Source organism: Panicum virgatum, chromosome 1K (genome assembly GCF_016808335.1).
Source record: "Panicum virgatum strain AP13 chromosome 1K, P.virgatum_v5, whole genome shotgun sequence".
NCBI classification, from domain to species: Eukaryota; Viridiplantae; Streptophyta; class Magnoliopsida; order Poales; family Poaceae; genus Panicum; species Panicum virgatum.
This window is the reverse complement of record NC_053136.1, coordinates 30,366,100-30,485,410: the sequence shown is the minus strand read 5'-3', so window position 1 is coordinate 30,485,410 and position 119,311 is coordinate 30,366,100. Positions and strand designations below refer to the sequence as shown.

Sequence of the window (119,311 nt, the reverse complement as noted above, 5' to 3'; positions counted from 1 at the left end):
GGCTTGAGAGGTGATCTTGCCCTTGGGAGAGGAGCATAGGGGTTCTTGAGCACCGTCTCTCGAATCCTTCCTCAACGGAGACGTAGCACCTTCGGGTGTGAACTTCGGGAAACAAATCTTTGTCTCCTTTGTCTTAGTTTACTTGATTTAGTTGTCATTTGCTTGTGAGACTTCTTTTCTAGGGTTTGAGCTCGATCTACTCATTTACGAGTTTCTAGTGAACTTCGTTTGTTGGTTATCAACCTTAAGGAACCCTTGGTACTTTTTATCTAGCTCGATCTACTTTTCTTGCAGAGTTACTTGCAGTTTCGTTTCAGGTTATTCAAACCCGGATACTCCGGTCATAGCTCCGGATACTCCGGACCTCCAAACCCGGAGTATCCGGGCATATACCCGGAGTATTCGGGATAATCAGTGTCTGACCCTTTTGTTAAGTGTTTTTAAATTGCAGATTGCCTATTCACCCCCCCTCTAGGCATCTTAAGGTCCTTTCACAGTGGCTGGACACGGAGCAATCGACCGAAGCTAAGGAACACGTTGAGCGCCAAGCAAGGTGGGCTGCGGAAAGGTGGCAGCGAATGCTGCAAGAGGAAAAAATGGAGGAGAAGCGCAAGAAAGATAAAGAAGAGATCGAAAAGAGGTTCGCAGAAGTTGAACGTCGGCAGGCGGAGGAGCGTGAAGCTGATAGGGAGAGGAAGCGAGAGAGGGCCCGCCATGCGAAGAAGGCGGGACCCGAGGCTATTAGGAAGGGGAAGTATCCTCGGTGCACTCAGTAGTTGACTATCATGTAATGTTCGAATTTCATATTCCCTAAGGCATGTTAGGTCTAGATGGAACACGACGTTAGCGTGTTCCATGTACATGCCAGTGCAATTGTTATTGTAATTTCAATCTCAAATTAATCGGCATTGTGTAATTTGTACTAGCTGCAATTAAATTATTCAGAAGCATTGCCCTACAAATAAACTTTTCAGACCGACGCGATAACAACTCCGTTGGCATATATCGGCCAGTACAGACAATAAAAACAATAAAAACAATCACCGTTCAAATATTGAACACAAATTAAATAGTGGTCCACACAATTCAACGCACAGAACACATGACATGGCATGTCAGGACCTGTTGCAAACTACGGTAACGAGGTCCAATACTAAAACTAACATGCCTTAGGTAATTCGAACAAACGTTACATTATTTATTCAGACGGAGCAGTACAACATCAATCATTCACGGGCAGTACCCTTATCACGTCTCGCGATGTCTGGTTTTGCACGCTCGTCTTTGCGTAAATCTTCATTCACCTTCTTTAACCACTCCATATGTCGCTGATCACGATGGGTGATCCACGTGTCAATCCACTCATGGAAATTTCACCAATGAGTATGCGTGTCATCACCAGCGTACTTTTGCAAACAAGAAACGATTCAAAATTAATAAAAATAATAAAAGCATATTTACAAATTAATCTATACCTGTGATGTTGCACATTTTTTTTGGACTTCGTCGATATTCTTGCAACACCAATATCTCTGGCCAAAAGTCTCGTAATCACGAGATATGTTCGGAACACAACGCATTTGGCAATAGCAATCTGGTGGCTCTACACCTTTCGGCCATACCTTGCAATCTGTAATACATCTATTGGGATCGTTAGGAGAGGGTCCTAAATTAGCCTCCATTTCCCGACGGAAAGCTGCCCGGGAGAATGAGGAGCTCATAGCTGTTTGGTTGGGCTAATTAAAAAAAAGTGGAAACTGAATTGCAAGTCTGTGCTCTCAGGAACCACAAGGTGCTCTTTTATAGACGCAGGGCTGCTTACATGTCCAAGCACATTGAACACAGATATTATCTCTCACTGCTCCATAGTCGTCCACGGTTCTGCACTCGCACGCTCCACAGTGCGCACTCATTCCACTAAAAACAACAACAGGACCTCTCACTGCTCGTACCATCAGCACTCGCACGCTCCACAGCATTCACTGATACCATTTTAAACACGGATTATTGCATCGACCTACTCATCGCATCGCCCACTTTAAGATCGTCGTACTGTCACTGCATCGACCTATTCGTGATTATTGCACTGCCCTGACACATCCCATCGCCCGGAACACTACACGGTACCGGCGTAATCGTCACAATGTTAACCATAGGAATTACATCATAATACAACGTTAATGAAACACACAGCAGAAATACAGTGGCATGGCAGAACCCGTTGCAACTACGGTAAACAGATTTTGATCTAAGCTAACATGCCTTAGGTAATTTAAAAAAACCCAACAAATACAACGATGCAACATGTCACTTGGACTAGGTAGTCCTAATAGCCGTACCCCCACGTAGCAAACTGCGTTGAGCCTTCTCCGCAGTATCCACCCATTGCAGGTTGCGCAAGCGGTGGTGCCGGAGGGCCAGGGCCCTTGTTCTTGTGACAAGGGCAGTTGCAGTAAGGAATAGTGCATGGTTCATCTTGTGAAGCGGCAGCATTGCTGTTATCATCATCTTCGCCGTCTTTGTTACCCTCGCTTACTTCCTCGTAATGGTTCACCTTGCACTCCAGATCAAATATCTTAATCTGGAGGTACTCGATGAACTCCTGAACAGAATCAATTGGTGCAGGATCAACCCACCTGGTAAACCCACAGTTGTCTGGAGCATCTGAAGACTACAAAACAAATTTCATGTAAGATGTCTCAATGAATAAAGAAATAAAACAACCGAGCATTACCCATGCGTGAGGGCATTTGAAGAAACGCCGACCGCCATCCATCCCGTCGGTGCACATTTGCACTAAGCAGTCCTCAGCATGTCTGCATTTTGGCCACGTTTCTCTACGGTTATCGTATTGTCGAAGAGGAGTTTCATTGGTAAATTCACTCTTGTGTTGTGGCGGAAACTCAAACACTGTTCTGGAAAGGAATCGGGTCCAAGAGGCCCCTCCCATATTATGGGGTCTCCCTTTCTTCCCCCTTTTCCTTTGCCAAAACCGTAGTAATTCTTCCCGCTGGACCCAGCTCCAGACATCGGGTATACAATGAGCTTTGGTGTTTGAGTGCTGCTGGGAGCTCACAACCTTGTGAGTATTTATAGGCGGACAAAGGTCTGATATCCGAAGTGTGGAGTGTAAATGCACATGAAAAGCCTACTGTATTCGCACGCTCCACAGCGCTCACTCGTACCACTTTAAACACGGACACGACCTCTCGTTGCTCTTGATTTGTACCCTCACACGCTCAACACCGCTCACTGCTCCCACTTTAAACAACGACACGACGTCTCACTGGTCATGACTTCAGCACTTTCACGTTCCACAGCGCTCACTCGTGATTATTTCACTGCCCCGACATTTCCAATCGCACGAAACACTGCACGGCACCGGCCTAATTGTGTGGGACATGATAATCTTCATCGTCATCATCATCATCATCCGAGGAGTCATCATTCATTGCATTGTGCTGTTCTTCACTCTCCCTCTGAAACTCTTCAACTATCTCTGGAATGTTTTCCCCTTCATCAGCCTGACCAGTTGCTTGACGAGGTTCGTGTGCAGCATGTCTATCATTTTCTAAAATCTCAAGTTCACCATCTTCTTCATGAGATTCATGCATCGTCTCAGTTTCTTCGGAAACTATATCTCCCTGGCCTTCATGTTCCCCGCCCGCTTCAGTTCTAAAACTAATCTTCTTGAATGCTTGAACAAACAACACAAGCGGTAAGCCTCGGCTACAACTTATATTGACATAGTTCCTCCAGTTTTGCGTCCCTTCAAGCGGCAATAGCTCCCAAAATACTGGTTCCCTTCGACTAACCACTGCCATGACAGAGATCTCATGTTCATCTCGACTAAGGCCGAAAGCTTTAAATAGCCAATTGGATATTGAAATCCAAGTCCTCTCTCTAGCTCGGGGTATTTTTTTTGTGATCGAGCTAAACTCTGACAAATCTACCCCTTCAGGACCATATCTAACTTCTCCAGACCCATAGAACACTTGAAAATACAAATCATCTGACATGCCTGCCAATATTTACGACAATAATTACTCTTCTTAGATTTTAATTAACCCTAAAAAATTATTCTGCTATTTTTGCATATATCTTAATTATTTCTTTACAATTTTTATTACTAACAACAATTTCTATTTTTCTGTAATATAATATTAATTTTTATGCGACAAATATGTCTGTTTGAACTCATTAATATTTTCAATTATATTCATATGTAAACTAATATTTTTAATTACATGTTCTACGATTTTATAAACTAATAATTTCTACATATAAACTAATATTTCTACATATAAAAAATAATTTCTACAAATCAAACTATACTCAAATAATTACACGCTAAAAACTATTTCTACACATAAAAGTATATTCCAAAACACTAATATTTCTAATTCTAATATACAAACTATTATTAATAAAATTAAAATTGTACCTGGAGCGGGCGGCGGCGTCGCGGGCGGAGCGCTGCGAGCGCCGGCGCGCGTGCGGGAGCCGCGCGCGCGGCGGGCGGGCGGCGGCGCGGCTGGAGCGGGCGGCGGCGTCGCGGGCGGAGCGGGCGGTGGCGCGGCCGGGCGGCGTGGCGGGCGGCGCGGGCGGGCGGAGCGGGCGGGCGGAGGGCGTGGGCGGCGGCGCTGGGGAGCGGGGCGTGTTTTAAGGGGCGGACCTTACCGCCGGTTCAACCGGCGGTAGGTGCTTACCGCCGGATGATCCGGCGGTAGGTTCCACCTACCGCCGATTGAACCGGTGGTATGTCTCGGCCCACCACGGCCCACAGCGGACCCATCCTACCGCCGGTTCATCCGGCGGTAACAACCTTCCGACGGACGAACCGGCGGCTGGGTGACATTTTTGAAAAAAAAAACAAGACATATATTTTTGAAAAATCAAAAAAAAAATAAAAATAAAAAACTCTCGCTTTTTTCCTTGGACTGGGCTCAAGTTATCTGTGTTCTGCGTGAGCGATGTCTTGGAAGTGAAGTCTAGATGGCCCAGAGGGACGATCGAGCATCTTTGCTGCACTTTTCCGGTACGGAAGCGTCGGACAACTAAGGCGAGTGTTGTGTGGGTTTTATGGAGAGTTTCATAACATTAAATATTATTAATTTTAATGATGTGGCAAAGAGAGAGAAGTATGGAGTTTCATGGAATGTGAGGAGAGCATGAAACTCAACAACACGATTACCTAGTTTCCAGTCTAGGTATCTGTGTCTATGAAACTCTCACTGAGACTGGCCTAATCGGGTATCGCGCGTTGCGTGTCAGTGTCAAGGCATCGTAGAACATGGCGTTCGAGCTGTTGCACATAGGTCCACCGTCCAAGTCCACGATCGTCTTCTTCTTTCTCGAGCAACCGCCGGTCTTCCAGTGCAATGGGCTGCCGGTCTTAGAAATGGAGGTACGAGCAGCGGGAGCGAGTTGAGGTGGGTGGTGCGGCACAGGCATGCGATAGAAGATGTCGGCGGACGAGTGTTCAGCGGTGGATCCGACGGCGGAGCTGCTGGAGATGAAGGAGTTGGGTATGGCATGCTGCATGCAGGAGCGAGCTGCAGGTAGAACACAGGTGAACCTGCTGTCTGCCCATAGTTGCACCTACGACATAAAAAGCAGCCCCATGTTGGACCGCTTCCGTAATCAAACTTTTTCAAAAAGAAAGTTTCGGTAATCAATAAAGATATAGAACACAGGTGACAGCACATGAGAGAGTACGGTAAATGGTCTTGAATTTCAGTCTAGATAATTTACAGGCCGGATTCTTATCTTATAATTTTGAGTTAAAAATATATAAATATTAGACGGTGAAGAGAACACTAAGATTATGATCCGTACATGAGTTAAAAATATATAACACGGCTGGCAGCACATGAGAGAGAGTACGGAGGGATTGGCTGACCGATTGATCGAGAATATATATGCACACGGATTAGTGATGATTTTTTGTAGTTTTCTAAACATGGTGTATGATTAACAAACAATTATTAGATACGTTCAATTTGCTCATGGATGGTCGAAATTAAGTTCTTTTTCTAAAAAATCTCTTTCATTCCAAAAAAAAAAATCTCGTGGATGACTTGTTGTTTGGACAAAATTTAATTTCTAGAATGACTTTTTTTTTTTACCGGAGAAGTAGGTAGATAGATACATACTACTCCCTCCTTCCCCGTTTATAAGGCATGGTGGAACATGACACGGTCTTCTAAACAACACTTTGACCATTTATTTATCATATATTATATCACTTTTGATTATAAACTTATAATCATTGTAAAATATATTTGATTATGAATCCAATCATATGAAATTTGCATTATAAAAATAAAAATTTAATAGTCAAATTATTGGTCAAAGATGACAAGGTTTGAATCTTGATATACGTGTATGCCTTATAAACAGGGAAGGAGGGAGTAGTTGACACACGGATAATCATTTTTTGAACGAACAGGCATGATTGTACCTACCTGATTCATTGATAAAGAGGAGATAGTTACCACAAGAGTGAAACGGGATGTCCACCGTTCAGACAAAAGTGATGCTCAACCTGTGGCTCAGGAAAAAGTGGCCAAGGTCATGTGCCAGTGCCAGGGTCAGCGTCAGCGTCGTGTTGCCAAGGTGGTTTAAGGGTTGGACCTACCGGTCAACGGGATGGTGCGCGCCGCAGAAGATCCGCCCGCCCGTGCTCCAGAATCCATCCACCGGCGGGCCAATACCCGAATTCCGGCCACCGCGCACCGCAGGATTCGGCCAGTCGACATTCCCATCGGTTCTGGTTCTGGTGGATCGCCACCGAAACCACCCCACTGACGAGTGGGCCCGCCAGTAGGACGCGAGTCCACTTCCAATCCGGTACGCGGCCCCGAACCCCGCCTCACAAAGGATGGATTCCCGGTTCCACGTCCCAGCCTGCGTGACCGACATGCGGGACCCAGCATCCGGGGCCCCACGTGGTAGTGGATGAAGCCGAAGGTGTCGGCGACGCGGCGGGACCCAGCCGTCAACATTAATTCGCAGGAACTAATCCCATTCCCCGGTTAATTAAATCCCCACCTCCTCTCCTCTCCTCTTCTTCCCCAAGCGGCCAAGCCCACACCACCACTGCACAGTACACACACCACTGCTCCCTGCCTCAGCTCGCTCCCCCCTCTCTCTCCGTCCTCCAATGCGAGAGGCTCCCGGGGCGCGCGAGCTCTGAAGCCCATGGCAGCCGCGGCCGGGAGCCCTTGGCGCAGCGCCGGACCCGTCGCGGCCCTCGCCCTCCTCCTACTACTCGCCGCCGCGCCCGCGGCCGCCGCCGGCGGGTCCGCGGCCGTGAACGGGGACCGCCTCCGGGCGGAGCAGATCCGGAAGCAGGCCTCGGACGCCGCCGCCTCGGCCGCCGCGCTCGCCGCGGCGTCGCGCCGCCTCCACCTCGACCGCGCGCGCCACCTCCGCCTCCTCTCCTCGCTTCACCGGAACCTCACCAACACGCTCCGCGCCCTCTCGCTCGCGGCCGACTCGGACCCCTCCGCCTCCGACCCCGCCGCTGCTGACGCCAACGCCTCGTCCCCCCGCCAGCTCGACCTCCAGGCCAAGGACCTGATCCGCGCCGCGCGCGCCGCCATCGCCGAATCCAAGCCGCTCTTCGACCCGCAGCTCAAGATCCAGCGCCTCAAGGACGCCATCTTCGCGCAGAACGAGCTGCTCGCGCGCGCCAAGAAGCGCGGCGCCTTCGCCTCCCTCATCGCTGCCAAGTCCATCCCCAAGCCGCTCCACTGCCTCGCCGTCCGCCTCACCGCCGAGCGGATCGCGAGGCCCGAGCAGTACGCGGACCCGGTGCCGCCGCCGCGGGCGCTCGAGGACCCCGCGCTCTTCCACTACGCCATCTTCTCTGACAACGTGCTCGCGGCCTCATGCGTCGTGCGCTCCGCCGTCGCCAACTCCAACGACCCCTCCAAGCACGTCTTCCATGTTGTCACCGATCGGATGAACCTCGGTGCCATGCAGGTTTGCTCCATTCTGGTTCTCCATCTTGCGTATGTGTATGTCATATGTATATACAATGTGTTACTGTCTATATTTTGCACAGTATTTTGACCCCAAAACGTTGTCTCAGTGGTTACTTAAGTGATATCCTCCAATGATCATCCATGCGCATTTGGGATTGTTTCTCTACATTTGATGGTGTCATTTGTGTTGTGCATTTGGAAGAAATCTGGCATGCCCTCAGTACTGTATTCTATCTGTTTCCGTCAGTTGCAAGCAAATCTACACGGTCAACATTTATAGCCTTAAGGAAGTCCTAGCTCACCAAATACTATTACAATGGCAGTTTTATCTTGTCTGGGCAGATCAGGAACAGTTGAAGATCGCAACGTCTTGTTGATTAATTTTTAGCCCTACACTTGGTGTCTAGAGATATATAGCAAGTTGGGATCATCCAAGTGGGATACCATTCTGCTAACCCATTGAATAAAAGACTCGGAATCACTATGCTGACTCCTATTTGTCTAAGTATATTGGGCATTGACATTGTGCTTCTGTTAACTATTGTCCTTCTGTTAAATTTGGTTCACACGGTCATTGGTCCATTGATAGTTTCTGCTAGAAGTGGATTAAAAGTTATATGTCATGCCTTTGCAGGTGATAATACGCCGAATGGACTTAAAAGGTGCACACTATGAGGTTAAAGCATTTGAGGATTACAAATTTCTGAACTCCTCATATGTCCCTGTGCTCCGGCAACTGGAGTCTGCAAACCTTCAAAAATTCTATTTTGAGAACAAGCTTGAGAATGCCACCAAAGATGCTAGCAATATGAAATTCAGAAATCCCAAGTATCTATCTATGCTCAATCACTTGCGATTCTATTTGCCGGAGATGTACCCGAAGCTGCACCGTATTCTTTTCTTGGACGATGATGTTGTGGTACAGAGGGATCTTACAGGACTGTGGAAGATTGACATGGATGGGAAAGTGAATGGAGCAGTAGAAACGTGCTTTGGGTCTTTTCATCGGTATTGGCAGTACATGAACTTCTCACATCCCCTTATCAAAGCAAAGTTTAGTCCTAATGCCTGTGGATGGGCATATGGCATGAACTTCTTTGATCTTGATTCTTGGAGGAGGGAGAAGTGTACTGAGCAGTACCATTACTGGCAGAATCAGGTAACCATTTAGATATAGATTCTCTTGTTTGTAATTAGAGTTTACTATGTTCTTAGTTACCAATCTGTTCTGTGTGATAAGGCAATCTGTGTGTCTCTGCTATATTCTGCTATATCATACAAGAGTAACTTTGCAAATGCTAGATTGTCATCTTATTTTAATTAATGTATGGTTTGTCAAAGAGTAAAGTCAATGGTTATTGACTAGTAGGACAGCAAGTTAAACTACCCAAGTTAGCATTCCCATGCCCCCTGAATTGTGCAGTACTTTTGTCAATCCATGCGACATACTAGTTTGGTTTGACTGGAGGAACTTTTAGCCAATACTCTGTCTTTTATTCTTCTATTGATTATTTTATTGATGGCTTCCATGTAATCATTTTCAGAATGAGAACCGGACATTATGGAAGCTAGGAACGCTGCCCCCAGGCTTAATCACATTCTACTCCACCACGAAGCCTCTGGACAAATCCTGGCATGTTCTTGGGCTTGGGTACAATCCAAGCATCAGCATGGAGGAGATCAGGAATGCTGCTGTTGTGCATTTCAATGGTAATATGAAGCCGTGGCTGGACATCGGTATGAACCAGTTCAGGCACCTTTGGACAAAGTACGTGGACTACGATGACGAATATATTCGTCAATGCAATTTTGCACCACCATAGAAGGCTTAATTATCTATGTATCCATTCTTCAATGAAAAACAAAGAAGTTTGGCAATTAGAACTAGTGACTGCCACTGAAGGGTTACTGCCACTGAAGGGTTACATGTTCTGTAAGCACATTTTGTGTAGAGATTCAAGGAGTTTGTCAAGTACAACTGAAGGGTCCACAATTCTTTCTCGCTTATAATGTACGTCACCGATTAAGTTATAATGAAAGTAATGTTCGCCACATGAACATTATTTTCGTTATGTTTGTAATAATGTTTTTTTAGTGCGTTTGTAATAATGTTATGTCTGCGATAGCGTGTGTATGCCGAAGTCAGATATATAATGTTCATGTGGGTCCAAGAACTGAACTTTCAGTTATGTATCCAATCATTAATAAATGCATTTAGAAGAGGCTTTACTAGACTATGTTTAGGGTTAACAAGGACTAAGATAGCGTTTGGTTGAAGAGGGCATTTAGCCGAAGAGGGAAGCATAATGAAACGGTCCCATTCCAGATTAGAAGAATGGAATGGCTCTATATTTATATTTGGTTGGAGAGATAGGATAGCTTCATTTTTAATTTAGTTGGAAGGACGAGCACTAGCTGACTACCTGTCTCGTTAGCCTCTGTTTTGTGCGGCCCACATGTTATTCACCGGTTTCTTCCTCCCCTCTTCTCCCTTCCCTGAGCACACACCCCTGCCGCTGGCGGCTCCATGCCCCATCGCGCCGCTGCTGGCCATCGGCACGCTTGCCATGTGCTGTTGCTGCCCACTGCCGCTGTTGCACGCTCCTCGCGCAAGGCAGCTGAATGACCATCATGTCGCATGGGGGTGGGGGGGGGGGGGGGGGGGGGGGTTGAATGGGCGGTTTTGAAATTTTTACACAAACTTGTAGCGGAATTAGTCTATCGGTGCCGACAGCCTTAAAAACAAATTTAGATCTAGGTACGCCTATGCACTTCTAGTCAAATATATAAGTTGCAAGATGTTATTTGAGATGTGTAAATTTCTGACAGCCTCGGAAATTTCAGACAACGTCCAACTAAAACATTCATAACTTTTTACTCTGAACTCCGAATTCGATAATCTTAGACTCTATGGAAAGTTTATTCAGAGGGCTATCCAACCCAACTAAAAACAAGCCCCAAGACCACCCATTGCAACTGTTGTGACATGTGTTTCTCTCATGTTAGCACTTGAAAGGTTAGATTTGAGCACCGAGACATAACCAAAGCTATTGTTGACACTGTTTTTTGACACGTGTCAAGGAAAATGATATTTTGAAGGGAAGGTTGCCGATTTGGAAAAAACCAAAACATGTACAGGGTCAGGGGCGGCCGATAGAGTTGCAGCCGATGGGCTAGAAGAATATTCTACGAAGATGCTGGTCCACTCGTTTTGGTGATCGGCCGATGAGAGTTGCCGATGAATCAGGAGGAAGGAAGGAAACCCGAACTATACAAGGATTCTGATGATTCAGTTATAATTTTTAGTATAGTTTAAACAAGAAAGTCTTTCTCTTTTAGGTCAAGTAATATGTTTACCGTAATCGGCTAGGACTTGTTAGCGTAGACTATATATATCAGTTGTACGGGACCGGAAAAAGTTGTTACACATCCAATACAACAAATTCTTCACAATTTCCTTGCACTTTATTTTTTCGGCGACTTCACCACTTTTCTTTTCGATGAGTTCTTTCAAGTTGATCAAGGACGTCTCACATTCGAGCAACTTGATTTGCTGGTGAGTTTTCATTTTACCGAGTATATTTGAGCTTTAGCTACCGGACCTATCGCTGTGGCTTCGTTCAAATCTATTCAAAAGTTATCGAGTTTATCTAGGCTTTGATCTCGGGCGCATCACTGTTTCCCGTCTAGATTTATTCACAATTTATCGATATCGGCTAGATTTGTAGGTTTTTCCTATGTTTTTTGTCATTATCATATCTATCCGCTTAGAAGCATATTAGATCGGCTTTCGAATTTGTAATAACATCTCGTTAATATAAAAGCCAGTTTAGATCTGTTTCGAGCTACATCATCTAAGTTACACATTTGTAGCTTAGATTTTTTTATATACGAGCGATCGGCTCCTACTAACTGATTTTGTCGTTTTCCGCATCGGCCGATTCCGCCGACGCATTTGTTTAACCTGTACTCGCATTTAGTATCTTTTTGTCGTTTTCCCTATCGGCAGAGCCTGCCGATACGCCTGTATGAGAGATATTCGGAATCCCAGCCGATACGATCTCGAATTTAACTTTTGTTTATTCCTTGTCAATTACTGGTCAAATTGACTGGCACGCTTGGTTGACTTTCTGGAGCTTGGTGAACACTTGACATCGGATTCCAGTGTGTTGATTTTTGCGTTAACACATCTTTTGGCACGCTCGGTGGGACTTGAAGCTTCAACATGGTGCAAATAGGTGCTGAATCTGAAGTCAGTGAAGACAACTACGTCCCTGTTGATGAAAGCAAACTCAAAGAAGATCAACAAAAAGAGTATCTTGAAGCTGTAGAAAGATACAAGCGTGAATGCCTCAAGTCATACAGCGTCACCAGATCTAGTGACGTAATCAAGAAGTTTGATCTTCCGTCCTTCCGGCCATTGACGGAGGCACAGCGTGAAAACAAGATGGTAGACAGCATATCTCAAGCTGTGGCTCAAGCATTCATCAAGAGCGCAACAGTCATGGACAATACAGTGCACAATGCGGTAGTCAAGAGGCTGTGTGGGTCCTTGTTACATACAGCCAGATCAGATGAACTATGTTCCTCTAGAGGTGTCTATGGCAGCAGCTCTGTCGGCTCAAGATAGCCAACCAGAAGCGAGAAACAGTCAAGCATCAACGCAAGCTACTGCTGCAACATCGACAGCTCCAATGGCCCCAGTCTATTCAACTCCCAAGCCTGCTCCTACAGTTGTGCAGGGAGGATCTGCATCTGGATATCTGAAAGGGTAGAATCCGGCTACTGGATATGGTATGCCACCTGAGTTTTTTACTCCACCGCCCAATGCACAGTTTAATACATCGGTTTCTCAGCCGATGGCTCCTCAGTCTGATCCATCGGTTACTCAGTCGATGGGTTCTCAGCAAGGTGCATCGGCAGCACAGCGGAATGCTTGGAGTGCATGGAGTCCGCAGATGGCTGCACAGGCCAATGCATCGGTGCCACCGCCGATGACCCCATAGCAGCGTCTAACAATCCTGCTCCAACCCAAGTTTCCTTCTGAAATTCTGATTTCATAATCTCCTCATCAAGGTGGGATTAATTGGGTTTTCCAAGACCAGGCGACTGGAGTACTGCGGTATGTCAACGTGCCATACATGGATTCTACTGGTCAGTAGTCAACTAGTCCATCGGCTCAATAGACGGCGGCCACGTCTGCGCTGGCAATGACTCAGCAGTCACCCAATCGGGTGGCTCAACAAACACATCAGATGCCATCGGCGGGATGGCCGATGACCCCTATGTCACCACAACCTGTAATGATGATGAATACAGCGAACATGGTTTCTCCTCAGCAGATACCAGTAGTTGATCAGCAGGTTGACTGGAGTTCTAAGACAGCTGAAGTAATGAGGGAACAGTTTGGATTAAGATCAAAGCAGCAGTCTGTTATGTACAAGACTCCCTATCCTTCGGCTTATAATCAGATTCCTCTCCCACACAAATACAAGATGCCTGATTTCACCAAGTTTTCAAGGCAGGGAGAAGTTTCTACAATGGAACATGTTAATAGATTCCTTTTGCGGTTGGGAGAAGCAGCCAATCAAGACGTACTCAGAGTTTGGTTGTTCTCCTTATCTTTATCTAGATCGGCCTTTGCGTGGTTTACTATTTTGCCAGCAAACTCCATATTGTATTGGGCCGATCTGGAAAGGCAATTCCATCAGTTCTTCTTCTCTGGAATTACCGAGTTAAAGTTGAACGATTTGACTAGCTTGAGGCAGAGGAATGATGAATCGGTTGCTGTTTTCATTCAAAAGTTTAGAGATGTCAAAAACCAATGCTACAGTTTGGTACTGTCTGATCAGCAATTGGCCAATGCTATCTTTAATGGACTCTTGCCACAGATCAAGGACAAGTATGCATCGCAAGAGTTTGAGAGCATCAGCCAGATCGCAAGTCGGATGACAGGAGAGACTCGATCATACGAGTCTAGAAAGCCTTTTTAGAATAAAGTGAACTTCTTAGAATATCCTGCTGATCATGATTCTGGTGAAGAGCAAGAAACGGTCGCATCGGCTGAGTGGATTCAGAACAACCAGAAGCCGGTGACGTGTCCATTCGGGAAAAAGAAACCCGAGTCGTACGGGTTTGACATCACTAAAGCCGACAAGATTTTTGACTTATTATTGTCGGAAGGATTGATCAAGTTAAAGCCATATCACAGGATCCCGTCAGAAGAGGAGCTCAAGAATATGAAGTACCGCAAGTGGCACAATGCCACGTCGCATGATACAAATGAGTGCAAAGTCTTCCGACAGCAGATTCAATTGGCTTTTGATCAAGGAAAGCTGAAATTTGAGGTGCCAAAGAGGACGATGAAGATCGATCAGCATCCGTTTGCTACTAACATGGTGGACATGGCCAAAGACACGAGTCTTCCTCAAGCTAAGATCCTGACATCATCATCGGCCAAAAAGTCTGAAGCTGTTGATCCCAAAGTGCAGATAGCGGCCGATGAAGTCAAAGGAAAAAGGTCCACAAGAAGATGCCGAACGTTCTTCCGCGCCACGAAGGCGTGTCACGTCTCAAATGCTGTTAAACAAATTCCAGCGTGATCGTGAAAGACAATAGCGCAGAGAAGAAGAGGCACGTCGTGAAAAAAAACATTAGAGGTGTCCTTTCTTTATTTACTACTGGAAAGAATGGTTGACATTGCCATCGGCATATGATTGTCCCGAATGCAATGGTCAAGGCAGCCGGTCATATAAAAAGCCACGTCAAGATGATGAGCCTTACAGATGTGAGCGTACTCCTGTGCATGATCGGCTAGGAAAAAATGCATCGGTGCATAATCGACTGGGGGGCAGGACCATGCTACGTGATCCTGCTGGGAAAAAAGTGCCCGTGCATGATCGGCTAGTGCAAATGGCCGATGACAGAGTGCAAGATGATCAGCCGATGCGAAGAGATCCAGAACGTGAGCCGTATTTAGATCGCACCAGTCAACCTCAATGGTGTCCAGAAGGTTTGAGCAGATCACAAAAGAGGCGCGTTCAGAGGCTACGTCAACTGGAGGTTATAGAAAAAGAACAAGAACAGACTCTGAGTAAGAAAGGAGTCAAGACACAAGTTTGGCATGCTAAACCGAAAGCTGATGATGATCAAGATTCTGGATCATCGGCTGCGCCGATTTACATGGTTTTTATAATACCAAAGGAATTCATGGCGCCAGATGACGGAGATCAAGTGCCAGAATTGGAAGAAGCCATGACACAGTTGAATTTGGAGCCATTACCGGCAACGTTTGAAAAACCAGAGGATGATAAAAGGCAACATCTTAAGGCATTGTTCTTGAAGGGGTTTGTGGATGGCAAACCAGTCACGAAGATGCTTGTTGATGGAGGTGCAGCTGTGAACATAATGCCCTATGTGATGTTACGCATATTGGGAAAAAGTCAGGATGATTTGACAAAGACTGATATGATGCTCAAAGATTTTGAAGGGGTCGTATCTCCTGCATTGGGAGCATTATGCGTTGATCTAACAATTGGCAGTAAGACTCTTCCTACCACTTTCTTCGTTATTAATGGCAAAGGTTCCTACAGTTTACTCCTGGGTCGAGATTGGATTCATGCCAATTGTTGCATTCCATCTACTATGCATCAATGTTTGATTCAATGGATTGATGATGCTGTCGAAATAGTATCTATCGATTTGTCGTTCAGTGTAGCATCGGCAGAGGCTCAAATAGTAAATTATGACCGTATGAATTACCTTTCTGGTCAAGCGTGGGAGAAGGATTTCTTTCGAGTGTCTGATTATGAAGCTGCGTCGATGCAAGTTGGGAATTCTTCAGATGAGTCTTGATCGATGAGGAACATGGCCGGTTATGATATCGGCCAGATTGTTAGTTGTAGCCAATACTAAAGAGTATTGCCTTTAGTGCAAAAATTGTGTAAAGCCGATTGTAATTTGGATACATTGGTTGTAACATGGCCGACGCGATATGAGTCGCCCTCAGAGCAATAAAATATAAAGAAAACATATTTATGAAGTTTGGTCAGACTGTTTGCAACTTCTGAAGGTTACAGTACATAACATTAGAAGAAGTTTTTACAGTAATCCTAGAGCCTCTTGGATTATTTTTATCGCGCGCAGGCGAATCTGATCAACCTCTTGAATTACTGATTATCATTCTCCGATGAGCCAGGAATCGGCCGCGGACTCTAATGGAGCTGGTATGCTTGGGGAACATGCTTTTGTTTTTCTCCTTCGAGTCTGGTGATGGCCGATGGGATCTGTGAGAGGTCATGATCTGCGGTATCTATTGCCTGGTTTACTTTGTTAAGCTCTTGCAGAAGACGGTGGCACTTGGCTTCCAGTTCAACTTTGTTTCTTCAGATGGCAGCCTGAGTATCATTCAGAGACTTGATTTCGTCACAGGCTGACTCCACAAGGGCCTTTGATTTGTCTCTTTGGCTGGTGATCTCCTCTTGCTGAAGGCGCTCGGCGAGTTGTTTCTGAGCCCTAAGAACTTGCACTCGATGGCTCTCAATGAAGGCTGCAGGAGTTAATGCTTCTTCAATTGATTCTGGAAGCTTGCCTTCCAGATCTTATAGAATGGCACGAATCGGCTTGGCATTTTTGACCAGTTGGCCGATGCCTTGATGCAGGAATTGAAGTGTTTCTTGAAGCTTGGCTTTGATATCATCAGACAATGCTACTGATTCGGCCGATGCTTCTTCTTCTTCTTCTTCTTCTTCTTCTTCTTCTTGAGAAGTAGCTCCGATCTAGAAGGTGAACATGCTGTTGTCTGGGGAATCCTGTGCCTGAGGAAGATAACATGGAATCAGGATAGCTGATGAAATTAGTGAATGTTATGAATCGGCTAAGAAGAAAGATGCTTACTTGCTTCAGGTTTATTTCATCGAAGTTGGAGCCAACAGGAGCAAGGGGCAATAATGAAGAGGCCGAGATCATGACAACTGATGTGTTTGGCTGATCAGACGATCCAATTAGTTCTTGATCGGCAAGCTGAAAAGTGATTGTTAGAAATTTGCAGGATATGTTTGTAAATAAGTTCTGAAATTCTATCTGGATTAACGGAGAGTTTGTCTTGGATTTTCTGGGAGCTGAAGGTGAGTGTTGCACCTGATAGAATCAAAGAAGAAGAGATGTCAGATTCAGGGTCATGAAAGGATTTAAGCATCTGCTAAATAAATCAATACCCTGTCTGGGGTGTTAGTGCTGCTGTTGAAGACTGACCTGGGGACTTCTTCTTGCGAGTTGTTACCTTGGTGTTAGATAACTTGTGTTTTTTCCCAGTGGCTACATCTGTGAGGGATGGAGCGCCATGGCCGATATTGGGTTTATCGGCTGGCAGAGCATAATTGATTGGTTGGCCACTTCTGCTAACTATTGGAGGGTCACGATTGTCATCCTGCAAAAAGTAATGATTAGAAGATGTAGACAAAGAATATCGTGAGATGTCATAAAGATTGATTTGGTTTGTACCTCATTCTCGGCCGCTTGGTAGCTATTGTTCAGAGCCGTACAATATAGGTTGACAGATTTGCAGAAGAGGTGCTCTTGCCATTCTGACCACCATTGGGTAAAAGGGATAGTAGTGAAAGGTGCAATTTTCCAATTGGCTAAGAGTGTCATATCAATGTTGGGTTCCAAGTCCTTCAGCCAATCGTAGGAGAGAGCATTGCTGATGGCTCCTCTGAATTGGACTTTCCCTGCAAAGAAGGGAAGAGGTGGCACTTGGCCAAGTCCCAATTGCCTGGCTACTGTTGATGGATTGTAGAATTCAAAAGTGGATACCTCTTTGCCAGATGTGAAATTGGCTGGCAGGCTTCTTGGAGAGATTATTTCCCTCATGCTTTTTGTAGCATCTTCATCAGTCTTCCAAGAATCAAGTTGGAATTTGAAGGGGTTCTCATAATTGGTATTCTCATCATGATATACAAACCAAATGGTGGAATTTTCAGCAAATCCATGATAGAAGCATTTGAAGAAATCAGTGATGCCTAGGGTCTTGGGGTCATTAGCAATCATTATGGCCGCTTCACCAAATGATGTGCATCAGCGAGTGACTATTTCTTCTTCTTCAGAATATGCTTCTGATGGAAATTTCCTCTCTGCCAGATCGACTGCCATAGTTTTGTGCATGTACATGTGCAGCCATAACTGAATGAACCACCAGGGGCCTCCAAGATTGGCGATCGGCTGATCATTTCTGAGTCGAACCGATACTTGATGAAGTAAGTGGTAAACTGATCCCAAGATATGTTTACCAAGAGGAACTAGGTTTCCTCTGGCCAAAGTTTTAGCTAGCTTGAGATTGTTATTTGTCGGGCCGATAGCTTTGCCACAGAAGATGAACTTTTCAAGCCACATGTTGAGGAAGGCAGTGTGCTCTCTAGTTGATACCGGTCCAGTCTTCGTGTTTTTGTTAATATATCCTTTCCACCCACCAATACTCTTTGTTTCAATCTTGAAAGAAGCTTTTTCAAGAAGGTGAAAAGGCCTATCGGAAGCTTGGATATTCAGACCAGTAAGCATCATGACATCCATCAGAGTAGGTGTCATTTGTCCATGGTTGAACATGAATGCATTAATGGCATCAGACCAAAAGAAAGAAGCCTATATGAGCATCAGCTTGTTTCTGATCATCTCGGATAGAGATAAGTTCAGGCACTGGCTGATATCGTATTGTTCCCAGTTGGTTCTCTAAACATTGGCTACTCTACGGAACCAGTTCCTCCATCCAGGGGTAACACTCGGCCAAAATCTGAAGGCCTGAGACCAACTAGATTCATGTTGGATGACTTGAGGGGGATTCTGCTGGTCTCTAGATTGATTATGTTGGTTGGATCTGGGTTGCCCATAGGACCTAAGCAGACCATGCTAGGTTGATTTTCCAGAGGAATGATTACATTGCTCCTAAGATTCTTGAGAAGAAAAGCGGAAATAAGGGATGCGAACCAGAAATCGGAGGAGGAATTGAAAGTAAAAGCGCAGATAGGGGGATGAATGTACCTCTGGGGTTTCGGAGATGGACACCATTGCTGGAGAGGATGATTCTTGAGCTCGAATCTTCAAACCCTAGGGGGGCACTTCAGTTGCGAAGATGGTGGCGGAGCCGGTGTGTTCTTGAACGAGAAGGGAGGCAAGGAGGCAAGGAAATGCTACAGGAAAAGTGCTGACGGAGAGGAAGGCGGAGATATCTGTAACCTTTGTTCGGAGGGCACAATGGAGATTTGATGCGCTGTCCGTTTGGGGGGACAGAGATCTATTCGAACGTTGGCAATCATGATTAGAGTTAATTTCGGAGTAATAGATATATTACTCTGAAACTGGGGGCATGTGTTGACACCGTTTTTTGACACGTGTCAAGGAAAATGGTATTGTGAAGGGAAGATTGCTGATTTGGAAGAAACCAAAACATGTACAGGGTCAGGGGCGGCCGATAGAGTTGCAGCCGATGGGCTAGAAGAATATTCTACGAAGATGCTGGTCCACACGTTTTGGTGATCGGCCGATGAGAGTTGTCGATGAATCAGGAGGAAGGAAGGAAACCCGAACTATACAAAAATTCTGATTATTCGGTTGTAATTTTTAGTATAGTTTAAATAAGGAAGTCTTTATATTTTAGGTCAAGTAATATATTTGCCATAATCGGTTAGGACTTGTTAGCGTAGACTATATATATCAATTGTACGAGACCGGAAAAAGTTGATACACATCCAATACAACAAACCCTTTACAATTTCCTTGCACTTTATTTTTTCGGCGACTTCGCCACTTTTCTTTTCGACGAGTTCTTTCAAGTTGATCAAGGACGTCTCACATTCGAGCGACTTGATTTGCTGGTGAATTTTCGTTTTACCGAGTATATTTGAGCTTTAACTACCGGGCGTATCGCTGTGGCTTCGTTCAAATTTATTCAAAAGTTATCGAGTTTATTTAGGCTTTGATCTCGGGCACATCGATGTTTTCTCGTCTAGATTTATTCATAATTTATCGATATCGGCTAGATTTGTAGGTTTTTCCTATGTTTTCAGCCATTATCATATCTATCTGCTTAGAAGCATATTAGATCGGCTTTAGAATTTATAATAACATCTCATTAATACAAAAGGCGGTTTAGATCTATTTCGAGCTACATCATCTAAATTACACATTCGTAGCTTAGATTTTGTTATATACGCGCGATCGGCTCCTACTAGCTGATTTTGTCATTTTCCGCGTCGGCCGATTCCGCTGACGCGTTTGTTTAGCCTGTACTCGTATTTAATATCTTTTTGTTGTTTTTTCTATCGGCAGATCCTACCGATACGCCTGTGTGAGAGATATTCGGAATCCCAGCAGATACGCTCTCGAATTTAACTTTTGTTTATCCCTTGTCAATTACAGGTCAAATTGACTGCACGCTTGGTTGACTTTCTGGAGCTTTGCGAACACTTGCCCTCGGATTCTAGTGTATTGATTTTTGCGTCAACAGCTATCAACATCGCATCCCTCTTGATAGTACGACATTATCTATACTCAAGATCAAATAATAAACACAATATCATCCTCCTGAGCTTGAATACTTTCATCATGCCGCTTTGCTTCAATATCACACTTTGACGGTTTGCAAACATTTTCTTTGCCTCTTTTTCTTGAGCATTATCCTTCTTGAGCTATGACTTGAGGTTTCTCATCATATATGATCAATAAACAACTTGACATCCTCAAGACACCTAAATCCATATGATTCAACAATGATTGATGCTTAGCAACTTGTGACTATTCATGGCCTCAGTTGGTCCATAAATGCTAGCACTAACTTGCTTCTTCACCTAGCATGGGTTCATCGGCGCCAAGCCCCTTGCTTGCCCTTCTCCCTCGCTTAGTACCTCGTAGCCAAATTCTTGCTAACACTTAACCATCTTGCCATCTTAAATCACACGTAACCTTGCACCACAATATGACTCATTAAATTCCTTTTTCTCAATAAATTGATCCATATATCCAACTTTGTGATCAAACAATCAAGAATCTTCACTTCTATTGAAACATTAAGGTCTTGCTCACATTTCTTCCTTCTTGATCAATATACCAATGCATTATCAATCTTTTACTCATTGAATTCTATTTGTTCAACAAATTAATCCCTATACCCATTTTGTGACCAAGCATCCAAGAATCTTCACTTATGTTGAAATATTAAGCTCTTGGTCACATTTCTTCCTTCTTGATCAATCTTTACTCATTCATATGAGCCATTCATCATTGAGACCAAATAATAGCCCTTGCAACATGTCTCTTTTGTCTTTTCAATTTGCTTGCCCTTTCTTCAATTTGAGATGTTGTAATTTTGGTACATCATTTCCAATGAGACCTATCCCAAACTTCATCAAACTTATTAGTTCTTTAATTGTGTTGTCATTCAATCATCAAAACCCACGAGGGGGCCTAGATGCACTTTCAGCCGCGCCACTACCCGCCGTCGGGGCCGCCTCCTCGCGCTGGCCGCGCCGCTGCCCGCCGCCGGCGAGGCCTCTGTGCACGGCGCACCCACTGCCTGCCGCCACCATGGCCCCCGCGCGCACGCCGCCACCCAATTCATCGCCTGTCGGATTCATTGCGCCGCCACTCAAATTGGTCCTCCACCGCTCAAATCGGTTGTGCTCTGAGCATGCAATCACCGCGAGGAGCAGATTCGCCGGACGCACAAGACGGAAGATACAGCATGGAACTAGAGCGAACTGGTCCGGTTGTTTTTTGCGGCGAGTTGGTTCCGAATATAGAGCGAGTATTCCCTAAGAGGAACCGCTCCGCTCCTACGCTCGTGAAGCAAACACGGCACCGAACGGCTCCACCCCGCGCCACTCCCGAACCAAACGCTACCTAAGTAGGAGAGCAACTCTATTTTGAAGCAAATACAGTCCACTTCTTATCATTTGGAGTCTCCAATAAGGAGTTATGACCAATTAAGTGGAGTCTGCACAGAAGCCAGTTAGCCACGCAAGGCTCCTCGGTATTTCATTTCATTGTGACCTTTGAGTTAGCATAACTTTTGAAAATTGAGGGTCTTCAAGAGAGAATGAGAGAACGGGAATGTGTGGAGGAACGGGGCGCTTCAAGAGAGAATGAGAGAGGATCCTCCGGGAGATGATGAGCATTAGGAATCAGTTTCCACTTCTTAGGCCATGAATCAACATGGGCCAACATTTCACGTTGTAGATAGGCTTGGGATCTCACTTTCCAATTCATGGTCCGGACAAACAGGCCACCCCAGGAAATTGATTCCAATTCAACCCATCCAAGCATCCAAACAGGCCTCAGGCTAATTTCGTTGTTTGCCAAGTACTCCCTCACAAGCAATTCGTTGTTTGCTGGGACATGGCAGGGTTGTGCAAAGATGGAGAAATTGGCCAGACTGGAGTGGTGGAAGAATTGAACAAGCTGCAACGACCACTGCGTATGACCTGCCAGGTTTTAGGAGCGTCAAGTGAGTATGAGAATGTTTTCGGAGGGCGTGCCTCATACTCACGGTGTACACTCATTCAACGATGCACAGGAAAATGAAAATTTTGCATTCTCTAAACAAAGGATCCACTTTGTTGCCAAAACCAGAGAGGAGAAACACAGAATCTGAGTGTCCACATTGTATATGCTCGGTACAAAAAAAAATGAAAACATGTGATGAACTATTGAGCAAAGGTTAACTATCAATTTACACAGTTTTTTTAATCCTATGCTGACATGATTTTGTGTTTTCCATACACTTCATAGGTGCAGAAAAAGTAAAACTTCATCAGTATGTCCTACTACTAGACAAAGTCTTAATCGTTCAATCAATGGCACCCCAATTCTTCAATCTTTCCTAATATATCTACAGCCCAAAACTCCACGAGAGTCTACAGATATCATGTTTAGTACATGTTATATTTTCAGCTAGAGCTGTCCATTGACCGTGGAGCACCTTCTCTAGCTTCTTCCAGGCAAACTTGGTCAGGCGGTGGTGGATTACCCATATCCCTAGTCTTGTGAAGTAGAAAGGTCCCTGCGACAATGGTCACAAATCCGCAAAGCTGTGTCGCAATCTGTGTTGCGGTCTGCGAGGCCCAGTCCTGGAATGGAAACCATGATGACGCAATATCAGTTTTTTTCCCCTAGGATTCACATTTCCATGGGAATACTGGATAATTTGCCATTTTAGATAAAACCTAGCAATGTAAGAAAAAAACACTACTTAATTGTCTAATTATTAAAAAAAAAACTGTTGGATTTTTTTCTCCTTTGAATACCAGAAAAATTGCAAATTTACAATTCTCCCTTTGTTTGCATGTTTCGCGATTGCAGAAAATGGAGCTTTTGAGTTGAGATATGTTCAAGCTCATAATTTGCAAGATAAAAGAGAAAAGCCGGCATCTTATTTAATGTATATTCCAAGCTACCCTTAAGACGCAAATCATTATATTTAGAGAAATAAACCACCTCATCAAACTAGTTATCCTGTATCAGTCAATAGTTTTACTATGACATCCAATTCCTTTGAGCAAGTATAGAAATAAAATATAATGGCCAATATACCATGCAAAAATTATGTGCAAGTGGACAATGAGATCACCTTGTACATGATCATGTTAGCAACAATAGTAAGAATGGTGAACATCACGTAGTATACAGGAGAAACCACAGCCGTGTTGAACGAGTCCAAAGCCTACAAAGTAACAAGAGGGTGAAAAGACACAATAAAGACTATGCAGAGGAGTTTAAACATAGATTTGTTTATGTATTTTGTTTCATCTTGGTTATTAACTTGAAATTCTGATTCTTCCATCTTGAAACATGAATTGTGTGCTATTTACGTCCTTGAGAAAAAAGTGTTATTTATGGTTGGATGACAATCTAGCAAGTTGAAATGATGCATATACCTATCAATGTCTCAAGGCATGACAACATACTCCCTCTGTCCCAGAATATAGCTACTTTAGTTTTTTTCCAAGTCAAACCTTTTAAACTTGACTATAGATGGTAAAAAATTAAAAGATTGACAATATAAAAATGATATTAATTTATTCGCAACGGAACCAACTATCTAACATGAACATTTTTTATTTGAAAGGAAATTTGTTTAAAGACATTATCGGTCAGAGATGAAAATGTTTGACTTTGACTAAGTTTAAAAGTTCTTTTATTTTGGGGTGGAGGTAGTATATAAAGTATGCAAACTCATGGCAAGCTCACATGACATTATTAAAAAGGAAAATTGTGCAAGAATTCCAAATAACCAATTTCTCAAGAATGTATCCATACACCGGAACACTTATATACCTTATTTAAGTAATTCAACTGCACCAAACAGCAAATAGTGACAACTACTATGAAGAACCATGTCTGAATGTAGATGAATTGATTTGAACCACTAAATGATAGCTTTAAAGCTATGGCAACTGCTTTTACACTGATAACCTGTCCCAATCATAGAGTTCTGTTAATAAAGATCAAGGATCGATTTTATTTAATAATTTAATCTGAAGGTGATGCACTTCTCATGTACCGTAAGAGATCCCATCAATGAACATATTGCTATATAAACAAGCATCAATCTGTGTCCTGAGCGTTCAACAACCCGGAATATCAAAAAAAGAACGCAGGCCACCGCCACGCATGAATAAACAATGAAACCTGCAAGTCAGAAATGATGTACACACGTCAATATGTAGTGTCCAGTAAAACAGCACAAGTACAGACAAGAAGAAGGGAAAGGGTGATCAGTTAGCTACCTGGCTGCGTCGCAAGATGCCATATTTCCTTCATTGAATCGATCTTTCTCTCCTTTGGGGCATGCAAAACTATACCGATTGAACCGACTACACATAGTATGCAACCAACAACACCGAACATGTGCAAATTCTCTTTCAGAACGAAGTGTGCGAGCACTGCACTGCATGAGCAAAACATTAAACAGGAATGCATCGGTAGGAGTAAAAAATTCATGAAGATGGACAGACTTCTACCTAAATATGATGCTTAGAGCTCCAAGAGGTGTAACAAGTACTGCAGGGGCAAATGCATATGCTGCAAAGTTGGCTACCTCACCCAGAATCACTGCAAGGTAAAAACAAAATGATTAGGGAGGGTGTAGCTCCGGATCCATCATTATATAATGTTGCTAGACATGTACATCTCAGAAATATTGTTTTATACTTCACTGGTTGTACAGTATAGCACTAGTGCCCTATTCTTCCAATGAAAAGAAATATAAAGGTAAATTGATGTCATGCTCTAGAAGTCTAAATTCTAAGTGATTCTTCATCAAATGATATAAACACTGCCTTTATTGCTCCAGATACTGCCAATGCAAGTAGGTAGACTCTTAACAAACATTTTGAATTTTTCCATCAGTCATGAAAGTACAAGTGCAGTGACAGGATTCCAACAAACAAGGTATGTTGAAACCAATGTTCAGCCTTTTTAAAACTAAGGAATGAGAGAATTCCGAAGAAGGTATCAAGTTACACATATGCATGCTCCGCTGATCATCCGAACAGCACAGACTCCCTAACTATACAGCACGGTATACTATTACTAGCGTGTATCTCATACTTGCATCGGCGAGTGATCTATAGACATTCTCCTACAATTAGAAAAAAGATACAGTACACTTGGATCCTCTGGCACTTAGGTTGAAGCCACATAACACTAGCAGCATGGAGTATTTCGCGGTGCTATTCTATTAGATGTAGTGTTAAAACACAATCCTAGAATCGCTGTTCCAATATTATACAGTAAATACAAATAAGCAGGTGGAGAATGATAAAATAATCAACTGTGATTTACTCAAGTTATGTGGCACAACTCAAGAAGCTATGAAGCCAGCCAGCTCAAAAGCAGATCAACCACATACAGAGTAACACCAGAACATAAAAAACTAGCAGAACTGCAATGAGGTACAAATAGCAGTACAAGTTTACTACAAGCAGCAACATATAAAAATATGACCATAGCTGTTAAATCCCTGCAAAGGCAAAGCATGATCATAATTGACACTTACTAGTTATCATTCCCAGCCACCATAACGGTTCATATAGATATGAGAAACCTCCAGACGCTGCAGTTCATTAGTGCAAGGGAAATCAGAAGCATCAAAGGGATATACATAAAAGGCAAAAACATAAATACGGAGTACATCATTAAGTATTAAGAGTTAAGAGTCATATTCATATGATGCTCAGCCTGAACAACAGTATGCACTACCAAGGGTTCCTGATTAAAAAGCTGTTATGATTCCTCAATAAAACAAAGCTGTTAGAAGAGGCACAACCTGCTCGCACCCCATTATCCCCTGCCTTCTTCAGCCCAACTTTCTTGATCACAAAGCTTGAACCAATGAATGCGCTAGATGACATGGCCAAAGTCAAGCCTCTCACATTGTCTAAAGACGCCACCATGTCTGGTGGAAATTTTCTGTCAAGAACCAAAAAACCGAAACCTACAATCCAAAGGATAAGAATAAATCAGAACATAAAAGAGAATAGAAACCATACATATAATAAATAATAACAAACCACTACTCATTGTTCCTTATAAATTGCATAGGACGGGAAAAATGATATATGATTATGACAAGCATTCATCTGAAGATGCCATAAATGAAATGACCAACCTTTGATTCCTTGCGGTTTCTTTTTTTTTGGGTCCAAATCCACTACAGAAAGCAACTGACCAGAATCACGATTAACTCTTTGAATGATACTTTTACTTCAAGTCCTTGTTAAAGACAATCCCAAACAGATAAAAAACTTCAGACCTACCCAACTCATAGCCTGCATGCAGGAAGCAAGAAAGCTCTTAGAGCAATAGCGTACACTTGCATAAAGAAAACTGATCGTGGATGTTACAACAAAAGGCCACAAAAACAGCAAAAAGGATTATTTAGCTGCTGAAATTACATAACCAAAAGTGAAGGAAAGAGTGAACTTTACAAAAATTGACTTTTCTGTTAAGACTAAGAAGAATAGTAACCAGGATGATACTGAACGGTAAGAGACCAAGGAAATAGTATTTGTTCACATTTTGTGGTTCTCTTTTTTTTTGTCGAAAAGCACATGAATTGAGCTTGTATCCTACTTAAGTGAATAAAATGAAGATCGAGAGGCATTACTTGAGTAGAAGACAAAACCTAAATTCTAATGCTTCAGCACCGAACTTACCGCACAGATCAAACTTAACTTTCAAGAGTTTCAGGTAAGAGATTTGATTTATTCAACTACATATGTGGTGCAAGTAAGATAGGTCTGGGTCATCAAAGAATTCAGGATACCAGTGAACACACATAAGGCATCATTCATCCTCGAGAAAGGAGGCTAAATCTGATACCAAAGAGAGCCAGAAAGAAGATAACAGTGTCCAAAAAACATGATACTTCCAATCTAACAAAGAAAATCCTCTGGGCAGTTCTGTAGAACATAAATAGGGAACAAAATTCAAAATTGTTTCTTAGAGCATAACTGAAGAGGTGAGTACAAAAATCGTAGCAAAAAAGTCTAGTACCCAATAAAAAATGAAAATCAAGACGAAGTTGAAGAAGAATGGTTCGATTCCCCCCGTTCCCCACAAGATGAACAGAGAGACATGTAGATAAGTTAGGTACCCGATTCACAACCCTGCAGGAAGCATTAATCTTTCCAGCACATTTTGGGTTTTGACCCGTGAGAGGAAAGGAAACTTTTGAACACGCACAGAAAAGTGATAAAAGCCTCGTATATACGCCAGGAAGCAGGAACCTATAGACTAGGAATGGGGAGAGGAGAAAAAGGCAAGTACGTATGGAACAGTGAACAGGAACGATAAATAGCAATAACTATCTACTAGAACAGCTTTTTACCTGGCCAGACACAAAATCATCCAAGGAGAACAAGAAAAAGGGATGAAGTGACAACAATTCAGTTGTTGTGACCGGGGGGCAAGGAACGGAACCAGAACGCGACCTCGGAGCGCCCGGACGTGGCTCGGCGAACAAACCCCGTGAGGCACGGGCGCAAACCGCGTGGAGCCAAACCGACGCGGCGAGAGCAGGGACGACGACAGCGAGAGAGACCCAATCTCGCGGCCCCAGAAAATCGAGGGGATTTTTCAGGAATTCCCGTCCCCCCGAAAAAAGAGGAGGAAAAACAAACAAACAAACAAAAAAAGGAGCCCCGCATGTTCGTGGGGACGCCGCCTACCCCAACGAGAGAGGAAAGGGAAAAGCGCCCGCGCCGGGACGCAATGGCGTGCCTGGCCGATCGGTGCGAGGCAGGCAGGCAGGCGATCGCATCGAGAGAGAGAAAGCAGAGGAAATAAAGGCGCCGGTTACCTTGCCTCCGTTGGGCGACCGGGCGGGGGACGGGAGGCCCGCGGCCTCCGCTGGCGGCGGCGAAGAGGCGGGCGCGGGCGGGGCGAACGCGGTGGGGGCGCCGCGGAGAACGTGACGGGCACCAGAAGGAGGAGAGGGGGAGGGCGGGGAGATTCGTGGGGAGGCAGGCAACGGCGTTTCGTTTTCTCTCGCGCTGCGATCTTTTGAGGGAGGGAGGAGGGGGTAACGGCTTTTGCGTAGTGGGCACACGTGGCGCGCCGGCACGGGCTGGGGGTTGGGGGGGGGGGGTGGAGTGTGAGTGTGATTGCGACAAGAAACAGGTGGCTGGCTGGATGGGCTGGATGGGCGGGCTTGCGCGACCAGTGGGTCAAACGATGAGACAATGAGCCTGCGCCCTGCTCGATAGCCTCTCTGAGCCTAGAAAGGATTTTATCATTATTGGGCCTGGCCATATTTTTTTAAAAAAAATTAGATGTGTTATCTAGGTCTCTAAACTCTTAAAATATATTTTTAGATCCTCAAACTTATCTAAGTATCTCATCTAGGTCACAAACTCTCGATATGCATATTGAAATCCCTGAACTTATCCTAAACTGTCATTCGGATCTCTAAACTCTTAAAACATATATTTTTTTTTATTTTCCAAACTTGTAATGATGAACGTGATGAGTTTGATCTGATGATAATGTATTCTAAGTGTTTAAGGATCCAAATGACACCTTCGAGCAAGTTTAGAAACAGAGGATGTATTTTTAGAGTTTAGAGACCTGGGTGATACATTAGGACAAGTCCGAGAGCCTAGAAATGCATTTTAAGAGTTTGAGAATTTAGATTGTCCTGTTGGAGATATGCATTTAAATCTACTAGATTTTAATTTGAGGCAAATTATATAGGGCAATGCTACTGCTATGTATTTCAGATAAACTGGTATAAAAATCCATCACACTTACAAATGGACGCTCCGTCCTTGACTCCTCGTGTAGATACGGCGCGCTGCAGAATGTAGTCAATCGGCCTTGAGCGGCCGTACAATTGCGCTGCCTAGAAACCAGCTCAGGACTTCTACTGCCCGTTTGTTTGACCTGGCTGCTCGTTGTATCTCAAGTCACCAGTCACGCGGTTCACCACGCGAAAACATAAGTGCATATGCATGTGCGTTGTGTACCATTCTTCACATTGTTGTATGTACAACTATAGAGGAGTGCTCTCCTATATAAGTTGACTTGTGAAAGGCTCTTGTTTAGTTTTGATAATTGAGTGACAACTTAGGTGGACTAATAAGTGTTTATGTCGAGATACACATGAGATTAGTCCACACAAAGACACTAGTATGAGCGACATGTGCCATGGAGGAGAAATAGCTAAGGGTTGATGCTATGCTCATATAGTGTGATGGAGGAGCTCATTGCATATGAGACATGACATGGAGTTATGTGACCAAAGTGGAGAAGATCAAGACAAGGCTTGGCTTGATGGAACGGTTGCAATGGAGAAGGGCAAGTCAAGGCTTTGAAGCGAGGGACCGCGAGGCGGTGAAGCTTGGGCAAGATTTAGCGCCGATGGACCGAGGCAACGTTGAAGAGCGAGCAATGTCAAAATCGATGGACCAAAGAGGTCATGTGATGATATGAAGTGGATCATATCATTCAAGAAAGATCAACCCAAGTGTTGACTCATGATGATGATGATCAAAAGGCTTGATGGAGTTTGGTGCTTGTGTGGCATCAATATTTGGGAAAATGAAATGGAATGCGCAAGGCAAAGGTATGACTTGTAGGGCATTTCATTTCACCGGTCAAAGGTTGTGTAGAGAAGTGCATGACCGGATTTAGGATAGATGGCCGTACTATCAAGAGGGGCAAACTTGTTTGCATATCGATCATCTAGTGCCACTTGAGCGATCTAACATTGCGATGTTGCTAGGATTGAGTGGCGTGGTGAGATCAAGTGAAAATCCTTTGAAAATATTTGTGAAATGCTAACACACATGCACATGGTGTTGTTCACGTGGTGTTGTTGGCACATTTGTAAAGGAGAAAGAGTTGGAGTTGATGTTTATCAACTTGGGGAAGCAAGAAAGGCTTTTCGATGTTCTTCGGAGATTAGGTTGGCTCTTGGAGTGAAATATTGCTTTGATCTATTATGTTTTGGATCAAATATTCAGTTGGGTTGTGTAGCCCTCTGAATAAGCTTTCCATAGAGTCTAAGATCACCAAATTTGGACATAGGAGTTAAGAGTTATGGCCGTTTTACCGAGATACATTTCTGCTAGAAATAGACCTGCGGACGGTCCGCTCCTAGGGGGAGGACGGTCTGCCGTTATCTCGGATGAGCTCAAACAGAACCGTTTTTGGCTCTGTTGGTGGTCCAAAATGAACTGCGGACTGTCCGGTCTATGGGGGCGGACGGTCCGCCTTTAAAAGCTGAAACGGGCGCAGAAACTTGGTAATTCTGTCTTGGGTGTCCAAATTGTACTGCGGACGGTCCAGTCCTTGGGGGCGGACAGTCCGCGTCCTACTGAAAATTTGGGGACAGAAACACTGCGGTTTCTGTGTGTGCTCACTTTTTGAACGGCGGACGGTCCGTCCCTGGGGAGCGGACAGTCCGCCGGTCACTTCCAGATTTAGTCAGAGACGTTTAAAAATCGGTTGGTTCGAAGTTTGGAACCGCAGACGGTCCGCCCCAGGGGTGCGGACAGTCTACCCGGGGCTGTAACGGTCGACTCTGACACATAATCATTGCAGTTCTAGTCGTTGGGTTTGAATGGCGGACGGTCCGGTCTCTGTGAGGCGGACAGTCCGCGAAAACTCTGTTTTCACGGGATTTGAGTGTAACGGCTAGTTTGGGGCCTCCCTCTATAAATAGAGGGTGTGACTGGCCATTTGAGGTTGTTGAGCACTTTGGGGACTTGGTGTCTTTGTGTGAGAGTGCTTGAGAGCCCTCTACTCACTCTAACTTGATAGTAATCATCCGATCGAGTGAGAGAGCGTTTTTAGTGCGATTGCTTTGAGAGATTGCATCGAGTGGCACTAGGTGATCGTGTTGCAAGCCGGTGTGCTTGTTACTCTTGGAGGTTGCCACTTCCTAGACGGCTTAGTGGCAAGAGGCTCCGTTGAAACCCGCAAGAAGATTGTGCGGTGCTCCAGAGAAGAGATTGTGAGTGGTATTGTGCTCACCCCGCGGGAGCCGCGAAGAGCAACTCTAGTTGAGCGAGACGTGAAGAGCAACAAGTGGTTCGGCCGAATCATGTGCTAGAGCTCGGTGTGAGCACTCCACGTGGGAGAGTGTGACTTGAGAGTCACTACTAGCAAGAGGATCGGCGGCAACCTTGGAGCTTGTCTTAACGGGGATTAGCTTGGTGGCAACCAAGTGAACCTCGGGATAAAAATCACCGTGTCAATTTTGTCTACTCTTCTCGGTGGTTTGCATTCTTCAAATCACAAGCCTTGTATTTACATTCATATATATCTTGTGCTTGTGTAGTTGCTCTCTAGTGATTAGTTAGTTTGTGTAGCTTGCTAATTATCTTCTTGCTTGTGTAGTTAGAAGTAGAGATCTTAGTGTAACTAGTTAGTTTGTGTAGTTTAATTAGTTGCTCTTGCTTAGATTGTGTAGCTAAGCAAGTTGAGCTCTTGGGTTTGAATTATGTATCCTTGTCCTTGAGCATCTAGTGAGTTTATGTTTGGTTTTGTGCTTTTGCTCATTAGAATTGTGTAGGAGCTCCCCTTGTTTGTGAAGTACTAGTGCTTAGGCTTGTGTGGCTTGGCATTAGAATTGTTAGGAGAGCTCTTGCTAGCTTGGCACTCCATTTGTTTTGTGTAGGATCTTTTTGGAGGTGCCTTAGAGTCATAGTTAGAGGGGTGAAGTCTTGGCTAAGCGAATAGTTTCAATTCCGCATAAGTTTCGATTAGCCGGCACAATTAGTTTTAGAAAGGACTATTCATCCCCCTCTAATCCGCTATCTCAACCCTACAACTTGCACCAACTAAAAACTAACAATACGAGACTATTCGATGTCATGCACGTTTGCTTTGGAATTTTTGAAATAGGCCTCTTCATAGGCCCATTTTCTAGCACGTCCATGTATTTTACTCTTTTTGAGTGACTCAGTCGATCGTTATCCGTCATATATTTCATCATTCATGTATATCTTTTTTTTCCAGTCATATATTTTGTATACATTTCTCTCACACTAATATAGTTTTTGAACTTATGCTCCTTTTGAATCTTGCTATGTTGGGTGTCGCCTCTGCTAACAATGTTCGCAAATGTTTTTCGCCACTTTCATTGTTCATGATGTCTTATTCACAATCACATCTTGCTATCTCGGAGGTACCTAAAATTTCGAACCCTAACCATAACCGTTCCTAAAACCCTTTTTCGAACCCTAACCCTAACCATTCCTAAAACCCTTGCCAGCCCTAGACAAGAAAACAAGAAAATGATGTTCACTTAGAGGCTAGACCCGAAGAATAGAAACCTTTGCTGGAAAAACACTCACCGCATACAGTTTTGGTGCCATTTTTTCTATAGTGAATCATTTGACAATGAGCAATAGTCAGACATCTAGCTATTACACGTCATAGATCCACGCACAATCATATCATGGCTCCAAATCCGTTGTACGCATAAGCCTCAACGCCCAGCTGCCATCCCTCTGTCTTTGCCCGCACACTCGCCTCTACACCTCTCTCTCTTCGCCCCGCCAACATCTCCATCTCCCTTGCTCTGAGACCCAAAGTCTTGCTCCCACATGCCCCCGCCATTGATGTACGGGAACCACATGCCGTGCCTCCCCTAAACCCTTAGCTCCCCCTGCTCGTCTGATCCAGCCCCTCATGGCTGCGACGCGGCACGCCGCCCCTCCACTAATGCCCGTTTGGTTCTCCTAGCGCTTATTTTAAGCTCCGCGCACATCAGATGTTTGTATGATAATTAGGAGTACTAAACATAAATTAATGACAAAACAAATAATACAACCCTAGACTTTTTCGCGATGCAAATCTATTAAGTCTAATTACTCCGCAACTAACCCATGTGATGCTACAGTAAATACGCGCTAATCATGGATTACTTAGGCTTAATAGATTCATCTCGTGAATAAGCCCATATTTATGCAGTTAGTTTTATAATTAACTTATGTTTAGCCTTTCTAATTGGCATCAAAACATTCGATGGGGCATGACTTAAGATATGTCCCAGTAAATCAAATATTTTTGCAGTCAACAAAAGCAGAAAAAAAGTTATTACTAATTGTAGAATATACAGTAATCAGATTGTAGTTCGAGATTTGGTTATCGGCTGATGTGCCCTCTTGTCATTTTTGCCCCCCACCTTTAATGTTAATCTGGGTCCTGCATCATCATCTAGGTTTTTGTTATCGTGTACTATTCATTTGTTGTGTTCATTTGAGGCAATAGCTTTTGTACAAACAGTTGGGGAGTAAGCGACAAGTAATTTTGTTTGCTTTCGGCTTATTATTATTTATTCTGACTTATTCTCTATCATAGAATAATATTGAATTAGCCGAAATCAGGTCGTTTGGGAACATGGATGTACATGTTACTTGTGAATATGGTTACAATTTTTTCAAGTGAATATACTAATTTCGCGACAAAAAAGGCATTGTCAAAACATTTTGCGACAAAGTATAATCAACTATGGATGTGCCTAATTAATTTTTTCCCAAACGCTTTTCCATGAACTATGCTTTGTTCTCTTTAGGCCGTGTTTAGATAGAACGCAAATTTTTTTTGCAACGGAATCTTGCTAATTTGAAGTACTAAATGAAGTCTATTTATAAAACTTTTTACACAGATGGGTTGTAAATCGTGACACGAATCTAATGATGCTAATTAATCAATGATTAATCCATAATTAGTAGATGGTTACTGTAGCATCACTGTTGCAAATCATGGATTAAGTAGGCTCATTAGATTCGTCTCGCGATTTACAGCCCATCCATGCAAAAAGTTTTGTAAATATACTTCATTTAGTACTCCATGCATGTGTCAAAATATTCGATGTGACGTTTTTTTTGTGTTTACGGGGTTTACAGTTAAAGATCCAAATAGGGTCTTAGTACTAGTCTTTTTTTTTGCCATTCTGAAAAGGGTTTTTTTGATTGGTGCCACTGCAATTTTCGAAGTTCTGAGATATGCCATTACAATTCACGTATTTTGAATCGTGCCATTACAGTTTTTTTCTTCTTTGAACCGTGCCATTTTATACGTCTTTAATGCTCTTGGACCCACTCGCAGACTCGTGTATTTTCGTATGGTCCAAAATACCCCTGCTACTTCTCTCCCTTCCCTCACAGACGTGTGGGGCCCACACGTCAGCTTCTCCTTCAACCTCACCTCCACCGCGCTGCTCACCTCCGCCCCCCATGCCGCCACCGTCTGCCTGATCCCCCACCGGGCGAGCTCTTCCCCCGCCGCCTCCGGCCTTGCCTGGCCCTCGCGCGGGCACGTTGCCACCGCGCCCTCCCCTCGCGCCTGCTGGAGGTGACGCCAGCTGCGAGGCGAGCGCGCGCACGCGGAGGAAGGGTGGCGCGGTTAGGCCAGCTGCGAGGGGAGAGCGCGCGGGCGGAGGAAGGGTGGCGCGGCGAGGGCAGCTGCGAGGCGAGCGCGGGCGGAAGACCGGTGGCCCGGCTCCTAGCTCGCGCGGGGTGCGGAAGGAGCAAGGATCCGCGGCGGCGCGGGCGGAGAGAGGGTGGCGGCGGCGTGCCAGCGCAAGGCCAGGCGAGGCAGCGGCGGTGGCGAGTCTGCGCGAGGGCGCGGCGGCGGCGTGCCGGTGTGAGGGCGCGGCGGCGGCAGGCCTGTGCGAGGGTCAGGCGAGCTCGCGGCGGCAGCGAGCCTGCGCGAGGGCGCGGCGGTGGCGTGCTGGCGCGAGGGCACGACGGTGTGAGGGCGCGGCGGCAGCGGGCCCGTGCGAGGTGGAGCAACGTTGTGGAGGTGAGGTTGAAGGAGAACCTGACGTGTGGGCCCCACACGTCAGTGAGGGAAGGGAGAGAAGTAGCAGGGGTATTTTGGACCATACGAAAATACACGGGTCTGCGAGTGGATCCAAGAACATCAAAGACGTATAAAATGCCACGGTTTAAAGAAGAGAAGAATTGTAATGTCACGATTTAAAATACGTGAATTGTAATGGCATATCTCAGAACTTCGAAAATTGCAGTGGCCCCAATAAAAAAAGGGAAAATTCGATTCATGCCACCACAACTCCGTGAAATTGGGTTTCACGTTGAAAATCATGCCACTCAATGGCATCGATTTCAACATGAAATCAAAAATCGTGAAATTGTAGTGGCATGGATCCAACTGACCCATAAAAAAACTCTTCTGAAAATAAACTTGAACGGTCAATTTGGATGGCAGTCTTCTGATTCGTGAGCCCGTGAACCGAGTCTTCCACCGTGCGTCTCCGTCGCGGCGTCCGCCCAAAAGTCCAAACCCTAAACCCCACGAAGAGGCCAAAACCCCCCAAACCCAAAACCGAGAAAGCGATTTCCGGCCCCCATTTTCCTATTTCTCATTCCTCTCTTCAATCACCTTCCATCAATCATCCATTGCGGAGCCAAATCAATAGATGAATACCGGAATAGCATCCGCAACCTAGATTCCGAGCAATCGCGCCTGCGCAGACCGGAGGAGGAGAAGAACCCGAAGCCGGGGAGGAGGAACCGGAGGGTCGCGGGGCAAGATGAGCACGGTGGACAAGATGCTCATCAAGGGCATCCGGAGCTTCGACCCGGACAATAAGAACGTCATCACCTTCTTCAAGCCGCTGACCCTTATCGTCGGCCCCAACGGCGCCGGCAAGACGGTATCTGTTTGATTCCCCACTCCCAATCAACCCCCGCCGGTGCACCCAGGAGATTGGGTGCTTCCCGGATTGATTTTTGGATGCTCTGTTTTCTTGCCTTTGCAGACTATCATCGAGTGCCTGAAGCTGTCCTGCACCGGCGAGCTGCCCCCCAACTCGCGCTCCGGCCACACCTTCGTGCATGACCCTAAGGTGATATTTGCTTTCCCGAACCATTATTCCGTTACATGTCCAGAGTTCTAGTGCTCTGGGTCGTGCACTGGATTTGGGAACAGTTGGGTGTGTGCAGGCATACTTAATGTGAATAATACAATTTTCGAATCTGCTTAGGAGAATTTGAGAATGGTGGCTAATGTTGGATGAATTGCAATTCGATAACCTGTTGGAAGTTTACTGGCGTTATGTATTGTATAAAATGTAGGTAGCTGGTGAGACGGAAACAAAAGGGCAGATTAAGCTGAGGTTTAAGACTGCAGCAGGAAAGGATGTGGTGTGCATCCGATCCTTCCAGCTTACCCAAAAGGCATCAAAGATGGAGTTTAAGGCAATTGAAAGCGTTCTCCAGACTATAAATCCACACACGGGCGAGGTCCACGCTTTATTCTTCTATTTTTTTTCTTGTATGGATTAAGTTGTTGCCCCTAATTGATCCTTGCATTCTGAGTTTTTAATATTATAACTTATTAAAGTATTACGAGGGAGCGGCATTTACAACGGCTTAGCTTTGAAATGATCAGGATAACAAATTGCTGAACAAATCTGAATGAAACGGCAGCATGTTGTGATGTGTACTATCGAACTTGCTTTTCTTTGTGGATAAGAGCGCGAATGGGCTTGAAGTAACACTATTCTTCTTTTAATACAATGATACACAGCTCTCCTGCATGTTTGAGGAAAAAAACCTATCTAACTTGCTTTGTTTCTGGTGTCTTGGAAGTAGCTGAATTTTCTTATGACACTAAATTTAACCCCAAAAGGAATTTATTGTGTCGATTCATGCATCGTGCTAGTGCCCCTTATTTACAGTTGCTGCAATGCTATTAGGGCGCACGTACATAATGTATGCAAAGTGATCAATTTCAGTTTGTTCTGTGTCAAAAGATAATGAAATACTGTACTCTTCTACTCCTGCTGTATTGATACATATAAAGGTATTCAACTGATGAAAATATCTTGTTAATCATGTAATCTGAAAGGACATATATAAATATAATGTCCTGCATTCCTTTGTTATTGTATATCTTGTCATAAAAAGAAAAAAAAATCTATCTAGCACTTTTCTTAGCCTTTGGTATCTTTGTATTCAGACAGCAGTAATGTGCTTGCACATGAAATCTATGTAATGGAATTTTGACACCGATTCATGGGTAATTTTGCTGATCGTAAGGTTTATGCAAGGAACTGCATATTTTTATTGTTTCCTACTTCGTGCTCCTGGTCAAATAAGTTTATTCATTGGCATATTGTAATTAATTTGTTATATCTTAGTGCAGAAGGTCTGCCTCAGCTACAGATGTGCTGACATGGATAGAGAGATTCCAGCCTTAATGGGTGTTTCAAAGGCTGTACTAGAGAATGTTATATTTGTCCACCAAGATGAGTCCAATTGGCCATTGCAGGACCCGTCAACGCTTAAGAAGAAGTTTGATGACATTTTCTCTGCTACCCGGTACTTTAAAGAAGCTTTGAGCAACACCAGATTGTCTCATTGTTGAAACTATTGTCACCTGTTTGAAATAGCATGCACTTTAAAATATTCTTGCTTCAAAGTCAATGAGTTGATGCCATTTTTCATAACTACCGTCTGAATTCCTTAATAATTTCTCAATTAAAGTACAGGTATACCAAAGCTCTTGAAGTCATAAAGAAACTTCACAAGGATCAAGCACAAGAGATCAAGACTTTTAGGTTGAAGCTGGAGAACCTTCAGACTGTAAAAGACCAAGCATATAAGGTAATGTGTTTTCAGCAATCGAGTTTGTCACTTTTTTTTGTTTTTTCATGTTATTAGATCAGTATTGACAAAAGATAGTTATTGTTTTTTATGCCATGTTAGCTTGTGCATATTCCACCACACAAATATCTGATTTTAACCATCTGAGAATTGGTTTGTGATTCTTTGATAACTAAGATAATGGCTTTTTTTTTTGTGAAAAGATGGATTGTTAGGCACAAAATTAATAGCTTTGGTCACATGACTTGCACAGTTGTCCTGCCCATAGCTATCTACCTCTAGGACCAAGCCAGTAGGTTTACCCTTAGAACCTTAATCAAGTTTGAAATTTAGTTGGTTATGAATATTAATTTAGGAGAAGGTCCAAATAAATCACCTCAGGTATGCCTAAAGTCCGGATAGCCTCTAAACTATTTCTTGGTCCACTTTACTGCTGAGACTATGCCATTAGGTTGAATTTACCGTTAATACATTTTTTCTCTTTTTTGATTCTCCACACACAACTGGAGTTTTAATTTATTTTTTTTTCTGGGTGGGTGGACATCATAACATATGTAAAAATATATAATGAAATTTTCATCATCATTTTTCATAGGAGTGTATGTGAAAAGGTAGCTTATTATTAATTGTCCTCGTGTATAAAATAATGTTGAAAAATTGACGATGTATTTCTATAATATATGTTATGGTGTCTGCTATCATTCCACAAATTTGAACTTATAGACTCCATTTGTGCGTGGAGAAGCAAAAAATAAAAATCTTATCAAGGGGTAAATAAAAATTGGACCAATTGGCATAGTTTTGGAAGTAAATTGAATAGAAAAATAGTTTAGGGGGTTATCCAGACTTCAGTCATACTTTAGGGAAGCAATTTTAACGTTTTCCACTATATTGTGCAGATTCTAAATTATTGTAGTGGTGAAGAATGATAATGTTTGCAAATTTGAGAACATCATGTGTATTTTTTAAGAATATACAAATGAAAAATAGTGAATCCATTTGACAGCGAGAATAGCATATTCTTCTTATTTCTTAATACATGGAAATTAGTTTTACAGCAAACTGATTCCGGTATCTGCCTTGTTTGGACATAGTTAGATCTGCATCCTTCAACCTTTTCTTTTTTCCATTTCCTATTCTAAATTGTTCTACTGGTAATTACTGTTGTTATTGAATTGTTTCTTCTGTTGTTCTACTTGTTTGTACTCCTATTGCTTTCAGTCCAGTTCTTTTTCAATGTATTTGTTTGGGGAAAATGATGTTTATATAACAACAGATTTTTACAGAAAAACTGTAAACACTTTACACTTACTAGTGTGGAGTTTAGTTTAGAGGGGAAACTGTTCCATTCACTCCTATTACTTTTGCAGCTCCGTGAAAATATTGCTCAAGATCAAGAGAAGTCAGATGCCTCAAAATCTCAAATGGAGCAATGGAAGTCACAGATCCAAGGTATCGAGAATGAAATCCGGCATATGAAAACAAATTTGGATGAACTGAGAGGACTTCAGGGGCAAATTAGCACCAAAGCAACGGAGAGAAGTACATTATTTACACTTCAGCAGCAGCAGTATGCCACACTTTCTGAGGAGAATGAAGGTAAAGTTCTCACTGGTACCCTTATGCCTAATGGTTTTCCCCAACGTAATAGCAGTTGACCATTGTTTTCCTCAGATACTGATGAGGAACTAATGGAATGGCAAACAAAATTTGAAGAAAGGATTGCAATACTAGAAACAAAAATCAGTAAACTAGGTAGAGAGATGGATGATGAAGCAGCAACGAGCTCCTCACTGCCCCAGAAAATCTCTGAATTAACACATGAAATAGGAAAGCTCCAAGCAGAAGCTGATGTAATCCTTTCTTCCATTTTTACCAGCTGACTATGACTATTCTCTCTCTCTTTTTGGTCATTATATTGGAGTTTAATACTGTGTTTGCGTTTTTCAGGCTCACATATCTATTAAGCATGAACGAGACTCGGACATCAAAAGGATATTCACCAAACATAATTTTGGGCCAGTTCCTGCATTTCCCTTTACAAATGATGTTGCTATGAACCTTACAAACAGAATTAAAGCGAGGCTTTCAGATCTTGAGAATGATTTGCAGGAGAAGAAGGTTTCCTTTCTTATTTTCTCAATTGCTTCTGATGTATACTGTTCACACAAAATTTTTGCAAAATCTCCCAGGCCTTTACGTGAAGGACATCGTACGATTTTTGTGTCAACATATACTTTTACCTAATTGTTCTTAAAATCAGAATTTCTATGGAGTTCGGCCACATTGTGAGCTTGCTTTATTCTGCATTGTTTTTAGTTTGCAGTTTTATTTGTTTTCGCTCGTCATCTCAGTGGCTGGATGCATGAGTGCATGCCATGTTCCAAATGATTTTTACCAACTGTTATGGATTTCATTAAAAGTGTCTGCCCTGTATATGCAAGTGTTTCATCACTGAAGGTATGCACTAAATATGTCTGTATCCTCTTGTTGAGCAGAAATCCAGTGACGACCAGTTAGATGTTTTGTGGAAACACTATCTTAAAGTAAATGCTCGCTACTCTGAAATTGATGGCCAGATACAGTCTAAGATTGAATCCATGGTTAGTGATGGAAAGAACACTGGACTTACCTATGCTTGCATGCTCTTCCATAAGTGTCTTTTGGGTACCGTTTCCTAATAAATCAAGTACTTTTCAGTCAGGTCTTTCAAGGCGCACTAAAGATAAAGAGAAAGAACGTGATGCTGCAGAAGTGGAGCTTTCAAAACTTAATCTGTCTCGTCTTGATGAAAGGGAGAGACATTTGGTATTTATTCAACTAGCGCAGATTTCATATCTGGGGGTGTGGGCGTCCCTACTTGTGAATTTATCATGTTGTAGTGTCAAAAATTTGTCAAAATGTCATGCAGGTAGTACACAAAGTCGTATGTAGCTGCAACGATTCAGTTTCAAATTCATCCTAGATGTCAAGAAACAAAATAGATAAACTGTCAATCTGGCACTGTTCATCATGTGCCGACTGCAACACTTGCGTTTTTAAAATCTCAGCATCAAAGATGAATTTGATATTGAGTTTTTGCAGTTTTATGTAAGTTTGTGTATGCTATATACATTTTACATTCTGGGATGATTCTTTTTTGAAACATTATAACATGTTGAAGGGGACGCCTGAACCACAGGACACTAATGAATTTCTGTTATTTGACTTGCTACGTGACTGTTGGCAATGTTCACCTTCACAGATGCACCTGGCTGTTTCGATAGTTTCTTTTGTATGCACATTGCTGTCAGTTTTATCCATGAAATTGAAAAAATTATCAGCATACATAAATTTGAATCTCGGACCCCAGGCGGTACTGTTTCTTAGAGGGTGTCTGGTATTTTTTTTTCTAAGTGATTTTGATTTGTGCAGTTAATATGCATAGTTTGAATTTCACTGGTTTGCAGCTAGTTCCTACCTGGGATTGCTGGTATGCAACCAGTTCCCACCTTGAATTACTGTTTGAATTCAAAACTAGGGTGCTCCGAGGCCAAAATTTGTTCTCTGGTTCCCTCTGGGAAAACTGGCAGTCAGCAGCAACTGGCCAGTTAACTCTGGGATTTGTAATTTGAAACCCTTGGTTCCATCACAACTGCCCAAAGATGTGAAGTTTAATGGTTCCTGCAGCCCCATCTGTATTTGTTTGCGTTCTTTTGCTTTCTCTTCAAAGTAAGAAACTCTTAATTTTTACTAAGTAATTTGTTATATCTTCATTTTCAAATAGCAAATTGAAGTTGAGAGGAAGACACTGGCCCTTGGAGAAAGAGACTATGATTTAATTATAAATCAGAAGCGGACAGATATATTCAGTTTGGAACATAAAATAAAAACACTTCAGCGGGAGAAAGATAACATAAATAGAGATGCTGATGACAGAGTAAAACTGGGTTTGAAGAAGGATGCACTGGAAAGCAGCAAGCAGAAGCTCAATGATTTGTAAGTTTCTTTCCTTTCTCTTAATGTTTTGCGTATGCTTGTTACTTGCACATACAAGAAGGTAAATAATCAAATAGGACTGCATCATACTTGCACAGCAAGTTGGTCCGATTCTGCTAAATATTGGTTTACTTTTGTGCCTCCTTGTTATGTCTGGCTAACAAATATAGTAAAATGCAGACTCTAAGATCATTGGACTCTTCATATTATTAAAGTTCATATTGCACTTGGATTGTAAAATGCAGGGTTAATGAGCACAAGGACAAAATCAAAAGTGTTCTTAGGTGGGCTCCAGCTGAGAAGGATTGGAAGAAGGAGATCAGTCAAGCCTTTTGGTTTGTCCTAATTACTCTGTTAATTTTATATTGAACGCATGACCAATGTTTAAAATCGCGGGCTATAGCAGTCATTTAGCACTGCTATAGCGGCCCAGCCCATGTTTTCAAATCGTCTAGTCGAACCTAGTCGCTATGGGACCGATCAGACGACTAGTCGCGATTAGTCGTCGATTAGGCCAATTAGTCGAGCTTAGTCGGTCCTAGTCGTCTGCCTAGTCGTCCTATGTGTCCCAGGACCGATATGATATATGTACTACATATTACTTAATAAAAAGCAAGTATGAAGGCAACAATAATGGTCGATTTTTCACTTATTTGTGAGAGATGATTTGTGAACTGTCCAGAACTCTGTATTCCTGTCCCATAGTCCATATTCCTGTCTCTCAGCCTCTATATACCAAAAACCTAATGGGCCACCTTGCCAGCCCATCACCGGCCGAGGCCCATAACTCAAACAGCCCACAAAACAATCTCAAGTCTAACCTGATCGTGCGACTAATCGCGACTAGTCGACGACTAGTCGGACGACTAGAAAACTAGTCGCCCAGACCTACTCGGTGTCCCTTATCGGGGTCACCGGACCGATAAGCCTGACTAATCGCGATTAGTTGGACGACTAGATAACATGGGGCCTAGCAAACCTTGCGCTACGATATGCATGATTTCATGGCTAATGGAGCTAAGGGCGCAATTGCGGTAATTAGAGGCGCTAACTGCTGTAGCGGATAGAGTAATTAGCGTCACTAAATGTAACTCATCGTGGACGAAGGGGAGGAGGCAAGATGTGCTCTTTCCTCCGCAAGCAGCATCATGACAGGGAGGGACGGTTGAACGCCAGCGGCTTGCAGATGCACTAGCCTCCGATCAGCTGTTCCCTGTGCTCGCAGGTGGCTATCAGGTGCGCTTGCCTCCGGCCAGCAGTTGTGGCAGCGCGGCCTGGGAGGGAGGGGAGAGCGCAGGAGGCCAGCAGATGCGGCAGCGCGATCGAGGAGGGAAGGGAGAGCACAGGTGAGGGTAGGGACCTTGTGGCCATGGATGATTTGGGGTTCGATGGAGCAGCGACAGGAGGGAATTGGGGGAGTGAGCGTCGGATGCAACAGAAACGAGCGAATTTGGGGCGGTCACACGGATACAAGCTTGCAGCAGAGAGAGGGGTGAAGGGATTTGTGTGTGCAGTAGAAAGGGATAGCGGTTATAACGTTGAGTAAACATTTGGACCGGATCTCTGCTAGTTTTTGTTGGTGTATATGTGAGCCCATGTATAGAGGCCCATCTAGAGGCCCATGTATAGGAACTATATATCCCACCCTTCTAGGGTTTGGAGGAATACATCTCATTATTCTCTCCTATATGGTATCAGCTAGCTTCTCCTTCCTCTAGCCGCCGCCGCCGCTATGGTTGGCCGGCCACCGGCGCCTCCTTCCCTTCCTCCCCTTGTTGCTGCTGTTCCCTTTCCCACCGCCACCGCTGGCCCCATGGCCGGCCGGCCGCCGGCCCTTCCCCTCTCCTTTTCCCTCCCTCTACCTGCTGCTGCCGCCATGGGGGCGGGTGCCGCCGCCGCGGGAGCCGCGGCCCACCTCGCGGCCGCCGGCCCCCATCCTCCTCCCCTGGCACCGGCCCCGACCGCGGGATCTGCCGCTGCAGGGTGCGCCCCGGCCGCCGCCCTTGCCGCTGTCCGTGGGCAGGACGCGGCCGCGGCCGCGTGGCCCACCTCTGCGGCGCAGCCCGCCGGTTCGCCGTGCAGCCCGCCCGTGGTCCCTGCGGCCCGGAGCCATGCGCTCGTCGCCCCTCGCCGTGCTCTGCTTCATGGCGCCGGGTCCTCTGTTCCATGGGCGCCCCACTCCTCCGCCGCCTCTGCTCCAGGGGCGCCGCGCGCGTGGCTCCAGGCCGCCACCGCGCAGCCGTCCCCGCCGCCGCCGCCGCGTTGGTCACCGCCGCGGGGCAATGTTTTCAAATCGGCTGGTCGGTCCTGGTCGCCTAGGGACCGACCAGGCGATTAATCGCGATTAGTCGACGACCAGGTCGACCTGGTCGAGCCTGGTCGTTCCCTAATACATATGTCTACATGTTCAGTATATACTATATAGTGTATATATAATTATATATATACAATATAGTATACAACAAGCAATTCTGCAGGTTTTGGTGACTTACTTTTGATATTTGCTCTCCAGAACTCCAGCTTCTTGTCCAAAACTCCATATTCTTCTTGCTGAATCCTTGCTGCTGAATCCTGCCCTGGTCGAGAAATGCCCTGGTCGACCGACTAATCGCGATTAGTGGACGACTAATCGGACGGCCAGGTTTCTGGTCGCTCTGGTCGGGTCGGTGGTGCTGGTCGGACTTGGAGAACCGACCTGGGCGATTAATTGCGATTAATCGCGATTAATCGGACGACTTGAAAACATGGCCGCGGGGCCTCCCTACGCCCTCGTGCTAGCTGCCGCCACCGGCGCGCCCCTCGCGGCCCCTGCCCCGGCGCCTGTCCCACGCGGCCTGCCCCACGAACCCCGCGGTCCCCGCGACCTTCGCGGGCAAACCCCCTGCTGTTCATGCGCGTGCGGCTGCCCTCTTCCTACCCGGCGCAGGTGGCCCTCCTCCTCAGTTCACCGCCGCCGCCCTCCGCGGGAAGGAGCCCCTCGTCGCCGGAGCTGCTACGGCCGACGCCGCTCTCGCCGCGGCCCTCCTCGCTCCCGCGCCTGCGTGGCCTGCGTTCGGTATGCCCCCCGCGGATGCGCCGTTCGGCGCCGTCGCCTTCTGCGAGTAGCAGATCGCCGCCGACGCTGCCAGACCGTGGGCGGGGGAGGCCGCGGGCGTCGTCGTCGGGGCGGACGTGGTGCTGGCGGCGCTACTTCTGGTGGTACTGGTGGAGGCCGTCGGGGCACTCCGACCCCGACTCCGGCTCCCACTCCTGCCCCTGGCCCTGGAGGTATGCCTTGGCCATCATTCGGCGCCCCTTGGTCAGGGCGCATCCCGATGTGGCCGTTCCAGGGTCGGGGGGGGGGGGGGGGGGGTCAGCCCCAGCCGGCGGCCATGTTCCCCGGTGCTGCTTTCCTGTTCGTGCCGTTCTGGACCCCGCCCGCTCTGCTCAGCCGGCCTGGCCTGGGGGGTGGGACTAGGCCGCACTGGCGTAGTCCTTCAGCGCCATGGGGCTGAAGCCGCCGGTCAACACCGAGTGGATCGCCGACTCGGGTGCCTCCTTCCACACTACCCCATATGTCGGTATCCTCTCTTCTGTCCGACCCCCACACCCCTTTTGTCCTTCTTCCATTATGGTTGGTGACGGGTCTTGCCTTCCTGTCATCGCCGTGGGTTCTGCTCCTGGTTCTTTTCGTCTTCCCAATGTCCTTATTGCTCCTCAGATGGTTCATAACCTTCTTTCCATTCGTCAGTTTACAGCTGACAATTCTTGTTCCATCGAATTTGACTCTTTTGGCCTCACTGTAAAGGATTCGGCCTCCCGGCGTCCGCTCCTCCGGTGTGACAGCCCGGGGCTCCTTTACACTCTTCGCCTCCCGTCTTCTGCTACTCCGCCTTCGCCTTCTTCTTCGTCTGCCGCTTTTGCCGCGACGCTGTCTTTCACCACCTGTCACCGCCATCTTGGACACCCCGGCCGCGACGTTCTGCCTCAGCTCAGTTGTAGTACCGATGTGCCGGGTACTAGGGCTCCTGCTGACCATCTCTACCATGCGTGCCAGCTTGGTCGTTATGTTCGACTCCCTTTTTCTTCCTCTTCGCATGCGACGCATGCCTTTCCTTTTTCTTCCTCTTCGCATGCGATGCATGCCTTTGATCATATTCACTGTGACCTGTGGACTTCTCCTGTTCTTAGCCTTTCTGGCTATGGATACTATCTGGTGGTGGTCGATGATTTCTCACACTACTCTTGAACTTTTCCTTTGCGCACAAAGTCTGAGACCTTTCCCACCCTCCACTTTTTTGCTTGGGTGTCCACTTAGTTTAGCCTCACCATTAAGGCCGTCCAGTGTGACAACGGGCGGGAGTTCGATAACTCCACCTCCCGTTCCTTCTTCCTCTCTCGGGGTGTTTAGCTGCGTATGTCTTGTCCGTATACTTCTCCTCAGAACGGTAAGGCTGAGCGGATGATTCGCACGACGAACGACGTCGTGCGCACCCTTCTAATTCAGGCCTCTCTACTTCCGCGATTCTGTACTGAGAGCCTCCACACCGCCACCTACTTGTTTAACCGCCTTCCGTCCACTGCTTCTCCTGCTCCCACTCCACACCATGCTCTTTTTGGTACCCTCCTCGCTACGACCACCTTCGGGTCTTCGGGTGTGCGTATTACCCCTAACACCTCCGCCACTGCTCCTCACAAGCTAGCCTCCTGCTCGATTCGTTGTGTGTTTCTTGGTTACTCCCCTGACCACAAGGGGTACCGATGCTTTGACCTCACCTCTCACCGCGTCCTGATCTCCCGACACGTCGTCTTTGACGAGTCGGATTTCCCCTACTCCACCTCCTCCACACCTTCTCCTGACCCTGAGCTGGAGTCCCTGTTTCCGACTGACCCGGTGGTTCAGCCACCGTTACCTGTCTGTCCTTTCCCTGCAGGTTTTTCCGGCACACCGGCACCGCTTCCGGTGATCCCTGCTGTGCCGAGCGCAGCTCGGGTGCCCGCGGTCGCGCCACGCGCGGCCCCCGGACCTCCGGTCGTGCCGCGCGCGGACCCGGTGTCTCCTGCTGCGCCACGCGCGGTACGCTCAGCCGGTGCTGGTGTACCGGCGTCGTTCGGTGCCGACACCGGTGCCGCCGCGGTACGCTCAGCCGGTGCAGGTGTACTGGCGTCGTTCGGCGCCACACCAGTGCCGCCTCCGGCTCCGGAGGCTCCTGCGGCGCCTACACCGGAGTCGTCGCTGCCGCCTCCTACACTGGAGCTGTCGCCGCCGCCGCCTCCGCCGACTCGCTCTCGAGTCGAGCCAGCGGTGTACCACCCGCCAGTCATCCATCGGGATCCTCGGCATATCCATCCCATGGTGACTCGGCGATGGCGTCTCAGGCCGCGACTCTCCGCCACCGAGGGCGAGCCGCGTCTCTCTGGTACCCTCCTCTGTCCGCAACGCCCTGGTGGATCCTCACTGGCGTCGCGCGATGGAAGAGTACGCGGCTCTCCTTGCCAACCAGACGTGGGACCTCGTGCCGCGTCCGTCTGGTTGCAATGTGGTCACCGGCAAGTGGATCTGGACGCATAAGCGTCGGGCTTATGGCATACTGGAGCGCTACAAGGCTCGCTGGGTTCTCCGGGGTTTCTCCCAGCGGCCTGGTGTGGACTACGATGAGACCTTCAGTCCAGTGGTGAAGCCTGCTACTGTGCGCACGGTCCTCTCGCTTGCGCTCTCTCGCTCCTGGCCTGTGCACTAGCTGGATGTGAAGAATGCCTTTCTTCACGGCACTCTGTTAGAGACAGTGTACTACTCTCAGCCAGCGGGATTTGTGGACTCGAGTCGTCCGGATATGGTCTACCGGCTCAACAAGTCCCTCTATGGTTTGAAGCAAGCTCCTCGGGCTTGGTACTCTCGGTTCGCCACGTTCTTGCAGACTTTGGGATTCACCGAGGCCAAGGCTGACACTTCTCAGTTCATCTACTGCCGTGGGGATGAGACTGCCTACCTGCTGCTCTATGTGGATGATATTGTGCTCACCGCCTCCAGTCAGCAGTTGCTTGAGCGCGTCATCTACACTCTGCAGTAGGAGTTTGCTATGAAGGATCTTGGTCAGCTCCTCCACTTCTTGGGCGTTACTGTTGAGACTCGCCTGTCTGGCCTATTCCTTCACCAGCGGCAGTATGCACTCGACATTCTGGAGCGGGTTGGGATAATTGATTGCAAGCCATGCTCCACTCCTGTCGATACTCAGGCGAAGCTGTCTGTTGATCTGGGTGATCCCGTGGCTGATCCTACTGCCTACCGGAGCCTTGCCGGTGCCTTGCAGTACCCGACCTTCACCCAGCCGGATCTAACCTATGCCGTTCAGCAGGTCTGTCTTCACATGCATGATCCCCGGGAGTCTCACCTTGCTGCACTGAAGCGTCTCCTCCGCTACATCCGTGGCACTGTTGGCTTCGACTTGGTTCTTCACCGTTCTCCCACCTCTGAGCTGGTGGTCTACACCGACGCTGACTGGGCTGGCTGCCCGGACACTCGCCGCTCCACTTCCGGCTACACCATCTTCATGGGCGGCAACCTTGTCTCCTGGTCGTCCAAGTGACAGCCGGTTGTCCCGCTCCAGTGCTGAGGCGGAGTACCGGGCTGTCGCTAACGGCATGGCGGAGACGTCCTGGCTCCGACAGCTCTTGGCGGAGCTCCACAGCCCGCTCGCCAAGAGCACGCTCGTCTACTGCGACAGTGTCAGCGCCGTGTACCTCTCCATCAACCCCGTTCAGCATCAGCGGGCGAAGCACGTGGAGATCGATCTGCACTTCGTGCGCGACAAGGTCACCGTCGGCGATGTTCGGGTACTCCATGTCCCGACCACCTCCCAGTTTGCCGACATCTACACCAAGGGACTACCCTCCTCGACCTTCTCGGAGTTTCGCTCCAGCCTCAACGTAGCAGGTGGCTAGTTGTGGCTACGGGGGGTATTTGCCCTTTGTACTTTCTTCTTGTCCAGTCTTGAACACCGCTGCGATGGTAGTTCAGACTGCGGGGGGTGTTGGCTTTCTTGTTGTCCAGTCTTGAACACCGCTGCGTCGGTAGTTCAGACTGCGGGGGGGGGGGGGGTGTTGGTGTATATGTGAGCCCATGTATAGAGGCCCATGTATAGGAACTATATATCCCACCCTTCTAGAGTTTGGAGGAATACATCTTATTATTCTCTCCTACAATTTTATACCCGCAATTTAAAACATTGCACGTGACAAATTTAGTATGTAATAATAACTTAATAGTCCTACCTTGACATACTCATATGATCAATCTTAATTATATTTACCTATATAGTATATACAAAGCTGTTGTTACAGTAACAGATTCAGTTGGACTACTGGATGGGTAGCACTAGCATCTTCAGTTTTTGTACACTTCCGTGAATGGGTTATATCTTGATTCTTGAATATGAACTCAATGTTGATCTTGTACAGGAGAATGCATTAGCATATATTAGTCTACTCAATAGATTCTTGCTTTAGATTTTAGGCTTGCATGGATTCAACTTATGCTACTAGTCTAATAGACCTAAAATTTCTTAACAGGGTGACCATATAGTGATATAACACTCTTATTGTTACAGCAGTGTATTTTTCGCTTTGTATTTGTTATTTTTGCATCTACTAATGAATAATGACACTATTGATTTTGCTTGCTCAGGCCAGTGGACAAGGAATACAATGAGTTAAAATCAAAATCCCTGGAAGCAGAGCAAGAGTTTAAATTGGCTCAGAGCAAGGTGTCTGATGCTAAAGAACAATTAACAAAGCTTCGAAAAGATTTGGATGGTAAGATTTTATCACTTTACATTTTTTACTCAGCACCAAGTTGGCAAAGTTTTGAAGGTCCACTATGTTTTGAGTTGGGAAATTTAAAGATCCACTATTGTGGGGATATTGCGTGGAGCTTGCCTTTTCCGGCCCAGGACCGTCGTACAACCAATAAGGTTTTGTTTGTGTTTTTTTTGGGTGCTGGTGGTGGACTGGTTTATGTGTGTTGTTGTTGTGTGTGTGTGTGGGGGGGGGGGGGGATGATCCGGTCTAACTTTTGAAACTGATAATCAATAGTTTTCAAATTTGTCGTAGTACTTTCTAGCTGATAATCAATAGTTTCCAAATTTGTCTTTGAAAAGTACTTTCTAGCCTCATAAATCTGTTAGATATTATCTATAAGAAATCAACGTCAAGTATTTTTTTTTACCAGAGGGAATATCTTAAGAGTAGAGCTTTAGTGTATTCATTGCACGTCGCTACAGATGCTTATTGTAAAGCAGTGTTATTTTTGGTTCCTATTGTTATGTTTCGAATCACTTCATTTGGTACAGTAGAATTTTTGTTCAAAACTATGATAGCATATTTTGTGTAACAATCATGTACACAGATGGTTCATCGTGGTTCATAAAGTGCGTTTTGAAACTGCATGTTGGTTCATTTGTTTATTATATACTTATACCATACTATTCCTTCAATGATCATGTATTGCCATTCAAATTTGAAAATTTTATACAGCAAAGAGGAGATTCCTGGATTCGAAGCTTCAATCTATTTCACAGATATCTGCTGATGTTGACATGTTTCCCAAAGTTCTGCAAGATGCCAAGAACAAAAGAGATGAACAGAAAAGGTTGATATAAAACCTTATACTATTCTGTTAGAGCTGTTTGTCTGGAGATACTTAAATTAAATGATTTCTTTCATATGCCCATTAACAGATTAGAGAGTTTAGCAAATGGAATGCGACAGATGTTTTTACCTTTTGAAGAAGTGGCTCGTGATCGTCATGTTTGTCCATGCTGTGAACGTGCTTTTACACCTGATGAGGAGGACGAGTTTGTAAAGAAAGTAGGTGATGAAATAATCAAAGATTGCTCTTTCTGTTTAAAAGTTAAATGCTGCACTTGTTCACTGATGTTGCTTTCTCCTTTACATTTCAGCAAAGGATGCATAGCGCAAGTACTGCAGAGAGAGTTAAAGCTCTGGCAATTGAATCCTCAGATGCTGAAACTTTTCTTCAGCAACTGGATAAACTTCGTACTATCTATGATGATTATAAGAAGCTGTTAGAAGAAACTATACCTCTAGCAGAGAAGAACTTGAATCAACGTTTGGCGGATGAAAGTCAGAAGGAACAAACATTCGATGATGTTAGTTTTCTCTTTTCGTCACCATCTGCTTTCAATTTTGCATGCAAAATTGTAGACAATATTGCAAGAGGGATTAGCTATGTTTCTCTGATCAAAACAACTCCAAACTGAATTATCTTCGAGTTCTATCATGCGTCCTCATAATGATTCTGTTGACACTGAGCTCTTTTTAAGTATTCAATGCTCTTCCAAATTAGTCTATGGAATGGTCATTATTTAATTGAACATAGTTAGAAAAAACCTGCTGTTTGACTAGCTAGAGCAGATGGTTTATGCACCCAGTTTTCCTTTTCACAATTTGGAAACAAAAATTTGAAGATTTGATATCAGAATCATGCATTAAAGTAAAAGTACATCTATTCTTCAGAAAGATGAGATACAATTATGCTAATGAAGCCATGTACCATTCATTTTCATTAAAATAAAATTGTCGAATTCATATTGCCTTTGCTGTTTTCTTTAAACCTCTTATATGGTTGACTGGGCATAATCCCAAGCTTGAAGTTGCTGCAAGTATGATAGACTTTTCTTAATGTAATCACAAAAATCTGTATGCTGCTGTGGTTAAACGATGTCATACTATTTTTCTTGGTATCTTGCGATCACTAAAGTTTCAGAAAACCTGAGCTGAGTCTTAAGTCACAGCATTACAACCGTTTACTAACAAATTAGATCCTTTTACTTAAGTAGCTCTAGCAGAGACATCATCTGTTGTAGTGTTATTTTATTTAGAATGCTTTATATAATATATTTCAAAATTTGTGGTACCTTTTCTACTTTGCCTGCTTTCCTTTTTGTTCTAAGAGTTCCATCTTTAGAGAAAGGTTGTTTTCCTTACATATCTGTAATGTGGTCCTTGTTGCAGCTTTTGGGTGTTCTTGCTCAAGTTAAAATGGACAGGGATGCAGTGGAAGCCTTGTTAAAACCAACTGATACTATTGACAGGCATGCACGTGAAATACAACAGCTTGAGGAAGAAGTACAAGATCTTGAATATAAACTTGATTCTCTTGGCCAAGGTGTTAAATCTTTGGACGAAATTCAACTGGAGCTGGATTCTGTGCAGAGGGCAAGGTATCTGATTTAGGAATAAAAATTCCCAGTGACATGTCTGCAGTATTCAATAGGACTAAATTGCAAAATCCTGTTCACTAATTTATAAAAGTCTTGTTCAAGGTGTTAGTTTCAAGATATTTTGGTGCACATGAGAACATCCAATTATGGATATTAGAAAAGTGATCTCGTTTATGCCAACTTTTCAGCCCTTCTAGCTTTATTAATTGAAAACAAAAGAGAAGGAAGTAGAGGTTGGGTTATTTCAGACAATATAATTGAGCATAATCAATCCTACAGGTGTCATGCCCCTGCTGTGACAACAGGTGTGACTTGATTGGGCCAAGTCAGCTTTTGGGTTATTTCCATGCATTGGCTGTGCAGAATGAAACATTTAGAGCTTATAATTGTTGGCATTTACAATAAGAAAGGAAATTACATCTTTTTTTTTGTTTGAAATTCGATTGAAACAAGTGGGCAATCTCTAAGACCTGACCGGTATCAGGGCATTACACATTTACACTGGTTCATGTCATCCATCTTTAGTTGTAGGTCCCCAGATGGCATTGCCAGATAGGATTTGAAGTGATGTGGAGGAGAGATTTGTGAGGGAAAGAGGTTTGCTGTCTAGACTCTAGCAGAACACTTGTCTCTCGAGTGAATATTTAGCATGTTAACAACACATGCACATTGTAGCAGATGTTGTCTCTATTGGAAGTTTGGCATTAAACGAGAGCCAGAGGCTGTGTTAGCCCCCAGGTTCATTGGAACCTTAAGTGGGAAGCCATGATCTCTCTACGATACGCCTGGCCGGCAACGCCCTCACTCCCAGCGAGGTGCGCCGCCCGGGATTCGAACACCGGCCCTCCTTTTTCGGAGGTTGGCATCTAAGCCAGCCGGGCTACCCTCCCTACCCAGGAAGTTAGGCATTAGATGGTCCATGCAACCATTAATGAATTGTTAACAATAAGGTACAACTTAATAGGCAACACAATGTTTGGTTTGTCTGTTAAGTCATCTCTCAGACTATGTGGGTGCATAAAGATGATGTCTGAGACACTGATGTAATGGCCTAATGCTTTTCAGTTTTCACCAGATCATGGGGGACAATGTTACATCCTGGGCTTCAAGTAATTGTGCTGGCATGGTGCACCAACAGTCTATTACATTTTTATTTATTCCAAGACAAATCTCCATCTCCATTACATTTTTATTTATCCAATATTTCCTCCGGATACAGACACAAATGGGATACAAACTCTAGTTTAACAGTTTTGTTTTGATACTGCACTATATATCTGGGTGGTTCATATTTATCTATTGTTTTTTAGGGTAAATAATTTTAACAACCATGATGTTCCTTTGACTTAGTAACTTGAAAGCGCCACTGTGTCTGACGTGACCATATGTTTGGCAGGGACACATTAATTATTGAAGTGGATGATCTTAGGGATCAGCACAGAAGACTAAATGATGATTTGGCAAGTGCTCAGGTGAGATGGCACACTGTTCGGGAAGAGAAGATAAAAGCTTCACACATATTGGATAGATTCAAAGAAGCTGAAGCGGAATTGGTGCGTCTAGCTGAGGAAAAAGAACAACTGACCATAGAAAAGAAGGTACTCACTGATTCTTTTCATATGCAATATCAGTATGGGTTTGACTACTATTTTCTTTGTTCAAGTTTAGTTCCTTAATTCTTAGCTTTGCACCATCGGCAAGCTTAGGCAAGGTTGCCCATTGACTGCTGTGGTGCAGTGGAGCTGATCAGCTTACTAGTAGCCACACCAAACGGGCTGGGAAGAAGAATACTGGGACTAGATTGGTTTTCTTTCTTGAATGAAACCATGTGCGTGTGCTATTTTAGTATATTCAACCATAGCAACTTGAAGCTAACTTGACATTATGCAAATCATAAAGATAGAGGCTTATCTTTAAAGCAATAACCGGTAAACTATTGCATGATTCAGAAATCAGCAGCAAATGTGTCATCGTGCTAAAGTATCATAGGGTCTGTCTAGTACATGACTATGTTTGTCCAACTGTTTCCTTGTGCGTCTCTATTATACACCCTTACTGTGGCATCAGAATGCGGGGGTCTAGTACCTTGCCCCCCTGAATGTCAGGACTAACTGGGGTCAATTTGTGCCCTGACTTCTTTATCACATTCGTGACTGTTCGGCTTTGAATTGCATGTTCTTATTAACATCATTTTTTCCTTCTGTACACCTTTGTTCAGTCATTTTTGCATCAACGCCATTGTAATTCTTGTACTTATGCATGTTTGTATAATGCATACCAACTATTTTATTTCTCAATGATCTAGCTTTTAGAAGAGTCTCTTGATCCATTGTCTAAAGAGAAAGAGAGCTTGTTGCAAGAGTATAATGCCTTAAAGGAAAGGTTTGATGAAGAATATCATCGGCTGGCAGAAAGAAAAAGGGACTTCCAGCAAGAACTTGATGCACTCGGAAGACTCAATATGAAGATCAAAGAGTTAGTATCTCTTTCCATTCTGCTTTTCATTTATCCAACTTGTACCGCTTATCTGTAACCCCAAGATATTCTCAGGTATTTGGATTCCAAGAAATTGGAAAAGCTTAATGAATTTCAGGAAATGCTTTCTCTTAAGCAATCTCAGTTACAGAATTGTGAGGCAAGAAAGCAAGCCATATCAGTTGAATTAAACAAGAGTAAAGAACTACTGCAGGGTCAGGGTCAGTTGAAAAGAAATATTGATGACAATCTCAACTACAGAAAAACAAAGGCTGAAGTGGATCGACTTACTCGTGATATAGAGTCACTTGAAGAGAGAATGCTTTCAATAGGCAGCTCGTCTACTATAGAAGCTGATCTGAAGCGGCATTCTCAAGAAAGAGAGAGGCTTAATTCAGAGGTATTGTCTGTTCACTGTAATAATTATGAAAAGTTGCCTCTAACACGATAGCATGATCTTCTCGTGATACTTTTGTCAAATAAAGCATGCTATTTGGCATGTGGAGTGAAAATATTTGGATATGATTTTCTTGTGTATACTGGGCACCATGAAATTGATTGCGTGGATATGCTTATAGTTTAACAGGTGTCAAGGAACACTTTCTGTCTATCAGAGTAATATTTTAAAGCACAAGCAAGAGCTTAAACAGACGCAATACAAAGATATCGAGAAACGATACACTAGTCAACTTCTCCAACTTAAGGTAGACGATTGGCATTGCAGTTTATGTTTCTTTGAATTCCATTTTCTTTTTGATCTAAAACTAATGTGGTTGCAGACAACTGAAATGGCAAACAAGGACTTGGATAGATATTATTCTGCTTTAGACAAGTAAGTACATTGCACGCCATCATTACATCTTATATAGTTCTCCAAGAATTTATCTGATTTCTTGAACATTGTCTGCTTCACTTCACTTAAATAATATCCTTATTTTTGCTCCTTGCCTTGAAGATTAGCATGCTTTCCTATAAAGTAGTGATAGGTGGCAAATATATAATTTAGACCATTTACTCCCAAGTCAATCTTGTTTTCCCTTCAAAGTGGCCATTGGTTTCAATATTTAATTTCCTCCAACATTCTTATTACCTCATAATAAATCGTGTTCTATTATCAGAAAATTCATGGTTGCCATACTGCCTTTTGTGTATGTAACATGTTGCAAATTGTGAACTGTGCAATCTTATTTATATTTCATGCTAACTGAAACACCTAACTACATCATATCAGGAACACATGAAAGCCAATTGATACTCATGTTGCCCAGTGCGCCAGACTGGATATAAGGCAAACAGAATATGGATATAGAATTATGAATTGACATGGTATTAAATACTTGGGTGTGGACATGGGCCAACTATAGTGTTTGAGGTGCCCATCTGCCCTACATAAGTGGCTGACTCAACCCTATCCCAGCCTCGATAAGGTTCCTAAATTTCCTACAGGCAACCCAGGTCGGTATCAAGCTCCCCCTTAGCACTGACCATAGTAGAAATCCTACACGGGCTATTGGGTTAGGGGCGTGGACACCCCCTCCCCCCCGGAAGGAGGAACAAGGATGATAAGAACCCAGATTGCTGGAACGTCGACTTGTTAGCCGCTGGGACATGGACATGGTGGGACACAGCTTCGCTGGGTGTGAGCATTGATGCGGGCAACGAAAGGGAGGAGAGGCGCAGGGGATGCAGCAAGTGCCGGAGAAGAGCATGCTGTAGTAGTGCATCACTTAGTTGCCAGCAAAACCTACCAGAGAGATGCGGATGGTGTGGGCCTTCCATTTGCTAGTCATTGGCATGGGATCTAAGGCAACGTCACAGAGATGTGTTTCTGGAAGAAGGAAGATTGGAAGCTATCTGTTGTGTTGTGGGGAACTGGAGTGTCGACCACAATTTATAAAGTGTCAACCCTCGGCACTGTTCCTTGACCCAATCAACCTGGGAACTTTGTGACTATGGTCCGGAGCTATTAGGGTAACATGTGGTGGAGATGGGCTAGATGGGCCAGTAATTCCAGCCCATAGCATTCTTTGTCCCTTTTTCTTTCTTGTTAAACCTATAATGCATCTTGTCAAACCCACGGCAATCTTGGAACATGTTCCTCGTCCTTGGATCATGTTCCAATCGTCCTTCCCTCATTGGCACGTGTTCAATCTCTCGTTGGAACAACCTTCGTACCATGTTTTTTTCAAAGTGGCGTCATTCCCATTGTTTGGGGACATAATTGCTAAGGGTCGCATTGCTTGCTTTTTATGATTCTTTTCATAAAAATTTCTTTGCTCATTGAATAAGCATCATCTAAAAATCAACAATATGTTACTTGTTTGTGAAATGTTTTTTGAACAGCTATAGGAGAGCTGCGTATTTTCCATTAAAAAAAAGAGGTAAATACAAACTAAAATGCACTGACACAGTACGTACCCACACATACGAAAAGACTAGAAGGCCTAAAGCACTTAGTCTAACCCATGAACAGCCTCTGGAGCTCCTCTGAGACTGACCTCACAGCCACGCATATACGCCCAGAGGCCATTGAGTATGCAATCTTTACGATGTTTCCAAATGAGCCCCTTTCTAAGCTGCTTGTTGACCTGTATTGTCTGGCACCACCAAGAGGAGGATCCAGCCGTGCTAGGCAGTGGCGCCACCCCTGAAAGTCCGTCCTGCTGAAGGATGGTGAACCAAACTTGTCCAAGAGATTAGCTGGTGCTATATGGTCTCATCTGCTTGTTAAAATTGTGGGGAACAAGCAGGCTGTGCAACACCTGTTAAGGATGGCCAACCATAGTAAAGAACTTACAGCGCAAAGGTGCTCACGATTTCCAAATCCTTTTAGACTAAACCTGATTTTGCCCACAAGGAATGTAGGATAATAGAATTGGTGCAATGGATGATTGTATTGCATTGAGGCCTAGGCCGGTATATATTGGGGTACATGACTTGGAGGGCAAGCCTCATATGTTATGGTAGAGTTCGAATACAATCCTAACCTATCTATTATAGAAATATCCCAAATATACTCTAATAAGGAACACTTCGTATGCCGACTTGAGGTAGTAAGTTCTGGATGCAAATAACTTCCAGACTTGCTGATCTTGCATAACCTGCATAAGGGTTTCTCCTTTTGTTAGATCCTATATTTGCAGATACTAAACAATTACTTGTTCCAATAAAGATCCCCCTGATCAGCAACCCAGCGGCAATTAAGCACTATATCATGAGACTCGAACCCTTCACACATTTTCTTGCATCTCTTGAAGCCAGACGTTGCACATTTCATCTATCCAATATCATTTATAATTGTTTGAGCCCCCTTGTATCAAATGTAGGGCCATATTTCACGCAGGTTGATTAATAACTGTTGAAATCTAGAGGTGGGTAGACATGCCTCCTTATTAGTAGAACTAGTTAATTCCTGAATGCTATCATCAATAAGGGTACATTTACAGTTATTGAATACACTGACAATGTTTTTGTGGCAGTAGTTGTTGATACATCTCTGCATGTTTTTCCCCTTGCAAATTCACTTTCAGCAGTTATGTGAAATTTTCCATAAACAACACGAACACATTTTCTGCCAGAGCTCTCATGCGTTTCCACACTATGAAGATGGAGGAGATTAACAAAATAATCAAGGAACTGTGGCAGCAGACATACAGAGGCCAAGATATCGATTACATAAGCATCAATTCTGATTCTGAGGGTGCTGGCACTCGATCGTACAGCTACCGGGTAATGTTAAACTAGTCATTCATTGAACAAAATCACTTTCTTGAATTTCTCTTTCTTAGTCCTGCTCCATCTTAGGTTGTTATGCAAACGGGTGATGCTGAGCTAGAAATGCGAGGGCGATGCAGTGCTGGACAGAAGGTAAAATGTTCTGGTTTCATGAACTCTGCTTAGCATCTGATTTGTTGTCATGTTTTGACCAAAAGGCATGTTCTCCTAAACCCTTTTCTGTAAACAGAGCCGTATCTCAACAATATCTGCACTCATCTTCAGGTGCTTGCTTCTCTTATAATCAGACTAGCACTGGCGGAGACATTCTGTCTGAACTGTGGCATATTGGCCTTGGATGAGCCCACTACGAATCTGGATGGCCCAAATGCCGAGAGCCTTGCTGCTGCACTGTTGAGGTATCCTTTAAGCAATGATATCTGCTGACTATCACCATCAGGTGGAGTTTCTAACTGAACTGAATCTCAGAATAATGGAGGCCAGGAAAGGGCAGGAGAACTTCCAGCTGATCGTAATCACCCATGACGAGAGGTTTGCCCATCTTATCGGTCAAAGGCAGCTTGCTGAGAAGTACTATCGAGTCTCCAAGGATGAAAAGTAAGTAGAGCACTTACTGTTGATCCCTGGATCCAGATATTGTTTGCTGACTGAACCCGGTCGGCTTTTATAATTCGTTAATGCCAACAAATACTGGAAACATACAAATACTGATTACCTCGTTTGATGAAACCATGCAGCCAGCACAGCATAATTGAAGCCCAAGAGATATTTGACTGAAGCACATACATATATTTCCAACCGAGTGCTGTTAATTTATGCCAAAGGTTGGTGCGAAAGCAAGGTTTAGAGGCGGAGAATTAACAAGCTGTAGGGGGTGTGCCAATTAACTTGCTATTGCTAGTTTGGCTGCGTTGCCTTTCCTTTGTTGTATATAAATTGAAAACTGACTAGAGGATGGACTGTACGCACCGATTGCTGCTGCATACATTTGCCACATGCCCACATACAATATATAGCAATTCTACCTTGGATCGTGCTAATTTATGCGCAAGAAATACCGACCCAACGATGGCATTTTATGGACTTATTATTTTTTTTAGTAATTTGAGGAATACATTATGGCGCTTTGCGCTTGCATCATTAACGAAAGGAGCTTACCAAGTTTGTCCATTAGTCTGAAGATGTGAACACAGGCATATACTTACTAGTACGTAGCTCGTTATGACATTTTTCTTTTGACAAAGTGTAATTTTTTTTGGCGGATTTCAAAATTTTGGATCGTTGAATAGGAACCTTTTTCTAAAAAAAGAATCTAATCAAGATGAGATCGATCGAAATCCCAATCATGCATGCGATTGGGGGTGGAGGATGTGAGATTTGTGCGGCTCATGGAGCTGCACGATATCCTTCTTCTCTCGCTCACGTGGGCTGGGGGGGGTGGGGGGGGGGGGGGGGGGGGTTGTGTTGCCAGTGAGGTCGATAGTTCTCGATAGGGTTTGGGGTTTCCCAGGCTTCAATGGCCACCAGCCTTAGAGAAGGTCGGTGGTGGCGGCCCGGCGGTTCGGCCGGCGGAGGTGAGGCGGTGTGGGAGCGCCACTGGCCGGGGCGGGGCGGGATATCCGGTGGGCAGTGGTTGGCAACGAGGGAGAGGAATGGCGAGGTTGATGGCGGGTGGCAGCGAGAGCCGCCACCCGGGGTGGAGGACAACCGGAAGGGTGGGTGGAGGGCGCGGCGGGGCAGTCGGAGGTGGAGAAGAAGATGAATAGTGAGCCATTGTTGGGTTATCCCTTGCAATGGATGATGCTTCTGAAGTCTGAAGAGCTTGGACTTCTCCAATACGATGGCATGTGAGACATGTCGCTCTCATTGCTGGATGTATTGCTTTCCGGTGGGCCTCTTTTCGCAGTCCAAGTAGATTTCTTAGGGGTGGAGGAAAGAAACCGAAGACATTGTTTGTGTGCTACTAGGGCTCCCTGCGGTATCTCATTTCATATTTTCCCTATTTATTTGAATTAATTTAATTTACTAAGCTAAATGAAGGTCCAGTAGTGCTTTCGTGCAAGAATAATGAAAATGGAATGAAATATTATTACAGAATCAAACAAACAACTGTATTTTTCCCATGAACTTGAATAATCACTTATACTTTACATATATAGGTCAGTAGTACACTATCTAGTGTACCACACCACAGTCAGTCTAATTATAAGTTTGTAATTTTTTAATATACAACGAAACAATCTAACCACTTTTGTCACCTCTCAAAACAGCTCTGAATATCTCCTGTGTAGTTAAGGAACAGAAATTAATTAAGAAAGTGCGACATCATTTTCCCCAGAACGCTTCCTCTTGGCGGCTGCTGACTTCCTCCCTAGAATCTCGTAAGTGTAGATGTGGCTGTAGTGGGGTGGTATTGGAGAAGTCCACACGAACTGAAACTTCCCCTGGGCCCTAACAACCTCACTTCGAACTTCAGCAAATCCAGCCATTGCACCGCCATTACATCCGGAACCTCCACCGGTAGTGGTGGCGGACCATGAGATCCGCGAAAGCCCGACCCATTCTTCCGAGAAGTGCAGGCCCCTCTTGGTTCAGGGTAGCAAATGGGTTGCCACCAAATCTGGAGCCATGCCTGTCGATGAACTCCCTGTAGTGGGCCAGGACCTTGCCCCAGAAGCGGGCGTCCAAGTTGCCCCTCAGGACGCGGGCGGTGTGTTACACTTCTAGGATCGACACAGTGCATAAATCGAGTAGGATTTCTTTTCTTTTCCTTACATCAAATGCAAAAATCTCTAGATCTATTGCATAAGCGGTATATGAAGGAACACAGTGAGAGAGTAGAGAGAGACCATCACCACCAGCGTTTGAGCTCGATCCGGCGGCCATCTCTGGTTCGCTGATGACGATCTGCTCTAAGGCAGCGACGAGCGGCGCAGTGGTGTCGTGAGCGTAACGTCGAAGTCGAGGGCGATGGCAACGACGCCGATGGATCAGCGTCGATGGCGGCGGCGGTGAAGCTTCCCGCTGCTCCAGCGCACCCTCTGGATCGGCTAGGGTTTAGAATGTGGGAGAGGGTACTGACGGCGCGGCGCGACGATCTTCGTTCCCCGTGCCCCGGCCTCTTCACCCCTCTTTATTTAGCGCTGTGCAGCGGGGCCCACCAACCATTAAGGTTGGGCGCCCCCGATCAGGGCGCAAATCAAGATCCTAATAGACCGTTGGGTCTATTAGGAAAGAGATCAATCCAACATTCTCCCCATTGATCTCACTTTGTTCTTTTAACTTTATACTTTAACTTGAAACTTTTTCCTTTAGTTGTTCCATCACAGATTAATGAATAGAGCATGCTTTATCGTCACGGTCCAAGACCGATGGACTCAACAGCTACCATACACATCACTGTTTTGAAACAAATTCTTTATCTTTTGGGCCCTTTTGTTTTCCAGAAATCACAGGCTTTCCCTTAAATCCATGCCGGCTATGTGTTCCATGAACACATTGGGTGGTAAGCCTTTAGTGAGCGGATCCGCAATCATTTTCTTTGTACTTATATGCTCGAGTGTAATAGAGTGATTCTGGATTTTCTCCTTAACAACATAAAACTTTATGTCAATGTGTTTGGCAGCACCACTTGACTTATTGTTGTGAGCATAAAACACTGCTGGTTCATTGTCGCAGTACATTCTGAGTGGTTTTTGAATGTTGTCTACCACTTTTAAACCGGGTATGAATTTCTTTAACCATTCAACCTGCCCCGAGGCCTCATAACATGCCACAAATTCAGCGTACATCGTCGATGATGCAGTGACGCTTTGTTTGGAGCTTTTCCACGATATAGCTCCTCCTGCGAGTGTGAACACATAACCGGTCGTGGACTTTCGGTCATCAATGTCCCCCGCAAAATCCGCATCTGAGTACCCTTCTATCTCTAGGGAATCGGATTTTCTGTATGTTAGCATGAGGCTTTTTGTGCCTTGCACATAACGTAATGCTTTCTTTACTATGATCCAGTGTGCCTGTCCTGGATTACTTTGATATCTGCCAAGTATCCCGGTAACAAATGCTAAGTCAGGTCGTGTACAAACTTGACCATACTGTAGGCTTCCGACAGCTGAAGCATATGGAACCGCTTTCATTTGATCGATCTCATACTGGTTCCTGGGACATTGAAATTTCCCAAATCTATCACCCTTGACTATTGGAGCAGGTGAAGGCTTGCACATATGCATACTGTATTTCTTTAGAACATTTTCTAAGTATGCCTTTTGTGACAGTCCTAATACCCCCTTTGTTCTATCTCGGTGAATTTCAATTCCCAAAACAAATGAAGCTTCACCGAGATCTTTCATATCAAAGTTTGAGGACAAGAATTTCTTTGTCTCCAGTAGCAGACCAACATCACTACTAGCAAGTAGAATGTCATCCACATATAGGATCAGGAAAATAAATTTTCCACTTCTGAACTTTGCATAAATGCAATTGTCCTCCTCATTTTCTTTAAACCCAAATTTTCTTATGGTTTCATCAAACTTTAAATACCACTGCCTAGAGGCTTGCTTTAATCCATAAATGGATTTCTTTAAGCGACACCCCATATGTTCTTTTCCTTTCACGACAAAACCTTTTGGTTGTGCCATGTAAATATTTTCATACAAATCTCCGTTAAGGAATGCCGTCTTTACATCCATATGATGTAACTCTAAGTCATAATGTGCCACCAATGCCATTATAATCCTGAAGGAATCTTTACACGAAACCGGAGAAAATGTTTCGTTATAGTCTATCCCTTCTCTTTGCGTAAAGCCTTTTGCCACGAGTCGTGCTTTGAACCTTTCTACATTCCCTTTGGAGTCATGTTTTATCTTATAAACCCATTTACAGCCTACTGTTTTGGCTCCTTTAGGAATTTTCTCTAAGTCCCGAACACCATTGGAACTCATTGATTTCATCTCATCCTTCATAGCTTCCAGCCATTTAGATGAGTGAATACTTCTCATGGCTTCTTCATATGAAGTGGGATCACCCTCCATATGAACCTCTTCTGTATTATAAACTTCATAATCGCTAGAAATAGCCGACCTTCTTTCTGTTTGTGACCTTCTAAGGGCCACTGCTTGTGGCACATTATGTGCCTCAACTTCTGGCACATTTTCCATAGGGGGCTGTAGCTCCTCCTCCTCATGTCCAACTGCGGGTTCAGGCGGTTCCTGGATGACAGGTTCCAAACCTTCGCTCACTGTTGGTATGGGTGGAGTTGCGACAGGTGTTGACACCGTAATAACTGGAATAGTTGGCGCAGCAACAACCGAAGAAGGTACTGGCGTCACTATTTCAGGAACTTTTGGTGCAGCATCAACAGGTAGTGAGAAAAATGGCTCTTGAATCATAGGAGTAGGCACATACACCCGCTTCTCCTCAAGGTCTATTTCTCTAGGTACCATGCTCCCCCTGATCATTTCACTTTCTAGAAAGACAGCATGTCTCGTTTCTACAAACTTTGTATGTCTGTCTGGGCAGTAGAAACGAAAACCTTTCGACTTTTCAGGATAGCCTATAAAATGGCAGCTCACAGTTTTGGGATCCAGTTTTCCAAGATTTGGATTAAACACTTTAGCCTCAGCTGGGCTCCCCCATACCCGTAGGTGAGTCAGTGAGGGTTCTCTTCCTGTCCATAACTCATACGGCGTTTTGGGCACCGATTTGCTTGGCACTCTGTTGAGAATATGGATGGCGGTTTTTAACGCCTCCATCCACAGATTCAATTGCAATGTGGAATAACTCATCATACTGCGCACCATATCCATTAGTGTACGGTTGCGCCTTTCAGCTACTCCATTTTGCTGAGGCTCCCCCGATGTAGAGTATTGGGCAACTATACCATTTTCCTATAAAAACCTCGCAAAAGGTCCAGGAACTTGTCCATAAGGGTATGTCGACCGTAGTACTCCCCTCCACGGTCTGATCTTACTATTTTAATTCTTTTGTCAAGCTGATTTTCAACCTCAGCTTTGAATATTTTAAATTTATCCAATGCTTCAGATCTTTCTTTAATTGGATAAATGTAACCATAGCGGGAGTAATCGTCTGTGAATGTTATGAACGAATCATAGCCATCCATACTTTTCATAGGAAACGGTCCACATATATCAGTGTGAATTATTTCTAATATTCCTGCACTTCATTTGGCACCCTTTTTAATTTGCTTTACAAATTTTCCTTTAATGCATTCGATGCATTGTTCAAGATCAGAGAACTCTAACTGTGGAAGAATTTCACTCTTCACTAATCTTTCAATTCTCCCCCTCGAAATATGGCCTAAACGACAGTGCCATAATTTCGATGAAGTATCTTGAGTTCTCTTTCTTTTCTTTGTTTCTTTCTCTAACAATGATTCATTCACATTCACATTACATACAGAATGCACTTTATCACGCATAGATAATAAATAAAGATCATTGTAAAGGACGGCATCACCAATACAATTATTATCAAACCATAGTTCACATTTGCCATTCGCAAAATGACAACCAAAACCATCTGTGTCTAAACGTGATACACTTATCAAGTTTCTTTGAAGCGAAGGAACAAATAAAACATCTTTTAATACAAGTATGAAACCATTAACTAGCTCGATGGAGACATCGCCAACAGCTTCAACATCTGCTTGTACTCCGTTCGCGACTTTAATGTGTCTTTCGCTTCTTTGCGTAGTCCTTGTCGAATGGAATCCCTGTAAAGAATTTGCAACATGCACAGTTGCAAAAGAATCAATCCACCAAGTAGATTTAGAAAACTTTAAATACAGGGATTCATTAATAAATGAAATTACATTCTCACAATTCTTTGCCATTATCATCTTTAAATAAGCGGGACAATCTGTTTTACGATGCCCTTTGTCAAAGCAGTGGAAGCACTCATCTTGAGCTGGAGTGCGCTGTTGCTGATGCTGTTGCTGATACTTCTGTGGCATAGGGGCTTTGTCTTTAGCTTTAGAGTAAGAAGCAGCATGGAAAGGTCTTTTCTTGTTATTATGCACAAAATTGACAGACCCACCATTTTGTTTCTTGAGTCTATCTTCCTCTTGTGCACACATGGCAATTACCTTTTCCATGTTCCACTTCTCTGGCTGTGAGTTATAGTTTACAACGAATGTTGCAAACTCTTTTGGCAGAGAGGCGAACACCAGATGCACCATAAACTCTTCCTTGAGATCCAAGTTCATTGGTTTGAGCTTGGAGTTCAAGGCGCACATCCCCATGATATGATCTCTTATGGTACCGGCATTGCCATAGTACCTCTTTGTCACCAACTGCTCTATGATCTGTGTGGCATATGTCTTTGAAGAACCAGTAAACTGGTTCTTTATCTTTTCAAGGTACTCTGCAGCTGAATCACACTCTCCAATTGAACCCAGAATGATAGGATCAATTGTGTTCTTTATCACTGCCACATATTTCTTGTTGGCATTATTCCACTTTATCTTTTGGAGATCATAAGCCATCTTTATGTGAGCATAGTCCCTTTGCTTTTCCTGCCACTCAGCATCAGTGTCAGATTCCCCTCTCACTGGAGCCGGTGGCTCAGTGGGCTTTGGAGTGGTGATCATCTCATCCACCTCTCCACAGACGAAAGCAAGATCAACCTTCTTGATCCATTCGCCATAGTTGTCTCCTTTTAGAGTCGGGATGTGACTGATGAATCCCATCAAGTTCATCCCCGCTGAAAATTTCAAAAAAATAGTGAGAACATAATAACAACAATTGTATGTAATAATTCCAACGTTGGTCAAAAAATAGAACATACAACTGTTTATGCAAATAAATCTATATCACCGTTGGGCAGAAATAGAAATAAATGCACAAAACTATGAAATTACAGTATTGTAATTAACAACGTTGGTCAGAAAATTAACAATACCATAATCCTCAAAAATAACCTTTTAACCATGCTCTTAAACTTTAATTGTCTCGTTGGTTCGAATTAAAGTATAAAAGCAACTATATAAACTTAGCAGCGGAAACATGTAGGAATTTCTATTTCCAGAAGCAAAACTATAAACTTTTATCTCTAAACAATAAACACGTTGGTGCAAAATTGAATAGAGATCAAACTATAATCAAAACCATTCAAAAACTATTGAAATTGCTTCCGAAGAAATAGAAAAACAATAAAACGAAACACTGTTTAGGCGGCCCAGGAGCAAAAACCGGCCCGCGGCCTACTCGGCCACCTTTCCTTGGGCCTGAGGCCCGACAGCCAACGGCCGGGCCGCCGAATCGGCCCGCCGCGGCGTCCCCCTCCCCGCCCGCATGGGCTGCTTGCCGGCCTAGAAGGCAAGACGCTCTCGCGGCCGTTGATCGCGATCGGACGGTCGTCCGCAGTTTTCGCCAGAACAAAACCCGCGTCGCCGTCGCCGCGCCCCAAACCCTAGCATCATTCTCTCCCTCCCCCTTTCTCTCTCCACGCGACGCAACGGCGACCCGAGCGTCCATGGCGACTGAGGAAGAGCGTGGCCGGCGCCGCCGTTGGCCCCCTCGCCGGCGCGCGCGCTCCGCCCGTGCGAGAGCGCGCCGCCGTCGAGCGGCCTGGCGGCGGTGCCCTGAGCCCTCGCGCGCGTGCTCGTGCCCTCGGCGTCCCGAAACGGCGAGCGGCTGCTTGCTGTGGTGCGCCCCCTTGGCGAGGACGGCGCTCATCCGTCCCGCACAAGTGCGGCCATGGGTGACGCATAGACCAAGTAAGTCCGGCGTCCCTTTTCCTCTAGAGTTAGGGTTAGGGTTTCACTGTTGAACGTGATTTGCCATCGATTCTCTCTGTTCTTGCTTTGATTCTATCAATTCGAGTTCGAATGATAGGGTTTGAAACTTTTCGATCCGAGATCGTGTTGCTTTTCTTTGACTGTTGTTTCGATTCGCACTCGAAACTATCTTTCCTGACCTCGATCTACACGTGTGTAGGCGATTGATACCATTGTTACACTTCTAGGATCGACACAGTGCATAAATCGAGTAGGATTTCTTTTCTTTTCCTTACATCAAGTGCAAAAGTCTCTAGATCTATTGCATAAGCGGTATATGAAGGAACACAGTGAGAGAGTAGAGAGAGAGACCATCACCACTAGCGTTTGAGCTCGATCCGGCGGCCATCTCTGGTTCGCTGATGACGATCTGCTCTAAGGCAGCGACGAGCGGCGCAGTGGTGTCGTGAGCGTAACGTCGAAGTCGAGGGCGATGGCAACGACGCCGATGGATCAGCGTCGATGGCGGCGGCGGTGAAGCTTCCCGCTGCTCCAGCGCACCCTCTAGATTGGCTAGGGTTTAGAATGTGGGAGAGGGTACTGACGGCGCGGCGCGACGATCTTCGTTCCCCGTGTCCCGGCCCCTTCACCCCTCTTTATTTAGCGTTGTGCAGCGGGGGCCCACCAACTATTAAGGTTAGGCGCCCCGATCAGGACGCAAATCAAGGTCCTAATAGACCGTTGAGTCTATTAGGAAAGAGATCAATGCAACACGGTGATGTGCGCGCTGATGAAAGCCCAGTCCGTGCTCCCGGCCACCTCCATGGCCATGCTCGCGAGCCCCGGGTGCGCCCCGGGATCGGCGCCCCCAAACGCGAGCGTCCTGAAGAAGTACCCGTACGCCTCGCGCGGCAGGAACTTGAGAGCTAGAGGCCGCGTCGTCCCGACCTTGGTGATCTTGTCGGACCGGCTCGTGACTATGATCTTGCTGCCAAGTGGCGCCCACCGTTTGGACGCGGAGTACAGCCTGCTCCACGCGTCCTCGTTGAAATCCCCGGCAACCTCAACCACGATCAGAAATTTCCCATCCCTACTGTTCGAGTTGGAGCCACGGTTATTACCATTTCTCTCTGATGAGCATCTGTGTCCCAAAGCAGCCAGCTCTGCATCCGTGAAGTGGAGGTCGGTCAGGAGCACGATCTCTGCGAAGCGATCGCGGACTCTTTCGTCCTTGCAGACGTGAGTGACGAGGGTGGTCTTGCCGACCCTGCCAGGACCGACGATCGGGAGGACCTCCGGTTCTTCAGCACCATGGGATGGCTGTGCGTGCAGCAGGAAGCTGATGACATGTTCAGTCTCCATCTGGCGGCCGAACATGCAGTTATCCAGCATGAGGTGCATGCCGTAGGGCTGCCGGTACCGGCGAGGGTAGCTCGTCAGGAGCAGGACCAGCACGTCCGCATCGGTTACCATGGAGATCAGCCGATCGAGCGCCTCGCGTAGTTGCGCCAGGATCCTCGTGCTCCCACGGGAGGAACGGGGAATTTTCGCACAATTCGCTACGAACAGGGAGCTACGGCGAACAGGTTGACCTCTGTCGTCGTGCTCCGCGGCGTGAGGCTGGTACCTGAAGCTGTCAAGCGCGTAGCTGCCTTTATGCACGGCGTCTCGCAGCATGTCCAGCTGCAGGAGCATGGCTTGGTTCGTGACGTGCCGTCCCGTGGCCTCGTCGACGATGACCTGTGCCCGGAGGAGAGCCCTCGGCAGACTGTCCTCCAAGGCCGGCGCCGCCGGCGGCGAGGCCTTGCTGAGGATGAAGTTTATGGATCGAGCCATCACCTCGCTCAGGACTGAAGAAAGCAGAGTCTCCATTTGGATGGTTCTCTCTTTCTCTTTCACTCTCTGTCTCTCTCCCCTGAGGTAGGCAGCTCTGCGTGATGGGCAAGAGCTTTGATCTTTCTGAAACTGTGTTGTATTTTCTTGTCAAAGCTCAAAGGACTGCAAAGAGGCGCATAAAAACAAACTGACACTGCAACTAGTCCATTCACCTGCTGCGTTGATGGTGACTAGGAACAACGAACAACTAGCTGGTGTGGACTGACTCTCATCTTCGCAATCGTCAATTTGACTCACCTCTTTCCGTCTTTGTTGACGGTGACTTGGACTAATGAAGCGGACTGACTTGCTTGACCGAGTAACGCATAGTGCTAGGACCACCGACATACAATTTGTTTGGCAAGGCTATGGTTGCTCCAAAAGCAGCTTTGATTTCCGCTCCTAGGGTGAAACGATTTTTTCGATGGAGCTGAAGCTGTTTTGAAATTTAGCAAAATGACTCCTTATGGTGGTTTAATATATATAGAAACGATCAAATCACCATACTACCCTTATATATTTATTTTTTTCTCAATTCTTCCTATTTATTTTCTCTTCTTATTTGTCATCACCTCTTCTCTCTCCTACTTATCCTCTTCTTCCCCGTGTCGATCAGATGCAGGCTCCCGTTCGTGGCCATCTCCCGCAGCCTAAAGCTCCCGCCCGGCTGCCCCGTCTCCAGCCTCAAGCTCCCAGTAGAGGTGGTAAAGGACCATCAAATTTAACTTAGATAATCTAAGAGTCAGACCTTAAAAGGGCCGGATTATATTCTAATCCTATAGAATTTTGAGCTAAAAAATTTAAAAGCCAAGTTAGGCCGTGAAGTGACCATTAGGGTTTCCCATCGGCAGCCAGCTACCACCGCTTCAAGCTCTTGCGTCTGCTCATATCCCCGTGCGAATTGCTTAGTTGACACTTGTTCGTCGAGACGCATTGCAGCGAACGCACCACCTTCTCTACCCCACTTCCCCTTTTTTAATATCCGTGTCGCGTTGCTGTCCGCGCCCTCTTCTGATTTTTGAATTTTGTGCCATTTTTACTCCCCCGCCTACGGTCGTTTACCAATAACGATTCCAATTCCCTCACCCCCGCCACCCCTTCAGTTTTCCGATATTTTCACCGCCACCCCAAAATCAGCTACGCACGCCTCAATCTCACTGCCGCGTTGGGGTCCTCACTAGCCGGTGATTTCTCCCACGTCGTCCGGGAGCCGCGCCGAGAGAGAGGAGGGGATCCTCGCGCGTCCGTCCTCGCCGACGACATGCGTGCCAGGGGAGCGCCCATAAATCCGCTATGATTCAATCTCACCGCACACATTGTCATCCTCATCGGCCGCCGATTCATCCTCGTCGAGCGGGAGCCACGCCGAGAGCGAGGTCACCCGGCGATTCGTTATTGCTGGGGGGAGGCGCGCTAGGAGCGAGGGGCGCATCGATCTCTTCGCCGGCGTTTCGTGGTCGTTCTCGATGAGGGGGAGGCGCACCGGGAGCGAGGACGGGTTCACACATCGATCTCGTCGCCCGGCAATTTGTCCTCACCGAGGGGAGGCGTGCGGGGAGTGAGGGTGTCGCCTGGACTCCCGTGCGTGATTTCTCTGGGGCCTGGGGGTGATTCATATTTCGACGAGGGTGCATGCGGCGAAGGAAGGGACGACTCCGCGTGAGGACCTGCACTCCATTTGTTGGTTTGTCTTTCTTCTTGTTGTTGTTTCCCTTTTACTCGCGGGTTATTACGGTCTTCAGTAATCATGGTAGTTTCGATGGATTTTTTGGGGGGAATTTTTTCATGCTCCCGCATAGAGCCTCTGAGCCTCCCATTCGAGGATTGTTCAGTTTTGTACATCTGCTTATTTTTTATTCGACTACATGGTTGACAGAGGAAAAAAACAAAGACTTGTAGTCTGCACATGTGCAAGGAATGAGCAGTAGGAGAAGCAGAACATTTTTAAATTCATGTTAACAGAAATAGTTTAATGGGGGACCGCCTATTATTGACTCTTTTGAATAGCAATACAAACTAGTAATATGACTGTTATCTGTGTCAAGGTGAATCTACTAAAAACATAAGATAAAATAGAGGAAAAGCTATATCTCACTCGTGTGATCTGTGACTCTTTCTCACTCGAATCTGTGACCGTCTGATGCTTCTTGCACATCTCTCCGATCACTCCGGCACTGCTTTTTTCTCCACCTCTGACATGTGGCGCTGGCTGAACTGTTTGTATTTTTGGGCTCCGCGCCGAGATTTTTATCTCCCTGCGTCCTCGCAGCGGCAGCTTGCTTTCTGCTTTCCCCATTTCTTCTCATCGAGGTACGGCGATTCTAGGTGCCATCCCAATCTTTTGTCCCCGCTTAGATTGATTCCTTTGAATCTATTTCGCGGTTCTATTTGCTTGTGCTCGTGGTTGTGCTTCGATTTGGGTGTTTTTCCGTTGATTTGAGACCTAGATTTGTGGTTTCATGAATTGATTTCGGCTTGAAGATGGCGCATGTATGCCGCCCCCCTTCTTCTTCGTGGCGAACCGTCGGACTCGTCCCTGGCGACGGAGTACACCACCCCCGCCCCCGACGGGCTGCGCTTGCGCCGTAGGAGCTTGGCGAGCCTCCGAGTGATGACTCCTTGTCCTCTGCTTGTCCTCCGCTGCCGCTGCTTCTCTCTCCATCCCCTCTCTCTCCCTCTCTCTCTCGAGCTTGTCGCCGCACGCACTGCATGCTAGCCATCTCACACTCTCCCTCTCTCACACTCTCCCCCCTCTCTCTGTCTCCCTCCATCCCTCTCTCCCTCCCTCTCTCTCTCTCTCTCTCTCTCTCTCTCTCTCTCTCTCTCAGCTTGCTGCCGCAAACCGCTGGCTGCCCCCCCCTCTGAGTGAGCTCTTGTTATTACCTGCTGCCTTGATGTTCATTTAGGTATGCCCTTTGCTTCTAGAATTTTTTAATAACCATAATTAAGAACAAGTATTTATAGTTACAGTTGAAACATCTTAAATTTTCAGTGTAGTGTGCACTGTCATTTATTTGAGTTCTTGCTGTAATTTCTTTTTTTTGGCCTTTTTTTGGTATTTGCCATTTGCCATTTGTGGGGTTTCAAAGGCACCCTCAAACTTCTGTTGTTTGTAATCCATATAAAATTTTTTGAGAGCATTTGTGTATGTTAAAATTTGTGTTTCCTTTTTTCTCCACAGTTGTTTGCTCTATATTTTTATATCTCTAATCCGTACCTTAATTATGAACAAATATTTCAAGTTACAGTTCAAACATATTAAACTTTCAGTGTAGTTTGGACTGTCATTTATGTAAAGTCTTGCTGTAATTTTTTTTTGTCATTTGTATTTGGCATTTGTGGGGTTTTAGAGCATCCTCAAACTTCTGTTCTTTGTATTCCATAGATAAATTTTGGGTAACTTTGTTTTTTGTTCATTTGCATATTGTTCGTATGCATTTCTTCTACGTCAGTTTCTGTTTTTCTTTTTATTTTGTCATTTGTTTGCATTTCATTAAGATCTGATGGTTACTATATGTTGTCAGTCTTTTTTCTATAACTGGATTTTGATTTGATGGTTATAAAATTGGAGTGACGGATGTCTTTGTTTCACTCGATTTTTCACTTTGTTCATTTGTGTGATTTCACTGCTGAAATCACTTGAGTGATTATAAACTCCAAATCACCCAAGTAAGCAATAGACGGGTCCTAAAATAGAGGAGGGTGCTTGTGTGGTTCAGTTGCCTCGCACCTACATAACACTATCCGCTCAATTTAAACTGAACAAGAATGTTAAGGAGTCAAGGACCCTGAGCCCACTATTTTTTATCTATCAACCCTTTTTGCATCTGCCGAAGATTTAGCCAAAACTCAGTCTGGGATCAGCTCGATTAGATTATGGTAATATCAGGTTGGTGAGCAGTTCTCATAAGTTGAGCTGTCAAATGTAATGCTAAGTTCTCAATCAGATAGCGCTCTCTCCATAGAAGGTTTATTACTTGATAGGTTTGATGGCTTTTTTTTGCTATCAAATGTAATCCTGTTTGATGTTCCATGTATACATGTTTTTTAGTTAATTTGCGCTATTTCTATGAAGTTGCTTTTGATTTGCAAGCTATAAATCAGGAAGATAGGAAAACTAGAAAGTCTTAAGAAAATGTGCTACCCCCATGCCGTACGATGCTGCCCGCATGATCAGAAGATCGTGCTCTAGCCACAGATTTTTCACCTTTGTTATGCATAGTTTTGTCCTTGCCTTATCTATGTGTCACATTTTGTCAAATCATATGATATCAAGCTATAGAAGGTGACCTGCAGGTACTACCAGCTAAGTCAAAATACTTTTTGAGTACGGTTGTCGAGCTTCTCTGTTCTCTCTCATACCTAATAAGAAGGAAGGCAACCTAGTGTTATTTGCCTTATAGTTTGGACTTATAGCTTTACATATGTATGATTTTTTTAAAGTTAGATGTGTAATTATGTGTATAGGTACTTTTAACCAATATGTACGAAGTTTTAGATTTACCCCTCAGACAAAATTTACTTAAAATGTTTCTAATATACACTTATAAAGTTTTGAACCTACAGAGGATAAAGTGGTTCAAATGTGCTACAAAGTTCATAGTTTCATATTTAAAAGTTTTTGGAACTAAAAGTTTGCTGATGTGGTAGTACAAAGTTTATAGTTTCAGGTCTAAAAGTTTTTGGAACTACAAAATTTATTAATTAGATAGTGAATCCTGGGCGGAGATGATGAGAAAAGATTGAAGCAAGGCTGAACATCATCTATGCATTTGAGATTTGTTTTTTTTTGGGATTTTCATTTGTTTTTGTCTTTGATTTGACTGATTCGGCTCGCATTTGCCGAACGTGCTTTGTAGGTGAAGTATCAATTCACTTATCCGATTCATTTGACTATGGAATAAAAATATGACAGCACGATGAACTAAGAACATTGGTCTTATAACGAACTAATGGATTGGAGGTTGTGGGTATTGTCTTTCTAGACTAGATTTTCTAGGAACCATTAACCCCTAGTGTGCCATTCTTTTTGTGTTCGACAATGCTATATTCAAAACCATTGATTGCATCCCTTCTTCCTGATACTTCTGCCATCATTTATATAACTTGAATTTTGGAAATTTATGTGTTACTGGTCACTTCTTGCAAGCATTGGTCAGGCAGCTACTTTTGCTATGTAGGGACCTTTTTTTTTTGATTTGCATGCCTTCTTCCTGTACTTCAGCCATCAGTTTTATACAACTTCAATTTGGAAGTTTATGTCTTACTGGTCACTTCAAAGTTGTTGAATTCAAAGTGCAAAGTTACCAAATTTTGATTGCAAAGTTTTTCAAATGATGTTGAAAGCTGGACTTTATGAAAAATTTTAAATATACAATTTGAAAGTTTTTTATATCCAATCTCAAAAATTTATAGGCATTTACTTAAAAGTTTTTGGATTGTGCACATTTATTAATATGAAGTTTCAGATTTACCCTCAGATAAATTTTGACTTAAAAATTTTCTAACATGTGCTTCTAAAGTGCACCAACGGAGCAAAAAGTTTTGAAATATCATTTTTCAAAGCTTTGAATATATCATTTGAGAGTTTTTCATATTCAATCTCAACGATTTTAGATGTTTACTTAAAAAGTCTGAAATGTACAAAGTTATTTTATATGAAATTTTCATTTCATTGGAAGGAAAAAATAGTTAAATCTTTTTAATATATGCTTTATAAAGTTTTGAATATAGGAGTACAAAGTTTGTAACGTGAGAGTACAAATTCTTTTTTGGACTCACAAGTGTAAAGTCTTTTGTATTGCAAAGTTTTGAATCCAGGTGTACAATGTCTATAATATGTTTGAATAAAGTTTCATATCCAATAGTATAACTTTGATTTTTGTACAAAGTTTAGGGTTTAGGGAGCTAATTCAGCTTTGACTCCTTGTTGGCGCCTACCAACGTCACCTAGCGATGACGCCCGCAGACGCCAATTTGGGGTGACAGTATTTCATGAACCACGAATAGATCCGCAAGCGCACGGAATACCGATATAACATTTTATCCGGGAGTATACCGGGGTGTCATTTATATATCCGCAGGGAAGGCGATGAGTGAGAGAATATATAGATCTGTTGGTGAGCTCTATCTAGATTGGATATTCTCATGCATAAACAGGGGTAAGATAATAACATAGTAGGAGGTAGTGTGACACACACACAAACTACTCTCTTGGATAAAAGAATAAATGTTACTTTAGGCCGGGAGCAAGGTAAAAGTCAGAGCTCGAGTCAGCTGTGCTAGGCTAGCTATATCTACAATTTCTCATTAGTTAGCTCGTCAGAGATTAAACTACACAATAGGGAGATCGCTATCGAAGTAACGGGAGGAGCCCGTATACCCCGGCGACTTTATGTACCTCCTACCCCCCATACCGAACGTGGAAGATTACTAAAAGGCACGGACAGGACTGTCACCACCTGATGACTACCTCTACAAACCGTGGGTATAGTTGACATCTAGCAACTCTTAGCTAATCTAGACACCATGTCTACACTAGTAAGGGATATTCTAGTGTCCCGCGCGGAGCCCCCACCCTCCGGATGGACAGACATCACACTAGAGCAATCATATGAATACTAGAGCAGTTGATAGAGTTCTAATAACAAAAGACTAACCATCTCCAGCACAGGGCAATCATGCAATGCAAGCATTGAATAATAATGCAACCATGACAAGAAGCATATACTCGATAACTCAGAATATACTTCAAGCAGATATCGGTAACCATAGTCTAATTCTATTACAAACGACCGAATATTACAAGAGAGAGAGAGCTAGAGATGAACCCATACTAGATTCTCGAGCAACTCCGGCGACTCGATGACTCCTAGACTTCTCCTAAACTCCACTAAGCCTAAAGACTATGCAAGGAATGAAAGAGAGGAAGATGTGTGTGGTGTGTGTATTCTATTCTCTACCCCCTTCTATTTATAGCAGGGAGCCACCAGCCGCAGCACCCCAAACCGACGTTGTGAGCCAATAGGAATCGCCATGTGCCTTAGTTGAGGCGGTGGGGCCCACGGGTCTGGCCGGCCGACCAGGTAGGTCGGTCGGCCTGCCCGGGCCGCCAACCGCCCCCCAACTTTCTGGAGTGGGCTTGTCTTGGTCTCCACTTGTCCTAAAGTTGAGGCACGGCCTACCCCAGCTGGGTTTGTTTTAGTTCTTGGGCTTCACTTGGTCTATTCGAGCCTGAATCGGTACTTTGATATTTTCTGTGATTTTGTGTCGGGCCAAAGTGTGCTTGTAATATGCATATTAGCTTGAAAACAAAACTTGCATATTCTAAAAGGTAAAATGTGATTTAGGAACTTTATTGGATAATGATGCGTGTAAGAAATGCAAACTCTCATGATTTTCTGATCAAGTTTACGTCTGGAAATGGTCGTTAGTGAGCGTTAACAAGATCCCCCCAAGCTGTCCTTTGCTCGTCCCGAGCAAAGTAGGACAAATCAAGTTGTTGATCAGAAAATCACTTTGACTCGTACCTTACCTGTCATGTCATAGTCTGAAGCAAAGAGATTCATCTATAAGCTTAAATAAGTTGGTTAGCATACCTTTGCTCAATTACCTTACTCCCTCATGGGGCTTTTTAGCTGTCTCCTTGTCTTGGGCTGTTGAGAGTTAGAATGGTGTATAAAGCAGTACTTACTTGTTCATAGATCCTCAATCCATTTGGAGACACTTTTTTTTGAAAGATTTTTGAAAATATGGCAAAGCTCCAGGATAACTCTCTCGAGGCACTCATCTTGTATTACCTTACTAGGGCAGTGTTTGCCTTTGATCTTCCCTACTACTACAAGCCTTTGTGGAGCTCAAGGTAGGATAAGAACAGGGCACACTTGTATTCTATTTATTGTAAAGTCAAAGAGAGGATCCATGAAGAAACAAGTCATGCAATCTCGATCAAAAGGTGCAAGTGTATGAATGGATGGATAGATGGATGAATATGGCTTACTCCTTGAGGTAATGGTTTTTCTCTCTCGAATCATCCCTGTCTCTCTTTTTTTTGAGACATGGTTACTCCCTTTTTCTCTCTTTTTTTTTGGGTCGTGCTTTTTTGGCATGTCATCTTTTCTCTTCTTTTCTGGGCAACTATAATATGACTTTATTTTATTTCAGGAATGTTCTACGAGAGAGATCACCAAAACATGGAGCATTTATAGATGTGAAGTGGATGGCGGTGCTAATTCCCAGTTGTAGGGTCGAGATGGCGGACTAGAGGGGGGTGAATAGTCCTTTCTAAAACTAATTGCGCCGGATAATCGAAACTTATGCGGAATTGAAATTATTCACTTAGCCAAGACTTCACCTCTCTAACTATGACTCTAAGGCACCTCCAAAAAGATCCTACACAAAGCAAATGGAGTGCCAAGCTAGCAAGAGCTCTCCTAACAATTCTAATGCCAAGCCACACAAGTCTAAGCACTAGTACTTCACAAACCGGGGGAGCTCCTACACAATTCTAATGAGCAAAAGCACAAAGCCAAACCTAAGCTCACTAGATGCTCAAGGACAAGGATACACAATCCAAATCCAAGAGCTCAACTTGCTTAGCTACACAATCTAAGCAAGAGCAACTAATTAAGCTACACAAGCTAACTAGTTACACTAGAGAGCAACTACACAAGCACAAGATATAGATGAATGTAAATACAAGGCTTGTGATTTGGAGAATGCAAACTACCGAGAAGAGTAGACAAAATTGACACGGTGATTTTTATCCCGAGGTTCACTTGGTTGCCACCAAGCTAATCCCCGTTGAGACAAGCTCCAAGGTTGCCGCCGATCCTCTTGCTAGTGGTGACTCTCAAGTCACACTCTCCCATGTGGAGTGCTCACACTGAGCTCTATCACATGATCCGGCCGAACCACTTGTTGCTCTTCACGTCTCGCTCAACTAGAGTTGCTCTTCGCGGCTCCCGTGGGGTGAGCACAATACCCCTCACAATCTCTTCTCCGGAGCACCGCACAATCTTCTTGCGGGCTTCAACGGAGCCTCTTGCCACCAAGCCGTCTAGGAGGTGGCAACCTCCAAGAGTAACAAGCACACCGGCTTGCAACACGATCACCTAGTGCCACTCGATGCAATCTCTCAAAGCAATCGCACTAGAATCGCTCTCTCACTCGATCGGATGATTACTATCAAGTTAGAGTGAGTAGAGGGCTCTCAAGCACTCTCACACATGGACACCAAGTCCCCAAGATGCTCAGCAACCTCAAATGGGCGGCCACACCCTCTATTTATAGAGGAAGATCCCAAACTAGCCGTTACACTCAAATCCTGTGAAAACAGAGTTTTCGCGGACTGTCCGCCTCACAGAGACCGGACCGTCCGCCATTCAAAACCAACGGCTAGAACTGCAATGATTATATGTCAGAGTCGACCGTTAGAGCCCCGGGCGGACTGTCCGCACCCCTGGGGCGGACCGTCCGCGGTTCAAAACTTCGAACCAACCGATATGCAAACATCTCTGACTAAATCTGGAAGTGACCGGCGGATTGTCTGCTCCCCAGGGGCGGACCGTCCGCCGTTCAAAAAGTGAGCACACACAAAAACCGCAGTGTTTCTGTCCCAGAATTTTCAGTAGGAGGAGGACCGTCCGCCCCCAAGGGCTGGACCGTCCGCAGTACATTTTGGACACCCAAGACAGAACTACCAAGTTTCTGCGCCCGTTTCAGCTTTTAAAGGCGCACCGTCCGCCCCCATGGACCGGACGGTCCGCAGTTCATTTTGGACCACCAACAGAGCCAAAAACGGTTCTGTTCGAGCTCATCCGAGATAACGGCGGACCGTCCTCTCCCAAGGGGCGGACCGTCCTCTCCCAAGGGGCGGACCGCCCGCTCCCAAGGCGCGGACTGTCCGCAGGTCTATTTCCAGCAGAAATGTACCTCGGTAAAATGGCCATAACTCATAGCTCCAATGTCCAAATTTGGTGATCTTGGACTCTATGGAAAGCTTATTCAGAGGGATACACAACCCAACTGAATATTTGATCCAAAACACAATGGATCAAAGAAGTATTTCACTCCAAGAGCCAACCTAATCTCCGAAGAACACCGAAAAGCCTTTCTTGCTTCCCCAAGTTGATAAACATCAACTCCAACTCTTTCTCCTTTGCAAATGTGCCAACAACACCACGTGAACAACACCATGTGCATGTGTGTTAGCATGTCACAAACATTTTCAAAGGATTTTCACTTGATCTCACCACGCCACTCGATCCTAGCAACATCGCAATGTTAGATCGCTCAAGTGGCACTAGATGACCGATATGCAAACAAGTTTGCCCCTCTTGATAGTACGACCATCTATCCTAAATCCGGTCATGCACTTCTCTACACAACCTTTGACCGGTGAAATGAAATGCCCTACAAGTCATACCTTTGCCTTGCGCATTCCATTTCATCTTCCCAAATATTGATGCCACACAAGCACCAAACTCTATCAAGCCTTTTGAAAATCATCATGAGTCAACACTTGGCTTGATCTTTCTTGAATGATATGATCCACTCCATATTATCACATGACCTCTTTGGTCCATCGATCTTGACCTTGCTCGCTCTTCACCGTTGCCTCGGTCCATCGGCGCCAAATCTTGCCCAGGCTTCACCGCCTCGCGGTCCCTCGCTTCAAAGCCTTGACTTGTCCTTCTCCATTGCAACCGGTCCATCAAGCCAATCCTTGTCTTGATCTTCTCCACTTTGGTCACATAACTCCATGTCATGTCTCATATGCAATGAGTTCCTCCATCACACTATATGAGCATAGCATCAACCCTTAGCCATTTCTCCTCCATGGCACATGTCGCTCATACTAGTGTCTTTGTGTGGACTAATCTCCTGTGTATCTCGACATAAACACTTATTAGTCCACCTAAGTTGTCACTCAATTACCAAAACCAAACAAGGGCCTTTCAATCTCCCCCTTTTTGGTAATTGATGACAACTCTACAAAGATATGGAAATTAAGCATATTCCAAGCTAGCACTTCACACATGTGTAAATAGCTAACTTGGTTTGGATTTTATGTTTCTTATCCACCATTAAGACCACTTGTAAAAGATTGGATAAGCACCATAAAAATCTGACTTGGTAGTGATAACTCCCCCTACATGTGTGCTCAAGAGATTTGGTTTTAAACTCACACACATGCATAAATATGAAATTTGTGGGATTGTTATCATTACTAAGTGATGCTAAGGTATATAGGATAAACCTTTGAAGCGTGATACCAATTTGAGTTGCATTCTTGAAGTTCATTCCTTAGCATCAACGAGTAACTAAACATTCATCAAAAACTCAAGATACCTCATGAGATCAACAATCTTAGCAAGGCTCTTGATTCACTTGTAAAAAAATATCTAGCTACAATCTATGCATGCTAGTCATCAAATCATCAATCAAGTTCTATGACTAGCATACATCACACACAATCAATGCATATATAAATTTTAAAACTTATGCAAATGCAAGCAAGCACATGAATATGCACATATCAAATGCAAATAACCAAGTTGCAAACAACCAAGTTCATGAGCTTGCTCCCCCTACTTGTGTGCTCCTCATGTCCAAGAATATTGATCCTCCTCAATATTGCTCCTCTTGATCCATGTCCATGATCGCACTCTAATCTCATCTCTCCTTTGTCATCCAAGGATAATTTATATCTTTGTTCATTCCAAGATCTCCTTCCATATCAAGGACTACGAAGTCCATCAATATGTAAGTATTCTTGACTTTTACCATTAACCTTTCCACAACTCCTTCTAGGTATCTTATCGTGGAATATGCCAGTTGAACACACATAGTGGTAGGGGAAATTGATGGATAGCCTAGCTTCTCAAAAGTCACCTTGGGCATGATGTTAACGCTGGCTCCAAGGTCACAAAGGGCGTGATCAAATTCATAATCAAAGATTGAGCAGCTGATCACTGGGGTTCCGGGATCTACTCTTATTGTGGCTGCCAACTCGCCCCACGCACCTCTTCTTGGGCGTGTGAGCTTTTCTACATAGCTGAGGGATGTCCTGCTAAGGGGCTCTTTACACATAGCATTGATGACATTCACGCTTTCTAGAGTTGATTCGGGTTGCCCTGGAATCTTCCCTAGTTCAGCAACAGGTGTAGCAGCAGCTAGTTGAGCCAATTGAGTTTCTAGCGCCTTATAGAAACTCAGTGTTGGCGCTCCTTAAGTACCCCTTTTATCCCTTGTTTATCCTTGATAATGGCATGGATTTAATATCAAAATCACTAACCGTCCTAACCCCGGCCTAATTATTGGTCATTTTCACACTTGCACATATATTTTGGAGGAACTTCGTTTTTGAAGGTTTTTGGCCTATTTTGGAGCATGAAATGACGAGGCCCGTGATCGAGCGCTAACACGGAGAAAGACGAAGGCCAAAGCCCAAAGAAAGGACCAAAGCCCATGTTGATTCGAAGCCCATTCATGCACATCCATCCACCCAGAACTCGACAAAAACCTAGGGTCAAGACCGGAGGGAGACGTCGGCCGCCGCAAGTCTTCGAAGTTGTCTAGGAGATGGCTTAGGCCGACCCTAGCCGCCGTGGCCTCCCTGCGTGGTTGTGCCATGGCGGAGTTCAAGAGCTAGTTGGATTCATCGATGGTGTGCACATGGCGGTGATGATCCAAACGAATCTATTATGTGAGTAATGATAATCATGTCTTCCGAATCTATTAGCGATCATGTTCTCTCTTTCGATTTCGTCCTTCTCTTTGGGTTTGCTTCATCCTAGATCTATTATCGAGATAGATCGCTTAGCATGATCTTGTAGTCATGGTGGCTAGAGGTTCATGGCGGAACTACCAAAGGGGGTTCGACTTGCTTCAGGGTACTTTTGTCGAAAGGGGTGGCGTCGTGACAGGCCGTTGCCACTAAGTAGGTGGAGTATCGAGGGATCGGATTGGAGATTTTGGGTTTAAAGATGCTTTTGATTGAGATGCATGATTTATTCGCTCGTTAGCTTGAACTACAACTAGATGACGATAGGCCTAGTCATATATTTGGTTTTGCTATGATTAAGCCTATGTTCATGGATGAGATCAACCTTTACATATCACTCATATCTATTAAAGGTTTACCCTTTATATGCAATCAATGCTTCATGTTAGGATAGATCCATTAGATTAGATGGAAAACCTTAGGTAGTTCTGTGTCGATCCACGGATTGATAAACCTTGGGGAAATACTCTAAGGGAAAAGCTACACGAACCGTGCGCTTGCGGTATACAAATCGGGGCGCTAAGGAGCGTCAACAAGCTTTTATGGCGCCGTTGCCGGGGATCGGCAACACGAACCCTAGGGCGATCTATCTAGTTTTTGGACTAACCCTAATTTTATTATTGCATATATCCTGTGTTTCTTGTTTGTGTCCATGAATGCAGGTAAAACCCTAGACACAAAGCAATTGAGAAGTTCTCAACATCCGCACTTTGACAAGTCCAATCTCACTCAAGTAAGTTGATGGCGACGTGAAGACCCGCTCTTTAGTGGTAGGTGCTAACTTTTGTTAGTGGCCAGCATCCGCTATCGAGTCCCCACTCCCCAAAGCAAAAGATGATAAATAAGGTACGCCGCCGTGTCAATTGATTTTAAAGACTAATGTTTTTAGGAAAAATATTTGTTCAAGCAATAGGTATGAAGCATGCCCGCGAAGAAAATCGTGCGATCGGATCATCATCATCTCCAAAGTGTTACTGTTGTAATGAGTTTTTCGTCTAAGATCAGAGAAGTACCATGATAAAATAATAGATTATTTTTAAGCTCCATCAAGTCTACTTTCCAACGCATCAAGAATCATGAATTTTGGAGATCGGTGTGAAGAGTTATGGTAAAATCTTTCAACGCTGCGCGTTCTGAAATGTCTCGGGACAGAGTGTAGTGCCGGAGTAAAACGACCATAACTTCTTCATCCGGAGTCCGTTTGGGATCAATGACCACTCATTGAAAAGGTAATTTCATAAGGCTTCCATGGAGTAGAATTTTGGTACATGTTCTGTGCAGGATGATCAAGGAATTCAACGAAGAAGAGGCAGCAACAAACAATGGAGAAAGTGATGACGATGTCGCAAGATGTTTGGAGAACCTTGTGCACAAAAGTTGATGATTTGAAGTTGAGCAACGCTAGAGGCAACAAGATTAGAGGATCCATGATGCCACCCATCTTCTCCATGGGATGCTCAAGAAGCTTCTAGTCGAGTGCAATCAAAGAAAGAGACCGCTCTGATCATCGACACAAAGCACGGGAGCCTCCTTCGATCCCGACACCTTAGGCAAAGGAAGAACCATGGAGACAGACCATTGGAGCCATGCTACTCGCTGGTGAATCAATGGTGATGACCTTGAAGCCAAGGACGCATGACAAGACGCTCCAAAGACCACATGATTGAGATCATTGACATCTTCGGATGAATTCACAAGAAGATACTGTTCTAATCAATATTCTGCTCAACCTCAGAAGAAAATTGCAGTATATTTTTGGATATTCAAAAGCTCCACGAAGTTCTGATTCCAACGAATCAAGAATGAAGTCAATCGAAGTTTCCCACAAGAAGTTATGCCAAAACATCGAAAGTCGTGCACTCTGAAATTTTCTGGACAGCACGCAGCGCTAAAGTAAAACGGTAATAACTCTCTCGTTTGGACTCCGTTTAAAGCGAATGACCACTCGTTGGAAAGGTAATTTCATAAGCTTTTCAATAGAGCTATATTTTGGTATATGTTCTGTTGAGTATACAGGAGAGATTCCATGAAGAAGAGGCAGGAGCAACGCGATGAGAACAAGATAGAGAAGATGACGATGACAACAATGAAGAGGAGCTTGGGTGATGTTTTCATCAAGCGTACATGACAAAATTCAGAGGCTTGGAGCAGAGGAAGAACCCCAATGACATTGGCAAATGAAGGCACAAGCGGTCGACCTTCGACAAACAAGGATGTTGCAAACAAACCACATCGGATTACAAGAGCGCAACATTCAACACATGGAGACGTGAGAAGCAAATCACGACGGCCCACGAGGAGTGCATCAAGATGACATCTCGCACAAAGTACCACGACTCCAATGAGTATGAAAAAGCTCCGAGGCTAAGGTATACAGTGAATTCTCAAGCTTCTATTGGTTTTGTTGATAATCATTAAAAATCTCATGCTCGAACCAATAGTCGGAATGAAAGTTTAAATTCTATGCCTTGTTCTTTTCATGATGATAGGCTAGAGTTTCTTGAGAAGGTTGATTTCATGCTTAAAGAACCTCTGCCTAATAATGAGCTCCGCGCTATGCAAGAAACACATGCTGCATTTAATTACACCATGCCTTGTTGATGAAATTTAATTGAGGATGTGATTATGTTGCATATGTTTACAAATAATTGCAAATCTCGATCTTGCTTTGCGCTTGGTCAAGTTCATGACCCTAAAAGAGCACATGTCGGGAGAAACCCTGAATTTCACTAACCATGCAGGACATGAAACTCAAATGATGAGGAGGGAAACTGTGCCCAAAATTTTGAACACCATCATCAACATCTTCAAGTTTCAAGAACGGACATCGCTAAGCCTCATCAATTTTGTGCGCAAGTCTAGAGATTTACAATGCAAGAAAGTTGAATATTCAGGATCTCCATCAAGTCCTCGGTTCAATGCATCGATGATCGATACAATTGAAGACCCACTGGAGGAGCTATGTCTCAAACATCGGAGATGCACGTGCTGAAATCAGCACGGGGCAGATTGCAGTGACGGGAAAAAGGGGCATAACTCTCTCAATTGGAATGCATTTTGGGCAAATGAAGACTTGTTGGAAAGAGGATTTCGCGCACCTTGCATTGGATCAGTTGCTTGGAGCAATTCCCTATCTGGACAGAGAGGAAAATCCGTGAAAAGAAAGGTAGCGACAAAGGACAATAAAGAAGGAGGTGACCATGATGTGAGAGATGATTGGGCAAGTTTTCCATTAAGCGTGATTGATCATGTCCAACATGGGAAGTGGAATAAGAGCTGCATGGAACACCTTCACCTCTTGCATGAAGGACCATGGCTTTGCATCAATGAGAAGGTATGTGAGAAAGTCGAGCTCTATGACTTTAAATGAAGTGCTTTGCGGGAGGCAACCCGATCTTTTATTTTATATATATTAATATGACCGTCTACATTGCACTCTTTAATCGGAATATCAAGTAACATTGTACCATTGCTCTAATAAAAACCACAACTTCATGTTGTTCATTCTAAATGTTATTGAGGGAGCACTTTGTTATTTAATCTTGGGAAACTTCTAGACCTTTTTGTGTGCCTATTAGTGTTTAGAGTTTTTTTATTTGTGTCCTTTAGAGGGAAATATGAAGTGTTGCACCACCCTTTGATTCTAAACTTGTGGCTAGTTAACTTAGGCTAACCTTTTGTTTTGTTTTAGACCACCTCATCATGTCATATCATTTTATTCACGCACCCCGTGTTGCATTGCATACCATGTTGTTCGTCTCACCCTTGCATTGCATGTTGCATTTAAAAAAACCTTTTCTAAAAACATTGACTAGCCTCGCTTTTGAGATCCTAAAACCCTTAGGAAAACCACTCAGAACAATCCCAAAACCATAGGGTATTTTTTTATTCAAAAAAAATCTAACTTTTGTTTCTCTCTAGTTTTTTTGAAACCACCTTAGATAGAATTTCTATACCTAACACTCTCTCTTCAAAATTTTTGTTTTAAGACCAAAATATAGGAAACCCATAAACCTACTTCTAAAACCTTGTTAACTCGGTTGCTTGATCCTTTTTCGATAAATAACCTTTTCATTGACAAAAGCCTCACTTCTTATGAAGTGTCGCGAAGGCTTTTTGTTACTCTTAGCAATTGTTTTTGAATAAACTAGTTGCGGAACAACATCGAAAGGTCCTTTCAACCTTGCTAACACTTGTTTTTGCTAACATTGCATTTGCACTTTGCATCCATTCCATTGTTCATGCCCTCATTTTGCTAGCTTGGTCTCAATCTTATTGATGTATGCTTTCCTATCCATGTAATGCTTGTCATGACAACATTTACCTTTTGCAATCTTGTGTAAACGTGGTGTTTAAACTTGTTTGCGGACTTCCATCTTTAAGCTCTTTTGACCAAGATAACAATCCATTTTGTTCTCATGTTGCATTTGGTTGGTTTATAAGCTTTGCAATGCGCTTTATTTTTTTTCTTGTACTATGAAGGCCTATTGATCTTGGGATAGACATGGTGTTTTGACCTTGGTTAAATAAGTCTTTTTGGCTATGGAGAAGTTCGGCAACCTAGTTGTAAACATGGTGTTTAGAACTAGGTGTAAACATTGTCTTTGTTTATATACCTTCCTCTCATTTGCATTTACACTAGCACACACGTACACTCACTAGGTTTTTATTTTTTTCACTAAGCTAGCTATGCCACAATTTGAGATCTTAGAAATGGTAGGTTTGTTGGCAATTGTCTCTACTCCCGACTATCACCTTGGGGGTAGATTGTCCACTTGAATTGTTTTGCAGGCATGACAAAGCGTTCCCATGAATTCGTGATCAAAGAAGAAATCAAATTCGTCAACATCTCCAAAGTTCGAGAGCAAGCCCCGCTGTTTTTATCAAATTTTGCACATGGACAGAGTTGTACAAGGAATAAAAAGTTGATATTCAAAAGCTCCATGAAATTCCCGTTCCAACGCATCCAAGATCAATGAATTTGAAGACCCGTACAAGGAGATATGACAAAAACTTTGGACGCTGCGCCTTCTGAAATTCGGAACAGATTGCAGCGCTGGGATAAAATGGACACAACTCTCTTGTTCGGAATCAATTTTGGGCGAATAAGGACTCGTTGGAAAGAAAAATTCGTGCAATTAGCAATGGAGCAATGTTTCAGTACAGGTTCTGTTCTGGAAATTGAAAGAAAAAAATTCGTGAAGATGAGGCAGCAATAGGACAACGAGGAATTGAAGGAGGCGACGACGACGTGAAGCAATGATTGGGACCATGACTTAGTCCAAGAAGAAGTTGAAGGAAAATTGAGGCAACAAAGGTGAAGACACATTGAAAATGATATTCATACACATGAGGGAAGGACTTCAAGAATTGCAAGATGATCCATCTTCTCCTTCCACGCCTAGCATCATGCTAAGCATGGGGGAGGATTTCGTGGACAAGGAAGAAAGATCTCATGGAGTAAGACAATCACATTTGCCACAAGATGCTCATGATTCTTCTTCCATGCTTAGCTCAATGCTTAAGTATGGGGGAGGCCGCGCTACACTTCATTACGAGCATCGAGAAGGACGGTAATTCTTCCTCAACTCTCTCTTTTTCTAAATGCTTGTACATATATGCCTTCAACCATAGATGCAACCTTTGTATATATCTCTCAACCTATCACATGGCTTCTAGGAGGACAACCTAGTTTTGTTTTTGTTTTCAATAAGTGTAGGATCACCATCACTTTGTGCTCACCACATTGATACATTTTGGCAATGTCTTATGCTTATGGAAAAATGATGAAAGTTGCTGCTTTGTTTTACCTACGCTATGTTGTATATGACTTGACCATTTGCTCTCAATTAAATGGAATTAAAATGATTAAATACCGGCTCTTTTATTTTTGGAGGTTAAATGACTAAATTCTAAACCCACATATTCTATGTTGCTCTTTGATTTAAGTCTACCGATGACCTTACACTTTGTGTTGTTTAATTTGAAAACTTAATTCCTATGCTATCTACATTTGTGAATCTCTTGCAAAGTTCTACCTACCAAAGCCTATAGAAACATATTCTTTCATGATGAAACCTTTAGATTGCAAACTTATATTTTGATGAGTTGGATTAAGATTGATTTCTTTGGTACGAGACTAAGAAGCTGGTCATTCTGTTTTTTTTTGTAACCTCCTTTTTGCTAGCCTATTTATCCATGCATTGTGAGTTTCTACTTCGGGAATCTTACAAACCTCATTGGATATCCACCCTAAACCAAAAATATCTTTTTGTGATTACCTCCTTGACCACAATCCACTTTGAGTATGGATTATCATTTCGACGGAATCAAAAGAATCAAGGGCATCATATAAAGAAAAGTTTTGGGAGACAAGGCTCCCCGAGATTCAAGTGGTTCTACGAAGAAGAAGGTGAATTTGAGATACTTACCCTAGCTAGTTGGTTCTCCCACTATTCATACTCGAGGGCGAGCATTCGTTCAAGCATGGGGGGATGGCTGGGTAAGTATTCTATATTATCAAAAGTTCTAAGGAGCAAAAAGAAAAAAAAAGAGAAAGAAAGAGGAAAATAGAAAATGATAGAAAAAGAAAAAAAGAGAGAAGAATAAAATGCTCCTTAGCTCTTTTTGGCTTCATTAATTTTCTAAGTTACTTTGAAGAACTATTCCATACTTAAATCTTCCAACCATGTGCAATCCGATAACAAGAACTTCATTTGTGTCTCGGGATCATCCATTTGCCACTTGCACATGTCCACCTATCTAAATGTGTGTGATTCATCTTTCCCCCTCTCCAACATTATTTTCCAATGGCCTTTTTGACTAGTCTCGGTAATTCCATTAGATCTCTCTCTTAGTTTGATAATATTTCAAGTATAATGTTTTGCTAGGATTGTTTTTACCTACCAAGCTCCACATACGCCTTCCACTTTTATATATGAGTAGAATAGGTTGAAGACAATCTAACGTAGGCTTGAGCGACTTGATGAGATGAGTATTTCCATGATCTTTTGCAAGAGAACCTCACTTATGTTTGATATGCATTCTTTTGAAAACTCTTCACGATGAAACAAGGTAAAGATTTGAAGTTCGCTTAAGTTTGAGAGTATTGCATTTATTTATTATTGTGGCTTGTTCTTTAATTGCTAGTCTATCTTCCATAATGAAAGAGTAGCCGGTCACAACATGAACTTAAATTCTAAATACTTGAGAGAGCAATATGTCTTGTTATGTATGACTAAGTGCAGAGAGGACATTGAGGGGCAACGCTGATTTCTTTATAAGCAAAGCTCCTGGACTTACTCGAGGATGAGCAAGGTTTAAGCATGGGGGGAATGTTGGCGCTCCTTAAGTACCCCTTTTATCCCTTGTTTATCCTTGATAATGGCATGAATTTAATATCAAAATCACTAACCGTCCTAACCCCGGCCTAATTATTGGTCATTTTCACACTTGCACATATATTTTGGAGGAACTTCATTTTTGCAGGTTTTTGGCCTATTTTGGTGCATGAAATGATGAGGCCCGTGATCGAGCGCTAACACGGAGAAAGACGAAGGCCAAAGCCCAAAGAAAGGACCAAAGCCCATGTTGATTCGAAGCCCATTCATGCACATCCATCCACCCAGAACTCGACAAAAACCTAGGGTCAAGACCGGAGGGAGACGACGGCCGCCGCAAGTCTTCGAAGTTGTCTAGGAGATGGCTTAGGCCGACCCTAGCCGCCGTGGCCTCCCTGCGTGGTTGTGCCATGGCGGAGTTCAAGAGCTAGTTGGATTCATTGATGGTGTGCACATGGCGGTGATGATCCAAACGAATCTATTATGTGAGTAATGATAATCATGTCTTCCGAATCTATTAGCGATCATGTTCTCTCTTTCGATTTCGTCCTTCTCTTTGGGTTTGCTTCATCCTAGATCTATTATCGAGATAGATCGCTTAGCATGATCTTGTAGTCATGGTGGCTAGAGGTTCATGGCGGAACTACCAAAGGGGGTTCAACTTGCTTCAGGGTACTTTTGTCGAAAGGGGTGGCGTCGTGATAGGCCGTTGCCACTAAGTAGGTGGAGTATCGAGGGATCGGATTGGAGATTTTGGATTTAAAGATGCTTTTGATTGAGATGCATGATTTATTCGCTCGTTAGCTTGAACTACAACTAGATGACGATTGGCCTAGTCATATCTTTGGTTTTGCTTTGATTAAGCCTATGTTCATGGATGAGATCAACCTTTACATATCACTCATATCTATTAAAGGTTTACCCTTTATATGCAATCAATGCTTCATGTTAGGATAGATCCATTAGATTAGATGGAAAACCTTAGGTAGTTCTTTGTCGATCCACGGATTGATAAACCTTGGGGGAATACTCTAAGGGAAAATCTACACGAACCGTGCGCTTGCGGTATACAAATCGGGGCGCTAAGGAGCGTCAACACTCAGCTTGTTCTTCATAGCAGTGGAGAATCCATCCATCTTGGCATGGATGGTCTCCATAAATTTGTCTGTAGCGGCCAACTTCTTTTGAAGGGACTCATTGATCTTCGCTTGGCCGTAGACAAGATCTCTCAAGGTAGGCTGGTTAGGACCGAAAGAATTCGAATTCCCATTACCTCCTTGGTAGTATGGGCGTGGTTGATTCCACCCCTGATCTCCTTGTGGACGAAACCCATTGCCATTGAGGAATAGAGCTTCTTCTTGGGTTTTTGGGCAATTGTCGCCTGAATATCCAACATTCCCGCAGATCTCGCATGTCATGCGAGTTTCCAAGGCTTGAAGTGTTTGCATCTGAGCCTTATCTTGGGAATAATCCTCAAATTTCTTGAGGCGGAGATCAATCTTCATAGCGAGCATGTCAGCCTCCTTGACGGAGTGCATACCTCGCTGACGTGGTTGGAGGCGATCATCGCTCAAACCTTGGTTGGAAACCATCTTCTTGATCAATGAATTAGCTCTTTCAATGGTCAGCTAGAAGAAATCAATGGTCAGCGAGAAGAAAGCTCCACCTGCAGCGCCATCCACATGATCACGGGATGACTGTGTCAACCCGTTGTAGAAGTTCTATAGAATGAGCCAATTATCCATTCCATGGTGCGGACACGCCATAATATACTCCTAATGCCTCTCCCAAGCTTCCGAAATTGACTCATTTGATGCCTGCTGAAGTTCGAAATCCGACCACGAAGAGCATTGGTTTTGCCCGTCGGGAAGAACTTCAAGAGGAACGCCTTGGCACATTTGTCCCAAGTATCCACAACAGCCTTGTTAGCATAAAACCATTGCTTCGCTCTCCCCCAAGAGAGAAAACGGAAACAGACGGAGCCGGATTGCATCTTGTGATACACCCTTGATAACAAAAGTACTGCAGAGCTCTAGGAACTGCTGGAGATGAGCGCTGGCATCCTCATTGGCCTTGCCACAGAATGGGCTGGCCTGCACCATCGTAATGAGACTCGTCTTGATCTCGAAATTTTCTCCTCTGGTGTTAACCTCGGGTCCGGTCGGGACCTGGTTAGCAGACGGAGCAGAGTAATCACGGAGTGTCTTTTGGGCCATAGCTCTAGGAGCTGACGACAATGCGATGATTGGATCAACTGCCGGGAGTGATCTCCGAGGTGATACGAGACGAGCTCACATCCTCCTCAAAAGTGACTCCGGATCGGAATGAAAGTTTTGCGGCAAGTCGAAACCGGTCATACACTACCCTGTTTTCATATCAACAAAGACAAGAAAACAAAGCCAAGTTAGCCGTTTGGCAAGCGAATACAAATTTTGATTTTGTTCACAACTCTATCTATATATTTCACTCTGTGCCTTCCCCCGGCAACGGCGCCAAAAATGCTTGTTGGCGCCTACCAATGTCACCTAGCGATGACGCCCGCAGACGCCAATTTGGGGTGGCAGTATTTCATGAACCACGAATAGATCCGCAAGCGCACGGAATACCAATATAGCATTTTACCCGGGAGTATACCGGGGTGTCATTTATATTTCCGCAGGGAAGGCGATGAGTGAGAGAATATATATAGATCAATTGGTGAGCTCTATCTAGATTGGATATTCTCATGCATAAACAGGGGTAAGATAATAACATGGCAGGAGGTAGTGTGACACACACACAAACTACTCTCTTGGATAAAAGAATAAAGGTTCCTTTAGGTCGGGAGCAAGGTAAAAGTCAGAGCTCGAGTCAGCTGTGCTAGGCTAGCTATATCTACACTTTCTCATTAGTTAGCTCGTCAGAGATTAAACTACACAACATGGAGATCGCTATCGAAGTAACGGGAGGAGCCCGTACACCCCGGCGACTTTATGTACCTCCTACCCCCATACGGAACATGGAGGATTACTAAAAGGCACGGACAGGGCTGTCACCACCTGCTGGCTACCTCTACAAACCGTGGGTATAGTTGACATCCAGCAACTCTTAGCTAATCTAGACACCATGTCTACACTAGTAAGGGATACTCTAGTGTCCCGCGCAGAGCCCCCACCCTCCGGATGGACAGATATCACACTAGAGTAATCATACGAATACTGGAGCAGTTGATAGAGTTCTAAGAATAAAAGACTAACCATCTCCAACACAAGGCGATCATGCCATGCAAGCATTGAATAATAACGTAACCATGACAAGAAGCATATACTCGATAACTTAGAATATACTTGAAGCAGATATCGGTAACCATAGTCTAATTCTATTACAAACGACCGAATATTACAAGAGAGAGCTAGAGATAAACCCATACCTGACTCTCGAGCAACTCCGGCGACTCGATGACTCCTAGACTTCTCCTAAACTCCACTAAGCCTAAAGACTATGCAAGGAATGCAAGTGAGGAAGAGGTGTGTGGTGTGTGTGTGTTCTATTCTCTAACCCCGCTTCTATTTATAACAGGGAGCCACCAGCCGCAGCACTCCAAACCGACGTTGTGAGCCAACACGGAAGCGCTACGTGCCTTGGTTGAGGCGGTGGGGCCCACGGGCCTGGCCCCCAACTTCCTGGAGTGGGCTTGTCTTGGTCTCCCCTTGTCCTAAAGTTGAGGCACGGCCTGCCCCAGCTGGGTTTGCTTCAGTTCTTGGGCTTCACTTGGTCCATTTGAGCCTGAATCGGTACTCTGATATTTTCTGTGATTTTGTGTCGGGCCAAAGTGTGCTTGTAACCTGCATATTAGCTTGAAAACACAACTTGCATATTCTAAAAGGTAAAGTGTGATTTAGGAACTTTATTGGATAAGGATGCGTGTAAGAAATGCAAACTCTCATGATTTTCTGATCAAGTTGAAGCCTGGAAATGGTCGTTAGTGAGCGTCAACACTCCCCCTCCTCATCTTTCCATTGCCGTATACAAGATCATGATGTGGACGCTCTCTACAACCCCATTGTCGGAGCTAACCTCATATTAGATGAGTTTGCGCTAGCCTTCCTAGGCAACAAGGCTTTAACTCCGACAGATAGGAAGCTCAAGAGACCCTCTGGTTCTCTCGTGAGCAGCTATGGGGTACTCAGAAACGTGTCCTTTTGGCACAGTTATGTTAAGGTACACCTAAACTTTCCTGTTTTTGAAGATCTCGACTTTGATTTTTTAATTGGTCATCCTATCAAGGCTGTCCTTAAGGATGCACAAAATTAGGGTACCTAAACATCAATATAGCGAAGGAATCTCTCCACATTCCAATCTTTCAAACAACAAACTATTTGGTAGAAGATCCCCATGCTATCGAGCCAGTCGAGGAAGTAATGGCCACTTCCAATCTCGATCCATCTGACTCAGATCTCGAAAGAGATGTCGAGGGAAGTCCCGAGGAAGTCATTGAGGATGACTAAGATTCTGACAAAACCTTTGGACTCCCTAAAATTAGAAAGCCATCGCGAACCCCGAACCTCTACCTTCTGGGCTCAGATATGCTTTCTTAAATAGCGATGTAGAGTCCCCCATAATCATCAGTGATAAACTCTCGGAAGAGGAGACAGAAAAACTCATCGCTGTGCAGGGAAAAGCACCGACCAGTCCTAGGAGACACCCTACATGATCTCAAGGGCATCAGCCCTGCTCTTTGCACACACCGGATCCCTCTTGACCCAGACATAACACCTTCTAGGGAACCCCAACGAAGGTTGAATAATGCCATGAGGGAAGTGGTAAAGAAAGAGGTCCTTAAACTCCTAGATGCCGGAATTATCTATCATGTTCCACATAGTGAGTGGGTGAGACCTGTTCAGCTCGTGCCCTGTTGGGTATTTTAATGATGCGAATAAGTCCGCAAGCGTACGGATACCATTGTAGCTTTCACCCGTGAGTATTCAAGGGTATCATATCCACAGGGAATGTGTGTGCACTAACTTCTTACTGAGTCGTTCCAAGGACACACCAAGATAAGTGGCGGGGATAGAGAGGATTCCTGAGGTAGTACTAAGGTTGAGTTGAGGTCGATCTCTCGGGCTAGATACTCGCTTCGGGCACCGGCTTACCCCTGATATAGTCAGGAGACTCCGGCCAAAGGCTCTACGCTATATTCGAACGTGGAGGGCTTCTAAGGACCAACAGGGCTGTCACCACCTGTGGACTACCTCACAGACCGTGATATATAAGGCAAATGAAGGTAACCCTTAGCCTAGACACCACGTCTATGCTACTGATTACTACCGCAGTCTAACTACGTTTGATACCTAGTAGCAAACAATGACACTCTGTTTAAAACAGAGCGATGAACCCGCGAGTAAGAGAACTGATCTCACTCAATGATTAGTACTATGTAAAAATAGAGAATCACAAATACTAACTTACTTTACTCCAAAATAAGCCAGTATCTGTAGAGGTACAAGCTTGGAGAGGAACACCGACAGGCCTGGCGCTTCCCCGAACTACTCCTCACTCTCCTCCTTTATTCTAAGCACTAGCGAACTAGCGTGTCGCCTTTGCAATGTGGCACTACTCTACTCTCTTGGATGGTGTGTGAAACGAGGGGTGAGGGAGGTCCCCTTTTATAGCTTGAGGAGGTTGGTTCCCGCTGTATGCATATATGGAAGGAATCAAGGTTGAGTAGGCGCTACTCCTCCCGAAGATGCACCTGGACGGGTGCCCATCTGGGTTCGGCGACCCTAGGGGTCGGCCAGCCCCAGATGGCACTCCCCCAGGCCCTCCTTCCTCTGGCTGGCTGTCAAGTGGGTCCTGGTCTTATCCCATGGGTGCATGTGCCTTGGCGCGCCCGTTTCATATGGTTTGTGGGCCCTTTTTGTAAGTGTAGCGTAGGACTGGATCATCTATGCATTTCTTCTGCGTTCACTTGAGTTTTCCTTTGCATTTCAACTGTGGGTGCCTGCAGACCATGATTCACCAAAACTCATGGAACTTTATTAGATATAAGCCCTACAACTAAGTTTGGTGAAGAAATGTTATGAAAAGCTGCAGGAGTTGACGGCATATTTTAGGACATAAGGGCTGTCAACAACACCCCCACACTTAGCCTTTGCTCGTCCTCGAGTGAAGGAGAAAGGACTAAGGTATAACTTCCAAAGGTATGAAGCAAGCATAAGAGATATTCCAAGCCTCACCTTGCACTTGTGAACTTTGAAGTGTCTATCATGTCATCTCGGGTAGTTGAGGAGTGGAACGATCTTGAATCAAGTCACCTCAACTCCTTATGTCAAGTAGCTTGGGATTTTTTTATTAGTTTCCAAAACAAACCTTACTTAGCTCCTCATTTGATACTCTTAGATCGTTCAAGATGTTTCACTCCTCACCAAGGCCTTTTATGTGCCTTTCTTTTTCACCTTACTCCTAATGGCTTCTTTTTTGTTGAGTTGTAGGTATGGAGGATATGAATCCAAGCTTGCTTCTCATATTTTGCTAAGTCAAAAACCAGATCCAAAGGCGAAACAAGTCATAAACCATGATCAAGATGTGCAAGTGTTTGGATATTTTTTTTGGTGGATGGTGGATGAACTCATTTGGATGATCCCTCTTTCTTCCCCTTTTTTTCTTGGATATGGGCTATCTTTTTTTCTTCTTCTCCTCTTTTTTTTTCTGACATGCCTTGTGGTCATGTGGCATACCTTCTTCGGGTATGCATCTTTTCTTTTGACATGCCATGTGGGCATGTGGCATACCTTCTTTGGATATGCATCTTTTATTTCTTTTTGCATAGCTCATATCCTTGATGGTAACTTTGGAGGAAGAGAGTCATGTTATGGCATGGAGTTTTATATTGTGAGTGTATGGATGGATGTACATGCTACCTTCCATTGTGGAAGTATAGCATATGAGCGGATGTGTATGTGATCTTGATCATAGGAGTGTGAAATGAATCTCACTAAGGGTCACAACAATTTGACAAAGCTCAATGAGAAAACAAGTTGCATATATGGAAAGGCCTTTTTTTTAAAAGAAAACTCGTCATATGGCTTTGGTAGGACTTTGGCAAATCAAAGAGGAGCTTTGCAAGTTTTTTTCAAAGAAATTTTCCTAAGTACTTAAACATTAAGAGTGAAGATCATGTCATCAAACCATATCGCACACAATAACTACTTAGATGAGCATGTTGTCCTAAAGATATTTGTTCACAAGCACCAAGATAAAATGTATAGAATATAACTTATGCAAGCCAACCATAGAAAGTATGTAGAGTGGGTGGAGCATGTTGATTCATTTTATTTGAGCTTGATTCAAAAGATCAATTTTTAAACTCATTCAAACTCAGAACCAAGGAGAGTGAAGCTTGGCGCTGCATACCTTCGCTGCGTATAGACGATCGCAAAACAAAAAGGAGCCTAGGAAGATAAGGGTTATCTAGCCTATTTTATTTTGGAAGTTGATTTTTAAGGCTAGGTTTCTTCGATGAAGTTGATCACATCATACTCTTTATTATCGGGCTCTAGGAAGAGTTTCAAACAATGACTGTTTACCTTGAAGGTCTTACCTCCGTCATTGTTGACGGCCATTATTTCACATTCTGACTGTCAACTTCTCGAAAATAAATCGAGCTTTACACTATGTTCCATTCATATTTTATTTAATTCTAATAAGTTCCATAAGTTTTGGATGAGTTCTGATTTCAGGAGACCACGTGACAAATAGGGACGAAAATGGGCAAGATCCCAGGCCGACCTTCCTCTCCTAGGGCGGCTGGCCTGGCACCTCCACGTACACTGCCATGTCTTTGATCCAGGAGCAATGTGACAAGCTAAAGTGCATGTGAGCCGAGGATTGGATGTCGGTTTGATTGAATGGACTGAAAGGCTTGCACAAGGATCAAAGGATCAACAACTCAGTGCAAAGACATATCCAAGTCAGCAATCCACCTCCCTGGAAGATCACAAGCATCCACTTGCAGCATCGGTGCAACGGAGGGCCGAGAGGAGCCAGAGGGAGGCCGTCCGGCCTCCCTTAGGCCGGCTGGCCTAGCACGTGCAGGCGTCGAGGCTACGCATCTGTCACCAACACCAGGAGAGCATCTGAGACATCCAGGAGAAGGCGGTGGCCAGATGGCCACATCCCTAGGCCGGCCGGCCTAGGGGAGGCCGGCCGGCCCCATCTTGCAGCCTCTGGCGTCCCGGCTTCGCGTGGAAGTTAAGCTCAACCGTCACATCCCTAAAATTCATTAACCAAATTCACTCACTAAAAATCATTTTCAGAACCTATTGCAAAATATATCTTTTGAGCCCAACTCCTTGATCATCTAATCTTTATCTTATACCTAATATGTACATCCAATTATTTTTGCCATCGTTGAAGCTAATCATCCTTGCTCCTCTAATCTCTTGCTCGCTCCCTCTAACCTTTGTGCACACAGTGCATAGGCAAGCTAAGCACTAGAAATAGCAAAGCCATCAACGCGCCCATGCACGCAAGCAGCAGCAAGCTTGCATGTTGCTAGTTTTCCAGCTTGCTACACCACACAAACACCACATACAAGCTAGCTACGCTTGAACACACACAGCACGCAAGCAGGCACAACACAAGCATCAGCATGCAAGGCAAGCTACACAAGCACAAGCAAGCTACCCATGCATGCATACGAGCAAGCTCGTCAGCTAGGCAAACTACACACGCACAAGAAATCCTTGAAACGCGGCCACGCCTGAGCAGCAGCTGCTGCGCACGCCCACTGCGGCTCGCCAAACCCGGCCCCCCTGCTGCCTCGCTCGCGCTCACAACGCATGCGCGACACGCCGGCCCACCGCGCGCTACCGCCGGCACCATGCCGTGCCGCCCACCGCCTAGCCCCCACCCCGCTGCAGCCTTTCCGCCGCACGCACGGCCGTGCCAAGCCGCACGCGCACAGCACCGGCGACCTCGGCACAGCACTGCCTGCGAAGGTCGCCGCTAGCCCGAAGCGTCGCATCGCCTTGCCATCCGCATCGTCAACTCCGCCGTCATCTCAACAACACCGCGCTGCACGACGACGCCTGGGAGCTGCCCGGCCTCGTCGCCAGCGCCGTCAAGTACAGTGCCGCGGTTGGCCGCACATACCCGGCTTTATCCCCCTCCCCGGCCTATAAAATGCAGCGCCGAGCTCTCTTCCCCGCCGTGCCACCCAGTCCTCACCGTCACAGAGGATCCCCGCTCTGCTAGCTAGACCACCGCTCTCAAGAACCAGAAGCCGTCCTCGCTCTCGAGTGCTTCCCTGTGAAGGTGAGACCCCTAGCAGCCTATCCACCCGCAGCTCCATCCACGCCATCATCCCCATCACAGCCGCCCTCCAGAGTTGAGCTCGACGAGCTCAGGAAGCCACAGCCGTGGCTGCCATGCGGCCGCAGACGACTTTGCGCCTCCCATGCTCGAAGCTGCCAAACCGGAACCCCCTCGGCCCCCTCTATCTCCCCATATCCTCAGTTTCATTTTTAGTGGCCCGTGCTGCCGTGCGGCAAGCTGCAGAGCTTGGCCGGCCTCCCATGGTGGCCAAGCGTGAGGAGAACAAAGCCCCTGACTAGTGTCCCTCTTCTGTTTTATTTTCAAAGGCCCAAAACTCTAATCAAGTCTAAAGCCCAAATGCACACAGCATGTACCCAGCCCAACAACCACCACGTGCAGCTCCTTCCAATTATATTAGTCCATTTTCGGAATTAATTAAACACCCAATCTTATAACTCCAATATCTCATCCTTCCAAGCTCCGATTTAATCAATTCTTTTTCCTATATTCCCATAAAATCATACACTATCCACTCCTCCTATTTTCATTCCCCTGTGAACTCATTTGATTTTATATTTGTGCTTGTTTGTATTTGTTTGTTGTTGTGCTGTTCTCGCCCGTAGCCGACGGAGTGACTGACGAGGAGAACGCCGAGGAGTTCGCCGACCAGTACCGCGAGCTCGAACCCGAAGGACAGTGCCACAATCAGGACTTCCCGGAAGGCTTTGAAGACGGCAAGTTCAATCCCATCCTTTGATGCATGCTTTTGTCCTAGTTTTTATAAACACAACCTACTGGCCTGTTTTACAAAATTGCATATGTTTTGCTCGCTGAAAACACGGTTGGATTGCCACCCCTTGATTTGTTATAACCATTCCTTGACCACCTAGACTAATGTCTGAATTTGCTTGGATGTTAATCGATACTAGAACGCTTAGGATCTGCTACTTTATACAACTTGTTTTACAAAGAAAAGGTGTGTGTGTGGGAAGGGATAAAAGTGGATTTTCGAAAGATGAGTCTAGACGGGATGGATGGCATTTCAGTGTGATTTGCCGTTTGGTGTGCTCGTGCCGGTGTGGCAGGGCAAGGAAGGGAGATATCCATCTTGTCACCCCTAAGGACCGAGTTGGTGTTACATCTCACCTAACTCCACTTTCGTGCAAACCACTCGACCGTTGAATGGGCAATGGCTTAGCATAAATCCCACTAGTTAATTTGATAGCCATCAGGAGAGCTGAGAGCAACGGGTGACTAAGGAGAAGGGATAAGCCCCGAGTGACTTATGCCCGGTTATACCTAAGTGAACGGTTGATGACCCCTTGGTGCATCCCGTGATGGCTAGTCAGGTTTAGCTAAGGTGGGTAATGGCTTTGTTGGGATCTGCACCGACACTAAGGTGATCGAGTTGCGGTACCCCACTTGTGGGTAAAGTTGCACATCTCTGCAGAGTTAAGAATCTATTCGAATAGTCCGTGCCCACGGTACTGGACGAGTTACGGTGTGGTCTCACAACTAGTGTTTACTTCGGGATGGGTTGGCGTGAGTTGTTTTGGAAATGTGTCCGGCAGTTGTGCCGTATGCTACGGTGGATGAGGAGTCCGGTAGCAGTCTAAAACATGGATCCCGTGTGGATCAACCCTTTGTGTTACTCGGTATAAGGAAACTGGTTTTACAAATGTTTTCTTTCAAATGAACCCCTGCATAAAATATTGCTTTCCGCAAATCAAACCCTAGCCTTATCCTTGATTTATCCTGTGTATTATATTCTGCTTATACCCCTCCGTGGGTATGGTTGGACTTGCTGAGTACGTTTGTACTCACCCCATTCTTTATTTTTACAGAAGAAGATCCAGACTTTGTGCCTGACGACGTTGAGTAGGGGTACCGTCCTGCACCCAGCCTTGCCTGTGGATTAGGGTCACCCGCAGGAGTTACCGCATGACGCAAGACTCTGATGATTTTCTCTTTGTTTTTAATATCGTTGCGTGTGTGTGGATTGTAATCCTCGCGATAGTGGCGTTCCTCTTCTCACTACCACGTAGAGTTGTACGGTAATGAACCATCTGATGTAATAAATGTGTCATCAGCCTCCTGGGACTGATGTTTGTAACACATTTAAGTCTTCTCTTATGAGGGGACGCTTTAGGTGGTATCAGAGCCGTAGGTTGGCCGTAGGACATGACCCTAGGAGCGAAACTCTGTTTTAGGCCCTTTCACACTAGGATTATTCCTTCCTTAACCCTTCTTCACACAAACACTCACCACTGGTTCCTGCCCTGTTCCAGATGGCTGACAATGGATGGATCGGCGGAATCTGTCACGCAGAGCCCGACCTTCCTAAGTTGTTGATACTCAGCCTGGAACGCATTGGAGTTGTGGACCCACCAGAGTTTCTCTACCGGGAGTACGACTCCAAGGGCACTCTTCGGTGCGACCTGATGATCTTCGTGGCAAGAAGCACCCGCTACCCAGATGTGGATCCCTGGTTCATCTCCACCACTGGTTTTCGCTTCCCGGACACCTATCGAAAAGCCGCCCGCAAAGCCCTGCGACGTCTACGCGTGATCTACAGGCATCACCTTCAGCAGACTCCTATGGGACTTTTCCCGCCGACTGAAGGAAAGAGGACGCACATGGATTGCCCGGATGAGAGGACTTGGAAGAGAAGAAGAAGACCTAGAAGACACGGTCTCTCCCCTATCCATCTATCTCACCGGCCTGGATGAGCTCTACCGCGAACAAGCGGCACAACTGAAGCAACAAGTCCACAGAGCAGAGAAGGCAACCCAAGAGCTGGATGAACAATGGACAAGAACCGTACACGCCGAGAATTCCCTAGCCGCCCTCCAAGCCCGAATGCGAGAGTACGAGGCTCGCAGAGGAATAGGTGGATGGATAGAGGAAGAAGAAGAAGAACCCATGGAAACCCATTGGGACATAGGCACTCAGACTGAAGAGGAAGAACCCGAAGAAACCCACTGGGATAAAGGTACTCAGACCGAAGACGGCATGGTGGATCGGTACCTCCCACTGAAGAAGCGCTCCCTTAGGATCAAGGAAGAATCCCCATGATAGGAGTAGCCCCTAAGCTAGAACCTCTGCTTTAATAATCGTGTACCCGTAAAGATTGTATCCCACCATGTTACCATAATAAATATCATCTACCCCCCTTGTGTACCTCAAATATTTGTGCAAGTTCTTTACCCTATCTTTGTTTTCAGATGGCTGAGGAAGGATGGACCCAGGGCGACTGCCAAGCTGCACCTGGCTTCCCCAGCCTCTTGATCAACGCCCTGGAAAGCCTTAGCGTCATGGAACGCCCAAGGTACTACAACAGAGAGTACGAGCATCATGGCACTCTCCGCTGTAGGGTGATCCTAGTCATCGCCAGAAGTGACCGCTACCCCGACATCCAGTCATGGCGAGTGACCACTACAGGGTTTAGGCACCAGGACACCTACCCCTTAGCCGTCAGGAAAGCACTCCGTTACCTGTGCCGGATTTTCGAAAGACACCTCGCCCCCCACACCAATGAGGTTCTTTCCGCCGGCCATCAGAACCCCAGTTTGGGAAGCTCGAATGAGGAGCCTGGAACGACGCCGCCATGAAGAAGGCCTCCTGTACCAAGTGGCTACCTACCTAGCCTCCTTGGATCAGCTCTTTGACGAGCAAGCCAACTTGTTGAGAGAGCAGACCCATCATGCTGAGCAAGCAGAACTCGCGGTAAGACTGCAACAGATCCGAGCAGTCCAAGCAACAAGAGCCGTAGCCGCGGTCAGCAGTGAAGCAGTTGCTCAGGAGAGCCTCAGGCAAGCCCGGGACCAGTGTATGCAGGAGTGGGCTAGAAGTGGAACCCCAGTCCCGGCAATAGGAGAAGTCCATGTTCTGCTCGGAACGCCCGTCATAGGATGGGGACATCTCTTTGGAAACCCACAAGCCCCACCCGAGAACCCTGGAAGGTCTACAGCCGCCACCGCAAGAGAAGCCACTACGCAACTCCGGGAAAACGGAGATCTAGAGGATGGCGAGCAAGGACCGCTCATTCCCCCGGAAGGCGTGAGTTCCCTTCCATGGGAAGAACCCACTCAAGCCGATGAGTTTGCCTAAAGTGCTAGCGACCGTCAAGGGATGAAGCCGTGTGGTCCGAAGAAGATCTGTGCCCCTTTTTCTTTTGAAATTGTGTACCCGGACGTGTAGTACGTGTTTGGCCTTGCCCCGTGTTGTACCACCCTTGCAGTAATAAAGTTGTTTGTGCTTGTTGTTTGTGATGTTGCGTGCTTGTTGGTTGTGTGCTTACCGGCAGTAAATAGATACTGCCTTTTCAAAAATACGAATTAAACAACTTAAACATCACCTAATCTTAGTCTCAACCCACTCGATCTGCAGATGGCTTCTCGAAGCGTTACGAGGGCCTCCCGCATTCAGAACCCTCCAGTCGCTGATATGGGAGTGCAGCCGGATGGACAGAACCCTCCCCGGGATGAACAAGAAGTGAGCCAGAACCGAGGAGAAAATCAAGAAATGCCACTGCCACCACCACCACCCCTCGGGGACCTGGCACAAATAATTCACAATCAGACCCTTATCCTAGAAACAGTGGCCCATGCCCTTGTCAACAGGCAGCCACGAGGACAAACCATGAATGACAAGCTGACAGCTTTTCTGAGGACCAAGCCACCCACCTATGCTGGATCCAGCAACCCTTAGGATGCGGATGATTGGCTGCGTGTGATCCAGAGGAAGCTTGAGCCATTTGAGTGCTAGGATCGAGATCAAGTTCTGTTGGCAGCACATCAACTCACCGGGTCTACCTTAGCCTGGTGGGAAAATTATTGCGCTGCTGCCAGAGATGCCTCCAACATCACTTGGAATGAATTTGTGAGGGAGTTCCGCTGTTATCACATCCCCTCGGCCACCATGAAGTGCTAGGCAGATGAATTCCGCGCACTTCAGCAGGGGAGTATGTCGGTGGAAGAGTATACTCATCAATTTATGGAACTGGCTCGCTATGCACCAGAAGAAGTGAACGACGATGAGAAGAAGCAGGATATGTTCAAGAAGGGACTAAACCCAGAACTCAGGACCCTGCTCACCCCTCAGATCTATCCTAATTTCAACACCTTGATGAACAAGGCAATCCTCACAGGGAAGGCCAAGATCGATGAAAGAAAGGATAACAAGCGCAAGTTCCTGGAGAGCAAGTCACGCCAGCAGGATCGTTTCAAAAAGCCCAGAAGCTTCAGCTACAACGCACCAAGGTCCCAAGCCCCAATGCAGTACAGAACTCAGTCTCAAGTGACAGGACCACGGACCCCTAACACCCAGCTCAAAAGCCAGAACACCATGAGGGCCCCGCAGAGTAATGCAAGCCAGGTCACCACCAACAACAGCAATGTGAGGGCCTGCTTCAACTGCTGTGAGACGGGACATTTCATCTCCGACTGTCCCTACGCCAAGAACAAGCCCGCTACGTCAGCCTTCTCCAACACGGTGAACGGACCAAAGCCAGTCCTGACCGGTGCCAACCGAGTGCCCATCCGCAACAACAACAACAACACCAACAACAACAGTCAACAGATGAGGCAGCCTCAGCAGTCGTTTGGATGAGCCCGCGTAAACCACATCGACCCACAGGAAGCTCAAGGAGCTCAGGGCGTAGTACTCGGTGAGTACCTAGTCAGCTCAACCCTCGCAACAGTACTATTTGATTCTGGAGCATCACACTCGTTCATATCCTCAAGTTTTGTGGAGAAACATAAAATACCTATAGTACTACTAAAAACACCCCTAATAACCCGGACGCCTGGAGGTGACATCAAGTGTCAACTGGGTTGTCTATGGGTAAGGATCAATTTAAGTGGGGTAGAATTTCTAGCAGACCTAGTAGTACTTAAGTCAGAAGGGATATACGTGATCCTTGGAATGGATTGGTTAAGCCGACATAATGGTCTCATAAGCTGTACTGACAAAGTGGTACACCTAACAAACCCAGAAAGAATACGAGTGACCTGCCATACCCGGGAAAGTGGATCAAACCCAATGGTATTTAGCATGGAAGCCAAGTCTTTGGAAGAAGTCCCAGTAGTGAATGAGTACCCAGATGTCTTCCCTGAAGAACTTCCCGGTATGCCACCAGATAGGGATGTAGAGTTTATTATTGACCTTGTCCCTGGAACCGCCCCTATAGCCAAGAGACCCTATAGGATGGCAGCCTCGGAGTTAGCTGAATTGTAGAAACAACTAGAAGAACTACAACGAATTGGCTTCATCAGGCCAAGTTCGTCCCCTTGGGGAGCCCCGGTTCTATTTGTCAAGAAGAAGGACGGAAGTATGAGGTTGTGTGTTGATTACCGGGCACTTAATGAAGTCACTATCAAGAACAAGTACCCCCTCCCCAGGATCGATGATCTTTTTGATCAGTTAAAAGGAGCCAAGTACTTTTCCAAGATCGATCTAAGGTCTGGATATTTTCAGCTCAAGATTAGGGAAAGCGATATCCCGAAGACAGCCTTTGTCACCCGATACGGGCAGTTTGAGTTTACAGTAATGTCTTTTGGGCTGACAAATGCACCTGCCTATTTCATGAACCTCATGAACAAAGTGTTTATGGACGAGTTAGATAAGTTTGTCGTAGTCTTCATCGACGACATACTTATTTACTCGAAGAGTATTCAGGAGCACGAGCAGCAACTGGGGGTAGTATTGGAAAAGCTAAGGGTGCATAGGCTATACGCCAAATTCAGCAAATGTGAGTTATGGATGGAGAAAGTAACCTTCCTTGGTCATATTCTGACCACGGAAGGAGTAGCAGTGGATCCCGAGAAGGTCGAAGCAGTCTCTAACTGGCAGCAACCGACCAACGTCAGTGAGATCAGAAGTTTTCTTGGGTTAGCTGGGTATTACCGGAGGTTCATTGAAGGATTTTCCAAGATGGCCTGACCTATGACTGAGCTGCTCAAGAAGGAGAAGAAATTCACCTGGACAGAGTCATGAGAAAGGAGTTTCCAGGAGCAGAAGTGAAGATTGACTACTGCTCCAGTACTGACTCTACCAGATATTCATCGGGATTTTGTCATCTATTGTGATGCATCCCGACAAGGATTGGGTTGTGTACGGATGCAAGACGGGAAAGTCGTTGCATATGCTTCCCGCCAACTCAGGTCTCATGAGCAAAATTATCCAACCCATGATTTGGAACTCACAGCCGTAGTGCACGCCCTTAAAATTTGGAGGCATTATTTGATTGGAAATAAGTGCGAGATCTATACCGACCATAAGAGCCTGAAGTATATCTTCACCCAGCCGGATTTGAACTTAAGGCAAAGGAGATGGTTGGAGTTGGTTAAGAATTATAACCTGGAAATCCATTACCACCCCAGAAAGGCAAACGTAGTAGCCGATGCCTTAAGTCGGAAATCCTATGGACCCAAAGATGACCATCTGCGCGAGGAGATGTCACAATTAAATGTGCACATTGTCCCTCGAGGTTCCGGGCAAGTACTGAATGTTCAATCCACTCTAGAAGACAAAATCCGAAAGGCACAAAGTTCGGATAAGAGGCTGATGGAAATCCGGAAACAAACCGGAGAAAATAAGGCACCAGATTTTAGAGTGGATAATAAGGGAACATTATGGTATAGAGACAGAATCTGTGTACCCCAGAAAGGAGACTTCAGGCAGATAATCATGAACGAAGCTCACAACTCGGCATATTCCATTCACCCAGGATCCACCAAAATGTATATGGACTTAAAACAAAAGTATTGGTGGAGCGGGATGAAGGCAGATATTGCACGATTTGTCGCCCGTTGTGATACTTGTCAAAGGATCAAGGTCGAATATCAGAAGCCAGCAGGATTGTTGCAACCCCTACCTATCCCGGTTTGGAAGTGGGACGAGATAGGAATGGATTTTGTGGTGGGTTTGCCTAGGACCCAGAAAGGACACGACTCCATATGGGTAATAGTGGATCGACTTACTAAATCAGCTCATTTCATACCCGTACGAACCAATTACGGTGGAGAGAAGCTAGACAAGCTCTATGTGGAAAACATAGTGAAGTTGCATGGTGTGCCCAGCCGAATTGTTTCAGATAGAGGGACCCAGTTCACCTCTAGATTTTGGAAAAGTTTGCATGAAGCCATGGGCACCAAGTTAGATACTCCGCTTATCACCTGCAGACAGATGGCCAGACAGAAAGGGTAAACCAGATTATGGAAGATATGCTGAGAGCGTGTGTCCTCACTTATGGCAAAGATTGGGAGTAGAGTTTACCCTATGCTGAGTTCTCATACAACAACGGGTACCATGCAAGTTTAGGCATGTCACCGTTCGAAGCCCTCTATGGAAGGAAGTGCAGAACACCGCTGATGTGGTCAGAAGTTGGAGAACGTGCCCTAGTCGGGCCCGCACTTATAAAAGAAGTAGAAGAAAGAGTTGCCGAGATTAGAGAGAAGTTGAAAGCAGCCCAGTCAAAGCAAAAGAGCTACGCTGACAAGAAAAGACGGGAAATAAGTTTCAACCCAGGAGATTTTGTGTATCTCAAGGTGTCACCCATTCGAGGAACCCGAAGATTTCAAGTAACAAGGAAAATTGGCCCCTCGATACATTGGACCATATCAAGTTCTGAAGAGAGTCGGAGCAGTAGCATACCGTCTAGAGCTACCAGAGGAAATGTCGGATATACATCCAGTGTTTCATGTCTCGCAACTAAGAAGGTGCTTGAGGGTACCTGAGGCAGAGCACGTGCCAGTAGAAACAATAGATCTACAGCCAGACTTGCGATACCAGGAAGTACCGATCAAGATTCTGGACACGGTCACCAGGAGGACAAGAAACTCCGAAGTACGGATTTGTAGAGTCCAGTGGAGCAGACATGGAGTAGAAGAAGCAAACATGGGAGCGCGAAGATGCTCTGAAGAAAGAGTTTCCCCATCTGTTTAGGAGCCAGCCGAATCTCGAGGACGAGATTCATTTTAAGTGGGGTAGGTTTGTAACATCCCTAAAATTCAGTAACCAAATTCACTCGCTAAAAATCATTTTCAGAACCTATTGCAAAATATATCTTTTGAGCCCAACTCCTTGATCATCTAATCTTTATCTTATACCTAATATGTACATCCAATTATTTTTGCCATCATTGAAGCTAATCATCCTTGCTCCTCTAATCTCTTGCTCGCTCCCTCTAACCTTTGTGCACGCAGTGCATAGGCAAGCTAAGCACTAGAAATAGCAAACCCATCAACGCACCCATGCACGCAAGCAGCAGCAAGCTTGCATGTTGCTAGTTTTCCAGCTTGCTACACCACACGAACACCACATACAAGCTAGCTACGCTTGAACACACACAGCACGCAAGCAGGCACAGCACAAGCATCAGCATGCAAGGCAAGCTACACAAGCACAAGCTAGCTACCCATGCATGCATACGAGCAAGCTCGTCAGCTAGGCAAACTACACACGCACAAGCAATCCTTGAAACGCGGCCATGCCTGAGCAGCTGCTGCTGCGCATGCCCACTGCGGCTCGCCAAACCCGGCCCCCCCTGCTGCCTCGCTCGCGCTCACAATGCACGCGCGACACGCTAGCCCACCGCGCGCTACCGCCGGCACCATGCCGTGCCGCCCACCGCCTAGCCCCCACCCCGCTGCAGCCTTTCCGCCGCTCGCACAGCCGTGCCAAGCTGCACGTGCACAGCACCGGCGACCTCGGCACAGCACTGCCTGCGAAGGTCGCCGCCAGCCCGAAGCGTCGCATCGCCTTGCCATCCGCATCGTCAACTCCGCCGTCATCTCAACAACACCGCGCTGCACGACGACGCCTGGGAGCTGCCCGGCCTCGTCGCCAGCGCCGTCAAGTACAGTGCCGCGGTTGGCCGCACATACCCGGCTACATCCCCCTCCCCGGCCTATAAAATGCAGCGCCGAGCTCTCTTCCCCGCCGTGCCACCCAGTCCTCACCGTCACCGAGGATCCCCGCTCTGCTAGCTAGACCACCGCTCTCAAGAACCAAAAGCCGTCCTCGCTCTCGAGTGCTTCCCTGTGAAGGTGAGACCCCTAGCAGCCTATCCACCCGCAGCTCCATTCACGTCATCATCCCCATCACAGCCGCCCTCCAGAGTTGAGCTCGATGAGCTCAGGAAGCCACGGCCATGGCTGCCACATGGCCGGAGACGACTTGCGCCTCCCATGCTCGAAGCTGCCAAACCGGAACCCCCTCGGCCCCCTCTATCTCCCCATATCCTCAGTTTCATTTTTAGTGGCCCGTGCTGCCGTGCAGCAAGCTGCAGAGCTTGGCCGGCCTCCCATGGTGGCCAAGCGTGAGGAGAACGAAGCCCCTGATACTGTGTCCCTCTTCTGTTTTATTTTCAAAGGCCCAAAACTCTAATCAAGTCTAAAGCCCAAATGCACACAGCATGTACCCAGCCCAACAACCACCACGTGCAGCTCCTTCCAATTATATTAGTCCATTTTCGGAATTAATTAAACACCCAATCTTATAACTCCAATATCTCATCCATCCAAGCTCGATTTAATCAATTCTTTTTCCTATATTCCCATAAAATCATACACTATCCACTCCTCCTATTTTCATTCCCCTGTGAACTCATTTGATTTTATATTTGTGCTTGTTTGTATTTGTTTGTTGTTGTGCTGTTCTCGCCCGTAGCCGACGGAGTGACTGACGAGGAGAACGCCGAGGAGTTCGCCGACCAGTACCGCGAGCTCGAACCCGAAGGACAGTGCCACAATCAGGACTTCCCGGAAGGCTTTGAAGACGGCAAGTTCAATCCCATCCTTTGATGCATGCTTTTGTCCTAGTTTTTATAAACACAACCTACTGGCCTGTTTTTACAAAATTGCATATGTTTTGCTCGCTGAAAACACGGTTGGGTAGCCACCCCTTGATTTGTTATAACCATTCCTTGACCACCTAGACTAATGTCTGAATTTTCTTGGATGTTAATCGATACTAGAACGCTTAGGATCTGCTACTTTATACAACTTGTTTTACAAAGAAAAGGTGTGTGTGTGTGGGAAGGGATAAAAGTGGATTTTCGAAAGATGAGTCTAGACGGGATGGATGGCATTTCAGTGTGATTTGCTGTTTGGTGTGCTCGTGCCGGTGTGGCAGGGCAAGGAAGGGAGATATCCATCTTGTCACCCCTAAGGACCGAGTTGGTGTTACATCTCACCTAACTCCACTTTCGTGCAAACCACTCGATCGTTGAATGGGCAACGGCTTAGCATAAATCCCACTAGTTAATTTGATAGCCATCAGGAGAGCTGAGAGCAACGGGTGACTAAGGAGAAGGGATAATCCCCGAGTGACTTATGCCCGGTTATACCTAAGTGAACGGTCGATGACCCCTTGGTGCATCCTGTGATGGCTAGTCAGGTTTAGCTAAGGTGGGTAATGGCTTTGTTGGGATCTGCACCGACACTAAGGTGATCGAGTTGCGGTACCCCACTTGTGGGTAAAGTTGCACATCTCTGCAGAGTTAAGAATCTATTCGAATAGTCCATGCCCACGGTACTGGGCGAGTTACGGTGTGGTCTCACAACTAGTGTTTACTTCGGGATGGGTTGGCGTGAGTTGTTTTGGAAATGTGTCCGGCAGTTGTGCCGTGTGCTACGGCGGATGAGGAGTCCGGTAGCAGTCTAAAACATGGATCCCGTGTGGATCAACCCTTTGTGTTACTCGGTATAAGGAAACTGGTTTTACAAATGTTTTCTTTCAAATGAACCCCTGCATAAAATATTGCTTTCCGCAAATCAAACCCTAGCCTTATCCTTGATTTATCATGTGCATTATATTCTGCTTATACCCCTCCATGGGTGTGGTTGGACTTGCTGAGTACGTTTGTACTCACCCCATTCTTTATTTTTACAGAAGAAGATCCAGACTTTGTGCCTGACGACGTTGAGTAGGGGTACCATCCTGCACCCAGCCTTGCCTGTGGATTAGAGTCACCCGCAGGAGTTACCGCATGACGCAAGACTCTGATGATTTTCTCTTTGTTTTTAATATCGTTGCGTGTGTGTGGATTGTAATCCTCGCGATAGTGGCGTTCCTCTGCTCACTACCGCGTAGAGTTGTACGGTAATGAACCATCTGATGTAATAAATGTGTCATCAGCCTCCTGGGACTGATGTTTGTAACACATTAAATGATTTACTACGCAATTAATATATTTATTGGGCAACTAAATGATTTTCTAGGTAATTAACTGATTTGTTTGTGAACTATTAAAAAAATAGAAAAGGAGGCCTAAGGTACCGGTTGAAACCTTCACCCGGTACCAAAGGTACCTTTTTGCAAAAAAAAGGTTGCGCGGCAGGAGTCGAACCCTGGCCGCAGCTTGCAAAGTGTGTAGTGTTGCCATTGCGCTACTCTGTGAATTCGAAACAACGGGCGGCAAAAATACTAAAGACAACAGAATTTTCGGCCTTAGGTACCGGTTGGTATTATTTAACCGGTACCTTAGGCCTTTTAAGTTTCCCGCCCGTTGGGAACTAAGGTACCGGGCGCAAACCTAACCGGTACCTTTGCGGTGCCTAAGGTACCGGTTGGGTTTACAACCGGTGCCTTAGGCTTTTCTTAGGTACCGGGTTATGTTTTCACCCGGTACCTAAGGGACAGGGTACAAAGCCATGTTCTTCTTCCTCCCACTTTGCTTCCTCTCCAGTGCCCGATTGTCGACTTCCGCGACGCACGCTCCACGCTCGATCTTCCGCCGCCCCCTCCGTGCCTTGTCGTCCACCGCCGCGCCGTCTCGACGCCGCTGCCCTCAACGCCGGCCGCCCTCGATGCCCCCGCCGTCGACGCCGGCCCCGCTTCGGCACCCCCGTGCCCCCGGCATCGGCCTCCACGCCGCGCCGACCTCGAGCGCCCCGACATTGGCCTCAACACCGCGCGCGTGGCCCCCTCCACTGCGACGCTGGCCCCCTCCTACGCGCCGCGCGCCGACTCGCCGGCCTCCTCCACCGCGCCGCGCCGAGCTGCTCCCCCTCCACCACTGCCACCGACCTCCCCCCATCGACGTAAGCAATGGCGGCGCCGCCGGCGGCTCTTGCTTTTTCCTTTTTTTTTCTTAATTATTATATCTAATGTTTTTCTACGATTTCTAGTAATTTTCTAGTTTGTAAATTCTATTTGTACTATTTAATTATGTAGTAAATAATTTACTATAGAGAGAATGTAGAGAATTTAGTATAATGAAAAGAAATAATTTCTATTTAATTTTTGCAGTGAATAATGTACATGTCAATGTCAATTTTTCGTTACTTTTTTTTACAAGTATAATTTAGATGTACATGTATTCAAAGACTTCAATTTATTGTAAATATACTTGTATTTAAAGACTTAAATTTATTGTAAATGGACATGTATATTCCAAGACTTCAATTTATCAAGCTCCTCTGTAACTCATTACATGTATTCCATGTGTAATTTAGATTGATTTAAATTAATTCTCGAGCTCGAACACCTCGACGCTTTAAATTTAGAGTACGGCCCTCTAACGCGTTACTAACACACTCACACTCTCTCTCTCTCACACACACACACTAACACTCTCTCTCACACACACACTCTCTCACTCACACACACACACACACTAACACACTAACACTCACACACACACTAACACCTCGGCGCTTTAAATTTAGAGCGCAGCCCCCTAACACCGACGCTCTCTCGCTGTCTCCTCACCGACACTCGGTCTCTCGCTCACACACACACACACACACTCACACACTCCCTCACACACACTCACACACACACTCACTAACTCTCTCTCTCTTTCTCTGTCCCACTAACACACAAACACACACACACGCTGACTCACACACACACACTCACTAACTCTCTCTCTCTCTTTCTCTGTCCCACTAACACACAAACACACACATACACACACACACTCACTCACTCACTCACTCACACACACTCACAGTGACTCACACACACACTCACTAACTCTCTCTCTCTTTCTCTGTCCCACTAACACACACACACACTGACTCACACACACACTCACTAACTCTCTCTCTCTTTCTCTGTACCACTAACACACAAACACACACACACACACACACACTCACATACACACACACACTCACACACTCTCTCTCACACACACACACTCACACTCACTAACACACACACTCTCTCTCTCTCCCTCTAACATACACACACTCTCTCCCTCACACAAACACTCTCTCTCTCTTTCAAACACATATATTTGTTCAAAGAATTGAATTCTCCTGCTTCATTTAAGGATGGACACATACTCTAACACAGTTTTAAGGTTTCAGTTAAGGATGGACCCCTTTGGTGATGACGAGGCCGCCAGGCAATACATGTTGGACGCAATAAATGAAGATACGAGGGCCAACACCACCCAGCCAATCGGTGAAGAAGATGCTCGGACAGCTGATTCGTTCCTGAATATATCTGGAGATGCCGATGAAGAAGATGATGACTTTGCGCCGCCGCCCAATCAACAGCCGCATGTTCCAGTACGAATCTTAAAACTATATGCATGGTGACTTCGGTAGATTAGTTTTGTGATTAACATATCTTTTCTGTAATTTAGTCGACCTCCGCATCGACTTCGTTGAGCCAGTCAAAAGGGAGATGCCGGCCAACCAAGAAAATGGAGGGAAGACAGGTCATCACAGAAGTGGACACAGAGGGCTGTTTAAGTGCTCCAGAGGCTGCTAGCACAAAATTTGTCAACCAATGTGGGGTTATTGTTCGGGCAAAAATTCCGATCACCACAAGACTATGGAAAACGAGCAAACCCGAAGAACAGCAACACGTCGTGCCTGCACATCAGAAGGAAATGCTGTGGGCAGAACTCAAGGATATGTTCACTCTTCCTGAAGGAGTTGACCAAGAACTTGTGAAGAAATGTGCCTTGAAAAAGATGGCCCTTGCCTTTGCAACTTTCAGGAAGAAGTTGTACATCAATTACATCAAGAAGGATAAGGAGCCGAACTGGGACGATCTTCCTCAGGTTAAATCATACTGGGAGGAGTTCAAACAATACAAACTATCAGAGGAAACCCAAGAAAATCCGAACAGGCCAAGGTGAATGCAACAAATAAGAAGTACATCCACCACCTTGGGGCTGCCGGGTACAAGAAGTCAATAAAAAATGGCAGAAGCTGGAGCAGGACCTTATGGATAGAGGCATCAGGCCGATGACTTGGGATTGGCCGGATAGATCCAAGTGGTGGTTATTTGCTAATGGCGTGACACTAAACCAGTTGGATGGAAATTTGGTCGTGCCCGAGCATATGCAAGAAGTGTCCCGCGATCTAGTCACTGCAATAGATGAGACCCAACAAGGAACATTCCATCCTCAAAGGGAGAATGATGAGCTGACAAGGGCATTAAAGAATCCGAAACACCCTGGACGAGCCCGCGGCATCGGCGTGGTCCCATGGAAAGTTTCTTGGGTCGGAGATTCCTCTTACAAGACTCGCCGAAAGAGCAAAGCCGAACAGGAAGAGAAACTTCGTGCCATGCAAGAAGAGATGACAAGGAAGGTTGCGTCCTTGGAATCTCAGATGGACGCCAGGATCAATAAGGCAGTGCAGCTAGCTCTGAGCCAAAGGGGCACTGCTGGGTCGCTCCCGGATGTTGTGATAAGCCCGGTCTCTCAGCGACGCAGCAGCTGTGCATCCACAGCGGCGCCCGACGTACAAGCGGAACAGCAACCCCAGATTGAGCCAACGGCGGTAGATGACCAGAGGTATCCAGTGGACGATGTCACCATGCCGACACCGTGCGAGCTTCATGTGCGAGCAAGAAATATATCCATTTATGTCGCATACAGGTCAGCCCTGCCCCTGAATCCTTCTACTACAATTCATGGAAGGCCGATACCCCCTAGCTACACCTCCGTCACAGTCGAGCAGATAGTTGGAAACAATGAGGATCTTGAGCTCGACTTCGTTGGAGGAGATGGAGAGAAGACATTGGGAGACGCACTGCACGGGGTCGTTCTATGGCGCAAGGCCGACATCAAACTTACTGCAAGCACAACGGCTCCTGTGCAGACCGATCGCCCGTCTCCGCGGTCTCCCTCACCGCCGTCCCCACAACCACCTCCTTCACCACCGTCTCCGTCGGCGCAAAGGGCCACGAGTACTCCAACTCCTCCCGACCCAGAAAAAGGAAAGAAAAAGACAGCATCCGGCCTCCCAGCGGATGAACTCTCAAAGAAGAAGCAGAAAACGGTAGAAATAAAATTAACCTACGAGAAAACTGCTGAGGAGTTGGAAGAGGAGACTGCTCAATATATAAAAGAACAATTGAAGCCTAAAGTCCCCCGCCGAGGGAAAAGGTACCTCTAGAACAAGGGAAAAAGCTTCTCGCAAACCTAGACAACCCACCAAAACCGAAAAGCTTACCCTCGGACTATGATCGTACTCTGACAAAAGCACACAAGGTGAGAAATCTGAAGAAAAAATGTGGCAAGACCATTCCTCAGCTTGGCACACAACAAAAAGGACTCGAGCCCCTCTGGGTGCCAGGGTTGCCACTCCTACACCCGATGGACGTACAACTCCAGGCGGACCTACAGGTCGCGATATTTCTTTCTGAAATTGGATTAACGCTAGAGGAGGCAACGGGGCAAGTGGAGGCGGAAATCCCTGTCGCTCCCGTTCTTACTCCATTCCAGCATGGAAAACCTTTTGTCACTGAGGAAGAGGAGAAAAGTCTAGGCATGCAGATGTTCAATTTGGATAGATGGTACCTGCGAATGTCGAAGGACCATGGGAAAATGTTTGGAGTCAAGTATCGTGACCATGATTTCTTCCGCGGGGAGGAGGACTTCTAGGTGTACTTCGAAAATTTATATCACATTTACCATCGACAAGCCCTCGACGCCGCTATCATCACCATTTGGGTTTTGTAAGTATCACTTACCTCTACATTAATACTTTTTGTTAACAAGAACATAATTATATGTGTGCATTATAAAATTTCTATTGTATCATTTAGACAGGAGACCCAAAGAAGCCGAAAACATGGATGGCACCATCAGATCGGCTTCATGTCTCCTTTGCTAGTCAACCAGAAAGTGCTCAACGAAAATTACAAGGAAACGTGCGAAAATATGTACGATTCATTGACTAGGCAAAATTACAAATCCTATATATTCATACCATACAACTTTGGGTAAGCCTTGGTTGACTCAATCCTCTGTTATATTACTAAATAAATACTAAGTCGTCTAATGCATGTATGTATATATTCCTATCTATATCTGCAGTTATCATTGGATTTTACTCATACTTTCCGTAGAGACCGGCAATCTTATAGTCTTTGACTCAATGAGAAATCCAAAGTCCGCAATCCAATATATCATAGACCCCTTGAACAAGTAAGTTCAGTTTGCACAATCAAATCTTTTTTCTGTTAATAACAATTTCTGAATATCAAACTTAACTTTGAGCGCAGGGTTTGGAAAAAAATTGTGAGAAATAACAAAGGACGTGGTCAATGGAGGCCCGAACTGAACGTTAACATGGATTATCCGGTATATTGATTCATAAATATTTGTCTAGTTAAGTATATAATCCCAAATTGTTCTAAATTGAGTAATTTATTTGTTTCTCCTTAAGTGTGCGAGACAACAACAAGGAACTGATTGGTGCGGGTACTACGTATGCGACTACTTGCACATCATGACTCCATGCGGGAAGGTTACTGATGAAGACACGAGAATACGTCCAAACCGTTCACTAGTATATTTTCATAATTGTACTAACGCACATGATGTTAATCTTTTTTTTCTAAATGATAGATGTCTCAAATGGCGGATGAATGTTACTCTACTGATCGGATCAACGCCGTGTGCAAGCAGCATGCCGGATTCATTTTGAACGAGATCTTGGATCCTAGAGGCGAGTTCTACCACGGCGGTCACATCCATAGAGGACTTCCATCTACCTCCTGAGGGGACCAGTAGTTGAACTACAAACATGACTTGTACATTTATAAATATTTTTAAACATTATGTCTTTATGTTTGTAAATTTGTAAATATATTAGTTCATCTAATTAGCTTAATTATATGCTTGCATTTCACTTTTAGTTAGTTTCAAATATTCTCTGAAAACGAACACGAACGACCAATGAACGTATAGTACTGTAGAGCTTGAGTGTGTTTAGCAATTACAAAAGAATAAATAGTAATAAATATAACAAAAAAACTAGATTTGGGAAAAAAAAGGGAAAATGTCATTGGTACCGGTTGGAAAGACCAACCGGTACTAAAGGGACTGCCACCTTGCGTCAGCGTGGCAGCCTCTTTGACACCAGGTTAAATACCCGGTGTCCTAAGATGAGTCCATTGGTCTCGGTTGGCGGAAATCGGTTGGAAAATCGGTGCCTAAGACCATTTCCAACCAGTTCTCATGGCCTGTTTTCTAATAGTGCTGGTGACAACCTGAGGAGCCCTTCCCTGGACGGCGAGCTGCTACTCCAACTCCACGTCAACAGCAGGAGGGAGACGGCAGAGATAAGTGCTAACAAGAAGAGCTCGGGCGGCTGCCATTGTTGGGGTAACGAGATGAGCAGGGAGGTGAGTGAGATCGCCGCCATTTTTTTGGGAGGCAGATAACAAGTATGTTAATAAGCAAAGGAAGAACAATGGCCAAACATGCATACATTCGGAGTACTGCGCATATCACTGTTAGTATTTATAGGCACGTACTATGGAGCTATTCCATCCATTCTAAATTATTAGTCATTTAGGTTTTCTAAATTTATATATTTTGTTACGTATCTAGATATATATTATGTCTTGGTGCATAGCAAATTTTATAAATATGAAAAAATATCAAAATGACTAATAATTTAGAATGGATGCAGTAGTACGACTAGCTAATATCAGTGCTAACACTCACTGTACTAAGTCAAGTACAACACGAACTTGACAGTCAACTGACCGGGCTGGTTGACGCCCAATTTCAGCAGTCAACTGACCGGGCTGCAGCTCACCTGGTCCTCGAAACTGACTCCATTCCAGCCATGCCTTTTAGTCTGCTGGGTATCTGAAATTAATGAGCCCAACCTGCATGCATGCCAAGTATATATGATAACTTCTATTAATCTAGAAAAGCTAAAATAAATAATAATTTAGAATGCAGGAGTACTATTAAGAATTGTGCTAACACTCACTTCTAAGTCAAGTACAACACGGATTTGACAGTCTAATTTCCTCCAGCTGGTCGACACGCAATTTCACCGGTCAACTGACCGGGCTGCAGCACACCTGATCCTCGTACATGACCCGATTCCAGCCATGTCTTTTAGTCAGCTAGCGCTTTCTTTAGTTTTCCTGAGTAAAATTTTTGAAATGAAATTTTTTCACATTTAAAATATTAAACATATATTAATTATAAAATTAATTATAGAACTAGTCTCTAAACTACGAAATGAATTTATTAAGACAAATTAATTTATCATTAGCACATATTTATTATAGCAATTTATTATCTAATTACGGACTAATTAGACTCAAAAGATTCATCTCGCATTTACATGCAATATGTGAAAACCAATTTTTTCCATCTACAATTACTACGTCATACATGTGTTCAAACATTGAAGAATTAAACAAGCCTGGTATCTGGAATTAATGCCTTATCCATGGCAAACGGGGGACAATGTACGACACTGTTTGACTCTTTGACTGTGCCAGCCCACGAACATACAGAAAGAAGGCCTCATGTAGCTTCTTTTTCCACAAAACACAAGTTTTTACATAACAATATAACAAGTAATATATATCATGTCAATTCACTAATCAAGTTTATCATAGAGATCAATATCTTTACATCACCTCATCCATCCTAAATTTTATGAATCTAGAAAAGATAAAGTGACCAATAATTTGAAATGGAGGGAGCAGTATGATTAAGAGCAGTGCTAACACTCACTGCCAAGTCAAGTACAACACAGACTTGACAGTGTTTTCTCCGGCAGGTCGACGCGCAATTTCAGCGGTCAACTGTCAATTGAGGCGGATTTTTAGCCGCCGGGTGCCGGTGCGCCGGATATCTGGACGGTTGCAAACGTGTCAAGATTGATAACTGATGGGTGTATGTACCGTATCCGGAGTGTATTTGTGCACAGAAAGCTATCGTATTCGCATAGTGACAGTCGCAGGCAAGCATGTGGTTGTCAGCGGGCAGAGCAGGTGGCGACCGCGCTAACAGCCACGTAACCTGCAATAGTACAGCAGTAAAAGTAAAGGAAGGGTCCAGAATGCTCAAGTTCATTGATGTACTACCTATTAAAAAATGTTCATTAATGCTGCACCAGGAAGGAGTACTAGCACAATTTCTTTTACATATTCCAAGTTACCTTAGTACAAAATATCAACCATAGTACGAAATGGGCAGGATGCTTCTAATCTAGGAATCTTGTACAGTACAACTATACAAGATAAATACATATGCACATATTTTCATGCAACGAAAATGCACACACTTTTGTGCATGCATAAACCATCCATGCGCATTTTTTAACCAAAAAGAATCTCAAAAATATTTGGATGATAGATGCACATATTTGTTTCGCACAAACTAAATAAAAATATTGGTAGAACATATGCACATTTTTTGTTTAACAAATAAATTATTAAATAATGTCCATATTGTTTTGCTAGAGTGTGCATGAATGAATATCCATGCATCATACCATTTGCTTGTTGAATAATTTT

General features: G+C 45.0%; 4 protein-coding genes across 14 annotated transcripts; 2 read left to right on the top strand and 2 right to left on the bottom strand.

The window, feature by feature from the left end:
• Positions 1 to 7,088: 7,088 nt before the first annotated feature.
• LOC120702384 (galacturonosyltransferase 8-like) lies at positions 7,089 to 10,228 on the top strand. Its single transcript, XM_039986170.1, has 3 exons — positions 7,089 to 7,989; positions 8,626 to 9,150; positions 9,536 to 10,228. Exons 1-3 carry the CDS (start codon positions 7,204 to 7,206, stop codon positions 9,812 to 9,814), a joined length of 1,590 nt encoding a protein of 529 aa, XP_039842104.1. The 5' UTR covers positions 7,089 to 7,203; the 3' UTR covers positions 9,815 to 10,228.
• A 12,424-nt stretch (positions 10,229 to 22,652) lies between these two features.
• Positions 22,653 to 28,486, bottom strand: LOC120702359 (probable magnesium transporter NIPA2). Of its 6 annotated transcripts, none has more exons than XM_039986126.1 (10): positions 27,634 to 27,848; positions 26,647 to 26,806; positions 26,305 to 26,472; positions 26,035 to 26,091; positions 24,998 to 25,088; positions 24,764 to 24,924; positions 24,538 to 24,665; positions 24,312 to 24,449; positions 23,605 to 23,697; positions 22,653 to 23,104 (listed from the first exon to the last, which is right to left on the bottom strand). In XM_039986126.1, the coding sequence occupies exons 3-10, from the start codon at positions 26,429 to 26,431 to the stop codon at positions 22,925 to 22,927; spliced, it is 975 nt and encodes a 324-aa protein (XP_039842060.1). In that variant the 5' UTR covers positions 26,432 to 26,472; positions 26,647 to 26,806; positions 27,634 to 27,848; the 3' UTR covers positions 22,653 to 22,924. The 6 variants fall into 6 exon arrangements, with proteins under 6 accessions (XP_039842060.1, XP_039842097.1, XP_039842076.1 ...); XM_039986142.1 differs by lacking the exon at positions 27,634 to 27,848 and adding an exon at positions 28,339 to 28,486 and having other exon boundaries at positions 22,678 to 23,104; XM_039986135.1 differs by lacking the exon at positions 27,634 to 27,848 and adding an exon at positions 27,868 to 28,212 and having other exon boundaries at positions 22,678 to 23,104.
• A 7,298-nt stretch (positions 28,487 to 35,784) lies between these two features.
• Positions 35,785 to 59,609, top strand: LOC120702333 (DNA repair protein RAD50). Of its 6 annotated transcripts, none has more exons than XR_005686353.1 (27): positions 35,785 to 36,168; positions 36,274 to 36,360; positions 36,590 to 36,757; positions 37,662 to 37,837; positions 38,008 to 38,122; positions 39,493 to 39,721; positions 39,797 to 39,975; positions 40,073 to 40,243; positions 40,621 to 40,725; positions 40,823 to 40,930; positions 41,889 to 42,100; positions 42,346 to 42,435; positions 49,764 to 49,891; positions 50,612 to 50,726; positions 50,815 to 50,944; positions 51,037 to 51,246; positions 52,112 to 52,320; positions 53,717 to 53,918; positions 54,626 to 54,795; positions 54,871 to 55,195; positions 55,374 to 55,499; positions 55,575 to 55,627; positions 58,326 to 58,524; positions 58,600 to 58,662; positions 58,818 to 58,928; positions 58,999 to 59,127; positions 59,268 to 59,609. XR_005686353.1 is itself a non-coding variant. In XM_039986087.1 (27 exons), the coding sequence occupies exons 1-27, from the start codon at positions 36,046 to 36,048 to the stop codon at positions 59,305 to 59,307; spliced, it is 3,996 nt and encodes a 1,331-aa protein (XP_039842021.1). In that variant the 5' UTR covers positions 35,787 to 36,045; the 3' UTR covers positions 59,308 to 59,609. The 6 variants fall into 6 exon arrangements, 4 of the variants coding, with proteins under 4 accessions (XP_039842048.1, XP_039842021.1, XP_039842029.1 ...); XM_039986087.1 differs by having other exon boundaries at positions 35,787 to 36,168; positions 58,795 to 58,928; XM_039986095.1 differs by having other exon boundaries at positions 35,787 to 36,168; positions 58,329 to 58,524; positions 58,795 to 58,928; positions 59,268 to 59,561.
• An 8,417-nt stretch (positions 59,610 to 68,026) lies between these two features.
• LOC120654463 lies at positions 68,027 to 69,100 on the bottom strand. Its single transcript, XM_039932001.1, has one exon. The coding sequence runs from the start codon at positions 69,098 to 69,100 to the stop codon at positions 68,027 to 68,029; it is 1,074 nt and encodes a 357-aa protein (XP_039787935.1).
• Positions 69,101 to 119,311: the final 50,211 nt, after the last annotated feature.

What these genes read in the sequence shown, in the direction of transcription:
- LOC120702384 (XM_039986170.1), top strand. Translation starts at nt 7,204, where the DNA reads ATGGCAGCCGCGGCCGGGAGCCCTTGGCGCAGCGCCGGACCCGTCGCG. An exon ending in TGAACCTCGGTGCCATGCAG is followed by an intron (nt 7,990 to 8,625) that starts GTTTGCTCCATT and finishes ATGCCTTTGCAG; the next exon opens with GTGATAATACGCCGAATGGA. An exon ending in ACCATTACTGGCAGAATCAG is followed by an intron (nt 9,151 to 9,535) that starts GTAACCATTTAG and finishes AATCATTTTCAG; the next exon opens with AATGAGAACCGGACATTATG.
- LOC120702359 (XM_039986142.1), bottom strand. Translation starts at nt 26,431, where the DNA reads ATGGTGGCGTCTTTAGACAATGTGAGAGGCTTGACTTTGGCCATGTCA. An exon ending in CATTGATGGGATCTCTTACG is followed by an intron (nt 24,450 to 24,537) that starts GTACATGAGAAG and finishes TGATTGGGACAG; the next exon opens with GTTATCAGTGTAAAAGCAGT. An exon ending in AGTTGAATTACTTAAATAAG is followed by an intron (nt 23,698 to 24,311) that starts GTATATAAGTGT and finishes GTTACTTTGTAG; the next exon opens with GCTTTGGACTCGTTCAACAC.
- LOC120702333 (XM_039986087.1), top strand. Translation starts at nt 36,046, where the DNA reads ATGAGCACGGTGGACAAGATGCTCATCAAGGGCATCCGGAGCTTCGAC. An exon ending in AAGCAGAAGCTCAATGATTT is followed by an intron (nt 42,101 to 42,345) that starts GTAAGTTTCTTT and finishes TGTAAAATGCAG; the next exon opens with GGTTAATGAGCACAAGGACA. An exon ending in GCTTCGAAAAGATTTGGATG is followed by an intron (nt 49,892 to 50,611) that starts GTAAGATTTTAT and finishes AATTTTATACAG; the next exon opens with CAAAGAGGAGATTCCTGGAT.
- LOC120654463 (XM_039932001.1), bottom strand. Translation starts at nt 69,100, where the DNA reads ATGGCTCGATCCATAAACTTCATCCTCAGCAAGGCCTCGCCGCCGGCG.